The sequence below is a fragment of the Megalobrama amblycephala genome, linkage group LG20, assembly GCF_018812025.1.
Source record: "Megalobrama amblycephala isolate DHTTF-2021 linkage group LG20, ASM1881202v1, whole genome shotgun sequence".
NCBI classification, from domain to species: Eukaryota; Metazoa; Chordata; class Actinopteri; order Cypriniformes; family Xenocyprididae; genus Megalobrama; species Megalobrama amblycephala.
The window spans coordinates 16,890,996-17,030,910 of record NC_063063.1 but is presented as its reverse complement, the minus strand read 5'-3'; the positions used below and the strand labels follow the sequence as shown (position 1 = coordinate 17,030,910).

At 37.5% G+C, this 139,915-nt stretch overlaps 5 protein-coding genes across 6 annotated transcripts; 3 read left to right on the top strand and 2 right to left on the bottom strand.

The window, feature by feature from the left end:
- Positions 1-47,248: 47,248 nt before the first annotated feature.
- On the bottom strand, positions 47,249-51,085 carry calm2b (calmodulin 2b, (phosphorylase kinase, delta)). Its single transcript, XM_048170802.1, has 6 exons — positions 50,952-51,085; positions 49,792-49,822; positions 48,572-48,715; positions 48,288-48,394; positions 48,039-48,174; positions 47,249-47,936 (listed from the first exon to the last, which is right to left on the bottom strand). The coding sequence occupies exons 1-6, from the start codon at positions 50,952-50,954 to the stop codon at positions 47,908-47,910; spliced, it is 450 nt and encodes a 149-aa protein (XP_048026759.1). The 5' UTR covers positions 50,955-51,085; the 3' UTR covers positions 47,249-47,907.
- Positions 51,086-63,842: 12,757 nt separating this feature from the next.
- Positions 63,843-78,854, top strand: msh2 (mutS homolog 2 (E. coli)). The gene is made up of 16 exons (XM_048171050.1): positions 63,843-64,112; positions 64,303-64,451; positions 64,536-64,823; positions 66,243-66,389; positions 66,473-66,622; positions 66,715-66,848; positions 69,974-70,173; positions 71,004-71,113; positions 71,225-71,348; positions 71,431-71,581; positions 71,670-71,767; positions 74,488-74,733; positions 74,859-75,063; positions 77,814-78,061; positions 78,186-78,355; positions 78,458-78,854. Exons 1-16 carry the CDS (start codon positions 63,905-63,907, stop codon positions 78,638-78,640), a joined length of 2,811 nt encoding a protein of 936 aa, XP_048027007.1. The 5' UTR covers positions 63,843-63,904; the 3' UTR covers positions 78,641-78,854.
- Positions 78,855-79,996: 1,142 nt separating this feature from the next.
- fbxo11b (F-box protein 11b) lies at positions 79,997-93,691 on the top strand. Of its 2 annotated transcripts, XM_048171053.1 has the most exons (23): positions 79,997-80,307; positions 81,868-81,937; positions 82,438-82,565; positions 82,689-82,770; positions 82,901-83,045; positions 84,354-84,483; positions 84,725-84,808; positions 84,921-85,053; positions 85,149-85,255; positions 85,440-85,551; positions 86,851-86,957; positions 88,424-88,561; positions 88,656-88,873; positions 89,051-89,231; positions 89,340-89,462; positions 89,556-89,641; positions 89,823-89,899; positions 90,036-90,179; positions 90,463-90,573; positions 90,823-90,930; positions 91,023-91,131; positions 91,224-91,322; positions 91,840-93,691. In XM_048171053.1, the coding sequence occupies exons 3-23, from the start codon at positions 82,458-82,460 to the stop codon at positions 91,967-91,969; spliced, it is 2,532 nt and encodes an 843-aa protein (XP_048027010.1). In that variant the 5' UTR covers positions 79,997-80,307; positions 81,868-81,937; positions 82,438-82,457; the 3' UTR covers positions 91,970-93,691. The 2 variants fall into 2 exon arrangements, with proteins under 2 accessions (XP_048027010.1, XP_048027009.1); XM_048171052.1 differs by lacking the exon at positions 81,868-81,937 and having other exon boundaries at positions 79,998-80,307.
- Positions 93,692-95,943: 2,252 nt separating this feature from the next.
- On the top strand, positions 95,944-117,727 carry foxn2b (forkhead box N2b). Its single transcript, XM_048171054.1, has 6 exons — positions 95,944-96,189; positions 106,244-106,827; positions 110,443-110,567; positions 112,938-112,993; positions 113,333-113,401; positions 115,425-117,727. The coding sequence occupies exons 1-6, from the start codon at positions 96,180-96,182 to the stop codon at positions 115,784-115,786; spliced, it is 1,206 nt and encodes a 401-aa protein (XP_048027011.1). The 5' UTR covers positions 95,944-96,179; the 3' UTR covers positions 115,787-117,727.
- A 6,704-nt stretch (positions 117,728-124,431) lies between these two features.
- On the bottom strand, positions 124,432-136,197 carry fshr (follicle stimulating hormone receptor). Its single transcript, XM_048171262.1, has 10 exons — positions 135,475-136,197; positions 131,209-131,280; positions 130,605-130,679; positions 130,415-130,486; positions 130,039-130,113; positions 129,816-129,896; positions 129,027-129,095; positions 128,853-128,927; positions 128,452-128,637; positions 124,432-126,078 (listed from the first exon to the last, which is right to left on the bottom strand). The coding sequence occupies exons 1-10, from the start codon at positions 135,657-135,659 to the stop codon at positions 124,956-124,958; spliced, it is 2,013 nt and encodes a 670-aa protein (XP_048027219.1). The 5' UTR covers positions 135,660-136,197; the 3' UTR covers positions 124,432-124,955.
- Positions 136,198-139,915: the final 3,718 nt, after the last annotated feature.

Genomic DNA, 139,915 nt, shown 5'->3' with positions numbered 1-139,915 from the left:
TGACCATCATGGCTTCTTAAAGTTACAGTTAACCTAAAATCGAATATTCTGTCTATGTTTATTGGTTATTTCAGTTCTGTATGTCTGTCTGTCGTTTGTGGAAACAAAGGGACAATTGTTCTAGTCTGTTTTCCATACAATGGCAATGGCACCATAAAAATGTCAAGATAGGGCCTATGACACACGCACTGTAAGTCGTTCAATATCTTACTAAAAATTATGTCGTTATTTGCTTGGCAGGTATAACGAACAAATATGCTTCTTTTGATCCAGATCCTTTTAATGAACCGTTTGTTCCAGATTCATTCACGAATCGAGCTGATCCGGTTCTCAAGTTGACAAAGCGGTTACTTCACTGAAGGGAAAATTTACGTTATATTTGAATAACAGCTTAAATTTTGGTCTGTTCTTCACACAAAAAGACTTATATCAGATGAATGTAGTGCACGAGGTCATATTAACCACATTCATGATACATTTAAGGTGATTTGTGTTCATTATTTCAAAGATTCAGTTGCGAGTCGAACGGGTTTGGAACGACATTAAAGTTTATGTATTAGGCTACCTTAATGTTCTGATGTCCTGTTTCATATATTCAAAAAAAAAAAAAAAAAGAAAGAAAAAAGAAAAGTTATGTGGTTTCGAAGTCTTCTTTATTTTGTGTGTTTCCTTTTGTGTCCAGCAGGTGTCGTTACAGTTTAATAGGAAAAGACAGACACAACTTCTCCGTCGCAATTAGGAGGTAAGGGCTGCATGTTGGTCTGATGCCATCTTTACTATTAAAGTAAACTCTTTGACCCTTGTCCCGTCTTCTGTCTAACCTTATGTTGTTTATTGGTAGCCTATATGTGACAGGTTGATGTGGACTAAACCATTTGGAGTGTCAGTATGCTGGAAATGTCTTTGGATGAAATGCTTACACAATATTTAAAAAAAAAAATGACAAGGATACTCTGTCTCTCCTGCCCTGGTTATATCATTCCCACCCTCTCCTCCACGTTATCCTTTCTCCCTCTCTCTCCTACACTCCTCCATATGATTAGTTTAACTCTTTCCTCATTGGCACAGTGTGACTCAGCATAATAGCTCATACTTGTACTAGTCCATGATCTGCACACTGTATATGTGTGCCTGAGTCAGTTGTTTTTCATAATTATGGTAGGAATGTAATATTTTATGCCTTTTCTAAGACCTGGGATTGGTTCAGAGACACGGCTTTGTAAAAAAAACTTGTCAAATGGTGAGACAGTGGTCAACTACAGACTAAGTGTTCTCAACTCTATGTCGCAATGCAGCTGCTGCATGGATGCTGTTGCTTAGCAACCAGCGCATCACCAGAAGCTGCTCATGGTTATGCAAGACCCTTCTCTCTTTCTGGCTGTCTCTCTTGATTCATCTTCATTTGTCTCACCTCTGGGTTTTCTGCATTAGGGTCTTTTTTTGCAGATTTGCCCTAAAGTATGTTTAAATGTTGATGACTAACAGTTGTCAGTCTGACATAAAGATTGCCTAGGTACGTCATAGACTCGTAGACTTTGTGATGGGTGGATTGGATCCAGAATGTGGGAGTAATTCATTTTTAATTCTGCGCGTATCTGTTTGACCCTGCAAATGTTGGCTTGTCTATGGACTTCAGACCTCTTTATCAGATCAGACTACAGGTGTCCTGATTAACTCCTAGTTGCTGAGCAACCACTAATTCATGTCTGTCTCTTGTAAAACTGAGCAAACAATAAGATAAAGGGATGTCATATAGACAGTCAAATAGTAGATTTTCACATTTTAGTAAGATGGGGGATGCGGTACTCGACTGAAATTGTGTTCTGTTCTGGGTGGATGCTAGTGCATTGCTATGTTGTCCTAGGTCGTGGTTACTAATACTTTCTAGGTCAATGCATGGTAGATATACAACCCTATTTTCAGAAAAGTCTTGCCTGATACAAGACAGCTACTCAACAGTCTGTGGTCATCGTTGTCTGATTCTTCTTTTTTATTATAGGCCATTCATTTTCAATAAGAGACAGATATGGACTGAAGGCACTCTTTTGTTGTAGCACGTGCAGAAAGAGGCCTGGCATTGCCTTGCTTCCCAGGAAAGATGTCATCTTGATGGCAATATATGCAAGTTCCTTCACACATATGCAAGTCACCCATACCATTTACACTGATGCACCTCCATACCGTGATAGATGTTTGCTTTTGCAACAAAAGTCTGTATGGTCCCTTTTGTCTTTTGGACTGAAAACTCGATTTCTGTTTTTTCTCAAAAACATGCTGAAAGGTGGACTTATCTGACCACAGCACACATTTCCACTGTCTTTTGGACCATCTAAGATGAGCTTGAGCTCAGAGAACTTGGCGGCATCTCTGTATAGAGCTGATGTATAGATTTCTCCTTGTGTAACAGAGATTCAAGTTGCATTTCTTGATGCAGCGGCAGACTGTGTTAAGTGACAACGGTTTTCCAAAGTACTCCCCAGCCCATGTAGCTATTTATAACACAGCAGCATGACAGTTTCTCATGCAATACTGTCTGAGGGGTGCAGAGGTTTCCTGCCTGACTGAGATTTCTCTGATTCCCTGAATCTTTTCTCAATATTATGCATGGTAGATGGTGAAAGACCTAAATAAAATCACAATATAATTGCATATACATGTAATTGAAATCTTGCATTAAGAAATGTGATTTTTGATTTGTCTGACAATTCTCTCATGAAATTTGGCACAAAGTGGTGAGCCATGACCCATCTTTGCTTGCAAAGACTGAAATGCTCATTTTATACCCAGTCATGGCCCTCACCTATTACTAATTCATCTGCTTATTGTGGACTGTTTCAAAACCGTTGAACTTGGATATTCAGTAACCTTTTCACTATTATTTATTGGAGTGTCTTGCAGAAAATCAAAATCAAATTTTGTTTATATTTACAAAATACAAATAATTTAGTCTGTGAAAACATTGGAAATCTTTTCTTTGTACTTCCGTCAGTTAAATAAAGCTTCAAGATAATTAACAAATCACAGGTTCTTGATTTTATTGCATTTTACAAAATGTCCCAACTTTTCTGGAAATAGGTTTGTAAGCCATCTGCCATATTTGAATGGTCAAAGCCGGTCTGTGAACATTTGAAAGCAAGTTTACTGTGTGTTTGCAACTGGAGTTATAAGCATGTATAGGGTGACCGTCCCAAAATTGGAAGCTTTGTCCCACATCCCATAAGACGTAAGCTGCGTCCCCCATTTCAATTATGTCTCTATTATTTTTCCCTTTACTGAAGTTACAATACCACAATTAAAGCTGCAAGCAGCGATGAAAGGGCCCTCGCACCCATGCCACATCAGTCATTTGTATTTGCCACACTTCCTGCTCCCAGCTGGTGGCACTATGACTATAACTAAATTTTGCCATGTAGATGTCTTCAGGCCAGGGCACTTGTCAAACATGTAAAGTTTGAGACAGATTGGACATTGTATGTTTGAGTTACAACAACTTCCTGTTTCATGATGATAATAGCATTCTTTAGCACTCAGCTAAGTGTTACTAGCATGTTTTAAAATATTTCTAACATGTTTAGCGCTCAATTGCATATTTTAGTATGTTGCTAGTAACTTCCTGTTGCCAGTGGGTGGTGCTATTACTATAACTGAATATTGTCATGTAGATGTGTTCAGGACAGGACTGTTCTCAAACATGAAGTTTGGGGCAGACTGAACATTGTATGCCTGAGTTACAGCAACTTCCTGTTTCGTGGAGTTAATCGCATACATTAGCAATCATGCAAGTGTTGCATGATTTAAAGTGTTTCTAGCATGGCATATTTAAATGTGTTTCAGGGAGTGAATTACAGTGTAAAACATATAATTTCTTGTTGCCAGCACCTGGCTCTATGGCTAACTGAATACTGGCATGTAGATGTCTTCAGGTAAGGACTCTTATCAAACATGTGAAGTTTGGGGCAGGGTGGATATTGTATGCCTGATGTACAACAGCTTCCTCTTTCATGGCAAAACATCAGACTTTGTCAGGCCACCATACTTGTACATGAAACGAAGAGAGAAGGGTGCTTAATTGAAATTTTGTAGGTGGTGCTATCGAGCCATTTTGCCACACCTAATTCTGAAACCCATATCAGACTTAAATTTTCACCACTTCTGACGCGTGTGCAAAGTTTCATGAGTTTTCAAGCATGTTTAGGCCCTCAAAAATGCGATTAATTTTGGAGAAGAATAATAATAGACCAAGCAATTACAATAGGGTCCTCACACTATCGGTGCTCAGGCCCTAATAAGAAATATAATCCAATAACCAACGCATTTGTAGAGAGAATGTGATTTTTACCTTCTAGCCTGTTATTCAGTTCATACAATATATTGCTAAAAGTATTGGGACACCACTCCAAATCATTGAATTCAGGTGTTCCAATCACTTCCATGGCCACAGGTGTATAAAATCAAGCACCTAGGCATTCAGACTACTTCTACAAACATTTGTGAAAGAATGGGTCGCTCTCAGGAGCTCAGTGAATTCAAACGTGGACCCTGATAGGTTGCCACCTGTGCAATAAGTCCATTCGTGAAATTTCCTCACTACTAAATATTCAACGGTCAACTGTTAGTGGCATCATAACAAAGTGGAAGCAATTGGGAACAACAGCAACTCAGCCACGAAGTGGTAGGCCACGTAAATTCACAGAGCACACAGTGCGCAGAACCTCCAGAACAGCGCATAGAGAGCTTCACGGGAATGCCCCCTTCCTGTTCGGAAGGGGCCTTCGGATGAGCGAGTTTGGTGTGGAAGAACTTGACTGGCCTGCACAGAGTCCTGACCTCAACCTGATAGAACACCTTTGGGATTAATTAGAGTAGAGACTGTGAGCCAGGCCTTCTCACCAACATCACTGCTTGACCTCACAAATGGAATAGGTTTCCATGGCCGAGCAGCTGCATCCAAGCCTTACATCACCAAGTTCAATGCAAAGCATCGGATGCAGTGGTGTAAAGCACTGTATTCGCTGTAAGCACTCTAGAGCAGTGGAGACGTGTTTTCTGGAGTGACAAATTACGCTTCTCTGTCTGACAATCAATGGACGAGTCTGGGTTTGGTGGTCACCAGGAGAATGGTACTTGCCTGATGCATTGTGCCAAGTGTAAAGTTTGGTAGAGGGTGGATTAAGGTGTGGGGTTGTTTTTCAGGGGTTGGGCTTGGCCCCTTAGTTCCAGTGAAAGGAACTCTTAATGCTTCAGCATACCAAGACATTGTGGACAATTTCATGCTCTCAATTTTGTGGGAACAGTTTGGGGATGGCCCCTTCCTGTTCCAACATGGCTGCGCACCAGTGCACAATGCAAGACATGGATGAGCAAGTTTGGTGTGGAGGAACTTGACTGGCCTGCACAGACTCCTGACCTCAACCCAATAGAACACCTTTGGGATGAATTAGAGTGGAGACTGTGAGCCAGGCCTTCTCGCCAACATCACTGCCTGACCTCACAAATGTGCTTCTAGAAGAATGGTCAAAAATTCCCATAAACACACTCCTAAATCTTGGAAAGCCTAGAAAGCCTTCCCAGAAGAGTTGAAGCTGTTATAGCTGCAAAGGGTGGGTCAACTCCATATTAAACCCTACGGATTAAGAATGGGACGTCATTAAAGTTCATGTGCACATAAAGGCAGGCGTCCCAAACCTTTTGGCAATATAGTGTATTTAGTAGACTGAATAGGTCCTGTTTTTTACAACCAGAGGCTGCGCAATGTTGTGGAATCTTGGAAAACTCATTGATTTTTACTGTGAGAGATGACAGTATCTAAAATGTTGACCATACCAAGATGGTGGACGCTTCGACGTGTCTGGAGCGGTCGAATGTGGCATCATATCTATGGTTCTGGATAGTTGATTTCTAGGTGATCTGGATGGTTGTTATGATTTTCTGGGTGATTACTAATGCATCACACCCAATATTCTGGTGTCTAGATACAATTTAGATGCAAATTTAAATGCAAGTTTAGAAATTTGCACAAACCACTTATTATTACGAACAACAATAATAGTAAGGTCAGCCTTAGCAAATACCAGTAATAAATGCTAAATTGCAGTAAACACAAACAAATAGCCTGTAAAGAATTTTATAAATTCTACTTTGAGATGTGTCCCTTAGATCTCCAGAAGATCACTGCAGTGAGTAGACAGAACAGCTTCTAGCACATCCTGCTGCTCTGTGGGCAGCCTGCAGGACCATGCTTATCATTTCCCTTGTCACATTATGCAGTGAGCTCTCCCTTTTCTCTCTCACCCCCTCCCGTCCTCTCCACGCCCAGTGATGGTGAATCAGGCCACCCACTTGGGTGCTCTGAACTAGAACAGCAGCCTACTTCTCAGTATAATTAGAGCTAAAACCAGAGAGAGAGGTGTGTGTATGTGTGAGTGAGTGTTGAGGGAGAAAAGGTGGCCTTGGACGTGTCACTTTGTCTTGAACTTTGAAAAGGCTCAGCTTTTTCTACCTCCAGGAAGGGCGAGAGAGCCGAGGCTGCTCATTTCGGCGTTAACAGCGGAGTGACAGTAAAATACATATCCATCTCTCTCTCTGCATGAGGTTGCGGTGGATGGGTGTGATTAAGAAGATTATGACCCCTCCGAGTGGGCCTACAGAGCCGAGGATTGCGTGCACAGCTGGTGATGGGGAGAAGGAAGCTGTGGAAGGAGATTGAGAAAAAGCTGGATGGACAAGAAGCTTAGAGCAGACTGGCCTCCTTTGAAAGAAGCACTTCTCTTCACACATTTTTAGTTTCATAATGGGGGTCAGTGAGTGCAGTAGAGTTGGATTACATTAGCGCAGTATTGCGGGCCAGGCTTTTGCAGCACACATGCACATTACATGCAAGCAATACAAATTAAAAATAGGTGAACAGCAAATTGCTTTCAGATAATAAAATGGTTCAACGTACGATTATAAGGTCACAGGGGAGTCAAACATTTGGGCACATCTGATGTTCCTCTTGAGTATTAGTGTTCATTTTAATATAATAGCATGTTGATGGAAGGATGTGGGGGTGGGGTGGGGGGGTGAGAGCACAGAAAAATATTGCGTGGACTGTGTTGTGAAAATGCATGTTTTCATACTTTGCGCTCAAAATATTTGGTGTTGATGTTGGTGACTAACTAACCAAACCGCAAGTGAAATGGCTTCTCGAACGAGAAAAAAATGTAGGGCAGATTTTGTAGAAGTCCTTGATTTCGTCCATTATGAATTCATTGAATCATCAGATTGTTGTCGTATATGAGTGACTGACAGGTTGCTGGAGGGGAGGAATTGTTGTCCCGTGACTCCCGCCCTCACGCCGTTGCACACTTCATCAGAGGAGAGCTGTTGTTGTGAGGGGGATGGGACCATTTATAACAGGGCCATAACCACCATAGACATTGAGGGGGACAAGTCCCCCCAATAATTAGAAATGGCCAAATTGTTCCCCCAATATATGACATTATTGATGCTGCTCTGCTGTACTCCATTATGCACTGCGCTGTTTGTTGTTAGGATGACAAAAAAGTTTTAAAAGTTAAATTTTTAGGCTGGTCTGTCTCAGGGGTCTAACAGTGCTCATCACTGCAGAATGAGTGAGCTGGCCAATCAGATCAAAGAAGGCGGGGCTTACTGTTCACAGAAGACAAGTGTGAATTCCAATGCGATGCTTTTCATTTTAGCAGTGAAAGAGTATGTGGCAAGTAAGTAGCTGCTAAACATTTAATATTTGACTACTGTTTTATGATTTAAATATTCAGCGACCGACAGTAATATTTAGTGATTTAAACTACTCAACATTTCTATGAAATTTTTCCGTTTTGAATTGAAAACATGCTATTATTTGATTAATATGATATGATTAGTGTAATTCATAATTGAATGTGACGAGACAAGAAACATTTTGCGTTTTTGACATATCAGACATACAAATAAAAGTGAATCTATTTTTAAAAAACTATTATTTGCAAATAGTATAAATTGATTACCTAATAACTACAATAGACCTGGAACTTTTACTGTTCGTATTTCTTTTTCACTACTCCCTTAAATCCCTTTTAATATTTTAATTATTTTATTCCTTTTAATAAAAAAAAAACAAATAAAAGAAAAGAAAAGAAAAAAGAAATGGTTACAGCCTTGATTTATAATAAACACTGCAATATAGCATAAAAAATAAGATCAATTTTGAGTTCATGATGACTTTAAAAGGATATTCCAAACAAAAAGGAGAAACTCTTTGTATGGACAAAATTACAATGGAAGTCAATGGTAATCGAAACTTTGGTTACTAACATTCCTCAAAATAAGAGTTTCGGTTCCCATTGACTTCCATTCTATGGGCAGAAAAAATACAATGGAAGTCAGTGGGAACTGAAACCGTTTGGTTTCATTCTTCAAAATGTTATGTTCCATAGGAAGTTAGTCATAATGACATGAGGGTAATTTTTAGGTAGACTATCCCTTTAAAACAAGACAGTGTGATGTCCCTCACCTGACTGCAGATGGTACACTCTGAGGTACAAGTGCATAGCCTATATTAAACTCTCTGCTTCACATTAGAGCCTTTATTAGCTCAGCGGTTTTGGTGCCGTTTCATGAAGTCTGGCGTTTAATAGGGGCAGGTTGAGATCTTTGAGTACTGATGCTTTTTGCATCTCAACCAGCAGAGGGAACTAAAGAGCTCTGTGACGGAGACAAAACTCTTCAGGGAAGTAGTATGAGATGTTTCTGCATGTGTATGATGAGTGTGTGCATGTGTTTTCATACTTCCTGTCTCAGCAGGTTTGATGTTCAAAGTGCCTCCTTATTATCTTTAACCTCCTTTATATCTTTAGCCTTTTTTTGCTTTCTTCCTCCACTCAATGTGTAAGCAATGCAGTGTGACTGCCTCCCAACCCCCCTGCTGCCCTACAAGCTCCGCAGTCAGGGCAAGACAGAGAGTGAGAAAGAGGGAATGAGAGGAGGAGGAAATTATGATCCGCATACTGCACATCCTAAGGCACTCAAACTGTATGGTGAATGTTGGAACGAAGCGAGAAGGAAAGGGAAGCAAGGATTTGGAGTCTCCATATGGAGCCACAATATCTAGCAGAATAATGAGCACTGATCTTTGCAACTATTTTATATATATATATATATATATATATATATATATATATATATATATATATATACTGTGTGTATTTAAAAAGGATTTTGAACTCATACATATATATGTAAACTGAACCAGTTTTTACATTAGTGACGCAGCACAGTACCAAGCGTAACCCATATTTAATGTAGCATGAGACGTTTTCTCTCACCTTGCGTTGCTTCATTCATGGTTTTTGAGGATAAGGGCATGTCAGGCAACCATCTGCCAAATTTTAGTAGTTTGACAGATACATTTTTTGTTTTTGCAAATTTGCACAGGGAAGCCTTTTCCCCTAATAGTTGATATATGTTTATAGTTGCAGTTAGTATTTGCATTTAGCTGTTCTTGACCCTGTCAGAACAGAACTGTGGCCCATTTTGAGTCGCAGCCCACCAAAACTACTGGTCTAGCATGTTTTACAGCACTTAAAGGATACAATTTTCATACAGAAAACATCTGAAATATCAATTGCAGTCTCTATTCATCTTGTTTTTTGGTACATAGTACCAAGATGCAGCCTGTGTTTAATCTTCTGAAGCTTCTTTCGCTCTCATTTCTGTGCATTCCAAATCACAGGATGGAGCGTTCTTCACCCTCTCTTTTCTATCCCTCTGACCTATTTTTGATCTTCTGTGCTGTTTTCCACTCCATGCCAGATTAACATTTCACCAAGCAAGACGAGTGGAGACAAGGAGAGAGCAAAATCTAAGATGAAATGACAGCTCTATACGCCCCCACTCTCCTCGCTTTTCAACTCCGCTGCCCTGGTCTCCACCGCTCTTCTTCTTTCTTCCGCTCTCCTTTCATCTGCTCTCCTTCCCATAATCCAGTCCTCCTTTATTCAACTTGGTCACCCGGCTTCAGATAGCCAAAGAGACTGGGACTGGTTTTGCAATTCATTTGTTGCCGTCGTCATTAACATTTCAGCTTGAGCAAGTGCTTTTCTTTGTGGGAGAGAGATGGGAGTTTAAAACATGGATGAGAGCGAATTCTCACAGTGAATAATAATAGGTCACGCCGGAGGAGAGAATGAAGGAGTTTCATCACCTTGCTTTGCTTCTCTCCTCTCTACTCTGATGTGTTCAGGCTGCAGTCATCACTCACATAACACGACGGAAAAGTTTGATCATAAGCATCGCGAAGCCGCTAATGAATCTGGGCGTTTGTGACACAGATCTGCCCTGATTTCTGTCATCAATAGCGATGGATTGGCTTTGCAATGTGAAATAAGATGCAGTGTGGAACTATTCCTTTTCAAAGCACATCTGCCTCAATGGATTTCTGTCTCCCTCTGTTCCTTCCTGTATGCCTGTGCTAATGAATGCATGCATGCATCAAACACTTGCACAGCAGCTGTACTGTCAAGGGAGAGAAACTGCATTTTACAACCTTACGACCAATCACCCCCCCCACCCCATCTGTTTCAGTGACCTCACAGTTGCTAGGGTAACGGGGATTCCTAGCTCATGGATAGATCTGATTGGTTCGGAGATTGAGAGGATCCTCTAATTGGGTCAAAAGCACAACTAACAGAATACACAAGATGTAACCAAATTTACATGTGGCAATTTATGTTTGTGTGAATGTGTACTGGCACCAAAACCACTGACTCATGATGAATTCTTTTATTTTGTTACCTTGTTACTATTGGTGTTCCTTTAGCTTAAGCCTTCACCAGAACATTGGTACAAATGATCTAGACTGATTATAAAGTTAGTAAACAGCCAACAACACATGATTGTGGGCCACAGCTGTTTTGTGTTTGCTCCATGAGCCTCATTTCAGGCAGATTCTCACTGTTCCTCTCAGAATCCTCAAGTGGGTCAACTCAAACAGATTGGTGTTTACAAAGCAAAAAAGATGCAGATGAGATAAAGGACAATAAGTGATATAAAGATACAAACACAGGACATTGTTGTTGACCAAGTCTCACATGCTGCCCTGAGCCCTCACAGTCCTCCTCAGAGTCCACACTTTGATGATGTAATGCCACATAGTCTGTCCATTGTGAGCACCGTACTGAAAACTAAAATGTCACGGATAAAAGCATGTGATGGAATTTCGCATGAGCGTGCCAAGACAAGCCAACAGAGCAAGCAATTTTTTTCTGATCAGATTTTTACTGCGCCAACACAGTTTTTCTTTTTATGAATTTAAATTTATATTGACACATATATTTCATTTTTTTTTTTTACAATTAATATTTATTTTTTGATTATTTAGAGATGTACAACAATTCAATACTGTTCAAAAGTTTGCAATCGGTAAGATTTTTATAATATTTTATGTCTCTCGTGCCCACCAAGGGGTTATTTACGGAAGAGGATTAGGGCCAAGCAATAATAAAAAAATAAAACCATCTCGAGATTAAAGTTGTTAAATTTTGAGAGAAAAAAGTCGTTAAATTTTGAGAAAAAAAGTCGAGATAAAATGTTGAGAATAAAGTCATTAAATTATGAGAAAAAAGTCGTTAAATTATGAGAACAAATTCGTAATTTAACAAATTTGTTCTCGTAATTTAATGACTTTATTCTCAACATTTTATCTCGACTTTTTTCTCGAAATGTAACAAGTTTTTTTCTCGTAATTTAACGAGTTTATTCTCAACATTTTATCTCGACTTTTTTCTCGAAATGTAACGAGTTTTTTCTCGTAATTTAACGAGTTTATTCTCAACATTTTATCTTGACTTTTTTCGAAATTTAACGAGTTTTTTCTCGAAATTTAACAACTTTAATCTCTAGATGGTTTTATTTTTTTATTATTGCTTGGCCCTAATCCTCTTCCGTAGTTATTTGATAAAAAGGGGTTGGATGTTAAGAGCGGTAAATGTTCCAGGTCTATTGTAGTTATTAAGTAATCAATTTAAACTATTTGCAAATATATATATATTTAAAAATAGCCTCTATTCACTCTTATTTGTATGTCTAATATGTCAAAAATGCAAAAGTTTCTTGTCTCGTCACATGCAGTTATGAATTATATCATATTAATCAAATAATAGGATGTTTTCCATTCAAAATGGTGAAATTTTATAAAAATGTTGAGTAGTTTGCATCACTGGATATTACTGTCAGTCGCTGAATATTTAAATCATAAAACAGTCGTCAAATATTAAATGTTTAGCTACTTGCAAAAACGAAAACTTTGCATTGGAATTCACACTTGTCTTGGGGGGGTGTAACAATGCATTTTGTAACAATGCCAATGTCTTAAGATCAATTTATGTGCTAAATGAAAGTATTAATTTTGGTAACACTTTAGTATGAGGAACAATTCTCACTTTTAACTAGTTACTTATTAGCTTGCATATTGGCTGTTTATTAGTACTTATAAAGCACATGTTAATGCCTTATTCTGCTCGACCATATTCTACATCCCTTAATCCTAAACGATACCTAAACTTAAATGCTACAACTACCTACTAACTATTAATTAGTAGTAAATTTAAGAGTTTATTGGGGCAAAAGTGGTAGTTAATAGTGAATATGTGTTCCCCATACCAAAGTGTTACCTTAATTTCTTTCAGAAAAAAAAGAAAATCTCACCAAACTTTTGAATTATAGACAAAACCTATTTAGCTAGATGACAGTTTTGGTGGAAAATTTACAACCAAATCTCACAGAAAACCAAACAGGTCTGCTAAGTCATCCTTATTGTTGAGCCCTGCAAGAGTGTTGTAGATCATGTAAAGGTGGAGCAGTGCTTAATAAAAGCACAGTCCTGCATCCAAAATGAAGTACTGCCAAGCACTGAATAACTCAGTTATGTAACTCCCTAGCTGTGTGTAAAAACTAGTGAAAATCTTGCCATGGATATGAGACATTGTTCCTGTTGGTTAAGCAATGTTCTCTGCATCTGACACAACTGCTTGTGTCCAGCTGAATGCACTAAATGAGAGCCGCTGTTAGGTTGTCTTTAAATAACAAGACACATGATTGGATGGCAACTGTCTCCCTGTTTCTGAATCCCCATGTGAGATTCTAACTTCTATGTCTGTTATTTTGTATAAAGAAGTTTAATGACAATATAGATGATGCCGTAAGCATTTATTACGGCGGTGATGACTGAGATGCATCATCTGGTCTTCTCATGATATCTGTTGAGCTGTGTGTATGCATGAGAAAGAATAGCAACTCGTGAACATGCGGTTGATTCCATTCGCACTCCTCGTGCCTTATTGGAGCTCTGAAATTAGTTTGAACTGTCTGTTAATGCAGAAAGTATATTTATAAACTCTCCATGGTGAGGTGGTTTGAGGGGACGAAACGCCCACCCTCGTGCTGGTCATGCTGGACTATTCCTGGTTACTGGGTCACTGGGGCAGGTGAGGCCCAAACTGCTGAGCGCAAAAGACCAGCTGCTGTTCTTCACCCATCCATGGGAGTGGTTGGATTGCTCCATGAAACCATTGCCAATATACAAATAGTTGCTTCTTCATACTGTATTACAATTTACCTGAACATTTTCATATATAAATTATTATTATTATTACTTATTGGTGTTAGAGTAACATAGCCATATTCAATAGTATGAATACATAATTATAATATGTATTATATTATAGTAATACATATTATTAATACATATTGAAGCAAAGAGGATCTGTAGAGTGTGGAAAGTTCTGCGATCTCTGTTCAAAACCTAAACTTAACTATGGTCCCTCTTAAAGGGATAGTTCACCCGAAAATGAAAATCACCCCATAATTTACTCACCCTAGGTGTATATGACTTTCTTCTTTCAGCCAAGCTTTATAATGGGAATGATTGGAGGATAAGATTTTGAAGCCCAAAAAAACATTCATCAAAAAAGTACATCCATCTATCACATCTACTCCAAACAGCTCCGGGGGGTTAATAAAGGCCTTCTCAAGTGAATCGATGCGTTTGTGTAAGACAAATGTTCTTATTTAAAATGTATAAAGCAAAATAACAAGCTTCCGGCCTGACAACCATATGCATTCAACTTACGTCTAAAAAGCGTAAGCTCAACGTTGTGTACTATGTCGTGGAAGTTAACGCTTTTTAGACGCAAGTCGCACCAGAAGCTCATTATTTTACTTTTTAAAGTTTTAAATAAGGATGTTTATCATACACAAATGCATCGCTTCACTTCAGAAGGCCTGTATTAACCCTCGGAGCAACGTGGAGTACATTTTATGATCGATGGATGCACTTTTTTGGGCTTCAAAATCTTATCCTCCAATCACTCCCATTATAAAGCTTGGAAGAGATAGGATATTTTTAATATAACTCTCATTGTGTTGGGCTTAAAGAAGAAAGTCATATACACCTACTGTAGGATGGCTTGAGGGTGAGTAAATTATGGATTAATTTTCATTTTTGGGTGAACTATCCCTTTAAGATACCTTCTTTTGACCAAATTCTACAGCAAAATTTCTGAATCCTAAGAATGCACTGTGCCAAGCTCAGTGGGGAAAAAATAAATCCAAGTTGGCAGGCGAGGTGAGAGAAGTGTTATTATAAATAAACATGTTTATTCAATACTGTAAATTAACAATAAAAAATAGTTTGTTGTAATGAAGAATGGATTATTTTATTCATTTTTTTCCTGAGTTGTCTCTATTGAGATCAGTAGTGAGTCAGGTCTCTTGAGGTGCTGCTATTTGTTTTTGAGTTATGTTCCATGTAGAGTGTTCCAAATTGTAAATTATGGGTAGTATGTTGCTTTAGAAGGCAGCTGCCTATATGTAGGCAGCGCACTAGGTTTTTGGGCTCACTCTGTATTCTCTCAAGGAGATTCTTCACCACCCCAACAGACGGAGAGAGGTCATATGAGGAAAGTCTGCAGCATTGGAGTGAGGAAGGAGGGGGTTAGTGCAGAAGGATTCATATTTAGGACTAAGGGTTAAACCTGGCCCTCTTCCCTACTTAGGTTGTAGTAGAGAGGAACTGTGTGTGTGGTGTGTTTCGCTATGCCAGAGCTTACTGCTTGATGTTGGTCTTTGATAAATGTTTGACTGTCAGATCTACAAGCAGAGTGAGTCATATTCACACTTGTCTGTGCTTCACTTGGAATGAAGCTGATGAGTCAGCCGAGAGTTCTTTAAGTAGCACATCAAGGCCCTGTTCTCTGTGGGTACAAACCAGAGAGAACATACTGCTCTCCAAAGACACAGCGATTCCATAATCAGCTCTCATCTTATGTAAATAATGCTGTTTTGATTAATGACAAAAGTCTTTTACAAGCTAAGATCACTACATACTTTTGTACTTTAGCGAATATGGCTATGTTTCTAACACCTATCAAGTAATGACTGTTTATATGTATATTATTTATATGTTTATTTTAGCATCTAAAGCATTATTAAGGCAAGACATGCACTGCAGGTGAATAGGGTAAAAAATGAACTAATATTTATTACCATCCATTCTTCCCCGGTGGATTGATTACAATAAGAATTGCAAAAAAAAAAAAGTTTTCTAAAATGTTATGTTTAAATATGCAAATGAGGCATTATTTACTAAAAAATTAACTTTCCATACATTTCTTGTTTCATTTTTTGACGTATTAGAGTCAAAAGTTTTTACAGAGAGGAATTTGGGTATCTCTTTTTATCACTCCATAATTCAGAAAATACGGTCAGAAAAAAAAAAATTCATAATTTTTCTTTGAAATAAAATGTTGTATTATATAATCTGGCAAATTATATACATATATATATATATATTATAATTTTATATATGTAAAAACCTTCAGAATATAGATAGGAATAAAACTTTAATGTTTTACAGGAGGAAAAAAATATTTTTGAGAAAACGGCCTTTAAAAATGTGTTTTGTAATTGAAATCTGTAAACACAAATAGATAAAGTGGCAAAAAAAATAAATGCTTAAAGGTGGATTTTTGATGTTTTCTTATCACTAGTCTGAAAAAAACACTATTAAAAGCTAAAAAGCCCAAAATAGCCTTTAGCGTCTAAGTATTAAGTATTATTTATTTATTTATAAAACTTGTCTTGACTGGTATTACAGATTTAGCCGTATATCTTTAATACTAATAATATTGCTACATATTTTTTATTAAGACTGTTGTCTTCACCTAAGCATATTACTATTATTATTTATGCCTGTGTTAGAGACAGATATTGCCATTAATTAATAATAATAACAACAGTAATGCATGTTGTTGTTATTTATTATCATTTTTACTATTATTTAGCCCCTAAAGCACTATTACAGTTAATTGATTAATTAATTAATTAATTAATTTATTTAAGCCTGTAATGCAGGTTTTGATTGGTGTTAGAGACAGACATATTCAATATAATAATAATAATAATTATAATAATAATAATAATAATAATGTGTGTTATTAATGTGTGTGTTCTTTTATATATGGTTTATGAGGACACAAATGTGTATAATGACATGGGTATTACAACGTAAACACTTCTTGTGTCCTCATAAACCAAATGGCTTAAAAAACCTATGAACTGTGTTGTTGTTGTTGTTGTTGTTGTTGTTGTTGTTGTTGTTGTTGTTGTTGTTTTAAATTCAAAAAATGCCAACTTTTTTTTTCTTTTTTTTTTATGGGTAGGTTTAGGGGTTGGATTAGTTTAAAAGTATAGAATATAGAGTTTGTACAGTATAAAACCATTACACCTATGGAGAGTCCTCGTAAACTGCATATAGTGTGTGTGTGTCTCCATAAGGAGATGGTCAGCTGTAGGCTGGGTGTGGGTGTAGAACACGGGAAGGACACTGTGACTGTACGTGAATTCAGAGGTGATTACTAGTGGGTGGTGATTCACTCTCCCAGTGCAGAAATACAGGCCGATACACAAGCTGTGCTCAAATCTGGGCAGAATCAATCCAACTAAACACAGGCTTAGGTGATTTCCATATTGTAAATCCAAATGGAGGATTTGCATCCTGCCCAACTTGAGAAATGAGACATAATAGACATCCTGAAAGGTGTGTTAAAATGTGCCCAGCTGATTTGCATGAGGCACTCGTTTTCTTTTGGTAAACAAGCGCCTGCTGGTATATGTGCATCCATGTGTCTGTTCGGTACAGCAGCTGAGAGTGGAGTGCTGGAGCTCATGGCTGGGCAGAGTGAAATCAGAGTGAGGGGGTAGAGTGACTCACTGCTCTGCCTGCTGGTGGGGGCTGGGAGGAGGGGGAGCATTACTTACACAATTCATTCCTGCCCAGCTCTTCTCTGTAATTCTTCTGGTGGAATCACACCAAATTAAGTTATCCCGCTTCTCTCTGCATCTAAACAGCTCTTAGTGAAGATGCTTTTATTCGTTGTCCACTTGTATGCGCATTAAGTGTATTTGTGCATGTGCATGTGATATATGTTTGTGGGTGTACGCATTATCAAGCTAAGAGCCATGTCCAGTCTCATTGTGCTTGTATGTGGTTGAAGTGAGGACAGACTTGGCTCATTAATGGATGTGTCCAAAAACCACTAACTGGCTGAGTGCAAATCATCAGTAATGCACTAGAGCATCGATCATGGCTTCCTCTCATTACCCGTCCACATCTCTCTCTTTCTCTCTCTCTTAGACACACATTGCTCTATTTTGCCATGCTCTTTCCCAATCCCTCTATCCGCTCCAGGAAGCTGAAGTGGATCTATGTCATGATATAGTGGCAGCATTCGATCCTATTTTGAACCATTCATCCATGCATATGTTTTTTTTTTACTTTTTTTTTTGTTTTGACGTCATAGTGTTGAATCAAAGAACTGGACCTTCAGGTGAAAACAGACTTTTCCAATCATTTAGTCGGAGATTGTCTTATTATGTGGTGCGGCTCTACCATTAGAGAAAGTAAAATGGTCATTATAGTCTTTGCATCATTAGGTTTCTGTCAGAGTAGTGTGACAGTCAATCACTGTTTGCATATACACCCTGTTTTTAATGTGTAGTGCAAATGTTTGTATCGTTTACTGCACTTTGTTATTCTTTTAGGTATTTACCTAGTGGCTAATGAATCGGAAGTTTTGAAAACAGGATTCGAAGTGCAGGTTTTTGAAAATGATACTGTTATCATCTCCGTGTAAACTACAAAAATGCAAATTTGTGAAAACGGTGATGTCAATGCATATTAAGTGTTCGGTCTATAGGTGTGTAGCATAGACTTTAAAAAAAGATTGACAGCGCACCTTCACTCTCTTCCATTGTAGTAAGTGAAGCCGCCAGTGTGCCAATATGGCGCTGACATCTTGAGTCTCGGGTCTGCGCATAGTGAACTTGGAGCCAGAGTCTGTGCAGTAGTGAGCGCAAAGTGGAGACGCAATATCCCGCGAGGTCCCGCCCACACTCCCGCAAAATTGGTTAATACTGCAGAACAACTCAATATGTGGTGTGAAATAAACAGTTCTGGAAAGTTAGAAATTAAAGTTAAAGCTCCATTGTCCTTCTGAAGATCTAGAAAAAGTCTGTTGATGCTTCAGTGACGACTTCAAAGAAGCTGTCAATCTCAGCTGTCAATCATGACGTCAAAACCCGCGTTTTTATGGCATCAAATAACTAACTAAAACCAAACTTATTTAAAGAACTAACACTTTAAAGCTGCAATCCGTAACTTTTTTTGGTTAAAAAATTATCCAAAATCAATTTCTGAGCAAGTACATAACCAGCCAGTGTTCAAAACTATCTCATTATCTTAGCTCGATTCACAACAGTAAGCTTGTAATAATGTTTTATAATAAGAGCGGCATGGTGGATTTCCGCGGGAAATTCGAGCATGCAGCAGTTCGTCTGTGCGTCATTACGTCACGTCCGTAAACAGAAAGGAAGGAGTCTGTAAAGGCACCATCAATGCTGAAAGGTATATCCAAGTTCTAGAACAACATATGCTCCCATCCAGACGTCGTCTCTTTCAGGGAAGACCTTGCATTTTCCAACATGACAATGCCAGACCACATACTGCATCAATTACAACATCATGGCTGCGTAGAAGAAGGATCCGGGTACTGAAATGGCCAGCCTGCAGTCCAGATCTTTCACCCATAGAAAACATTTGGCACATCATAAAGAGGGAGATGCGGCAAAGAAGACCTAAGACAGTTGAGCAACTAGAAGCCTGTATTAGACAAGAATGGGACAACATTCCTATTCCTAAACTTGAGCAACTTGTCTCCTCAGTCCCCAGACGTTTGCAGACTGTTATAAAAAGAAGAGGGGATGCCACACAGTGGTAAACATGGCCTTGTCCCAACTTTTTTGAGATGTGCTGATGCCATGAAATTTAAAATCAACTTATTTTTCCCTTAAAATGATACATTTTCTCAGTTTAAACATTTGATATGTCATCTATGTTGTATTCTGAATAAAATATTGAAATTTGAAACTTCCACATCATTGCATTCTGTTTTTATTCACAATTTGTTCAGTGTCCCAACTTTTTTGGAATCGGGTTTGTAGAATACAGCAGGGTTTTTTTTAATTTTGTGGATCTGTGTGAATGGGGATTGTTTTGCGCCTTTACATTTGTATAGTCACAATACTGAAGAAAATATCTGTTGATACTTCTGTTTTATCACGACTTGTATATGGTCTTTAGCATGTTGCTATGTGGTTGCTAGAGCATTCTTTATAATGTTCCTATGCAGTTGCTAAAGTTCCTGATTAGTCTTTAGTATGTTGCTATGCAGTTGAAATGGTTATTGAATTGATAGTCTGATGCTTCAAAAAGCAATAGCACACCTTTTCTCAACAAGCTGCATGATTTGAAGTGTGTCCTTAGTACAAACAGTGCAGGATGAAATATGTGCTGAATTTTAATACTTAGGTTAAGAGTTTATTGAAATCCCTTACCATAAAAAGAGCAATAGATTGCTTTAGCAAGCACCAATAATAACTGTATTTTATCTGTTCTACCGAAAATGTGAGAGCACATTAAGGTCTGTTACAATGAGCAAACTGCGGTGGATCTCGCTAATACACATTCTGGCTCTTTCTCTTCAATCAGAGCACTTCAGCCCATTTCATCCAACACACCATCTCCCAACATACTTATTTCCATCCAAAGGAAGAGATAGTAACAGAGGTAAAATGAGGATTCTCTGGAGACTAATAATTCCCTGAATGTTTGAGCCTGAAGAGCTCCTTGTGCAATATAACTCTGAACACTGGCCTCTCTTCCTTTGATATAAAAGTTGGGATTATTGCATTTTTTGTTGTTGTTGTTTTTGTTTTGTTGGTTTTGGTACAGACATAACAGACAGTGAGATGTGAGCTCTCTTTACACTGCCATAAATCATGAATATTGCATATATTCCCTCTGTGTTGTTCTCTTTTCTGTTGTGTTTTTTGGGTACCTGATTAGAAGGTGCAAATATGCTTTTTATAAATACCCAGAACCTGTGCCATGGGCCTTCAGTCCTCTAACAACCAAACTAATTAATTCCAGTGAGAGAGAGGGAGAGTAAAAAAAGAGAGTCTGATAATGAGAGAGAGAGAGAGAGTAGTTAGACTATTCAAAATATAAGCAATATTTATAATGGTCGAAATAGCTGCCTAGTAGGCTTGTTATATATCACTGTGCATCGAGAGAATGTTTAAGGTTGAGTCAATGCTTCACAGGGCAGATGCATAAAAACACTGAGCCCTGCTGACCCAAATTATCCAATGAGACAAATTTTGGCAAAGCGAGCTCTCAGTGCCCTTTCCATGCAGCCAAGTGATTTTGACACTGGCATTTGTTGATCCAAAACCAAACTCCCAGTGACTTCCTGGAGACTGACGGGTATGAGAGGCACCAAAGGCGCCCAAAGAACGCCCATGTGGTCTCAGCACTAATTAGGGCATCAGAAGGAGGAAGTCTAGGAAATGGGTAGGGCACACATGGTATTCTTATGTATTATCATTAACTAAAACTAAAGCTATCAAAAACATTTTTGTTAATTGTAAAAAAGATGAAATATATATATAAACCTGGAAATAAATAAACTAAACTAAAACTGAAATAAAAAATAAATTAAGCCTAAAAAATGACAAAAGCACAATTACCACAAAAAAAATAAATAAAATAAAATAAAAAATATAAAAATAAAAGCTAAATAAATACAGCATACCCTTATTCTAACCTCTTTCATTATTTACCTTGGATATCTTTACCAAACAATTCTTTAGTAAGTCATTTTTACATTAAAGTACTATAGTACTGTACACATTTTCCCCATTATAGTTCCTAAGTCCAGATTCTCTGGCATATGTTGCTTAATTTGGGTTGTAAAAAAGTAAAACTATAAAAATGTCTCAAAATCGTTTTGATAGCCAGTTAGGGATAACCCTTTTAGGGTTAGCCAGTTATACAGATCCAATTCTTATACCTATAGTTTACTACAGATGTTGTAAACACTGTAGTTTGTAATCACTGTGTCTCTAGCTCCGCCTCCCTCTCCATGATGAGGTTGTGACCCCCAGGGTTTTGGTTAGTGTGAGTGTCATCTCTTGTTCAATTAAGTGAGTGCTGGAGTGTGATGAGATAAGGGACAGATGGTTGTAGGTGTAGATGAGGTCAAAGCACTTCTGACCTGCTTTTATTCTTGCTTGCACGCTTGTGTCGACACTTTCTCCTCATATAGACGAAACACAAGTGTAATGTCTGATATCATTCTGAGTTCAGTTTAAGGTCAGACAAGGTTGACATTGCAATAGGACGGATCTAATGAAAAACTCATTGATAATTGATTGGTTGGATGCAGTCACAGAGATTATTTGCAGAGATGCAATTTGCATTCACAAAATAAAATTAACATATCAACATATCAAGCAAAAAGATGCATGTAAATCTCAAAATGGCTGTTGCTTCGCAGCTCAAATGTAGCAAGAAAAATCAAATGTTGTTCTGATTATTTCAGTGGGTTGCATCACCCAGATACTTTCGTATGCCTGTGAGTGAGTGTGTCTGTGTGTGTGTGCATCTGTTTGTGTGTGTGTGTGTGTGTGTGTGTGTGTGTGTGTGTGTGAGACAGAAGGAAAGTGCAGTAATAATTGTTCACATATCTACTATTTTCTGGTACCACTTTTACACAAAGTATTTATCTTAAGAGGCTTTAATTCAATGTCAACCGTGGCCCAAATATACACAAATGTAATGTAAATCTTGTCTTGTTAGCATTCAGCTGGGACAAATTTTAATGTTCTGCATTTTAAAATAAGAAAATATTAAGTAAATAAATATGTGACAACAGAAAGCATGAAAGGCATTAGGCAGGGTGCCTATGTGTGCTGTACAGATCCCCTTCCTGTCAAAACTTCATCATGATCTTTAAAATACACTGCTGTGGGACGTTGTTGTCAGTACTGTGGAGGTTTCTATGTGTGTGTTTACATAATTTATACATACTATGTTATAAACTCATTATTGCATGTAAAATCTATTTAAGGTGTATTTTAAAGGAATTATTCACCCTTTTTTGGACTTTCACAGAACACAAAATGAGAAATTATTCTGGTCATTCTTTTAAATGAAATTGAGATGGTGTGGGCTGAGGTTTTCAAACTACAAAATCACTATAAAAAGTAGCCCATATGACTGGTGAACTATATTTTAAGTCTTCTGAAGTATACAATATCTTTTTGTGGTGAACTGATCAGAATTTAAATGGATACTTCTTCTGTCATCTTTAATTCGCCCACATGTTGTTCCAAACTTGTATAACTCTCTTAAAATAATTATTTCTCAGTGTGTATTTTTTCTTTTTCTTTCATACAATAGAAGTCAATGGTAACCAAACTGCGTGGTTACTGACATTCTTCAAAATATCTTATTTTGTGTTCCACAGAAGAAAGACAGTTTTGGAATGACATGAGGGTAAATAAATTATGTTTTAAAAGTTTGGGTTTTAAAAGGTTAGTTCACCCAAAAATGAAATTTCTGTCATTAATTACTCACCCTCATGTCGTTCCAAACCTAAAAGACCTTAATTCATCTTCGGAACACAAATTAAGATATTTTTGATGAAATTCAAGTTTTTTTTTATCCCCCATAGAAAGCAATGTAATTACCATCAAGGTCCAGAAAAGTAGTAAAGACATTGTTAAAATAATCAGTATGACTATACAGGGGTTCAACGAGAATACTTTTTGTGTGTAAAAACAAAACAAAAATAACGACATAACTCTACCGCCAGTCTCAAACGCAGTTGACGCAGTGAACGCAGTTTGGCGTTTCCGTGTTTATGCTCAGTATTGGCCGAGGCTGTTCACATGAGCACCACAACGCATGGGTAGAGAAGAAATTGTTGAATAAAGTCATTATTTTTCTTTTGTTTTTGTACACAAAAAGTATTTTCGTCGCTTCATTAAGGTTAAACCACTGTAGTCACATTGACTATTTTAATGATGTCTTTAATACCTTTCTTGACCTTGAATGACGGAAATTACGTTCTATGGGATAAAAAAACTTCTCGGATTTCATCAAAAATATCTTCATTTGTGTTCCAAAGATGAACGAAGGTCTGAGGTGAGTACTTAATGACAGAAATTTTTCATTATTCTTTGATAATCTTCTCGATACTGCTGCAAACAGATTGAGTCAGTGAGTCAAACTTGAGAACCAAATGCCTTAATGAATCATTCAGACTGGTTTTATGAACTGATTCATTGAAAATATCTGATTCAAAAGAATGATTTGTACATGACTGCTTCTCTTATGAATATGATAAGGATAAATAGGGCTGATGTCAAGGTTTTTGAAAAGGTTTTATCTAAATTTGACTCAAAAAAAAAAAAAAGTATAACACACGAGTCATATGGACCACTTTTATGATTCTTTAACGGCGCTTTAATGTCCAATTCATTGCAATTACATAGAAAATGTACCACCAGGGCATTAAAAACACATCTTTTGTGTTACATCAAAGAAAGAAAGTTTAGAACAAGATTTTTTAATCATCTTAGTGACCTTTCTGTGTACCTTAGGAAACCAGTTTGACCTAAATGTTTATAGCATTAAAAAGGCAGGAAGCACAGCAGTCTGCTGAAGCCGAGTAAATTTGAGTTTCTGTAATTTGGGTCTTTCATGAGCTCTGGGTCAATCAGTCATTTACAGACATAAGTCAGTCACCAAAGTGGAGAAAGCAAAACACAAGGATCGATACACAGAGTTTTAATGAGGATCTCTAGAGATTGCTTTGGAAGACAGGATGGATTTGAGACTGAGGGGGCGTTGGTCATCTGTTTCTATTACTATAGTAAAAGCAGCCTGCCATCTCCATTAGCTTGATGCAGACCCGAGGGCATAGCTACACAAGCGCAGTGTGAATAATTGAATATTTATTCCGTTGGAATAACCCTTTCGCTGAGAATGCACATAAAGAAAGAGAAGAGGCCGGAAGAGGATGGAGAATGACCTGGGATGAGAAGGGAGGCGAGAGTCAGTCAGAAAAGATCGGCATTCAGATCTCCTTCTTTGTGTGAAGATTTACGTAACCACCTTGCTTTAAAAATAGACGCGGCAATTTTCAAGCGCATGCATGTCAGACATTTGACAAAGCATAATATTTTAATTAGATGGAAAGGAAGGAGAACCACATTGTGTAAGTGACAGTAACTGTTGGAGTTGACTGGTGCATTTTGGGAATTGTATAATTGAGGTCTTCAAAGTGATGACTGTGCTGTCCTTTATAGCACTCACTGAATGGGTCACACCACTATGTCTGGTGTTTAAATAGATTTTAAATGTACAGTATCTCACAAAAGTGAGTACACCCCTCACATTTCAGCAACCATTTTATTATATGTTCTCAAGGGACAATACTATAGAAATAAAAATTGGATATAGAGTAGACAATGTGCAGCTTGTATAGCAGTACAGATTTACTGTCCTCTGAAAATACCTCAACATACAGTCATTATTGTCTAAATAACTGGCAACAAATGTCAGTACACCCTAAGTGAACATGTCAAAACTGTCCAAAGTGTCAATATTTTGTGTGAGCACCATTGTTATTTAGCACTTCCTTAATCCTCCTGGGCGTGGAATTCTCCAGAGCTGCACAGGTTGTTGCTGGGATCCTCTTCCACTTCTCCATAATGACATCACGGAGCTGCTGGATGTTAGACACATGGCGCTTCTCCACCTTCCGCTTGAGGATGCCCCACAGGTGCTCAATAGGGTTCAGGTCTGGAGACATACTTGGCTACTCCATCACCTTCAGCTTCCTCAGCGAGGCAGTTGTCATCTTGGCGGTGTGTTTGGGGTCGTTATCATGCCGCTCAGCCCAGTTTCTGAAGGGAGGACATCATGTTCTGCTTCAGAATGTCACAGTACATGTTGGAATCCATGTTTCCCTCATTGAAGCAGAGCTCCCCAGTACCAGCAGAAATCATGCAGCCCCAGACCATGATGCTACCACCACCATGCTTGACTGTAGGCAAGACACAGTTTTCTTGGTACTCCTTACCAGGGCGTCACCACACATGCTGGACACCATCTGAGCCAAACAAGTTTATCTTAGTCTCATCAGACCACAGGACATGTTCCAGTAATTCATGCTCTTGGACAGGTTGTCTTCAGCAAACTATTTGCGGGCTTTCTTGTGTGCCAGCTTCAGAAGAGGCTTCCTTCTGGGCCATGCAAACAGACTTGTTGCAGTGTGTGGCGTATGGTCTGAGCACTGACAAGCTGACCTTCCGCTTCTGAAACCTCTAAAGCAATGCTGGCAGCACTCATGCATCTGTTTTTTGAAGCCAGCTTCTGCACCTGACGCACAGCACGAGGTCTCAACTTCTTTGATTCAACTTCTTTGGCCTGTTCCGAGTGGAACCCGTCTTTGAAAATCTCTCTCTATGACCCTGGCCACTGTGCTGTAACTCAGTTTCATGGTGTTACCGATCTTCTTATAGCCTAGGCCATCTTTGTGGAGAGCAACAATTCTAATTCTCAAATCCTCAGAGAGTTCTTTGCCATGAGGTGCCATGTTGAACATCCAGTGATCAGTATGAGAGAACTGTACTCAAAGCACAAACATTTAACTGCTCTAATACAAGATCTACACATTTGTATGGTTCTGTCAAGCAGACAAAAACATGAACATGATGAATAGGACATGTGGCTTTGCATGGTTAAACGACATAAAGCTGTTATCACTTGGTGTACTCACTTTTGTTGCCAGCTATTTTGACAATAATGGCTGTATGTTAAGTTATTTTCAGAGGACAGTAAATCTATACTACTATACAAGCAGCACACTGACTACTCTGAAATATATCCAAGTTTTATTTCTATAGTATTGTCCCTTGAGAAGATATACTATAATGGTTACTGAAATGTGAGGGGTGTACTCACTTTTGTGAGATACTATATGTTACTACATGTCACTAAATTTTTTTTATAGTTCTCAGGCATGTTGTAATTATGACTTTTTATTATAATGGTGAGCTTTTTTCCCTAATAATTGCTACTTTGTTTTCATAATTCCAGCTTTATTTTGGAAACACTATACAATTGTTACAACCACCGGTTCCTGCACTACACTTCCCAGCATCCCCTCTGCCCTGCACCTGCTCATCATCATCATCACATGCACCTGAGGACAATCATCATCATTAGCACTCATTGGGACTTGTATATATTCACTCACCCTTCACTCTTGTGTTTGTCGGTTATACGTTGTATGTTAGTGTGTGTTACTCTCCTGTGTTCCCTGTATGCTATTTTGGATTATCTAGTAAAGTTGGACTTTGATCCTATTCTCCTCGTCGTGCGTATTCCTACACACTAGAAACGTAACAACAATAAGGTTTCATCTTCTTAACATTATTTAACTACATTAGCTAACATGAATTAACAACAACAATACTTCTACTGCATTTATCTTAATTTCTACATTTACATTATTAAAATCGACAATCTGTTAACATTAGTTAAAGGTGCCCTAGAATCAAAAATTGAATTTACCTTGGCATAGTTGAATAACAAGAGTTCAGTACATGGAAATGACAGTGAGTCTCAAACACCATTGTTTCCTCCTTTTTGTGTAAATCTCATTTGTTTAAAAGACCTCCAAAGAACAGGTGAATTTCAACATAACACTGACTGTTACGTTACAGTCGGGATCATTAATATGTATGACCCCAATATTTGCATATGCCAGCCCATGTTCAAGGCATTACACTAGGGCAGCCAGTATTAACGTCTGGAGCTGCACAGCTGAATCATCAGACTAGGTAAGCAAGCAAGAACAATAACGAAAAATGGCAGATGGAGCGATAACTGACATTATCCATGATTACATGATATTTTTAGTGATATTTGTGAATTGTCTTTCTAAATGTTTCATTAGCATGTTGCTAATGTACTGTTAAATGTGGTTAAAGTTACCATCGTTTCTTACTGTATTCACAGAGACAAGAGAGCCATCGCTATTTTCATTTTTAAACACTTGCAGTCTGTATAATGCATAAACACAACTTCATTCTTTATAAAACTCTCCAACAGTGTAGCATTCGCCGTTAGCCATGGAGCACTATCAAACTCATTCAGAAACAAATGTAAACATCAAAATAAATACTATACTCACATGATCCAAAGCATGCATGCAGCATACATGACGAACATCTTGTAAAGATCCATTTGAGGGTTATATTAGCTGTGTGAACTTTGTAAATGCACTGTATTATAGTCGAGAGCTCGGGGGGGCAGGGAGCGCGTGATTTAAAGGGGCCGCAGCCTGAATCGGTGCATAGTTAATGATGCTCCAAAATAGGCAGTTAAAAAAAATAATTTAAAAAAATCTATGTCGTATTTTGAGCTGAAACTTCACAAACACATTCAGGGGACACCTTAGACTTATATTACATATTGTAAAAACTGGTTCTAGGGCACCTTTCAGGCACTGTGAATTAACATGAATATTTTTATTGCCTAACGTTATCAAAAGTAACTAAATACTATAAAAATACCCTCACCGGCCACTTTATTATGTACAGCAGTTCAACTGTTCGTTAATGCAAATATCTAATAAGCCAATCACATGGCAGCAACTCAATTCATTTAAGCATGTAGACATGTGCTATGTTCGAAATCCCCCCATACCCTCATTCACTATTCCCTACATCAGTCCAATAATATACTTGAAGGAGTGAATGTAAACGAGTGAGTGAATTCGGACACTGAGTGCACTAGAAGGAATGCCGCTTTTACATAGTTTGTGCTTGCTGTTCTGTTTAATAATCATTTTAAACTCTAGTAGATGAAAATATTTATCTTGAACTCTGTCTTGGAAACTATGTTTAAACCTTAATTAAACAGTTCAACAATCAATTTATTACTGTATGATATTACGCTGTAGCCACATTGAACCAGCATGGAAAGTGGATGGCTGGATGATTAATTCGGCGTGCGACTCTCGTGGTGCATTATAGGTATTCTCTAGCCATTGTGCGTACATCAGTTGTACATCGTTATTCCGGTGCATTGTGGGATAGAATAAATGCACTCAATATTGTGCACATATGGTTTCAGACACCAAATGGCAGTCCCTTCAAATAGTGCCCAATTTCAGGGTATAGGGGGCAGTTTCGGACACAACCATGGTCAAGACGACCTGCTGAAGTTCAAAATGAGCATCAGAACAGGGAAGAAAAGTGATTTAAGTGACTTTGAACATGACATGGTTGTTGGTGCCTGAGTGTTTCAGAAACTGCTGATCCACTGGGATTTTCATGGACAACCATCTCTAAGGTTTACAGAGAATGGTCCGAAAAAAAGAAAATATCCAGAGTGGCAGTTCTGTGGGCAAAAATACCTTGTTGATGCCAGAGGTCAGAGGAGAATGGCCAGACTGGTTTAAGCTTATAGAAAGTCAACAGTAACTCAAATAACCACTCATTACAAATGATGTATGCAGAAGAGCATCTCACAACATGTCAAACTTTAAAGCAGATGGGCTACAGCAGCAGAAGACCACACCACTGCCTCTCCAAAACTGAGGCTACAGTTCACATGGGCTCACCAAAATTGGACAATAGAAGAACGTCGCCTTGTCTGATGAGTCTCGATTTCTGCTGCGACATTCGGATGGAAGGGTCAGAATTTGGCCTAAACAACATGAAAGCATGGATTCATCCTGGCTTGTATCAAGGGTTCAGGCTGGTGGTGGTGGTATAATGGTGTGCATAATAACGATACCTGTGGGCCTGACATTTAGGAACAAATTGCATCATACAATCCTACTATACCTAGTGTTGTGTACTTGATTTTCCCCTTCACTTTTTTTCCTCTATTAATCAGACAGCAACTTATGTAGAGAAGTAACTACGCATGAATTGTGCGTCACAAAGTCTTCATGCATGGCCAGCTGACGTTCATCCCCATCTGTCATGATCAGAGTATGTTAGCCTGTATGTGTCTCTCTAAATTTCTTACACAGTCCAGGCATGGAATGATCTAGTGAATATTTTCTTTCTGATTCTGGCCTAGGGGTAATTTGATTTGTCCTCAGTGTTTTAGGATTTCCTCATTGCATGGCAGTTTCCAGGCATCATGCCTGAGCGTGGCTTTCTGTGCCCTGCATTTTTCAATTACCCGTCAAGAGTCTCTGACTCTCTGGGGGTTGTAATTAAATTCCATTGGTGGGGTAGCATTCCTGTCAATTACGCAATGACAGTATTGAACCCCGCAGCCTGACAGGATAAATACACTCTAACAGAGAAGCCTGCCTGCAAGCATTGTGTGGCAAATGGTTAAAAACTCTCTCTCTCACACAGGGTATGTAAGGTGAGGGCTCCCAGAGGCAGTGTCGATGTCTAATCCACTTATCCTATACTCTTGTATCCCACACCGTAGATCCCAGCAGAACCCTTTAGATTCCCAGGAGAAGATTGCTTATGTGGGGGATGTGATCATGTTCCCTTTTGGTGGGAATGTCTGAAATCTATACCATCACTTGTGATGTAAAGTCTCTTGTTCTCCTCGCCTTCAAGTGTGGGAGGTTCTTTTAATGCATGGGTTTGTGAAAATGGAAATCATGTCAGACTTTCACTTGAGCATCCTCCCCTCCCCCATTCTTGCCTCTTTTTTTCTCTTCTCCTTCTTTACCATCTATATAATCAGCCCACCTTCCTTTCTCTTCATAATGGGGATGAGTTGTATATCTTCGTTATGGTTGTGCAGTTGCTTAACTGTGATTAACCATTCTTCTGTCTATACCATTAGCCTTGGAGAGAGATGAAAAAGTGATAATATATGCAAAGAGAAGACTTTCTCATCTTCACATCTCCATACATCTGTTCACACTATTTATCAGTGTTGAGAAGAAGCAAAGTACAAGTAGTTACAAACTTAATTACTTTCAGTAGTGCCGCTGTTTTCATAATGTTAGCTTTTCTAGTAACAATGTATTAAAGGGTTAATTCACCCAAAAATGAAAATTCTGTCATTAATTACTCACCCTCATGTCGTTCCACACCCATAAGACCTTCGTTCATCTTCGGAACACAAATTGAGATATTTTTGATAAAATCTAGCTTGTGAGGCCTCCATTGAAAGCAAGTTAACTTAGACTTTTAAACACCCAGAAAGGTACTAAAGACATATTTAAAACAGTTCATGTGACTACAATGGTTCAACCTTAATGTTATGAAGCGACGAGAATACTCCAAAAAACACAAAATAATGACTTTGTTCAATAACATCTAGTGATGGGCGATTTCAAAACACTGCTTCATGAAGCTTCGAAGCTTTATGAATCTTTTGTTTCGAATCAGTGGTTCAGAGCAAACTGCCAAAGTCACGAAAACCATTGAAATTACGAAGCCTCATTTACTGAAATCACATGACTTTGGCAGTTTGAGATCATTTGATACACGGCCCAAACCACTGATTCCAAACAAAAAGTTCGTAAAGCTTCATGAAGCAGTGTTTTGAAATCTCCCTTCACTATATTGTTGAATAAAAACATTATTTTGTTTGGTTTTTTTTGGCGCACAAAAAGTAACCACTGTAGTCACATGAACTGTTTCAAATATATCTTTAGTACCTTTCTGGACGTTTGAAAGTCTAAATTAATTCACTCTCTATGCGGGCCTCACTGAGCCATCGGATTTTATCAAAAATATCTTAATTTGTGTTCCAATGATGAACGAAGATCTTATGGGTGTGGAACGACATGACGGTCAGTAATTAAGGACAGAATTTCCATTTTTGTGTGAACTATCCCTTTAAGTAGCAGTGTAGCATGCCAAAATGCACATTTAAAGTAATAAGCCACTAAATGCCACTTGTATTAGTTTTTTCCATAGGCTCAATGTGAAGTGGAATGCCTAAAACCCCCTTAACTGCTGTACAATCACTTCACCACTTAGCCTTGAGTGGCTTATTACTCTTTTAAAATCAACAGCAATATGATAAATAAAAGACTTTATTTTTGCCAAGCATATACAGTATACATTAGCCATTTTTTGGTGAATTTTCAAAGGCGAAATGTAGTCATTTTTATAGGAATCCATGCACATGTGAATTTTGTGTAAGAACTAAAGTTTTCCCAACACAGATTTTGCACCAGTTGGTCATGTGGTTTCGCAGAAGTTGTTTGGTTTGAAAGTAACTGTGAGCTGTGCTTTATACATTATTGACATATAGACATTGAACCTTTTTTGCCCTCGAAATTTTGACACAATTTATACCACACCTTGAGGGCCATTCACACCAAGGACGATAACTATAATGATAACTATAACTGTATAGTTTTATTAATCATTGTAAGTCTGTGAGAATAGGGAAGTCCACACCACAGCTGTAATGATAACGACACACACAAATTATATAGTTGGGATCACTTTGAGCGATTTTTTTCTAGATGGTGATTGATAAAAACATTGACAGCCAATCAGAATCCATACTGCTTTTGAGAGCTCAAGTATTTAAAGTGATAGACAACATTACTGCAGCATGCGCTCATAATAAACAGAATGTTATCATCCATCGGTGTGGATGCTAATATAGTTATCGCTATTTGTCTTTATACTTACTCTTGCCATGAACAGGCCTTTATGTAGGCAGTTTAAGCGAAGTTTCAACCTGGCGCATAAACATAGAATGTATGATAATGGGTGTACATATATCTGCATTTTTTATGCCATTATTACAAATGGATTAATTCGGTATGTACAGATCTTGATCCTGATTGTGTGTTAGCTGTGTAAGTGTGCTATTTGTTTATTGCTTGAAAAGGTAGCTTGACTACTTTATTGTGAAAGGATTATAACTTAAACTACAAATAGCTTTACCAGCATTGTTATTTCTATTAATGGCAAGTGACTGAAATGTGTTTTTGAAGCTGTGCGTATCTATGGTGTTTCTCAGGCATGCTTCTCCACTTCAAACGCTTTGTTGTAAAGATGTTATTGGTCCTCTGCCAGGAATTTCTGTCTGGGTTGAAGATGGATTATCTAATGTTTTGAACAGGCCTGTGTAACTATGCCCTGCCATGCATATTCATGTTACGCAGATTTATAAACATTCATAAAGGGCTCAGTATTTCAAAGTAATTCCATACTAATGAGACTTAGACATACCTTGACACCTTTTACCTTTTAAAAATCTTTATTTCATAATAAACACCATTGGTTTTATCACCTAATGTTCCATTTTTATTCAGTAATTTAAAGGTGCCCTAGAACTTCTTTTTAAAAGATGTAATATAAGTCTAAGGTGTCCCCTGAATGTGTCTGTGAAGTTTCAGCTCAAAATACCCCATAGATTTTTTTTATTAATTTTTTTAACTGCCTATTTTGGGGCATCATTAACTATGCACCGATATATAGGTTGCGGCCCCTTTAATTCTCGTGCTCCCCCTCCCCCGGAGCTCGCGCTTGCCTTGAACAGCATAAACACAGTTTACACAGCTAATATAACCCTCAAAATGGATCTTTACAAGATGTTCGTCATGCATGCTGCATGCATACATCGGATCGTGTAAGTATAGGATTTATTTGGATGTATTACATTTGATTCTGAATGAGTTTGAGGCTGTGCTGCATGGCTAAAGCTAACATTACACACTGTTGGAGAGATTTATAAAGAATGAAGTTGTGTTTATGCATTATACAGACTGCAAGTGTTTAAAAATGAAAATAGCGACGGCTCTCTTGTCTCCGTGAATACAGTAAAAAACGATGGTAACTTTAACCACATTTAACAGTACATTAGCAACATGCTAACGAAACATTTAGAAAGACAATTCACAAATATCACTAAAAATATCATGTAATCATGGATCATGTCAGTTATTATTGCTCCATCTGCCATTTTTCGCTATTGTCCTTGCTTGCTTACCTAGTCTGATGATTCAGCTGTGCACAGATCCAGACGTTCTGCCCTTGTATAATGCCTCAATCATGGGCTGGCATATGCAAATATTGGGGGGTTACGTAACAGTATTGTTCTTTGGAGGTCTTTTAAACAAATGAGATTTATATAAGAAGGAGGAAACAATGGAGTTTGAAACTCAATGTATGTCTTTTCCATGTACTGAACTCTTGTTATTCAACTATGCCAATATAAATTCAATATTTAATTCTAGGGCACCTTTAAATGATTGTACACTTCAGCTGCTAACATAGAAAAATGCAATAGTACAGAAATATGCTATTATCCTATTCTTCACAGGTGAACTTGGGGTTAACCCCGTTTACAAGCCTAATCAATCTGTTTGCCTTTTGGCATAAGCCAGCGGTTTCCCCATTATCCTGTTTTCATGGAGGCATGAGCACTGGATTGGCTTCAAATAACAGGTTTTATCCATGTCCCATGGCTGACCCAGTGTCTTCCTAGTAGCACAGTTGGGCAAACAACACTCCCTCTTTGTCTGTGGAGCACTGGCCCATTCAAGCTCATCAAAGTTTCAAGAGTCATTCAATCGAGCAGTGCGGTCCATCCAGGGGAGCCCGTGTTGGTATAAAGAAAATGGATACTGGGGCACCTGGGTCTGACTCCATTACCGAGGCCCTGTCAGGGCCATCTCATCTGGGGAGTCACTGGAAAAAAGCACAGGTGGGGTTCCAGGCCATGGATAATTCAAAGGTGACCTTCTCTGATAGCTCTGGTAAGGTCTATACGGTTTCATATCACTGTTATTATCTAATTATATTATATTATATTATATTATATTATATTATATTATGTTGAGATGTGTATATTAAATTAAAAAAAAAACTTCACTGATATTTCTTCATATCTTTTTTTTTTTTTTTTTTTTTTTTTTGAGTTTTACTCAAAATGTGACCCACACTCACAATTGTACATTTGGGGAAAATATATATATTCTAAGGGGTGTCATTATTAATTTTTATTTGCCTTCTGTCTAAATCATTACTTTAGTTTAATATCCTTTGCTTCAGGGAGGTTCAGACAGCAGGTTGAACTGAGGTCACAGAGATTTCATTTTCATTTGGATCTCATTTTCATTAGCATGCAAGTGCATGCAGCTATATGCAGATAAATATCATCTGTCTCTGTAACTTGGATCGAGTGTGGGCGTTTTAATCGTAGTAAGAAGTATATGTTATAGATTGGACACCTATATCAGCAAGGTCACTGGATCAGAAGATTACCCAGTGCATGGACAATCACACTGAGGAGATTGCTGATTCCTTGGATTTTGTCGTTAGTGATCATTCCAAAGATGACCTGGTAGTACAGAAAGCCATTGTTTAGAACAACACTCTCTTTCAAGAGCTAGCCAAATCCCTCACAGAACTGCTTTAATCATTTACACTGAGTTATGGCTGTCTGCTCTGGGGCCTGTGAGATCGCAAACAGAGATCATACAGGGATTATATTTGAGCACAAGCTATTATCAAATGAACTTCATGCCTTAATAACCACAAATCTGACATTAAATAAATCTATAAACCACCATGCCCAACTGAAATTGTTCGTCAATCACTGTCATTCAAAAGTTTTTAACGTAATTAATACTCTTATTCAGCAAGGGCACATTAAAATGATTGAAAGTGCGAGTAAAGACATTTATAATGTTACAAAACATTTCTATTTCAAATAACGGCTTTAAACTTTCTATTCTTAAAAGAATATCACGGTTTCATGATAATATTAAGTTGCACAACTGTTTTCAACCCTGATACTGATCATAAATGTTTTAGGATATTAAAATGATTTCTGAAAGATCATGTGACACTGAAGACTGGGGACTGCTGGAAATTCAGCTTTACCATCAAAGGAAGAATTTACATTTTAAAGGTCCCGTTTTTCGTGGTTTTTTGAAGCTTTGATTGTGTTTATAGTGTGCAATATAACATGTGTTCATGTTTCGCGTGTAAAAAAACACAGTATTTTTCACCTAATTTACTTATCTGTATACCGCTGTTTCCACTGTCATAAAAACGGGCTGATGACTTCCTTGTTCTATGAAGTCCCTCCTTCAGAAATACGTAACGAGTTCTGATTGTGCCAGCGGTTCCTGTGTTGTGATTCGACAGCAGCTTAGCGCTCCTTGCCCGGAAAGGTCACGCCTCTTACCATAACGTGGAGATGCACGCGCTCAGTGTTATTGTAAACATGTCTTTAATTTTACCCTATCATTTTGAGCCGGAATCAGACCCGGTGATTGGACTGCGGGATGAAAATAACAGCGTTTCGACGACATGGCGACAAACACACTCTACAAACGCAACTCTTGTGTATTCCTGTGGGTGGAGGTTAGTCAAAAAACTGTTTTAGTGATGTCATTAAAGAAGGAAGTAGAGGGATGTAGTCCAAACTGGCCGTTCGATGTAGGCGACTTCTGTTAAATAAAATATCTCGCTTGGCATTGAACTTTGAGCTTTAACATTTTACAGATTTTATTTATACTCTGACAACAACATTACACACTAACTAAAGTTTGAAACATGGGATCACGAAGAACGGGACCTTTAAAATATAATAAAACAGAAAACAGTTGTTTTAAATTGTAAAATTTCACAATATACTGTTTTACTGTATGATTAAATAAATGCAGCCTTAGTGAGCATTAGAGACTTGCATTCCAAAACATTTTCAAAAATCTTACCGCCCCTGAATATTTGAATGGTAGTATATTGTCCAAAAGTTATGAATTATATGGTGATGTCTCAGTCTAGCAGGCTGGAAATTGTTCTGTTTGATTATCCTTTGTGATATCTCAGACAAAATATTCCAACTCAAGCAATTGAGAATTCACTTTATTTCACTCTTCCATTGGTAGCACTTTATTTTTTTGTCCTGTTCCCCATGTACATACAGTACTATGTACTTATTATAATAATTACAAAAACTGGGTAATAACTAGGTACTAACCCTGAACCTACCCCTAAACCTAACCTTAACCCATGTAGTTACCTTTTATTAGTACTTTCTTATGTAAGTACACTGTAAGTACACATACTGTAAAATATGGTGCGACCCTGCCATTATTGTATACGAAGAATCCTATCTGGAACTAAACTATGAAACTGAATTATCTTTACACGGTTATCATTTGGGTATAATTGCAGGAGTACAATACCATGTGCCGGACATGATTCGCTCATCGATCGATGTGTCTCACTGCTGTTGTGGATCAATTAGAGAAGTCAAGGCCATCTGAGACAGGAGACTGAGCCGTCTCCCTGCTGAGCATCCATAAAATTGCTTAAATGGATTACTGTGTGCATGATCACATTAGACTGACCACAGCCCTGGCAAGAAACGTTCAATTCGATTTGAAACCTTTGTAGATCACTGACTAAACATCACTAATATCTATTGTCATACAATAATGAAAGATATTAATACAGATTACATTCAGTTGGTTCATAATTATCTTTGTTTGACCACTTACACAATGTCTCTTTCAGTAGACTAAATTGCCTTTGTGCAGATGCCAGAATTTCACCTGTGCCAAAAGGTCGAACGGCCATTGTCAGAGAGCTGGATGGTTTTAATACCAGACTTTGCACTGGCATCTAGGGATGAGGTAAAAGCACATGACAAATAAGCACACGTCGTAAAACGCAACACAGATTGTTCTCGTGGCTCTCATTTTGCATTTAGGAATGCAGGAGGATATATTGCTGCTAATAAAAGTGATATTGCTTTGATCCAAATTTATGTCAGCCATTATGTCTGTTTAGAGACATCCCAACGACTACTTTAGCGGTCTACTCTTTCTCATCAGCAGAAGGATGGTCTAATACTGTGTGCTGTTGCTCGGGTAATAATAGTAAACACACCAAGGATGATATTAGGGTTACTTGTCATTCAGCTGAAGCCTTTTTATCCAAACCACAGGAACTGTCCCCTTGGGTCAAACTGCCAATAAGTGCTTTGCACAAGGGCACTATGGCAATAGGGCAGAATTGCTATCATATTAAGTCACTGAGTAAGTGGATCTGAATTTATAACCCTTGTGCTAATGGCAAAGGTCCCAGATTAGAATATAAGCATTTGTCAGATTGGACATGAACTCACAACCTTGGCAGTGCTTAGTATATAGCTCACACACGTGAGGTTGTGCACTTCATCATTTACTCACTTTCATTTTGCTCCAAATCTGTATGGACACAAAAGGAAAGCTGTATTTATCACTCTTTTTCCATGCATATTCAATGATCAGGGACTGACATTTTCAAGCTTCAAATAATAAAAGTGGTCCGTATGACTGCACCATATTCTAAATTTTTTAAAGCCATTTTGTATTGTTATTCAAGATAATCTTCCCATAAACACTTCTGCTAATGAGTGAGTGAGTGAGTGAGTGAGTGAGTGAGTGAGTGAGTTTAAAGGGATAATTCACCCAAAAATAAAATTCTGTCATCATTTACTCACCCTCAAGTAGTTCGAAACCTGTATGAGTTTCTTTGTTCTGTTGAACACAAAGATATTTGGAAGAATGTTAGTAAACAAACAGATCTCGCCCCCATTTACAAACATAGAAGTAAAAATAAATACTATGGTAGATTACAAGCAATTTTATTAATTAAATTCAACATATAAGAATTGAGTTAGAATTTATCAAATTAATTCCTTAAAAGTTAACCATTTAAAATGTGTAAAATTAGCAAACACCATTACAAAAACCACAAACTGACATAAAAAGCAAAGAGTCAAACTGTCCAACTAAATGAAACACCGATCACCATAATGATAACCAAACATTTTCAATAATATCAACATTTTAACCTATGTTAATTCCTGTGTTTCTCTTTTCTTCAGTGATTCTGCTTGTTATCATCAGGTGTCTTCAATGTTGGCAATAAAAAAAGCGTTCTTAAAGGTGCCCATAGAATTAAAAATTGAATTTATATTGGTATAGTTAAATAACAAGAGTTCAGTACATGGAAATGACATACAGTGAGTCTCAAACTCCATTGTTTCCTCCTTCTTATATAAATCTCATTTGTTTAAAAGACCTCCGAAGAACAGGCGAATCTCAACATAACACTGACTGTTATGTAACAGTCGGGGTGTACGCCCCCAATATTTGCATATGCCAGCCCATGTTCAAAGCATTAGACAAGGGCAGAACGTCTGGATCTTTGCATAGCTGAATCATCAGACTAGGTAAGCAAGCAAGAACAACAGCGAAAAATGGCAGATGGAGCAATAATAACTGACATGATCCATGATAACATGATATTTTTAGTGATATTTGTAAACTGTCTTTTCTAAATGTTTCGTTAGCATGTTGCTAATGTACTGTTAAATGTGGTTAAAGTTACCATCGTTTCTTACTGTATTCACGGAGATAAGAGCCGTCGCTATTTTCATTATTAAACACTTGCAGTCTGTATAATTCATAAACACAACTTCATTCTTTATAAATCTCTCCAACAGTGTAGCATTAGCCGTTAGCCACGGATCACAGCCTCAAATTCATTGAGAATCAAATGTAAACATCCAAATAAATACAATACTCACATAATCCGACGCATACATGCAGCATGCATGACGAACACTTTGTAAAGATCCATTTTGAGGGTTATATTAGCTGTGTAAACTTTGTTTATGCACTGTTTAAGGCAAGGGCAAGCTCCGTGGGCGGGGAGCGACAGCATTTAAAGGGGCCGCAACATGAATCGGCGCATTTCTAATTATGCCCCAAAATAGGCAGTTAAAAAAATGAATAAAAAAAATCTATGGGGTATTTTGAGCTGAAACTTCACAGACACATTCAGGGGACACCTTAGACTTATATTACATCTTGTAAAAACCTTTCATTCATCTTTGACGTCTATCTGTTATTCGGGTATTTTTTGTTTAAATTTGAAAGGAATTAATTTGATTAATTCTAACTAAATTCTATTTGTTGAATTTAATTAATAACATTGCTTGTAATTTGTTGCCAAAATTTTATGGAGTAGATAGAGCGTATTATTTTTTTTTTTACAGTGAACTATCCCTTTAACTCCAGAATCAGATCAGTCTAATTTGTGAATGGATCATTCAAACAGGTTTTGTATATCAGATTGACTGGTTCATTGAAAATATCCAATTGACTGTATTGATTGATTTACAAAATGTCACAATGTTCAGTGAATAATTCTGGTCCATTCATAACACGAAGCTATTTGTTGTATGGCTTCAGAAGACATAGCACAAGTTGTGTGCACCACTTTTTGGCGACTTTAATGTTGCTTAATTTCATTTTTGAAGCCAAAAAGATTTTGTAGAAGGGCAGATAAAACAGTTGTTCTTGACCTTTTTGATTTCAAGCCCCCTGTTGGCCAAGATAATATGAGGAAGGCCTTTCTGTCTAAGCTGATATGCATCGCTGTGGCATGTATACACAAAGCTAGTTGTATAAACTCTTGAGTTTCAGAGTTGCTGACAAAACCAAACTAATCCAGTCTGATTTAGATTAGGTTCAGAAGGATCACAACACTCGGTATATAAATGCCCTCTGTCAACTCAGGGTTTGATCTAGAGTTTATGATTAACTCTGGAGCATGTACACCTGAAAGTGGGTCGTCTGCTAATACAAAACATATAGAGCGTTAGAAATAGAACAGGGCATCAGTTTACTGTCTGGGATTTAAAGTGTCATGCTGTGCTACATCCAGTGTAGACAGAATCACTGATTACAATGGGTTTGGTTTGCTTTTGTCGCTCGTGCAGTGTAGACACTGTGTAAGAATATGTTAATATAACTACATTTAAATAATTATAAGACTTATTGGGCCCCCTGGAAGTTTGCTGAGGCCTTTTTTGCAGAAAAACAAAAGTCAGGTTTGGAATGAGGCTGAATAAATAATGAGAGAACTTTCGCATTTTGTTGAACTATCCCTTTAAGGTAAATAGCCTCTGTATTTAAAACATGGAAATAAATCTTTTCTTCAAGCAGTTCAACAGGGATTAGTTTGACTGGCAAATATCTTGCCTACACTGACTAAATCTAAGTCTGGCAAAAAAAAAGTACAGCAGTAAAGAAAAAAGATGGGCCCCATGACACCTTGCACACCTTAAATTTGGTCTGGGTCAACAGCACAAGGAAGAATTGAGGTGACATTTTAATTCACCCCCCTCAGCAGGCAAAAACACATGAGTATTAGAGAAAGGTAGCACAGTAATGTCAGCCTAGCCCTTGGAAAAAGTGATTACAAAGACAAACTGCAACCCAACAAAACCAGGCTAGCACTTAAACTGTCCTTTTCCTCCTCTATTTGAGTTATATGACCTCCAAACTCTGTTTCCAGTACGCTTGGCTTCACCTTTAGAATTATTTCGAGTGGCTCTTGACATAATCTCAGCCTCTGACATCATTTTTTCCCTGAAAAGAGTTCTTTGTGGCATTGTGCCAGAAACGAACCGCTCCTCCCGGCATCAGATCCTTGTGAGTTACATTACACTAACATTACAATTCCCCTCCCCCATTTAAGTCCCTATCTTTTCCTTGCTTCTCTCCGGTTTCTTGCTCGTCTGAGAACACAGCTCTTTTGTTTCAAAAAATCTCACCAGTTTTTCCCCCAGGGTTGAACTTTGTGATATTCTAATTGCTTTCCACTATTTTCAGCAACTTCCACCTCCCACCCCCGATCTCTCTCTCACTCTCTCTCTCTCACCACCCCCTCCCTGGCCTTTGAAGGTGGGCAGAAATAGCGCATGTTGCTTGTATCTACAGTGTGCCTTTCTAGACAGAAAAATGAGCCACCATTAATGAAAACAGATTAGTTTTATGAGCCAATTGTGTCCGCATCAGGCCTCTCATGACTCAGTCTTATCCGGTGAGTTTCCAGAGATCAATTTATGTTGGAAACAGATCGCTTTTGATTTTTAGCCAATTGGATTTCGGTAAAGCAACCAAATGACGACAAGCGTTCAGGTTTTGTTGATAAATCAAGTGCTGGGTAGATTACTTACATATTCTGTAGTTCGTTTATATGATGAAAATTGCAATTAGTAATGTAATCTATTACATTACACATTTTAGGTAATATAATCGGACTACTTTTTGATTACTTTTAGTTGACCTAACTCGTTTACCACATTGATTTGAATAGGATAGTCTCTAAGGGGCTGTTTACATGACACCGTTTTCAACGAAAAACGGAAAACATTTTATGTGTTTTGGTTGTTCATTTACATGGCAACAGCGTTTTGGTGGTCTGAAAACGCAAACTTTTGAAAACAATTTCCAAGTGGACTTTTTTGAAAACAATACCGTGATCATCTCTGTGTAAACTGCAAAAACGCGAATCTGTGAAAACGGTGATGGCATGTGCATGTGTGTTTAGTCTATCCTCACACTGTAAAAAAAATCCCAGTAAAATTTATGGTAAAAAACGGCAGCTGTGGTTGCCAGAACTTTACCGTAAAAAATACAGTAGCAACTTAAAAAAAATCTGTTAAATTTGCGGTAAAATAACGTATTTCATTAACTGATATAATGTTAATTTACCAACCTAATGAAAAACTAATATCTGTTTTGTACCTCTATAATACACTGACAGTCACCAAACACAGTGGTGATGAGAGTCACATGATGAATCAAAGTTCATCACAAGCAGCTTTTCCACAAGCTGAGGAGGACAATACTAACATATAGAAGGTGCACACAGTGTCATTCACACACACACTAAACACATCATGGTAACATGCATGAAATTGTAAAAATGCAATAAACATAAATTTAACAACATTAGATGTAACATAAAACCCTAATGTATATAACTGATTAGAAAAAAAATGAGAAAAACTAAGAAGAAACAGAGTTATTTCAACGAAAATATATCAAATGTGAAGTGTCATGCAGGGAATTATGGGAATGTCAATTTACGGTTTTTCACTGTAAATTTTACAATGAATTGTTATTTTTCACTTCCAAAAACTGTGAATTTAACGGTATTTTACCATAAAATTACATTAAATGTATCGTTAGATCTATTACAGTTATTCACCGTATATAGTACGGAAACTTTCTGTAAACCAATTGACAGTTTTTCACCGCAGCATTTTTACAGTCTTTTACTGTTTGTTAAAATCACGGTCATTTTTTACAGTGCAGTTTTCAACGTGGAAATAAGGTTTTATTAGCTGCTATTGAGAAATAACGAGAAGAATATCAACGTGCAGTAAACTGTAAAAATAAGGTGGATAGGCGTGCGCGAGGCGAGTGCTCTGTAAAAGAATGCGTATGCGCAGGCGCATAGTCTTTCTTTACAAAGTGACATCGCCAACTACTTGTCTGGCATGCATAATACAGCATTTTTACGCGGATCTGTGTGAACAGGGATAGTTTTGATAACGTTCTCATCTGTACAAAGAAAAAACTTTTCCATTTTTACTACAGCGTTGTTATGTAAACGTACCCTAAAACACTTCAATAAAAAATGTGACCATGTGACCATTAACCGATTATAGCCAACTGACTAGTGGCTGGTCTGTGTCTGCAATTCCACAACCCCCTTCCAAAAAACCTCAAATGTATATACATTTTCAAAGCAGTATGCTTTTTTTAGGATTAAAAAAAGATTAATTATAGAAAATCAATAAATTATGAACAAATTACTGCCATCTGTGAATAACACGTAATCATGTAATCAATAAAAAAAGTAACTGTAATCTGGTTATAAGCATTGTGAAATGTAATATAATCTAATTACAAGTACTACATTTTTGGAATATGATTAGTTACCACCCAGCTCTGGTTAAATCACACCTAGTAATCTGGTTACACTGACATTACATGTCATCGGACTCCCGAGGCAGGAGTCACTCAATCCTTTAGAGGCAAGAGGGGTAGAGACTCAGGAAGAGGTGTTAATTTTGGCGCATGCTGTAAAACCGTCCCGTCCAAACCTTGAGTCTATGGAGACCTGTTGCAACCAAGAGGCTGCCAAGCGCTAACCTTATTAAAATTCCTTCTTTCCTGACCAGTTGCCAACCTGGCTGAGAATTGGAGAATTGGATTTGGCTGCCATACAAATCAAACCTTGGGCTTCTAGGCAACTGGACCTATCTTGTTCCTTTAAATTAGAGCTTTAATTTTGTCTCTGGGGAAAAGGCATTTGAACTGACCAACACTGTAGAGTTTGTATGAAATAAGTGTTTGTTCTCATTGGCGTCCTCCTGTGATTTCTGTTTTTGGCTTGTTTTTTGGTACAAACTGGGCCCAGGGGGGTGCAACGCCCCGAGCCATCCCTGAACCCAGGATTGAAAAATAACCACAAAAGTGCACAGGGGCCCATTAAACACCCCTTTCCCATTTATCATGGCACAACAACAGGAGCAGCTGTGTGCTCGCACTCACACACACATACACGTATCCATCAGCAACATGTGATAATGGCCACAGCAATTGCCAAACCACGCACAGAGAGGGTGGACAGCCAGGACCCGGGGAGAAAGATGATCTTATTAAGTGTCAATGTGGTACGGGAGGCTGTACGTGAGGTGGCTGACACATTCTGAGAATGGCTGGCATTGTGTCCTTGCTGAGTGATAGCAATAATCATAAGGATAGCAACAACATGAGCAGAGCACTTTTCAGCTGATGCATTCCAAAAACAAGACGATCAAAAAGACAGAGACGGATATTTGACAGGGAATACCTCACTTACTGGACGCTTTTGTTAAAGGGTTAGTTCAACCAAAAATGAAAAACACCCTCATGTCGTTCCACACAAGTAAGACCTTCGTTCATCTTAGGAACACAAATTAAGATATTTTTGATGAAATCCGATGGTTCAGTGAGGCCTGCATTGCCAGCAAGATAATTAACACTTTCAAAGGCCCAGAAAGCTACTAAAGACATACTTAAAACAGTTCATGTGACTGCAGTGGTTCAACCTTAATGTTATGAAGCGACGAGAATACTTTTTGTGCGCCAAAAAACAAAACAAAATAATGACTTTATTCAACAACATCTAGTGATGGGCGATTTCAAAACACTGCTTTCAAATGAAGCTTTACAAATCTTTTGTTTCGAATCAGCGGTTTGGAGCGTGTGTCAAACTGCCAAAGTCACATGATTTCGGTAAACGAGGCTTCGTTACCTCATAAGGGTTTCGAAATTTCAATGGTTCACCACTAGGGGGCGTGACTTTGGCAGTTTGATACAAGCTCCGAACCACTGATTCGAAACAAAAGATTCGTAAAGCTTCGAAGCTTCATGAAGCAGTGTTTTGAAATCGCCCATCACTAGATATTGTTGAATAAAGTCATTTTGGTTTTTTGGCGCACAAACAGTATTCTCGTCGCAAGATGAACGAAGGTCTTATTTAAGTAATTAATCACAGAATTTTCATTTTTGGGTGAACTAACCCTTTAATGGGATGATTCAATATTATCCCAGGCTAAATGTTATCAACGGTTAATGATCTCAGAATTATGGAAGTCTGTAAAAAACAGGTAGTTGTGAGGTTTAAATATAGACTAAACTTAAATTGTGACATGTAAGGTTGCAAATGTGCAACTTAAGCTGGGGACACACCTAACGATTAGCTGAAACATTCTAAGACTGAACTGAACACACATACCGATTGTTTCCTTCGACGAGAGCCGATTTATATACTCACACATGGAATTTGAACACCGACTGTAATCGCAGACTGAACGCAACTGGCTCTGACTGGACACGTTTGAGGGCGATCAGTCATAAGTATCAGTTTACATTCATAATCGGCCTTACAATCGTTAAGTGTGTGCGCAGCTTTAATTAACACAAGTCAATTATGAGAAATAAAAATGCAATTGAAAGTTGTTTTCATTTTTTTACTCTGAGGCATTTGTGAGAAAGTTTTAATTGTGAGCTTTAGTTACATTGAGAGATAAACTTGAGATTGTGACATGTGAAGTCACAATATTAAGACTAAAATTCACGATGCAAGGTATATACGTGAGATAAAGTTTTGATTATTGGACAGTTTTAAAATTGTAAGCTATAGTTACATTGTGAGATATAAAGTTGCAATTGAAAAATATAAAGGCTTAATTATGAGAAAATAAAATTTCAAATTTTCATTTTAAAAATGTTCAGATTTTTAATGTTTTTACTCTGAGCCAAGATATACGAGAATTATGAGCAATAAAGTTTTAATTGTGAACTATAGTCACACTGTGAGATTTGAGTTTGCAAAGTCACAATTATGATAAATAAAACTGCAATAACCTTTTTTTTTACCCTCAGGCAAAAATTAGCTTCCATACAGAACAGGAAGACTGTACTTTAAAAATAGATTTGAACCTGCTTTGCCACTTCCCAGTTCTACTTTCTAATGACAATGAAGAAATGACTAAAGTGAGACACCATAAGCACTTGCGAGGACTTGAGCTATCTTTTATAGTGCAGTGATAGAGTGTCTTTGGTGGCCTGATATCATGACAATAAGGGGAAGAGCTATTGTTAGCCTGGATCACAGTAATATCACAAGGTCCCATGACTTGGTTGTCCAGTGTACTTTGCTGTGCCTTTGAATCCATAACAGACAGAATTTAAATAAACAAATAACAGAAGGGCAGAACCACTAAAAACAGAAAGCATGTTTTCTTCTCGTCTCCATTGGCTACAAATGTAGCCCTTACAAATACAATGTCTGGCCTTGTCTTTTATTTCCTCTACCTCCGCAGAGCGCCACATCTCCATCGTCAGTCAGTCGCATAGTTACATGACGTGAACATGGGAGAACTGCTCAACTCCCGATGATCCTTCAGAGCCTACTGGAAAAGGGAAAGAGCAGCTACCCGTGAGACTGGAATTCACGGTTGCTAGGAAACGTGATGGAACATGAATATCACACGTAAGAAAGCTCAGCACGGTGGTAAATAGTTCTCTGAGATGAGATGCACACATATCTCCCTCGATACAGTGAGTCGCTTATGCTCCATTGGTCTCCATCACCATCGCTTCGCATTTGTTTGCATTGTGAATGAGCCTTTGCTCATTCCTCAAACTAGCACTTGCCTACACGTGATTACTTCAAAGGCCCATCACCATTTGTGCACAGCCTGTTAACAATGAAACACTCGGGCAGTGTTTGTATTTCAGCCTTGCAGCTACAAAATCTGTTGTGTATCCAACATGGGGAACTCTGGCAACAATTCAACAAGCCCTTTTAAGGAGACTGCAGTGGTCTGATAGAAAAGGCTTAGCATAATAAGGACCCTTTGAGCAGGAACAGAACTAGCCTGATACAGGCCTGACCAGAAGTCCTAGAGTGTTTTTTTTTTTTTTTTTTTTTTTGCAAAACTGATATTGAATAGCCATGCCATTCACCAGAATATTAACAGTAGACAAGCAACTTCAGTGCGAATGCTTCATTCATAAGTGTTTTGATGTTGGTTATTTTCAATCCTGTAAACAGCAGAGCAATGGCCAGGCAAACAGATGAGTTATTTCCAAACAATTTAAACTGTAAACAATTTAAAATGTAAATTGAAAAATTATGCAAGACATCTTGACTAATCAAGTCATGAAAAGCGTCTAATTACAAGGTAATTACACTAAATATGACCACAATATCATTTTAAAGTTTGTAGCAATGATAAGATAAGTGGGTAAAACCAACATCATGTTACTGGAGAGTGGACTAAAAATTGTAGAGAGCAGTTTAATAACAGCAACATACGATGCTTATCCAAAATAATGACAAATTCTCCCTTTTTGATTATAACCAAGCAATAATTTGAAATCAAAGGCAGGGGAAGCAGTTTTTGGGTAAATTGTTAATTTTATTGGAAAACAAATATACAACTTGGAATGGATTCTGAGGCATGGCTGTGCCATAAGCAGTTACAAAAGAAAAGTGACTAATTAAAAAGCATAGTAAGAACAGAACAAATACAAAAAGATTAGAGTGTATGAGTACCTGGCGATAAACCCGTTAGTATTGAATTCAATGATGTTGCAATAGTGCAAAGCTGAGGACTTTTCCCCATTTCTATTTATACTCAGTCCATTGTCCATTCAGAGTTGCACCTCCACATAAAATCAAGAGAAAAAAAAAAAAAAAAAAAAAAAGAGTCATGCCAAAATTGTTGAAATGATGCCACACTGTCAATCAGCTGGACCCTTGATGTCACCGCTCGTCAGGTGGGCAGGCAGGCAGAGCAACAGAAGGGGAACGGGGCCTGTGCGTAGTCAATATCTGTGCCTATATGTATCACCTGGTCCCATAACTGCTCCCTCTAACAGATTGTTTACAATGTTTAGGAGTTGGGGGAAGGCATGAGCACTCAAATCTTATAGTATACATGCAAATCCTTTGGACAGCAGGAGAGGATGGGGGGAAATTAAAATTAAACATTTTACAGAAATTAAAAACAAGAAAAGGCAGATAATTTTATACAAGAAATTCTGTACAAGGCCTTTACTTCGCTGTCATCATCTGTACAAATTCTGCAAAGAAAGACAAAAGGGGAAGTTAAGAGTCACTGCAAACAAACAAAACTCCAAGTGCAATTCAAAACGGACACAGATTATGTGAATTACAACACTCACCTTCATAATTGACCTGACCATCTCCATCAATGTCTGCTTCTCTAATCATTTCATCCACCTCCTCATCTGTTAATTTCTCCCCCAAGTTTGTCATCACATGGCGCAGCTCAGCAGCACTGATATATCCGTTCCCATCCTGACAAAGACCAGTGAACAACGATCCATCCAAATTATTTTACGCCCAGGAATGTTACCAGCAAAGCCTTAATAGCAGGTTAAATGAATTCAACAGTTCTTCAGAAGCCTTACCTTATCAAAGACACGGAAAGCTTCTCTGATCTCCTCCTCGCTGTCGGTGTCCTTCATCTTTCTTGCCATCATCGTCAGGAACTCGGGAAAGTCTATTGTTCCATTTCCTTATTAAAGGGCAAAGTACACAGGCAGTTAAGTAACAGCACTATAAGTGAAGATAATGTTTTAATCGTGATAAAACACTTCAGGGAAATGGTTTCAAGTCATATGCAAATCTGACCCTACTCACAAGAGTTAACATCATGCTGATGTTTAATGTAGCTGCAAAAATGTGTTCTCACCATCTGCATCCACCTCATTGATCATATCCTGCAGCTCCGCCTCTGTAGGGTTCTGGCCAAGAGAGCGCATAACAGTGCCCAGCTCTTTCGTGGTGATGGTACCGTCCCCATCTTTGTCAAATAGCGAGAACGCCTCTTTGAACTCTGTGAGAATCAACAGTAGAGACACATTTCTATAAACATGTCACTTTTCCACTTGAGCAAAAAACAAAAGGAACAGGTAAAGTACTTCTACTCCATGTCAAGCTTTTTAAATAATTCATTACTTGTGGGCATTATGATTCCACATAGCTTAAGACATTTTGTAGAGCCTATATGCAATTTGTCTGATATGCTATTAGAAAAGGCCAAGTTCAAACTTTAAGTAGAAGTAGAATTTATTACATAATTGTCTATATATAAGACCAGGAACAACAAACACATTCATAGATAAAGGACTAGGATGACAGGGTGCCATGGAAGAGACACAAACACCCCAGAGCCATGGCAACAGCTGACCACTAGTACTAATGGTAAGGCCTTTGAGTTTAAACAGACCTGCCAATCACCAGTAGTTAAATGCACAGACATGCAAAACAAGATGGCCTCATGTACCATCTAGACTCAAAAGATAACATTTAAGGTCCAGCAAAAGTCAGCACCGTCACTGATCAATTTAAATGAGGAGAACTGATCCTTGCAGGCATAGCCGGGATAAAACTAAAACTATAGTGACAAGTGAGACCAGCGCATGCATTTGCCCAGCGGCCTGAACACTAATGGGCAATACAAACTCCCCTCTGTGCCAACAATGTCCATTGAGTAGAGCTGATGAGACTATTTGATACTTCCTTTGATATGACATCAGACATTACAGATGCACTAACGTTACCAGCTTTCCTCTGTTACACATAACTGGCCCATTTCAAATTTTATACTATAAACATGTAAAATAAATACTAAAGCTTAAGGAAATGCATTAGGCTCTCTTTTTTCTCTCTGTCTTTATTGTACAGTATCTGTTATTGTTTAGGCTCACTTTTTTCTTAACAGAAACAGCAAAAGTTATGAGTCTGCACATTCAAGGAGGCGATAACTCCTCCATGCCCACAGATTTGACTAAGATAACACCTTAAAAGGCAAATTATAGCAAACTAGAACAGCCAGGCTATTTCAAAACGCCACAAGCCAATGCAGAAACTCTGAAGGGGCGTGTAGGCATATCAAGTAAAGCACCTTACCGGCTATTTGCTCCTCTGTGAGTTGATCGGCCTGGGGATGGGAAGAGATGCAAACAACCATATTAATAAATCATGTGTAGAATATACTCACTACGAATTCGTAGTGTTTTGGTACTCTGACTTCAATGTATAGCAACCCGTGTGAGACCAAACAAAGACCTCCCAGCTAAATGTTACGACACCAACTCAAGAGAATAAAGTCTCAACATAGCGACGGTATTTAAGACACTCCTAACAACAGCAGGTCACCCACCCACATGATTCAATGTATTTGGTGAACTTTTCCCTCGTGGCACTATAGACAGTCATTTTAAGATAGTAATTGAACCTTTTTAATGTTGTAAGTTAGTAGTGCTGTGCTATAATGCTCGAGTAACCCAGTAAGACTACTGCAGGCTATCTCATAACGAGCGAAACTGATCACTACGTTGTAACAATGCATAACTTATGCACATGAAACTAAATGGATATATGAGCAAAACGTGTGATGATGCTGAACATTAAGATTCTTAAGATGGTTCAAGAATTAGAATACATAAATTCTCCACGACTTTATGCAAAAAAGCACAATAGATAACAGTTTTTTTTGTTTTGTTTTGTTTGTTTAACCGGCTACTTTTCTTAACGCATCCCGTCATAGTCGGGCTGCAGACCACATGTGATGCTGCCCAGTCAACTTAACAACTAAACCAACAAGATACTTTCGCTTCAAACCCAGAGCGTAAAGAAAAGAAGCAAATTATGTTAAACGTTGTTTAAACCGTGACTTACTGAACCCTATTTGCAAGTATCTTAATAACTACGAGCTCAATAGGAAACTGAACGTGAAGGGGCTCAAGCACACCCCTGAAGTTAGTAATACGTTAAGTTACTTCCTTCACGGAATTTCTTAGGTTTAGTCTGTGATAATTAAAAACCAGAAGCGAAATATGACAAAACGTACATCGAAAACCGAAGAATGAGGAGCGGCGCGTATATTCCTTCATTCAGTCCATCCATCCGCTGTGGCCGTAAATTTGGCGGCACATTTCTGTAAACGCCTGAAAAATATTATTTTCTATTTCTTGACTTCCTTACTTCCGCACAAATATATGTAAATATTACATATCTTTTCATCAACGCATATCCATAATTCATAAGAAATATTGGTGTGCACTCACCATTTTCTCTTTTTCTCTGTCAGTCTCCCTCCGTCTCCGTGAAAGATTCACAAATGGTGGTCGGAATATTGGTATAGACCCGCCTCAACGGTCGTACATAAACACCTCCCATCTTCCTGTATTTATCCGCCAAACGCACTGCATTCTGGCTAGGGGTGCATCGGAAATGCCGCAATAATTGTCCACGGACCTAAACAAAGCTTGAGTAAAAGTGCTATATGTCATTCTTTATAAATAAAATAGTATTTTATTGTGCTATCGACAGATATTGACGCAAAAGTACAGGCGGGACTAGCTGATGGCGGAAGAATACTGTACGCGTTTCGGTTGTGCGGATGACTCTGATTGGTTCGTTTGTACCTGCAATGCGTCACTCCCTGGTCACACACTGTAGAATTCTCCCGGTCGTAAATGCCATTTAACTTAGAGAAGAAATAGGGAATCACCTGAGTCGTTGTGAATTCCAGCCTTAGGGGGCCAAAATTATAGTGTTAATCTGCTGGTTAAATGTTAAGGTTTTTTTTTTTTTTTCAATTACATAACACCAAATTTGATGTAAAATAAATTCAAATTACTTAGTGTATGGGCCTATTACAATGCATCTTCACACAGAAGATAAAATGTATGCAGTAAAGCTTAACTATGGGTGTCGGGCTGTAGTTTATGCACACATTGTGCAATTCATGAGCATTTTTAGATTCACAGAACTTTAAAAGTGCTTTAAATGTGTAATGAAAGGAAAGTTGTACAACTTAAGTGTAAAGGCCCATTCACACCATGAACAATAAATAATGATATAACTATAAACTATAGTGTCCACACCAGTAAACAATAACCTTCTGTGTAAGTCAATGTTTTTACCATTCATCAGCAGGAAAAAAGTTATGTAAGTGATTCCAATGATTTTGTTCCTCTGTGTTGTTCCCTATTTTAGAACAATTGCTAAAAGTTTACAGTTAATATCCTTGTTGTGTTTTACAGTGGCCTTTCTATTTAGATATTCTATGGGTTTTACAAGCTCTTAACAATATATTCAAGTAATATAACTTATTATCAAGTGGTCATTTAAGGCACATACTGTGGCCTATCTGCTTTTGTTATCATTCAACAACTAAAACAATGCAAAACAAACAAATAGGTCTATGGTAAAGAATAATAAGACTACAAAAAGTCAGTAATAACAATGGCACTAAAAGTAATGATGCCAACAACCAGATCCTGCCTTGTTTATCAAAGCCTACTCAAGCTCCTATAGCCAGCTTCTCAATACATGACTGCCTTAGCTCCAGGCCACCTGTCTCTGGCTTGTCCCAGGTCTGTTGGATATTGAAGGGATGAGAAGACAGACTGTTGCTGAGGGGGGTTGAGGCATTTTCATACCAAAAGAGCAGCAGGAGCAACTGAGATTATCTATGAGTGAACAACAGTCCTCAGTATTGTAAATGTGATACATTTGTATTGTATTCATCTTGCTGTTGGAAAATGGAGTTCATTATTTAGCCCAGATGTTTTCCATGCCTCTGGACCCCCTCACCACCACTCTTAAAAGGAGATGACTAAATCAAGCTTCCTTTTAAGTAAACAGTTACGTCTAAATCAGTATAGCATGAACTTGGGTGGTTCCTGCATACTTGCTTTTCCAGAGGTTGTAAAACCAAGGGAAAGAGTGAATCATGCATTGGTTACACACAACACATGCAACATGTGCTTAATGCCTCTTTCAGGTTACCAACAGTTTCCGCACTGTCTGGAAGGGTGTCTGGGATCTTAAAACACTATAATATATATATATCATATATATATATAAAACAATATTATATATATGTTATATGGTTTGGACAACAATGTAGTGTCACAAAATATGACGTTAAATATTGTATACAGATATATGAATATGGCATTGTGTAAAATGATCATTATCATGATCATGTTCAACTGAATTCATGCACTCAGGATTTTAATCTCATAAAATGAGTGCAGGTAAACCATGTATCCCGGTATTGCTTTTAACTATGCCGAGAACTTTGGTAATAAGATGCCAATGTCTGTGAATGGGTAATTGAGGACATAAAAAGCCATGTGAGACACAGATGGTTGATAATCACTGGTATAAAGAGCCCCTGACCACTCAGGTGTTTACCCAGAGCGAGGGCCATGAAACTGAAGACCTATTCATTCTTAATGCACATTGAGGCTTTGTAGCGAGCACTGGCAGACTTTGCAAAACCAGGCTCCAGTTTCCCAACATAGACCTGTGTGTGTGGCTGTATGCACGTGTATGTGTGGTTGTGTTCACGAAGCTGTACATAAAGGAAAAAGAGCGTGACTGAGATTGTCTTTCCCTTTCTGAGTATCTACTCTTTCCCTCTCTCTTTTTTGAATGACAGCCAAAAATCATGTAGTTGAATAGTGAAGGCAGCAGTTATCAATGTTAGGCAAAAATCACGCTAATTATGCTCAGGATCCATCAGGAACGGAAGGAGGATGTTTCAAATTAAATTTTGGAAAATACAATTCAGATTTTGTTACAGAAGCCACTATGGAATTCACAAAGGCTTGAATCTTGACTTGTAATAGATAAGCTCTGGATCTTTGGCTGTAAAGCCGATTTAAAAAGGGGATTTATATTCACATAATCTACCACCTCTGTGAGATTTCTCAATAAGAACAATAAATAAATCAGAATTAAATGGACAGAAAAAGAGTATTTTGTGGCAAACGCAGGCTTTTTTTTTTATTAACATCGGGAGCTTTAAGAGATCAGTGATATAAAAAAGCTTAATTATGGATGGTTTTTGGAGCTTAGTGTTCAGAGAGATTTGGCTTCTTCAAATTCAATTTTTATAATTGAAATTATTATATGTAACATAATAGATAATGCAATCTTTTTAAGTCCACACTGTTCTTCATGTTGACAATATATCTATAAAAGAGGCGATAAACTGCCTGAATTGTATGACAACCTTTGTGTAAACAAAACAATACATTCAGTAATAAGATCCAAAGAATACATGACTGCAGCTCTAAATAGGATTAGATTTAGACGCACTGATTTTCTATCTACAAAGGACATAAATTATGTCACATCCTTCTTTATTGCCCTTTGCAGATATGCAGAGCTCCACAGTTAAAACAAACCTCAATGATAGCTTTAATTGCCACAAATAAAATGCACAAACACTGTGGGTTAAAGTGCAACATAACTGATATTGCAACAAGGATTACTGTAAAACCTTTCAAGTAACGTATCTAAGTAAATAATGGTAAAAATAAGTAGTGACCTTAGAACAAGGCTTGATAAAGGGAACAAACAAATGTTACATTAAAAAGCAAAACGATATGTTATGAATATTTATTTATATAATATATTTACCCTAAACTTTCTTGGTCAGCAGTTGTGTCTAAGACACTGTAAAATGCTACCTGTAATTCAAGTACAGCAGAGGCTTCAGTTTCACAAAAAGCATTAATATTTAACAACATATTTAATGAGACCTATTTAACATCACCAAACCCTCCAGATAATTAACACACTTTAAAAAAAAAAAGGTGCTTTATATGTACAGAATAAACTATATTTATCCTACTATTCTTTATTAGAGGCTTTATGTATATCTGTTTATTAACACAATAGCAAAATATACATTGTAAGCACATTAAAAATGTATTCCCCATTATATTTAACCATACATTTAGATTTGCTCTCTCTTTTTTTGACTCCAGACGGCCCAGTTTTAGACATCTGATATGCAAGACTTGGCTGTTCTCACACACAGACACTCTGTTCAGTACTTACTGATGGCCAAGTTACTGAGATGCCATTTAGCAGATAACAACGAGAAGACTAATATGCACATCCATTGTGCTGACAAGGGGCAATTACTGACATATGACCGAATGAAGTAAAAACTGATAGCTTTTTTGGGCTGGTCCTTGTCTTGTGTTGTTCCAGAACTAATTTTTATACTGCTTCTTGTTTCATTTTGTGTTGTATATGACCTTAATAATTTATAGTTATTGATACCATAATTGCTATGTGTATATATATATATATATATATATATATATATATACACACACACACATATTTATATGCTGTATTTTAAAGATAATTTTGTAAAATCCAAATAAGCTTTACAGATCTTTATTTGAAAGGGTTTAAACAAAGGACACTAAAGAGACCTTTTTACTGAAAAAATGTCCACAGGTGTGAAGATGATATAGACCTGCTGCTGGGAGGCATGCGCACTGCAGATGTGCCAAAGCAATAAACTGCAATGTCCGTAAAGTAAAACCGGGTGCACACTGTACGATTTATAATAGCCCTTTGTGACTGTTGCCTGTCAGACTGTATAAACATGATCCTCGCTGTAAGCCACACAGTAGAATCTCAGTTGTCAGATTGCACACCAGTCAAGACATTTTAAAAATGGACGCATACACGCAAGAAGACTTGTCCGGAGTTGTACATCATCAATCCATGACACGTTCAGAGATGTGAGCTGCATTTACATGCGGGATAGAAATGGTGGCTAGCAACAAAGGATCTAAGGAATCTTTTGTCTTCTTTTCGTGGACTCCAGGTGAGGGTCAGATGTCGACCAATGTCTGAGAATGAACTATTGTCCTTTGGAGAGGAAGATCCTCTGGGGTGGTTGCTCACACTAAATCGGATTCAGAGTTGAGGGCCATGCTTGCCTGGGCCACCGTGGGTATCGAACTTGAGTTGAACCCTCCACCTTGTCCTGAGCGCTCGCCGTCGGATGATTGGTTCCTAGGTGCGGTGCGAGGTTCACAGCTGTGTCCCGCCCTGTGCCTTTCTTCCTGGAAGTGCATGAGGAGGTTCAGAAGTCATGGAAGGCAACTTTTACGGTCTGGAGCCACTTCGCAGCCTCCTCCACTCTCACTACCCTTGATGGTGGGGATGCCAGAGGGTATTGAAGACCCTGGCTGCTAAGGTTCACAGTGCAGCTGGACAGGCTGCCTCTGCCCCACATTCGATGGCCATCCTGCAAATCCACCAGGCCAAAGTACAGAGGATGATGAACCGAGGTTAATGCAGGAACTGCGCACAGTGACTGACCTCACGCTCTGTGTGATGAAAGTCACTGTACAGGCCCTTGGCCAGACAATGACCACCTTGGTGGTCCAGGAACGCCATCTCTGGCTAAACTTTGGAGAGATGTGAAATGCAGAAAAAATACACTTTCTTAACGTCTCCATCTCGCAAAGTGGCCTCTTTGGCGACACAGTTGAGGACTTTGCCAGCAGTTCTTGGCAGTCCAAAAGCAGATGGAGGCCATCAAGCACATCCTGACCCAGAGTGATACCACTGCCACCAGGCCGCTGTGGGCTGGCCCCAGTCTGCTTGTTGCCAAGGGCGTCCCCCTGTGGCTTTTACACCTGCTCCGGCATGGCCGGCGACGTAACCCCGGCCGCCACATCAAGCCCCCTGCAGGAAGGCGAAGCAGCCTGCCGCTAAGCCCTCCAAGCATCCATCTAAGCGGCCCTGATATGGGCAGCCCAGAGATGGAGGGAGCTGCTTTGAACCAGGAGATGGTGATCGCACCACTTCCTCGGAAGAATGTTGGGCAGAGAACTTTTAGTTTCACTTCAAAGAGTTTGTTTCTGTTCCACCCACATTTTCAAAAAAAGAGCAGTTTCCTCAGTCTCTGGGCCATACCAGGCACGGTTTGGCAGTGAACAATGCTCTGCTTCCTCACTCCCACCCCCCCTTCTCTCACCACAGGTCGAGAGTTTGCATTTCGAGGATGCGCTGCTTCCTCATGCATCTCAAGCCAGATTGTTGGTTTGCAGCAATTGACCTGAAGGACACATAATTCCATTTCTTGATTTTATCTCGACATAGACCATTTCTTTGGTTTGCTTTCAAAGGTTGGGCATACCAGTACAAGGTACTCCTCATTGGGCTGTCCCTGTCTCCCTGCATCTTTACCAAAGTTGCAGAGTCTGCCCTTGCCACGCTAAGGAAAGTGGACATTTGCATTCTAAAATATCTCGATGGCTGGCTCATTTTAGCTCACTCTCGAGATCTGTTGTGTGAACACAGGGACCTGGTGCTCATGCACCTCAGTCATCTGGGGCTTCAGGTCAACTGGGAGAAGAGCAAGCTCTCCCCTGTGCAGAGCATCTCTTTTCTTGGTATGGATCTCAGTATCTCACGAGTGAGCGGTGCTGAACTGCCTGAATGCACTCAGGGGGAAGACAACTGAAACAATTTCAGAGGCCCCTGGGGCATATGGCATCCGCAGATGCGGGTACGCCATTCGGATTGATGGATATGAGACTGCTTCAGCACTGGCTACACAGATGGGCATGGTGCTGCGGCACACTAAATGTGACCATCACACCGATCTGTTGTGCAACAGGCACGCAGCTTCGGGCTCCAGGACAGGACTGCGACTGCAGTGGCATATCAATTGCCTAGTTTCTGGCAGTGCTACTCTCCCTGTGCCGGTTTCAACCATTGCTTAAGGGCAACCACATGTTGGTCTGCGATGAGTGTGTACATCAACCACTAAGGCGGGGTGCGCTCATGTCGCATATCTTAACTTGCCCGCCATATCCTCCTCTGGAGTCAGCAGCTGCTAAGGTTGATCTACACCATTCACATTCCGGGAAAGCTCAATGGTGTGGCCGACGCGCTCTCATGACAGCTCACACTTCTAAGAGAAGAGAGACTCCATCCCCAGGTGGTTCAGCTGATCTTGAGTCAATTCGGGGATGCATAGGTTTACCTGTTTGCTTCCCCAGAGTCCTCCTGCTGCCTGCTTTTTTACTCCCTGACTGGAAGTGGGAACAGGAAATGGAGCTATGGAGAAGAGTCAATAACTCGGAAAGAATCAGCTTATCATTATAAAGCTATTTTGTTAACAAAAGGGGGTTCACAACTTTAACTAACTAGCAGCAATTTAGTATATCGTACGATACTTGCATTATGCCTTAGCTGTTTGAAGAGCGTCTGGATATACTGTTGCAGTAGAAAGTCCTTAGAGTTCTTTAGGCCTACCGGCCTTGGCCTGAAAGGTCACCCAGCAGGAGATATCTTGGGGCAGTCGAAGATGCAAGAAAGTGAGGCGGAGCTGTGCATTTCTTTTTAAGGTCCGGGAGAAATCACACCCCTTAGGGTTGACCTGACCAATGAGATGAGTAGATTTCCTGAGCGGGAAATTCCTCTGTGGGGGCTTTTATGAGCCTTTGTCTTTCTAGCAGGGCATCTGCATATGTAACTGGCTGAGTTGTTGAAGAAGAAACCATTAAAGATTCTTGTAATACTGATATGTTGCACAGGTATCAATATAACATATACACAATCATTTAAATCTTCAAAATACAAACTCATCAACACCAAACTTGGTACATGTGAGTTTACGTTAACCATTGGTTCTTATCATAAAATATGCATAAAACAAAACACCATACAAAAGACACTACACAAAACAGTCATAATCATAATAACAATGTCCTGGGATGCATGTTAATTTACAGATCAGTTCATCTATAAATTAATGCAGGTAAGTCTGTTTTGAGGGCTATGGGTTTTCTTTCTATGGCCTCTGCTTTTCCATGTGGCTACATAGTTCAGAGCAATAAAACATCTTATCAGGCCCTTCTTGCCCAAGTTGGTCTTTCGGGGGAGGAGTTCATAGACCTTTTATGGGAACATGAGTTTGCTGGATTATTCATTAAATATAATGAATAATTTGTGGGTTTCTGATTGGTCCAGATGCTACAGCATGGACATGCTGGCACACAGCTGACCCTGGGGCCTGCGCAAATATGCGTTTCCCCCAGTAAGCCTGCACAGTGTCTGTGCAAGGTCAGGGAGTATGAGGAGCGGGTCTTGATGTGCCGTACTGCACCTTACTGGCCCACCCGGACCTGGTTCTCGGACCAGATGCTCCTTGTGGCATGTATTCTTGAAAGACTTCAAGCCTCATTAATATTTTGTTCTTTTTTTAGTGTATAGATTCCATTTATTTCTTCAATTTATGTGTACATCAAACCATCAAATACTTGATTGCATAAACCGGCACAGTACTTCCAATATTTGTGTATTTAAAAAGTTTGACAGTATGTACAAATTTCTGTTATATGAACTAGAATTAATGAGTGATTTTTCAAAGCAACAGAGGGTACTTTAAAATCTGTCTGTCCATGCCCTGATGATTTAATCCTCTGCAGTGCTCCCAGTTCTGCCCTGTCACAGCAGTAAGAGTCAGACCATTGCATCTGGCCACAGTCCAGAGCGCTGCAGCAGGCTGCCACCCCTATTAAAGCAGGCCATCCCACTGTGAAAGGCCACTGCAGAGAACAAACACACTCTCATATGGAATTCACTGGAGAACAATACCACTAACTCCAACAGTAATGCAACAGACATTGGTTCTTTACATACTGTGGCATATACATATACTCCTGGGCATAAAAATGGGTCAAGCCAAAAATGGCAAAATATTTAGTGGTCTTTCAATGGTCGTAACCATTTTAATCACAAATCACTGGTCAGGAAATTAGCAAGAATTGTATAAATACTGTAGATAAAATAACACAGAATAGTCTTCCCCAGCTTGCAGACAGTTTTGGGTCAGTGTTGTTCCAATCAATGTTAATGGCTTCAAACAGTTCATGAGTTGTTTAAAAATGTCTCCCAGTTCATTTGAATTTAATGTGAGACCAAATAGTCATTATAGGGTTCAAACCTGGATTCTGACCAGGCCAAAACATGAGTCTGATGGGCTTGCTCTCAAGCCACTTCTTTGTTGTCTTTGTAATTTGGGCAGGAGCATTGTCTTTTGACCATTCCTCTTTAGATAACATCTTTTCATTTGTAGGAAGCAAGCCATTCTGCAATATTCTTCTGCACTCCAAAGCATTAAATGACTTTTCACAGAGAAGTAGCTCACCAATACCAGCAGCTAAAAAGGCTCCCCACACAATAACACCTCTTCCTCCATGCTTGACTGTGTAGAGATGCATTTATTATTATATTTCTCACCAGATTTTCGAAGACACTGCTCTAGAGCATCACCATGCAACTCCTGTTTCATTGTGATTCATCATTCCACACTGACAACTTCCCATATTCTGCCAAAAACTTCATTCTGTCTTTGATGTTTTTTCTTTTTAAGTAGTGCATTTGCTTAAAATTTTGCTAATGTCCTGACCAATAATCTGTGGTTAAGACAATTAAAAGCACAGGTGCCGTTTACACGACACCATTTTCACCTAAAAATGTAAAACATTTTATGCGTTTTTGCCGTTCATTTACACGACAACTTTTCAGTTTTTAGTACATTGTTGTTGTGTAAACGTACCCTTACTTTTTATCCATTTTGGGCATTTTTGCCCATATTTTGTACATACTTTGTGGTGGTCCCTTTTGTATACAGTATGTAATATTCATTTGTAAACATACTTAAAAGTTTAGCCCAACATAATTTTATGTAGTAACCTTAAGAAATCAATTCTAGGTAAAGCCTTAAGTTTAGTCAGTAACTAACCACCCTCTAATTTTTCCACTGAACACACACCACTGTACACATCTCAACTTTTCAACTTCACGCACACTACAGAAGTTTGATAAGATGCAGAAGAAGTGATTTATATAGAATGATTATTGTTGAATGTAATAAGTGTAATCTTAAAATCAATAGTTTTAAAGAAATAGTTAAAGGAATAGTTAACACAGAAATTTACTCACACTCATGTCATTCCAAACCTTTACAGCTTTCTTCTGCATAACATAAAAGAAGATATTTTGCTAACCAAAATAATGTTGCTAACCAAATTTTGGTTACCATTTACTTTCATTGCATAGACTTGACAACACAACAACAACAATAAATAAATTTCTCAAATTATCTTCTAGGTTGCACTGAAAAAGTCACAGATCTGGACAGTAAATGATGACAGAATTTTCATTTCTGGGTGAACTATTTCTTTATGGACAAACGGGACTAGGACAAACCTGTATGCAGACACGTAAAAAGAGATACATTTGACTGAAGGGAGATATTTGATAATATAGATGTGACAATAATGCCTCAGTTGCCTTGGTTTGTCCTTCAACTTGTTTTCTTTGTGACTTTCAATGGAAAAAGTTTGCGTGTGTGCACATATGTTGGCACAGTGCTTACCTGTATGATGTACACATGCAAATTGTGCTTTGTAGGCTAACATACAGTTCAAATGTTTGCCACAGCCGTTTCTCAGGTCTGTTCAGTCAGTGAATGAAGTGAAGATACTTTAGAGAGGCACACAGCTGAAGTAGCTGTTATGTAAGGAGTCTTTCATGTAGAATCCCTGCAGAGATGGATCACTTTTCATTCTGGCCTTACTAGCTCAGTTCTGACACCAAGTGACACTTACCTGCTATTGCAACTTCCAAATCCACATCTCTTGACTTAAAGGGATAGTTCACCTGTTAAACACTTCAAGCAAGCTAAAAGCTACTATTGTTTTTCAGCAACTTGCCATATATTTATACAAGCCTTGTTTGACCGAAGCTCAGAGTGAGGGCTTAAATGATCAGTCCTTTAATTACAGCTTCACACAGAATGGATGGTTATCTTGCCTCAGGGAATGAAACAAATAACCATCATTAAATGTGATCTTACTGATCTGTGATTAACCCGACACATGCAAAACAACTATTTTCAATCAGATATAAACTGTGATTCAGACATATTCAGAACTACTGTGCTGTTGATTATGACAGATATACTTGCATGTTAAACAATAAAAGTCTTGTGACATTAGTATCATATTATGAATACAAGTCAGTAAATAGCTGGATCAAAGACTTAATCATAGTACATTATTAATATAACAGTGTATGGATATTATTCTCAGTTCTAGTTTAATGAGATGTATGTATGTATTTCCAGCTCATGCACTGCATATATAATAATTATATCATTCAGTATCCTTGATCTTATAATTAGAATATAAAGATATTAAAATAACATTATTCTATGCACTTATTTGTTGTGGAAAAATTGTTTCCATGTTTTTTTATTCAATGCCACAACACAGAAAAAGAGGCGCTTGTTCATAGTAGGGTTAGTTAATAATATCAGTCATAAATAATATAAATAAAATCATTTGTTAGCATTTTTCAAATAAATGTTTTTTTTTTTCTTTTTTTTTCTAAAAGGCATGACTCAACATTTATTAAATATGAGCAACTGGGTGTACAAGGAACATTATATACATATAGTGTGTACACAAACGTACAATATATATATACGTTACACATATATACACAAACGTATATATATATACAGTACAGTCCAAAAGTTTGGAACCACCAAGATTTTTAATGTTTTTAAAAGAAGTTTCGACTGCTCACCAAGGCTACATTTATTTAATTAAAAATACAGTAAAAAACAGTAATATTGTGAAATATTATTACAATTTAAAATAACTGTGTACTATTTAAATATATTTGACAAAGTAATTTATTCCTGTGATGCAAAGCTGAATTTTCAGCATCGTTACTCCAGTCTTCAGTGTCACATGATCCTTCAGAAATCATTCTAATATGCTGATTTGCTGCTCAATAAACATTTATGATTATTTTCAATGTTGAAAACAGTTGTGTACTTTTTTTTTCAGGATTCCTTGATGAATAGAAAGTTCAAAAGAACAGCATTTATCTGAAATACAAAGCTTCTGTAGCATTATACACTACCGTTCAAAAGTTTGGGGTCAGTAGAATTTTATTTTTAATTTTTTGAAAAGAAATTAAAGAAATGAATACTTTTATTCAGCAAGGATGCATTAAATCAATCAAAAGTGGCAGTAAAGACATTTATAATGTTACAAAAGATTAGATTTCAGATAAACACTGTCTTTTGAACTTTCTATTCATCAAATAATCCTGAAAAAAATATTGTACACAAATATTTTGTACAATTGTACACATTAAATGTTTCTTGAGCAGCAGATCAGCATATTAGAATGATTTCTGAAGGATCATGTGACACTGAAGACTGGAGTAACGATGCTGAAAATTCAGCTTTGCACACAGGAATAAATTACTTTGTGAAATATATTCAAATAGAAAACACATTGTGTATACACAATACACACACAAACATATATATATATATATATATATATATATATATATATATATATATATATATATATATAAAAGTGGCCAGCGGTTTAGACATTAATGGCTGTGTGTTGAGTTATTTTGAGAGGACAGCAAATTTACACTGTTATACAAGCTGTACACTCACTACTTTACATTGTAGCAAAGTGTTATTTCTTCAGTGTTGTCACATGAAAAGATATAATAAAATATTTACAAAAATGTGAGGGGTGTATTCACTTCTGTGAGATATTGTATGTATATATATACACATACACACAGTCAATATATGAGCAATTATTTACAAAAATATTACACAAAAAGAGTGTGAGCTTACATTTCAAGTTTTGGTAGCTTTTTTTGTTACAGGAGGTGAATAAAGATTTAATATAAATCCTAATATCTTTAGGATTTAGAGAAAATGCCTTACATTTGTGAACAACATATATTGCAAGCAAAATAACTATGTTGCAAAGAAAATAAACATTTTCATATTGCTTCTCAAAAGTGATAAACCCAAACAAAACATCCTTAAAATAATGCTCAATGTCTTTATATATGAAATGTACAATGAACTGGCAAATATCCTGCCAGAGTTTTCTTCTATGATTCAGTGCCAAAAAGATCCAAGTCTCGGGTTGAAGTGAAATTCACATCTATAAATTTTGACACAATGAAGATTTTAACATGATATTAGCGATAAATACATGTAAAAGAATTGTTACAAAATAACCATTCTTTATATGAAGTGTGGTTGTCGTAATTTTAGCTCCGCCCCGTTTGCCTTTGACCCTCGCGGCGCGCCTGTGCTGTGGCGGGAGATTCCAGCATGGCGGTGCAACCTAAACAAAATCTGTCTATGGACAGTGCATCTGAACATGGATTCTTGAATTTTTATTTTTCTATGCCTGAGAAACCTGACACCACAGTGAGAGTTTTTGATCGAAACGATTACTATACGGTACACGGAAAAGATGCGGTTTTTGCAGCCAAGGAAGTTTTCAAGACGAACGGAGTCATCAAAAACCTGGGCACAGGTTGGCTATTAAGTTATGGAATTATTTAATAAAATATCAGTTCATTAAAGATATCTAATTCTTTGTTTGTTTCTATTGTGCAGATATATGAATCTTGCTTAAAGGGCATCAGTATATTATCAGTTTGTTGATTATATTATTATATCTATAATTAAGTCTAATAAAGGTACTGTACTTTGAATTTACCCAGGAAACAAGAGGTTGGAGAGTGTGGTCCTCAGTAAGATGAACTTTGAGTCATTTGTGAGGGACCTGCTGCTGGTCAGGCAGTATCGGGTGGAGGTGTACAAGAATGCCAGTAAGAGTAGCAAAGATCATGACTGGCAGATATCTTTCAAGGTATCTTATGTTCTTTAGTGTTTTATTACATTTTTCTCAGTCTCACCTCTCCCAGTCTCATTATGTTTGTGTTTTGCATCCCAGGCTTCTCCAGGAAACCTGACCCAGTTTGAGGAGATTTTGTTTGGCAGTGGAGGAGGACCTGGGGAGGGTGCAGCTGGTGTCGTCGGGGTTCGTCTTGGCACCGGGGCTGACGGACAGCGTGTTGTCGGTGTTGGCTATGTAGACAGCACGCTCAGGAAACTCGGTGTGTGTGAATTCCCAGACAATGATCAGTTTTCCAATCTGGAGGCTCTTCTTGTGCAGATCGGGCCCAAAGAGTGTGTGCTTCCTGGAGGAGATGCAGGTGGAGACCTTGGGAAACTCAAACAGGTAACGTTCTAATAGATGCCAGATTGTGTTTTTTGAAACAAGATAGGGATGCATGGTATATTGGTGCCATGTTAGTTAAAGGGATAGTTCACCCAAAAATGAAAATTCTGTCATCATTTACTCCCCCTCAAGTTGTTCCAAACCTGTATAAGTTTCTTTGTTCTGCTGTACACAAAGGAAGATATTTGGAAGAATGTTTGTAACCAAGCCGATCTCGCTCCCCCTTTGACTACCATAGTAGGAAAAAAAAGCACTATGGTAGTCAATGGGGGTGTGATCTGCATGGTTACAAACATTCTTCCAAATATCTTCCTTTGTGTACAACAGAACAAAGAAACATAATACAGGTTTGGAACAACTTGAGGGAGAGTAAATGATGACAGAATTTTAATTTTTGGGTGAACTATACCTTTAATAACTCATAATAGATTTTAAATGGTATTGTTTGATATTGGGAATTTAATTGTCTATTATTTTCCTATACATTAAGCCATCATCTAATACTCAAAGTTAATCTTTCAAAACAAATAAATGAATAGCACTGTTAAAGGGTTAGTTCACCCAAAAATTAAAGTTAATTACTCGCCCTCCGTTCAGCTTCTGAACACAAATTAAGATATTTTTGATGAAATCCGAGGGTTTCTGAATCACACATAAGCAGCAACATCATTGCACCTTTTGAGTTCCAGAAAGGTAGTAAAAACAACATGAGGTTGAGTACTTAATGACAGAAATTTCATTTTTGGTTGAACTGACCCTTTAAATGTAATCTTTAGGAAATCTCAAAATGAATATCCTTTGTTTTTTTTGTTTTTTTTTGCATAACGCATAACAGGTTACTCTAGTTGAGAGAGTCTTTTCTTCCCTATTATGATGAGTAAAACGGCTTCTCGAACCAGAAAAAATTTGGGACGGGACTTGATTTTGTCCATCAGGAATTGATTGGATTGTTAAATCGTTGTTGTTTTCTATTGCTGTGATCACATGTGATTGACAGTTCGTCCTGCCCTCGCACCAGTAAACACATCATCAGAAAAGAGATGTTGCGAGAGGCAGTAGTTATTTTGATTAAAGATTATGAGGAAATTAATGAAAAAAAATAATGTGCATGGAGAAATAATTTACAATACTGCAATGTTCCATAACAAAACAAGAATTGTTAATTTTGATTTTATGATGAGTATAACAACTCATGTCTGTCCATCAATTACAAGAGCAATACTGCTTTTGAGTAAGACTTTCCAGTGGTGGAAATAAGGAATGGAAAATTATCGTTTTTACAAATATTTTGACTTTTTTGATAATATAAAGATCTGGAAATGCTTTTCATGACCACTTTAATATCACTGCATCCCTAGAACAACATTTTATAACCATAAACATTCCTTTCATACATGCTGGTTGCTGTTCATAATTCAGGTGGTACAGCGGGGTGGCATTCTGCTCACAGACAGGAAGAAATCTGAGTTCACAACCAAAGACATTGTGCAGGATCTGAATCGTCTACTGAAGGCCCGCAAGGGAGAGACGGTGTCCAGTGCTGCCCTTCCAGAGATGGAGAAACAGGTTTGCGGTGCTGCAACACAAGTTAGAAGTGTGTCATTTCAGGTGGTTCACCTGCAGATTTAATCGGGTTATTGCTTTTCCAGATTGCAATGTCTTGCTTAGAAGCAGTCATCAAATACCTGGAGCTCCTCTCAGATGAGGCCAATTTTGGATCCTTCAAGATGACCACATTTGACCTCAACCAGTACATGCGTCTGGATAATGCTGCTGTACAGGCCTTAAATCTCTTCCAGGTCAGGGTTTATTAAAAAAAAAAAAAATGCAATTTCTTATTTTGAGTTCTGTTTATTTTGAGTTCTGATATGTTCTTCCTCTGATTTCTCAGGGTTCTTCTGATGATGCTACAGGCACACACTCCCTGGCAGGCCTTTTGAACAAATGTCGTACCCCACAAGGACAGCGGTTGGTCAACCAGTGGATCAAACAGCCTCTCATTGACAAAAATAAGATAGAAGAAAGGTGAGACTTTTGTTTGCTATATATTTGGGCTGGGTAAAAATATTGTTGTTGTTTTTTTTTGAACTGATATTGATTCTTAAATCCCAAGAATCTGTCTACGCTTTTTTTTCCACTTGATTATTTTTGCCCCTCTCATTCAATAAATCACAATAAGCTTTGTCATTTCTTACTTTTGATATGAAACAAAGACAGAATTTAAATAATCTCTTCTGCTTTACTGCTAGTTACAGCACAAAATAAACATGAATGAACACTGATATGTTATGTTGAAAGTTACAGTACAACTTACCGAAATCCGTGTCATGTATTGCTCGATTAGTATTTCAACTGAGAAAGGACGACAATAAAACAGCTTGTAAACAATGTCACGTAACGTCACACTTGCCTCAGAAAATGTCCAAAAACTCATTAGTCAGTAATAGGGCTGGACAATAATTCAATATCAATATATATCGCGATATAATTTTTTTCGATAACGGTGATATGATTTTTAAACACATTTCCGGTATTTCGATATATACATTACAACTGACTTGAGGCGCAGCCGTTAGAAAGAGCAGAACGTGATTGGCTATTTGCGTGATGACGTACACCACAGAGACACGCAGCCATCAGCCAGTGCTCAGCGTATCTATTGGTTAATATGGTTTGTTTAAAATAGCAACGTGGAAAACAGACAGACAGTGTTCAGATAATGTATGTTTCAGTCGATGGATGCGCAAAACGTTACAACAACGATAATCAAAAAGCGTGGACAAAACAGTCACTCTTTGTAAACTGTTAACAGCTAGTGCCGTATGTTCTAATGTCCAGTCATTTACGCCGTCATCACCCGGGTGTTAATAGCGCGCAAGCGCAGGTGAGACCTGAACAGCACACGATGCTATCTGTTTAAACTAAAATCATTTAAGCCTTGCTGATTTAAACCTTCAAGAACAAGGCGCGAAAGAGAACTCGCACGCGCTGTGAGAAGATTTGTGTGCGCTCATCCGAAGCGCGCACACGCTTATTTCAGTCAGCGCGCAAATACTGAGTTCTCTTTCAAGTCTTGCGCTTCAGCGGACAAATTCATACAAAAATTATGTCAACATGCCCGTCTTGGCGAGTATCCTAGCAAACATAGTCGGTTATGTCTTAAGTGAACGTATATTAGTCGAGAAAGACATCGCATGTGTAACAGTATATGTACTGGATCGTGCATGTCTTAAAGGGAAAAAAACTATTCCTGCTGCCTGTTTTTAATGTTAAATCAAACAACAAATAACAAAGAAATCACTCACTGCTCTTGACTGAATAGTTTTTGTAACTTCAATAAGGATTAATCTTTATTTATTTTATACAGTAAAGATAATATGCAGTGTTATTTTATATTTGATTACTTTATCCATTTTCTGTACCTGAAAACTACTGTTAGATACCTGAAAAACCTGAAAAGCACTGTTTATTTAATTTGAATATTTGCTTTATTGTACTTATTTGTGATGTTGCTTGTAGTTTGATTGTTTGTTCTTATTTTCTTTATTTTTATTTGACAGTAGTCCTATTTTTAGGGTCATGGTTTCGGTACGGTTCGGAACCGTACCGAAACCGTGACCCTAAAACCGTGATACGAACCGAACCGTGAGCAATTTGAACCGTTGCACCCCTAGTGTCATCAAAACTCAACAACTTCCCTGCCCCAGCAATGTGTTTTTGTTGTTTCTCACTGTTTTTTTCTGTTTTTACAGTTCACAATCTTTATCTTGGCTGAAACACTTTTGTTTTAATCTATATTAAGGATAATAAAAATCAGCCTACATTATAGTTTAATGTTAAAGATATTAATATTACTAAAGTGAGTGAGTCTTATGTTTATTTTTTATGTTTGTATGAAGGCTAAATACAAATAAAAGCTGAACATAAATTTATTTGTACTGTTTTTATTTCTAAAATATTATATAGTTTTATAGGAAGAGATTTCATAGATTTGGCAAATTCATTTTTCAGACGTTTGTAGGTACAGACATCCGTTGTGGCCGTTCTTGGCAGTTTTTCTAAGGCTATTATATAGTTCATATCGATATCGGAATTATATCGTATCGACCGAAATTAAGAATTATATCGTGATATAAATTTTGGCCATATCGTCCAGCCCTAGTCAGTAAGAAAAATTAACTCTAGAGAGAAGCATTTTGCTAAATGTATGATGCACTATATAGCATATTCATTAGCTATATATTTTATTGTTCTTCAATATTTAATGTATGTTTGATTTTGAATAAATCTTTTTATGACAGACACCATTTAAATGTTTATATTCCAAAAAATGAATTGGAGTAGAAACATAATTAAGCTATGTAATAAAAAAGAAAGCTAGTAGTATAACTTTATTATAATAAAAACATCCTTGTGTGTAGTTTAATTGAGATTTTTTTTCCTTGAGAAAATCTGCCATGTACTGTACTTGGAAAAAAAAAAAAAAAAAAAAAAAAAAAAAAAAAAAAAAAAAAAAAAAAATATATATATATATATATATATATATATATATATATATATATATATATATATATATATATATATATATATATATATATATATATATATATATATATATATCTCCAAATTAATTGATACTGAATCAAATAGAATCAAAATCAGAATCGAATCATAAGCTTGTGAGTCTAGATCAAATCGAATTGTGACATTTGTCTCAATACCCAGCCCTACTATACCTTTAAATCTTGACATTTGGATGGCATTCATTTGATTCAGTCTGTTTTAATACATTGCATATTTATGGAATCTTATAGGACATCTCATAGGATGTTACATACAAGTCATGTAAGATTTCATATTGATTTTATTTATAATTCTGCTTGTACACTACTGTTTAAAAGTTTGGGGATGGTAAGTTTTGATAAATTTAATGCATCCTTCTCAATAAAAGTATTAATTACTTTCAAATATATATATATTTTGAACAGTAGTGTATGATTTGTTTTGACTAAAAATGAAGTGATAAGACTGAGCTATGGTTTGATATCATCTTTTTTTTTTTTTTGTGGATGCAGCATTTTTAACATCATAGAGGGTGTGCTTTTGCTTGAGACTATTTGTTATTACACATTTGTGATCATGTTGTGCAGACTGGACCTTGTGGAGACTTTTGTGGAAGACTCTGAGCTGAGGAAAAGTTGTCAAGAGGATCTTCTCCGCCGTTTTCCAGACCTGAACCGGATGGCAAAGAAGTTCCAGCGTCAGAGCTCTACTTTACAGGACTGTTATCGGGTCTATCAAGCTGTCGGGCAACTGCCGAATCTGGTGCTGGCATTGGAGAGATACTGTGGTAAGCAAAACCAGGGATGTGATTTTTCCGTATTTTATATGGATTTCCACATTTTCCGACTTGAAAAGTATTACCCATGTGAAGTTTTTGGGAGTATGATGATCGTGAAATGGCCTTAAACAATTATTAAATAAACTGCAAAATGTTACGTTTTCTAATACATTTATTTAATGCACGGATTGCTCCTGGCAGTGCTGAATCAAATCACAACGGCTGTGGTGTAATTATAGAAGTGTATACTCTGACACGCTGTGTTTCTCACAGTAAAGCACAGCACTGTATTCATTTTCAGTTTCGATTCGCAGTAAATGCTACTCTGCAAGTGCTGTGTGTTTGAGTTTTGCATTTGGGAACATGCATCAAGCCGCCATCCATCTTTCCAAATTCGTAATAAGATTAATCTGTTGTCAACAAAAAGAAACAAAGAAATTAAGACAACCATAAATTTTAGTATTATAATTTTGCTGTTGTTCTGTAAAAATAAAATAATGATAATTATAATTTTTATTATTGTTAATTATAATAATAATAATTATATTAATAACTAAAAATTTATAATTTTATTATAACATATATTGTATTATAATGTCATATTTTATGATGATTATTAAATACTCAATTATTTAATTTTAGAGTACAATAGTATGTACGTATAATTGAAATAGTAAGATATTTCTTTCTTTATTTAATAAAATAAAATATTTTTAATACTAATTTCCTTCTTTTTTGTCTTTAGCTGATCACATGCCTGCAAATGTTGCCTGTTAACCTTCTAATTTGCATTGAGCAACACCACAATGACTGACAGCTGTATTTTAATCTATTAACAGGGAAACATAAGGTCCTCCTGCACGCAGCATTCATCTCTCCCCTTAACGACCTCGTCTCTGACTTCTCTAAATTTCAGGAGATGATTGAAACCACACTGGACATGAACCAGGTCTACTCATCTGCACTTTGTGCTTTTAGCAATCTTTAAGATCATTTTGTAAATTGCTTTGGCCAAGAACTAAATTTCCTTAAACGTGTGACACTGTTTTTTTTCCTCCAGATTGAGCATCATGAGTTCCTAGTAAAACCCTCATTTGATCCCACATTGAGCGAGCTCAGGGAGAACATGGATCGTTTGGAGAAAGCCATGCAGGCCGCCTTGAGCAGTGCGGCTCGTGAGCTTGGTAAGTGATCAAAGTGTGAAAATTAAATGCGTTCTCCATTAAGCATTTTGGTGTTGTGCTAGTAACAAATGTTGGTCTTTAGGGCTGGAAGCAGCCAAGACTGTGAAGCTTGAATCCAATGCACAGATCGGTTACTTTTTCCGAGTCACATGCAAAGAAGAAAAGAGCCTTCGCAACAACAAGAAATTCACAACTTTAGATGTTCAGAAGAACGGAGTGCGATTCACTAACAGGCAAGAGAGATGTTGTATGAGATGTTTAAATACTGGTGCAGCTAATGGCTGGAGTTCTCAGTAAGTGATTGAGTTGTCTGTTTCACAGTAAGCTGAGCTCTTTGAATGAAGAGTACACTAAAAGCAGAGAAGAGTATGAAGAGGCTCAAAACGCCATCGTCAAAGAGATCATCAGCATAGCCGCTGGTGAGTCATTCATTTTTAAAGGGTTGTTCCATGAGGTTTTTATCTTTAATTTGATCGTAATTGTGGATTAAATACAGATTAAGCCCATTCACACCAAGGACGTTTCCTGTAATAACTATAAGGTTTTACGAATTGCATGAGAATAGGGAAGTCCACACCACAACTACAACAATGACTCTGAGGAACGATACTGTTGAAATCTTTTTCAGAACGATTTTTCCAACTAATGTATGATAAAATCATTGACAGCCAACTAGAATCCATCTAGAGTTAAAGGGTTAGTTCACCCAAAAATGAAAATTCTGTCATTTATTACTTATCCTCTTGCCGTTCCACACCCGTAAGACCTTCGTTAATCTTCGGAACACAAATTAAGTAGCCTGGATGCCAGCCGAACTTAGCGTAGAGTTCGGTCTGGACTCGATCCGTAGAGGAGTAATTATGCCCGAACAGAAACTGTTCGGACCAATCACATTGTCAGGGCGATGATTGACAGATTATCACCAGAAACGAGTTTGATTGACAAGCGATCTAACCAATCAGAACGCTGCATCCGCCATTTTGTCCGACAAAGCAGTCAGGAGATAGATGATTAACCTCGGTGGAGTTAAACTTGAAAAATTGTGCATATTGATGTCTTTCCGCGTTTGAAACAACATTCATTCATGTTTATTTGATGCTATAAATGGACTAGTAGGAAGAGATGATCGGTTCACGAGCCTCTTGAGCTGAGGCGCTACAGCAATCTGTCACGATCATGGTCACAACACATTAAAGAGCCACAAAACGGTTTTTAGTTTTTGAATTTTTTAATAACTACACAGTTTGAAAGCTGGGACTTTGTTTAATATCATAAGTAACCTGCTCTGTCTCGTCTGTCGATGTGTTGTCAGTTTCCTCTTTGCTCCGCGATGTATTTTCCACTCTGTGTGGCGTGACAGCGCCACGGCTTGTCGGACAAAGCAACAGTAACTAAGGGGGGCGGGTCTTTGCGAAAGGTCAATTAGTTTACAACAATGATGGCTGTTGAAGAACTGAGATGTGTAGATTCCGTCATCGCGTCCGTTATAGAAGATATCGACAGCGCATTCATTTTAAAAAAGGAACAGAGGACCGCGATCAAGGCATTTGTCGATGGGAAAGATGTCTTTGCCGTCCTTCCTACGGGATTCGGCAAAAGTTTGATTTATCAGCTGGCCCCGATGGTCGCTAAGAAGAGTTCTGTTGACAACTATGCGTCGCTCAACATGCGTCACTTACTCTGTAGCTCTGATTGGTTGTAGGTCTATCCAATTGATGTCTTTCCTGGATCGGTTGAAATACGCCCCCATAATCAAAGCCCAATGGAGCAGTATCAGACTCATATTCGAACTAGAATTGAGTATGGCCACGTCAGGCTACAAATTAAGATATTTTAGTTGAAATCCGATGGCTCTGTGAGGCCTCCATAGGGAGCAATGACATTTCCTCTCTCAAGATCCATAAAGGTACTAAAAACATATTTAAATCAGTTCATGTGAGTACAGTGGTTCAATATTAATATTATAAAGCGACGAGAATATTTTTGCAGCGCCAAAAAAACAAAATAACGACTTGTATAGTGATGGCCGATTTCAAAACACTGCTTCAGGAAGCATCGGAGCATAATGAATCAGTGTGTCGAATCATGATTCAGATCACGTGTCAAGCTGCCAACGGCTGAAATCACGTGACTTTGGCGCTCCGAACAGCAGATTCGACACACCGATTCATTATGCGCCGATGCTTCCTGAAGCAGTGTTTTGAAATCGGCCATCACTAAATAAGTCGCTATTTCGTTTTTTTATTCTCGTCACTTTATAATATTAATATTGAACCACTGTACTCACATGAACCAATTTAAATATGTTTTTAGTACCTTTATGGATCTTGAGAGAGGAAGTGTCCATTGCTCCCTATGGAGGCCTCACGGAGCTGTCGGATTTCAACTAAAATATTTTAATTTGTGTTCTGAAGATTAACAAAGGTCTTGCGGGTGTGGAACGGCATGAGGGTGAGTAATAAATGACAGAATTTTCATTTTTGGGTGAACTAACCCTTTAAATAGTTTGAGCATTTAAAGTGGTGGACGACATAACTGCACTGCACGATTACAATAAACAATGTTATATCATCCGTTGGTGTGAATATAGTTATATAGCTAATATAGTTATCGTTATAGTAACAGTTGTTATGTTGTATTAACATATGTCAAAACAAAGGTAATGCAAAAATATTCTTAAAAATGACAGGTTAGAAAACAGCTCAAATAACTAATTTTAGGGAAGAATTGTTATAATATAAGCATTTAAATAATAATGTCGGCATGATATGGACATTCTGATTGTCTTTTCTTACATAGTGACACATCTGAGTGAAACAAGAAATGTAGGGCGTGACTTGATTTTGTCCTTTTGCAGTTTTTAGGATTGCAGGCTAAATGGTTGGTGTTTGCTAACTGGTGCAATCTCTTGCAATGTTCCATTAAAAAATTGTACAATTTAATTTCATTGTGAGTTTAGCCAGGTTTATGGTTTAAAATTATTTTCTGTGGTTATCAACATTAATCCACAAATGTTTATAGGTCCTAATGCGCACTGAACACGTTAGCCTTTCGTCATTTTGGTGTTTTTACTTTTGGTTAATAAAGTTGTGAGCACGTTAAAAATGAATAGTTTAATAACCCTGTGTTTGTACCATAGGCTATGTGGATCCAGTACAGACTCTAAATGAGGTGATAGCTCAGCTGGATGCAGTGGTAAGCTTTGCTGTGGTGTCCCATGCTGCCCCAGTGCCTTACATTAGGCCGAAAATACTAGAGAAAGGATCAGGGAGACTCTTTGTGAAAGCAGCAAGACATCCCTGTGTTGAAGCCCAAGATGATGTGGCTTTTATTCCCAATGATGTCACCTTCACAAGGGGTGAGGAGATGTTTCATATCATCACAGGTAAGCTCTTATTTGTTTGGAATGGTTATAAAAATGAGCTTGTGGTGGATGAACACTAGCTTTAAATGGAAGATTCATGTACATAAATGCATTAATCCATAATCTAAGTTTCTAATTTCTTTTAGGTCCAAATATGGGTGGTAAATCTACATACATCCGTCAGGTGGGTGTGATCGTGCTGATGGCACAGATTGGCTGTTTTGTGCCATGTGATGAGGCAGAGCTGAGTGTGGTGGACTGTGTGCTCGCTCGAGTGGGTGCGGGGGACAGCCAAATCAAAGGAGTGTCCACCTTTATGGCCGAGATGCTGGAGACGGCTGCTATTCTTCGGTCAGAACTCACATTTGAAACATTTTGTACTCCCATTATATTTAAAGAAATATTCCTAGGTTCAATACAAGTTAAGATGTAAATTCAGTGATAATCAACAATCAATTGTGGAAGTAAATGGGGCCAAACTGTAAACATTAAAATACTCACGTTACCCACTTGTAGTTTAGCCACAAGATGTAAACAATATGCATGATTTTAGTGTGGAAAAATTCACTTACTAACAACAACGATAATATGCGATACTGCGATAACAATGGCATAAACCCTAAAATGACTCTAGAAATTATTAAAATAGTTTTACTAATTGACTACACAAGTTTTAAATTTATAAAAGCACTTATGTAAGTGCTTTTATAAACTTATAAGCTTCATATTTCTGCTTTTGAAGTCCTCCAAAAATGGTCTCTATTCACTTCCATTGCCTCACTGTAACCTTTATTTTTTTCAGGGATGAATCAAATTTTTTTTTTTTGTGGTAATCAACATTATGCTGCAAATGCTGTCAGTTGAATTTAAATTCGACATGAAACGGAGGTTGCGATAGTCTTTTCATCCCTATTGTGTCGTATATCCGAGTGAAACAGCTTCTCAAACAAGAAAAAATGTAGGGCGGGTCTTGATTTTGTCCATCGGGAATTGATTGGATTGTCAGCTATTGCTGTGATCTCATGTGAGTGACAGGTTGTCCCATCATCGCGCCAGATGTCAGTTTTGATTTTATAGTGACTTTAACTTGTGTTGAACCTGAGAATTTCTTTAAAACATTTAACATTATACAGTATTTTATGATTTGTTTTTTGAATGCTTCCAGCATACATTATCGCAATTTTATGCATTTGATGCATTTGATGCATTTACAATAGTTTTGTCAATCAATCAGTAAAAAAACAAATTGATAATTTTTTTCTGTAATTAATCGCATATTATAATATTTTTATATTGTAATAATTTCACATTGTATTTCCAAATTAATGTAGAACCAACATAAGGATGGTATATTTTAAATACTTGTTTAATGGCATCTTTTTCCTATGTACAATGAATGAAGGCCTGCATCACTGATACCAGTACTGATACTGATATCTCTATTAAGTGGATTTTTTTTTTTTTTAAATTATAGCCATACAACGTTAAAGTATAATTGAAAGCCATAATTTTTTTTAACATTTAATAAGCTTTTAAAAAGAACAACTTTGTTTTAAGTTCACTTAAATTTAATCTTAAAGGTGCCCTAGAATTAAAAATTGAATTTACCTTGGCATAGTTAAATAACAAGAGTTCAGTACATGGAAATGACATACAGTGAGTCTCAAACTCCATTGTTTCCTCCTCTTATATAAATCTCATTTGTTTAAAAGACCTCAGAAGAACAGGCGAATCTCAACATAACACCGACTGTTACGTAACAGTCGGGCTCATTAATATGTATGACCCCAGTATTTGCATATGCCAGTTCATGTTCAAGGCATTAGACAAGGGAAGGACGTCTGGATGTGCAGAGCTGAATCAACAGACTAGGTAAGCAAGCAAGGACAACAGCGAAAAATGGCAGATGGAGCAATAATAACTGACATGATCCATGATATCATGATATTTTTAGTGATATTTGTAAATTTCTTTCTAAATGTTTCGTTAGCATAAAAGTTAAATGTGGTTAAAGTTACCATCATTTCTTACTGTATTCACGGAGACGAGTTGTCGTTATTTTCATTTTTTAAACACTCGCAGTCTGTATAATTCATAAACACAACTTCATTCTTTATAAATCTCTCCAACAGTGTGTAATGTTAGCTTTAGCCACGGAGCATAGCCTCAAACTCATTCAGAATCAAATGTAAACAATCCAAATAAATACCATACATACGCAATTAGACATGCTGCATGATGAACACTTTGTAAAGAACAATTTAGGCTTATATTAGCTGTGTGAAGTTTGTTTATGCTGTTTAAGGCAAGCGCGAGCTCCGTGGGCGGAGAGCATGAGAATTTAAAGGGGCCGCAGCCTAAATCGGCTCATATTTAATGATGTCCCAAAATAGGCAGTTAAAAAAATTAATTTGAAAAAATCTATGGGGTATTTTGAGCTGAAACTTCACAGACACATTCAGGGGACACCTTAGACTTATATTACATCTTTTAAAAAGACGTTCTATGGCACCTTTAAGATAAACTATAAATTGAATATAGATTCTTATTAAAGCTACAAAGGTTATTCAGTCAAGAGCAGTGAGTGATTTTTTTCTTTTGTTCTTTGATTAACATGACACAGCAACAGGTTTATTAGGCTGCTATCACTTTAAGACCTGACACACATGACGTGGATCTGACACATCTGATTTTCTCACAACTCATTACGTTCATTTAAGGCTTTTTAACTCATTTAAGAGTGAGCTTACGAGGATACTTGTCCATTCAATTGCGAAAGAAAACTCAGATGAGTGAAAACAAAGAGCTGCTTCACAGACAGCGCGCCAGTACCGAAACGAGTTCTCTTTATCGTCTTATCGCACTTGAATGGTTTAAAAGCACTTGAATGATTCAGACTGTGATCATATACTGTAACGCTAGCCAAAGGATGCCAGAAAAAAAAACGGATGCTGCGTTAACTGTTTAATTCAATTGTTTTTAATGCATTAAACTGAAAACAGTTGATGGCAAAATTAATGTTAATTTTGACAGCCCTAATTTACAATATGTGCATTTTTTTGTGATAAATGCATGCCATATTTTGTATTTTGGCTTTTTAGATCAGCCACAGAGGATTCTCTCATCATTATTGATGAATTGGGCAGAGGCACATCCACATATGATGGCTTTGGTCTGGCCTGGGCAATCTCAGAGTACATTGCGACCCGCCTCAAGTCCTTCTGCCTGTTTGCCACTCACTTCCATGAGCTGACGGCACTGGCGCAGCAGGTGCCCACTGTCCGTAACCTCCACGTCACTGCCCTGACCACAGACAGCACTCTCACAATGCTCTACAAGGTGAAAAAAGGTATGTAGCTTTCCAGCAAAGCAAAGCGATGCATTCTACACTCTTTAATCGTTTTGAAAACTCAGATTGTTTTGTATATTTCCATTGTGCTTGATGTATGTTGTTTATGATTGATTTGACTTAGGCGTGTGTGACCAGAGCTTTGGGATTCATGTGGCAGAGCTTGCTAACTTCCCTAAGCATGTGATTGCTAATGCACGGGAGAAGGCTTTGGAGCTTGAGGAGTTCCAGGATATTTCCAAAGCTGGGGAGGAAGCTGGACCTGAAGCCAAGAAACGCTGCCTGGAGAAACAGGTGAGATGTGTTATTAAAACGATAGCTTGTATTTGCTCAGCAGCTCAATGCTTTAAACTATTACAGTTAATAAACTGCTGTGTCCTGTCATCTTACCTATAGGAGGGGGAGAAGATCATCGAGGCTTTCTTGGCTAAGGTTAAATCAATGCCTGTTGACGGCATGTCTGACGAAGCTGTCAAAATGGAGCTGCGCAAACTCAAAGCAGAGGTCATCGGCCAAAACAATAGCTTCGTCAATGAGATAGTGTCACGTTCTTCCAAAGGCAAACTGACTTCAGCCTGAGGGCTTCAGGCTGAGCATTGTCTTAGTGGATGAAAGTTCAACGTTTCTGTAAAATCGTTTATGGTATAATGGAAATAAGGATATAATCTATAGTAGATTAGAAAAGAATGTTCCGTTTTTGCACCATCTCTTTCTTTTCAGGTGTTTTTTTTTCTGGTTATTTGCATTCTGTAGCCATAAATCCTCTCTCGGAGTAAACATTTTCTAAATATGATTTTTGTGTGTGTGTGTGTGCGTGCATTGTCGGTAAAATTACAACTTGAATTTTGGTTGGTGGCAATGTCGCCATCTAATGGATAAATTGGGGAACGTTTTATTTTACCTAATTTCAAAGATAATTGTTTATTATAATTATAAACTTTTTTTTTTTTTAGTTCAGACAGACTTTATTTGTACACTTAACTTTACATTTTAGATTCAAACCCAAAAGCAACTCTTAAGAAACCAAGTCAATGAAATGTTTTCTTTGAAATGTGATTTTATAAACATACTAAATCTTCATGTTGCCATAGTTCAGGGGATATCGAACTGGGATCTTGGAAAAGGTTAAAAAAATTATCTAAAATAAATATTTTTGACAAAAAAAATGCAAATAGATTAAAATAAAGTATTTAACTAAATACATCTAACAGTACTATAGTGAGTAGGGAAAAAAATTAATGAAATAGAAACTAAATATTTTCCACCTAATATTTTTCACATTTATATTTTTTCACAGTATAAATTGGGTCTTTAAACATTAAAATACATATTGTGGCTGCCTTCTAAAAATTTTTGGATAGGGGTCCCATGAGGGTAATCATATTTGGGGGTCTGTGGCATTGACATCCCTGCTGTAGTTTATCTGGTAAATAAAGCCAAGCAGAATAAAGAACATCTTTTATTCGGTTCTAAGAAAGTTTGAAAAGTGCTTTATTTATTTTTTAATTGGTCAGGTTTGTAAGAGTAATGCTTTCAGGTGTGTTTTTCTAACACAAACATCTTAAACCAGAATAAGATATTTTGCTGGTCTTAGCTGGTTTGAGATGGTCTAATTGGTCTCCAAGCCTGGCCAAACTGGTGCTCAACTAGTATAGCAGGTCTCCCAGAACCTTTAACCCACTTTCTGCTATCTTGACCAGCTAAAAGACCAGTTTAGACTTCTCTGATGTTTTTTTTTTTTTTGTAATTATCAGGGAAGGTTTTTACACAGTTGTAATCACAGTGTCATGGCACCGGGCTGTTTACACTTTGAAACTTCTCCAAGATTGGAGGATCAATATTTAAAAGGAATTAATCAATGTTACTCTTGCTGAATATCAGTGGTGCCCCCTTGTGCATGTTCTCCATGTCCATGTTAATGGCTCCTCCTGCTAGAGAGAGAGGGAGAGAGACACGGAGCTCAGCACAGGGGGGAGCTGTCCGAAAAAAAACACACCAACAACACCCCGAATAAGAAAAACTGCCCCGGGTTGGTGTCCTTTTTCGGCGTAGACGGTTGATTTGACTTGTTTCAGACCAGATATTTGTGTAAATGCTAAGAACAACAGAATAAGGTTCGAGGGAAGCGTATTTTTTCTGGGTAAAGTCACCTCGCCAAATGAACTCCGTCAGAGCGAGCAGCAGGAGACCCAGGCGAGTGTCGAGGCCGCGCCCGGTGCAGCCGGAAAGAAACAACGCAGAAAGAGGTGAGACGGGGACCTTTAATTCAAGAACGCTTCAATGTTGTACCGTGTCGTGTACGGTACTTTATATATCTGACCCGACACGGCCACTCCGAAGCCGCACGGCCTGATTAAAAGGGCTTGTGTGCAGAGCGTCGAGGCGCATATATACAGGCCAGGCCGCGCTTTGTTTGGGCTTCACGAGCCCGAACCGTAAACGGCTAGCTTTTAACTCACTCGCCACATTTCCGGGTTGGCTTTAAACCTAGAAACAATGTGACAAGATAAATGTTGATTTATGTCTGGTATAAGCTATCTCTCATGGGTTATAGGTGGAAGAGATACGTAAGAAGTGGATTTAAGCAGGAAAATCTGCGCTGCGTAGCTGCTAGTATCCAGTGATGAGCTGCCATTGATAGCACTGTCCATTTACACTAAACACAGTAGCTGCTTACTACACCGCATTAATATCTTCAACTGCATTGAGCTCGTTTGGGTTAGCTTTGAATGCAGTAGCTGGGAAGTTAACTGTTTACACAGTGCTAGGTAGCACAGTAGCTAATATAAGTAGCTGCGCACTTGAGCTTATAGCGAGAAAACGGGGTTAGACAACGGCTCTCTTTGCTGTTTTGTTGGGGATATGTGCACAGTGCAACATTTATCACATGGATAGTTATTTTGGTAGATTTGTAGATGCTATGCACAAAGCCCTGGTTTCTGTTGGTGGAGGTTCATCTGCGATGGTCATTCAGAAACCTTTGTTTCCACGTTTAGCTGGGTTACAGACCCCCCACTGACAGGCTTTCAAGTCTTCTTTGAAAAATCCACTGATAAAGTGTTAATGCATTAGGTTTTCATGCTCTTTAAGCATTTATTTTGGTTTATTGTTTCATTTTAGACCAGTAGTAATCAGTGCATTTTGACTACCTTAATGTTTACATTTGATGTGATGATTCCAGTCAGTCTTTTTAAATTAGAATATCAGCCTAAGCAATGCATTGACTTGAGAGTGCAGTACATTCATATTCTCAAATTTAATATCATTATGACCTTTACACTTAAAAGTACCCAAATTTACCATGTTTTTTTGACATGCACCATAGTAGTACTATGGTTTTACCACCTGATACCATCAATGTATCACTATCCCCATATTCCTTATTTAGGGTAGTTGGGCTTTTAAAAAGTATAATTATGTAATATCTATGTATTTGCATTACATATGCATGTAAATATAAGCCTTAGGTTCTTGTTTGGGTTTCATTATTAAATACATATATGCTGCAAAAGAAAAAGGAAGAGCATCTACTCCATAATGCTTTGTATTTATACCTTTTGGATGTGGGCACTGACTAGATGTATGTAGGCAGACAGAGAGAGTGAGCAGAGTCATGGCTGAACAGATAAGGATTTCATTTTGTGTTGATATTTTGCCCTGATGTACTTTTGTTGCCTTGCCGTCTTGGCTATAAAGCCTTCGTTACCGATGGTCCAGTCAGCTGTGAGTTGCCATAAAATTCGTGACAGTTTAGAGTCAAGCTTTAGCTGCTCTTCTCATCTTTCACTTTTGGATGTTGTCTCCAGGTACCAATTGTGCTGTAGGGAAGGACAGACTCTAAGGCTCTCAGGTGATCAGTACACCAGGTATTGACAGGTAGGTAGGGCACTTGCACACACAAACAGAGGTGAACAGGTAGGGATCATTTGTAGCTGAATAAAGAACAGCAGTAGTTTTTGCAGTAGCTTTTATATGTATAACATATAATGTTTACATGTGCAAAACCAGTTGTATGAAGAAGGTTAAGGGAGTTAGGAGGATTTTTACCCCTTTAATAGAAATATATGGAAAAGCAAGCCGTCTGGAAGCATGGAAATTCAGTGTTTTGCACCGATGTGTGATGTTCTTACCAACTGATGGGCAGAAATGTTGTCTGCACTGCTATGCTTTTGGAGAAAGCCAACCATTTTCCTTTTGACCGTTTTCCTTGTGAGAATGGGTCTATTTTGTTCCTGCAGGCACATTTTACAACGTGCAGTGCAAACATGGAAATCAGGAGTTTGCGGTGGAACTTGGGGGTCTGAGCTTGTGCAGGGCAGGTTGAGATATGTTTTGCTGAATGGATTGTTTTCTTTTTCTTTCTATGCTCTCTGTAGATGAGGACATCCCTGCAGATATGGTTGCAGAAGAATCTGGTCCAGGAGCTCAAAACAGTCCATACCAACTCCGTAGAAAGTCCCTGTTGCCTAAAAGAACCGTGTGCCCCACAAAAAACAGTATGGAGGTAAAGATTTTGCACATTTGAGATGTAAACTAACCCTGTTTAGTTTGACAGAGATAGTCCTTCTAAAGTTGTTTTAATCTAAATAGCAGTTTAAAAAGTCAATGTCTGATTTGTGTGATGCAGGGAGCCTCCACTTCAGCCACAGAAAATTTCGGTCACAGAGCTAAACGTGCAAGAGTGTCGGGAAAATCCCAGGACCTGCCAGGTGAGTGAAGAGATGTGGTCTCGATTATTAAACGTTTAGCTTCTTATTAAAGGACTAATGCTATTATTTTTATTAAGTGTGCTCTGCAGGCAGTTTTCTTTAGATTCTTTTCCTGTTGATTTTGTTTCAGCCGCCCCAGCGGAGCAGTATCTCCAAGAGAAGCTTCCGGATGAAGTCGTTCTGAAGATCTTCTCCTACCTGCTGGAGCAGGACCTGTGCCAGGCTGCCTGCGTATGCAAGCGATTCAGTGAGCTTGCAAATGACCCTATCCTCTGGTGAGAGTTTTTACATACTGACAATAGATTGATTTACAGAAGTCACTTTCATTGTAGGAGTATGGTGGAAAATGTTAATGGCAGCATCATGCTGTAAGTGGGATACTAATTATCCAGTAGATTGAGACAACCAGCACATTGTTGCAGTGTCCATAAGTTATGTTGATCATGACGGGTGAACCACACTACTATTGCAAAAAGAGATGGTACATATCAGAGGAATATAAGAGTGTAATTCTTTAACACTGGACATTGCTAACATGCAGAAGAATCGTCTTTTGGGGATTTTAGATATCAGTCTTATTTGCAGAGGTCTCTTATGCTCACCGCGGCTGCATTATTTGATCAAATATCAGTAACCGTAATATTGTGATATAATTCATAGATGCAAACTCCTCACCTTTAGGTGAGAATTCACCTTTTTGAGATCAAAATAGGTCACCTATGAGATTTGTATAGATCTGATGAGAAAATGTTTTGGGGGGTGGGGGTCTGAGAGGACGGTCTTTGGACAGAGTCATGGTGAATGAAATCATGAGAATCACGCTTTCGCAATTGTCCAAAAAAATAAATTATGCTTAAAAGAATATACAACATTAAAAGACATGGCGTTTCGCAAACCACTTTAGGTATGATTTAGGTACTCTAGAGCAACAGACCCCCGCCCGGTTCAATGTTTTTAGAGTAACTTTTTTTCTATTTTAATATATTTTTAAACGGTATATTCCTGTGATGGCAAAGCTGAATTTTCTAGTAGTCATTACTCCAGTTTTCAGTGTCACATGATCCTTCAGAAATCATTTTAATATGCTGATTTTGTGCTCGAGACATTTTGCCACCTTGGAATTTGAAGGTTCTATCTGCATTCTGAGCGGTTTTGAAATTTTGAGCTTCAAAGTTTTTGCATTCCATTCGAATTCGTAGATGGAACCTTTTTGTTTTCTAAATAAAAAGTTCCAAAATGTACATAACATAAAAAAATCACATATTGTAAATAAGTTGTCACAGAATAAGAATGTGAATAACTCAATTTTGACAAAAATATCAGATATCAGAACCTTATAATTCCAAGGTGATGATTTCTTATCCATGTTTACAGCAGTTTTGCTGCTGAATAGCTTTTTGGAAACAATATTATTATTATTATTATTATTATTTTTTTTTTTTTTTTTAAGGATACTTTGATCAATTTTACAAAATGCTTATCAGCCACCTTAATGTTGTGTTAGTGGGGGATTGGTCCAGATATTACTGATATCATAAGGTTACGTCTTTAGTGATTGTTTTGTCTGTTTGTGCTTTTTACAGGAAAAGACTGTACATGGAGGTGTTTGAGTACACACGACCCATGATGCATCCAGAGCCAGGGAAGTTCTACCAGATCAACCCGGAAGAGTATGAGCAACCAAACCCATGGAAAGAGAGCTTTCAGCAGTTGGTATGAGTGCTTGCATTTCTGTTTTCCTTTCTAAGTCAGCATGGATGTGAAACCTTCCATGATTTTCCCAGTCTGAGGCATTTTATTTGTAATTTATAAGAATAATAATTAAGTGACTAAGGGCCACATTTACACCTCATGTTAACTGTCCATCTTGGGTGAACCAATCAAAAATTATAAATACATTTGAATACGAAGAAGCATTCATTAAGTCTTTGCTTTTGTTTTTCCTTTTCCACAGTATAAAGGAGCACATGTAAAGCCTGGTTTTGCAGAACACTTTTATAGTAATCCAGCCAGATACAAAGGCAGAGAGAATATGTTGGTATGGATCGTTGGCTTCAGCAGTTTCTTTTTTTCTTTTTTAAAGAAGGTTCAATAAATGCACTTAGGCATTTTCAGCTTCGTTGTAATGACAGTGTTTTTCTGGTTTGCAGTATTATGACACCATTGAGGATGCACTGGGAGGGGTGCAGGAGGCCCATTTTGATGGCCTGATATTTGTGCATTCTGGCATTTACACAGATGAATGGATCTACATTGAATCCCCCATCACAATGATTGGTGCAGGTGAATCTGATGACCCTGTTTTTGTTACCTATATCCTTCAACTTTTAGTCTTAACTAAAGTCACTAACACACATCTCTGTTTTCTTTCCTTTCAGCCTCAGGGAAGGTAGCTGACAAGGTTGTCATTGAAAACACTAGAGATTCAACGTTTGTGTTTATGGAGGGATCTGAAGATGCATATGTGGGCTACATGACCATCAGGGTGAGTAACCGTTTTTACAGCTTTTTTCTTATTACAATCGTCGCATTTGTAAATCATTGCATGATTTCTTTTAGATAACAACACTACTTGCTCTTTTCTAATTCACCCTTGATGCTTTTTTTCAGAGGTTGCAGCAAATCATGTTTTTGAGTGTTTGTAATATTACTTTTTTTTTTACCTTCAGTTCAACCCTGATGATAAGTCAGCACAGCATCATAATGCTCACCACTGTTTGGAGATCACAGTTAACTGCAGCCCCAACATCGACCACTGCGTTATCCGCAGCACCTGCACAGGTACATTTCATTTACACTACCATCTGCTTCCCTAGTTCAATACACTACCATTCAAAAGTTTAGTGTTGGTAAGATTTTTAAAATGTTTTTAGAAGTTTGTTAGCTCATTAAGGCTGTTATACAGTAATATTGTAAAAAAATATATATAATTTAGTTTTATTATTCTGTTTTGTATTTATTTATATTTAAATGTAATTTGTGTCTGTGAAGTTTCAGCTCAAAATACCCCATAGATTTTTTTATTAAATTTTTTAACTGCCTATTTTGGGCATAATTAAAAATGCGGCAATTCTGTGCGTGTCCCCTTTAAATGCTCGCGCTCCCCGCCCCCAAGCTCACAACTCTATATACATTGCATAAACAAAGTTCACACAGCTAATATAACCCTCAAAATGGATCTTTACAAAGTGTTCGTCATGCATGCATCAGATCATTTAAGCATAGTATTTATTTGGATGTTTACTGAATGAGTTTGATAGTGTTCCGTGACTAATGGGGCTAAAGCTAACATTACACACTGTTGGAGAGATTTATAAAGAATGAAGTTGTTTATGAATTATACAGACTGCAAGTAATGAATGAAATAATTAATGAAAATAACGACGGCTCTGGTCTCTGTGAATACAGTAAGAAACGATGGTAACTTTAACCACATTTAACAGTACATTAGCAACATGCTAATGAAACATTTAGAAAAACAGTTTACAAATATCACTAAAAATATCATGATATCATGGATCATGTCAGTTATTATTGCTCCATCTGCCATTTTTTGCTATTGTCCTTGCTTGCTTACCTGCATAAAGTCTGTTGATTCGGCTGTGCTGCTCCAGTCGTTAATACTGGCTTATCTAATGCCCTGAGCATGGGCTGGCATATGCAAAACTTGGGAGCGTACATATTAATGATCCCGACTATTGCGTCACACTCGGTGTTATGTTGAGATTCGCCTGTTCTTCGGAGGTCTTTTGCACAAATTTACATATGAAGGAGGAAACAATGGAGTTTGAGACTCACTGTATGTCATTTCCATGTACAGAACTCTAATTATTTAACTATGCCAAGGTAAATTCAATTTTCAATTCTAGGGCACCTTTAACATATAATGGATTAAGAGGGAGAAGCCACTTTTACCTGCAATAATTTGGTAGACATTCAGTGTATGCATTTTATCTGCATAAGTGTTCTCTGGGAATTGAACTCATGACCTCTCTGTTAGTGGCATATTTTAGCAGTTGAAGTACAAGAAATTTTATCAGGGTGATTGAGGTGGACCTTTCTCTGTCTGTCTGTCTGCAGTGGGATCAGCAGTGTGTGTAAGTGGTCAGGGTGCCGGACCTACCATTAAACACTGCAACATCAGCGATTGTGAAAATGTTGGACTGTACATCACTGATCATGCACAGGTAGGGATCTTCGTTTTCTATTTTGAAATGCGTTAAATCTGTTCAAAATGGAAATTGTCATTATTGTCCTTATGTTGTTTTCCATACAATAGGGTCATACTGAATATCTGAATGTCTGCTTTATCTCAGTATTGAAACTCTGATTGCTAGTCATAAATTGTAGATAATACAGTTGCAGACAAGACTATTGCATGCTTTAATGACAAATAATAATTATTACGGATTCCCAATACTGTGCTCATGCACTCATTAAAATGCTTCAATACCAACAACCGATACCACGCAGCATGTACAGTAGAGTGCTTTTGACAAAGAAACTCGTGACAACAGAGAGGAATGGATATATCAGAGAAGGATGTCTATGATGTAAATGTTTTGAATTAATAGAATGTTAAATGAAATATGTACGCCTATACAGCTGCTGTGCGTGAGCTGACAAGTGAAACTCGGAGTGGATTGAGCGTGCAGCAGCACAGACGCGTGAGCTTGTTGAGCACACATCCCTTTTTCACAGACTTTGCTGGAAATGTTGTAGTTCGGTCGGATATGTCATTAGCAAAGAAGGTAAAATGAGGCACATATTACTAACGTTAACTGACGGTAAAAAAAAGAGAGCGCGCGCACTTCTATAATGTAATTTTGGTAATCAAAGATGAGTTTTGAGGGATAAAATAATTGACTTTAAAATCCGAACGAAACCCAACCCTATGTGTAACAGTATATTGGATCCGTGCATTCTGTCTTGTTTTTAATGTTAAACAGAAATCACACACTTCATCTATATTTAATTTATACTGCAAAGACTAAGCAGTGTTATTTTACATTTGATTACTTTATTCAAATTCTGTACCTGAAAACTACTGTTAGAACTATTTGAAAAGCACTGTTTATTTCATTTGTATCTTTGTTCTATTGTATATATTTATTTGTAATTGAATTATTTGTTCTTATTGTATTACTGACTGTTTAATAATGTTTTACATTTACATTAATTAGGCTAGTAGTTTTTGCTGTAGTATTAAAATTGTAATTGAACTGTGATACTGAACAAACCAGGTCAGTAGAAAAAATCATTTTATGAAGCAGCTGAAGCAGCTCTAAAAATGTGGTGTGCTATTAAATGAAAGATAATATATTATAGAGCAATAGAATGAACAGTGAAAGTAACAGAGGCTTGTACAATACATTTTAACAGGCATAATTAAGCATGAAAATAACTGAAGGATATATTTGCTAAACAAATTAAATCAAATATGATTCATATTCTTTTGGTTTCTCTACCTAATATATTTAAAAATTACAAATGCAGTGAAAATACAGGCATCGGTATCAGCGAGTACCAAAAATGAAAGTATCTGCCTTATTCTGGAAAAAGTGGTATCGGTGCATTCCAATTAAGTACTAATCACAATATAGGTATTGATTTTTTTTTTTTTTTTTTAAACCTGTGTGCTGTTTTGTTATAGGGTATTTATGAAGATAACGAAATCTCAAACAATGCGCTTGCGGGTATCTGGGTAAAAAACCATGGCAATCCTATCATCAGACGTAATCATATCCACCATGGCAGAGATGTAGGAGTGTTTACTTTTGACCATGGCATGGTAATTAAACCTATTTTTTTTTTTTTAATCAGATCTCATCTGTTTTGGGCAGCAGCCAGTCAGCTGATTTCTGTCTCTTTGTCTCCCTCTGCAGGGCTACTTTGAGAGCTGTAATATCCACAGGAACAGGATTGCAGGATTTGAGGTGAAAGCGTATGCTAACCCGACAGTGGTACGCTGTGAGATCCACCACGGCCAAACGGGGGGCATCTATGTTCACGAGAAAGGTCGAGGCCAGTTCATAGAAAACAAAATCTATGCCAATAACTTTGCTGGTGTGTGGATCACCTCCAACAGTGACCCGACAATAAGGTCAGTTTTCCCTTTGTCCTCACTGACATATTAGTATAAATCAATATTTCTATTTTTAGACTTGAAAATTATTTTGGGTAATGATTGTGCTGAGCTCACTAAACACTCAGTATACTGTCAGTTGATTGATCCATCTTGTTGATTATCTATAAAATGAGCTGTCTGCTCTTAATCTAGGGGAAATGCCATATTCAATGGAAACCAAGGAGGCGTTTACATATTTGGTGATGGGAGGGGCCTCATAGAGGGAAATGATATTTATGGAAATGCCCTGGCTGGCATTCAGATCAGAACGAACAGCTGTCCTATAGTAAGGCACAACAAGATCCATGATGGGCAGCATGGAGGAATCTATGTGGTGAGCATGCACGTGAACTGACTGGAATACATTACGGGCTGCTGACAGAACAAAATATTATGCACAATATTCATTGGTCTTAGCGTAACTGTCTGTTTCTATTTATAGCATGAAAAGGGCCAGGGTGTAATAGAAGAGAATGAGGTGTACAGCAACACTCTGGCTGGAGTGTGGGTGACCACAGGAAGCACGCCAGTACTCAGAAGGAACAGGATACACAGTGGAAAACAGGTTTGGATCTTCAATATTTCTTTAGATATGATCTAGCCTTCATTCTCATCTGTTAATATTGTTGTTGTTGATGTTTTTTTTCTTTCTGAAAAGGTTGGGGTGTATTTTTATGACAATGGACATGGTGTACTGGAAGATAATGATATCTATAATCACATGTACTCTGGAGTCCAGATCAGGTAGGGAGGAAGTAATAGAATTTTCAGCTTCTTTAGGAAGTATCAGAGGTACAAATAGGTTTTCAAGAGTCTTGGTAGTAAAAAAAGTCCAAATCCAATTTGTACATTGGATACATTTTTGGACGCATTGTACAAGATTGATGTTTTTTTTTTCAATATTTTATTTTATTTTTTCATGAAGAACTGGAAGCAATCCAAAAATCAGAAGAAACAAAATTTGGGGCGGACAAAATGGAGGCATCCTTGTTTACAACTCTGGTAAGTTCTTTATTTACTTTCCTCTCTGTTCTCTCCATTTGTCTTTTCACAGATTTTGGCTGTCATATTGGGCTGGCCAGTTGTAAGATAGGTTTCTGCTTGTTGTGTTTAACATAATTTGTTGGTCTATTCGTAGGGCTGGGTTTTATTGAGGACAATGAGATCTTTGATAATGCCATGGCGGGGGTGTGGATTAAGACAGACAGCAACCCCACGCTGCGCAGGAATAAGATCCACGATGGACGGGATGGGGGTATTTGCATATTCAACGGCGGGAGGGGTAAGAAGAAATTTTTCAATCCATTTCTGTTTATGAGCACAGTACAGGAAATGCTTGGGAAAGACTTGAAGTAGAAAAATGTAATCGGAACAGATTCCTAGACACGGATCAAGGGATGTCTTGAGCTAAATCACACTATTAGTGATTAATCCCCCAATGAAATCCCTTGATTCAAAACTGAGCTTAATCTGTGCCAAAAAAGCTGCCCAATTAATATAATGGATGTTCCATGTTTAATCATTACCTTAGAAACTAATAACTGTGTTTTCATATGCGTATTCAGGGTTGTTGGAAGAGAACGACATCTTCAGGAACGCACAGGCTGGTGTTCTCATCAGCACAAACAGCCACCCAGTGCTGCGGAAGAACCGGATATTTGACGGCTTTGCTGCAGGTCGGTAGAAGGTTTAAGGTCAGAAGTGCGTACATGCTGCCACTGTGGTGGTCTTAAGTCTTGTGTAATGCTTATTTTGGTGTAGTAATGTTAAATTGTGAAATAATAAAGGAAAGTGCCATTATCATGATTGTAAATGAAACGCATACTGGACATTCTGGAGTTCTTGGAATTGGAATTTGTGTGCAGTTTATGTGTCACTTTTCTATTAATTCGTCCAAACAACACTCTCTCTGACCCCCACTTTAGGCATTGAAATCACAAACCATGCCACAGCGACGCTGGAAGGCAATCAAATATTCAACAACAGATTTGGAGGCTTATTTCTAGCCTCCGGTGTCAATGTTACAATGAAAGGTAAACGTTCTAAGAGTCATAGATGACTATCTTTCTCACTTTACCTCAATAATATATGTGTGTTAATGTAAATCTTTTCCATAACTTTCTAGATAATAAAATTATGAACAATCAGGATGCCATAGAAAAGGCAGTGAGCAGAGGTCAGTGCCTGTACAAGATTTCCAGTTACACCAGCTACCCCATGCACGATTTCTACAGGTAATCAGAAGGCAGGCAACTTGAAGCAGTCTGCTTTGAAAACCAACATAAATGATTGTAGTATTTCACTATGTTCCATTCTTTTCTATTAGGTGTCACACCTGTAACACAACAGACCGGAATGCAATTTGTGTGAACTGTATTAAGAAGTGCCACCAAGGGCATGATGTGGAGTTTATACGGCATGATAGGTCAGTGCAATATATACACTACTGTTTAGCGTGTGTTTTGTTATCCTCACCAAGCATTTATTTAATCACAAATATAGTAAAAACCATAATAATTACAATTAATAATTAAAATTTTAAATAACTGTTTTCTATTTTAATGTAACTTGTTGTTATGACAAAGCTGAAATTTCAGCAGTCATTACTCCAGTCTTCAGTGTCACATGATCCTTCAGAAATAATTTTAATATGCTGATTTGGTGCTCACGAAATATTTCCTATTATTATCAATGTTGAAAACGGCTTAATATTTTTATGGAATCAATGATAGTTCCAAAGAACAACATTTATCTGAAATAGAAATTATAACACTATAAATACCTAAACTCAGAATCATTTTATTTCAAAAAGTATTAGTTTGTTTAAATCCACAAGAATGGCTATAGTTACTGGTGAATTGCAGAATTACAATTTTTATGTAACATTTTGTGGACACATAGTTTAATCTGCTCTAATCCCTTTTATAATCTGTCCCATCTAGGTTTTTTTGTGACTGTGGCGCGGGTACATTGTCCAATCCTTGCACATTGGCCGGTGAGCCGACCCATGACACGGACACTCTGTATGATTCGGCACCTCCCATAGAATCCAACACATTACAACACAACTGAGATCGAGCTCATCCTTCATCACAGCACCCTGGTCTTTATCTTACCTGACTACAAATCCAGAGCGCCTGCCATTTCTGGGCCAGAGAGACCTGGTGTGCAAAGTGTGTGTGGATAACAAAAGACGTCAGATGTCAGACTTTGAATTAATCATTTTAAGAGAAACTATCTTTGGAAAGGTGAAATGCAGAACTCTGAAACCGTGTAAAGCTGCCTCAGTACTGGGTGCAGACTCTCCTGTATATTGCTAACTGAGAATGCAAGGAGTTCTCTTCACTTCTGCTTGGGAGCGTGATGGATGATTTGGAAGAGTGAAATATTGTGAAGCAATATGTTGACTCAGGATTCTGGAGATTATGGAGGTGGGTGCCACAGTGGTGGTGTTTGGAAAGGGAGTAGACTTTCTTTGGTCCTTCCAATCACATAGCCCTGCGCTGTGCGCCCTGCCCTGTGCAACTTCAGTGCTATGTGGAGATTCAAGACAAGTTCTGCTGCAGTTTATGTACAGATCTGACCGCGACCGGAGCCACTGGGAGCTACAGATTGCGGTTTCTCGGATTAGAAGCAGAGCCATACCATTGTGGCTTTTTTTTTTTTTTTTTTTTTTTTGACAGCAGATGTGCTGAAATATATGTATGATATAAAAAATTAACAAAAACAAAACAAAAAACAATGTGATTAGCACTTGCTTTTTTTTTTTTTTAAATATGTTAATATGTTATTCTGATCTACAAATATGATTTTAATGCTTTCTCATGTAGTTTTGTATTTTCAGGCAAAAAAAAATCTTACTGTATTTGAATGTCTTTTATTTTATTATATATTATTATTATTATTATTGTTATTAATATTTTTTGTTAGCACACATTAGGCTTGCTGTAATCATACTCATGTCTCAGCATATAAGTTCTTTCTGTGAAAGAGGAATAACAAAGAAAAGATCAGAAAACTAACACTAAATTGTCCTCCAGAATTTTTTTTTCTCTTTTTAATGAGGTGACTTCTTTTAAGTTAAATTCTTTTATGCAAGTGATTGATGTGTGGAACTTATGGTCATGCAGATTCAGAAATGTTTGCATCGCCTTTGTTGCTGCCATTATTAGAAAAGGGTTATTTTTGCCTATTGTATATATTTTTCTCATTCTCAAGTTCCCTTTCTAAATATTTGGAGCTTTAATCTCCAAGCGGTTTGAAGTGTTAACCAAGGGCCCAAAGAATTCTGAAACATGTTTGACCGTTAATCTTACAGAGAATGTAAAGAAAAGATTTCTATTAAAAACAATCCCAGAACATTTACATTCAGTTAATTTTTGTTTGTGGTCATAGCATCACTGTTAAAAGTGCATCCTGACTCTTAAAAGCATTTTATTGCATTCTTTTGGGCCCATGGCCTGACTTGTGCCTGTTTTAAGTACGATGCCGATTTTGAAAAGCCTTGCTGGAGTTGGTTATATCAGAGGCCTCTGGCCTCTTTGAAGCTGAGACAAGTATCTCTACAGCCCCGTTGTCTTTTTGCCCCTCAAACTCCATCTATGTGTAATGTGGTGACTGTGGCTTCTCATGCAGCCTGAATTTTATGCATGTGTACCATAACATCTAGACTTAATATATTGTGAAGTCTTCAATAACCATTAAGTAGATGCTAGTATGAATTTTAAAAGGGTTTAATTTCCTAGAAAAGAACAGAAACTGGTCATTTTTAAGAAAATAAACTTTATTAGATCAGCTCTGGTTGTGTTTGATTTTGTTGATTCCTAACAATACATTCAACACGTCAAGAGGAAGTTTGCTGTTTTAAACACCCTCTTGTCTTCCTGTCCATATAGCCATGAAAACCCCTACCATCTGTCACTATGGTTAAACAGAATAGTATACTGCGTTCAAGAGCTTGTTAAACATGACTCGATTACAGTTATAAGACAAAACCACCCTGATTGCCGGTGTCGCCTTCCTGTAATATCCTAATGTAGACACTCGACTTGTGCAAATAACGTAAGCAAGGTCCTTTCTGTAGGTGACTTTTATAGCAGTGTGCTTTATCTGGTCTGATAAGAAGAACTCATGAATTCATAAACCCTTTGCTTTCCACAATTCCTGGGTAAATATGCGCCATCATTATAGGCAAACAAGAGCCAGAAACCTGCTGAACCGCATTGACTTTTAGATATTCCGTGGCATACTGACACTCTTGGTTCAAGTATTTGTATTGTTATACTTCATTCTGCAAGTTTTTTTTTTTTTAATATGAAACATTACATTATCTAGAACTCTTAAAAAGGTCAATAATCAATGTTCAAAGGTTGTCTGTTGTCTAAATTTATTAAATAAACATGATTTTAGATTACAAGCTTCAAAGAAACAACTCCTCTTGGATTGTACTAATCAAAAAAGCCTATTATTTGCAGGAATACAATTCTGAGAGAGTACTTATAATTAATATTCAATACTTTAAGTTTGGGTCAGTGTAATCTAAGGTTTGCGTCAATGACAAATTGGATGATTTGCATCTAATACTCTCCATACATGTAAAAAAAAAAAAAAAAAAGTGCTTATGTTATTCAGAGAATCTAAAAACTGCAAATAAAGTCATTTCAGACACATGACTGGTAGGTAGTTCAAACATTTAAAGCCAATTAAATGGAGGTGTGTAGCGTTTTAACATACTGGTGGCCGTGAACTGCTTATCTACAGAAATGAGCAGAATTGGATTGTATATTAAACTGGATGGCCTGTTTTAAGACAGATTTTAGAAACTTGGGATCAGGGCCATAACCCTAACCACTGACACAGTTTTGGGTTTTCAACGACTTCAACTTTTACATTTGTCTGCCCCTAATCTTGAATGCTTAGTTGCATCCTTATCTGGGATTAACATGTGGCAAAATTGCACAATGGCACATTTATTTCCACTGGACACATTACAGCACAGTCCTCAAAAGTGTCAAAAACAGTTGTAGTTATAAATGTGGAAAATCATGGCACACTGACACATCTGCACATGCAACCACATTAACATTTGACATCGGAAAATGAATGTTTTCAATGTCTACATTGAATAGCCAAGTGGCTTTTATAAAAGTGGTTGGCATAATGTTAAAATAACTCAATAGAAACTTAATGGCCTTGGCCATGTTTTATAGCAAAATAAAAATATTAAATTTTGCACGATTCCCAATTAACCTGTGAGATTCGTGTTGTGTCTGTGAGTGTGTTGTGTTTGAATACCTTTGAGAATGAAGTCAACATGCTGTATCTCCTCTCAACTTTGTCCTCACTGTCCTCTGCTAAAGACAGACCCCTTCTCCAGCCCACCCCGAATCAATCATGTGATCACCCAACAACGCATGGGGGTTATATAAACAGCTCCTATAATGAGGCTACTACATTTGTCAGATGTGATTTCAGCAAAACTCAGATTTTATTTGGTATTAAAACTGTTTATCAGTCAAAACTGATGCACTGCACATTAGAAATAACTGGTTCAGTTGTTGACTGGTAATGGCTGCAGAAATGTTTGTCTCTCTAACATAATTTCAGTCAGAAAGGGTACAAAGGGGGAAAAGTACAAAAGTAAAACTCTTATGGTCATACTCCTGACTTTCCAACGAGTTTAATTTTTCTGGAGCACAATACTTATATAAGTTTGCCTGGTAAGTTTTGTTAAGTACCTCTACTTCACATCGTGAAATAGCCTGCGATTGGACGACGAGCCTCCAGGTCTCCCCCGCGAAATGACGCAACAGCATCTGACCTCGTTTCCAACGTAAGCTGGTTGCTGGTCAAACGCCGTCAAAGTTAGTAAAGCCTTTGAATATGAAGCATATTCTCAATGGGAATATGACGTCAAAATGTGTGAATCTGGTTTATAGCGATACCAAAATAACACCGAGTTCTTTCGTCACAAACCTCTCAAGAACGAATGAATAACGTGGTGCAACGCGGAGCGCATGCTGAACGCAATTGCTTAGGTTTGCTAAAAAAGTGCTACTGCGATGCGGCAGTTGTCAGGGGGATATCGGAGAGGAGGGGGTGTGATTGGCTGAAGTGGCCCTGTTGCCTTGGCGACGGCAGGGGGGGTACGGAAGCGTTGCCGTGCGGCGTGATCTCCGCGCTGCGTGGATGGAGGAAGCAGCTGCTGATCTTTTGACACAGCGCGAGCGAAAGGCTACTGCATGAAAGCACGGCAGCTTTTGTCGTCGGACGCGACAGTAGAATGCACGAATGTAAGTAAACGCTTTTCGATGTGATTTATCATGTTGTTTATTTGAAGGGAAACCGTATATGTCATGGCGTTTTTAATCAGATGACAAGTATGAAACGTGTCTCGTGAAAAAAATAATCTAGCCAATAAGAAGCCATTGACCTCCCTAATTTCGCTGTTTACGTTGATTTTTTTTTTGTTGTTTAACGAATCAATTATTTATTCATTCATCTTTCGTAGTGAAATATACACTCGTCAGTGTTATTTTCAGAATAAATTTAGAAACATTTTAGACCATGTGATCTTGCTAGCTAACTTAGTTGAGTGAAATGCATGCGTTTGCCGTCGAGCTGACACGAGACATTAAACCAACCACTTACCAGTCATATTAATATACTTTTCCTGAACGAATACCCCAAAAAAGAAGTATATCCCAGGACTTCGCTGTTTATTTCGCTAGCTGTACAGAAGCTCTCCGCGAAGCTCTGCTTTAAAGCCACGCATTAGCTTGACGCTAACTGAAGATCCTCATTCTAAAGACTGGCCAGCATTCTTGTGACATTATCTGCGGAAGTTTCAGAACGCACGACAGATATGCAGTCATCAAATATTTTTTTCAATAAAATTACAATTCAAACGTCACTTGACGCGAAAGTGTCTTTTAAATTTGAACGCTCGAATCAGAGGCAACATTCGAATAGAACGTTAATCGAACGCGCCTGAATGTCGCCTATAACAACAGAGTAATGCTAAAGGTTACAGTTGAAGGTTACAAATAAATATTCAGTTTGTGGCGAGTAGTGAGAATCTAGGGCAACTATGTAACACGAGATGTGAGGGTGGGGGCTGTTATTTTCTCTTGTTTTGTTTTGCTTCGCTTATTACATGTGTACATAAGCTTTCGTTGAGATCGAAAGCAAAGGACTGGTAGTTTTGCTCGTGACTTGTTGATGAAATGGGATGTTCTGACGCGGACGTGCACTCATTATTTCCGGCGGTAGATAACGTGTGAGTGACATTGACACGTGGTCAGAGTGAACGCGCATAGCTGTGCTTAGGGAAGAGCTGGAGACGAGTACACAACTCTAACTGCATGTCACATGAGCGCATTATTTAGTTCTGCTGTCTACTTTTGCACTTTAGACTGTAGACTCATTCAGGTCATGTTGCGTAGGCAGTGAAAAGGGTGTCTTGTTGTTAACAGGGTTGTCATGTATTTGCTTTTATTTGGAGTATGATCACATTAGCTGTATCCACAGTGTACAGAATTCAGATGCATGGCCAGCTGTATCAGAAAGGGCACAATTGCCTAAAGAGACTTCATTAGTACCGAATCCTGTGCTAATGTAGAGAATGGCAATAGTGTCTGTGCAGTGCTGTTTTCTCTGGAGGGCTTTTGTAGGACACAGCAAATGATCCCTTGCTTATTGCTTCTCTCCTGGCATTAAACGGGAAATTAATTAGTCTCATTATGACTCTCACAATGATAGATAAGATCTGGCTCTTGGCTGTATGCAGTTGCTGTCCCAAAAATGCTGAAGAAATGCACTTTAAATCACTGTTTTGGCTGCAAGGTTCAACTTTGTCTTTATAAAGAAAATAATTAAAAAGGATATATATATATATTAGTTGAACCTCAGTCAAAACAAAATGAAACAACTTGAGTTTGAATACATGACAATAAAGTGTTGGGTCGTCAACAACAGTTTAATCAGTAGTCAGAAACACGTGTATTACAGTAGATTCTTCATTGTCACTGCAAGAGAAGTGTAAAACAACAACAAAAACAACAAGCTTTGTCTTGTAAGTAAAACCACAAATTTACGTTTGGCAGCCCTTCCTGGTTGAGTGGCAAAACATGTAAACGAACATCCAGTTGCTTTCCTGCAAAGACTATTAAACGTGCTTTATTTTTAAAATTTTTTTTTTTTTTTTTTATGTAAAACTCATTAGCTTTTTTTCAAACTCAATTGAAAAGCAAATCAAACTTATGTCCAAGCTTTTATGCGGCCTGTAACGGCAATGCCTTTGTTTGTTGACCCCTCCTCCTGCCATCCTCTCATTATACCTCCAGCTGCACATATTTCTCATCTGCTGTTAGCCTCTTTTTGTTTCTCGATGCCGTCGACGTTAGACCAGGAGGCGCAACTCACATCCCCAGGAGGCTATAACGCTGTGGTTGCCATGGCTACATGGTGACACCGGGGCGTGGTAATCAAATATAGGCGACTGCTCTGGATTTCAGTTGCAAATGTGCGCTTTTTTCCCCCTGCATTTGCCTGGACCGTGTCACACCTCACGCCCACCCCAACCCCCAACTCAACCTTGTGTTCTTAGACTTGGTCTGTCACACTCCTTCTCATTTAGTTCTTCGTCTGCTTTCGGAAGGATTTAAGTCTGTAGAGCAGCCGGCAGGCAGTTAGGGCCCCTCTGTCCATTGACAGTGATGCTAATGTCAGGCAGTGCCTTGATGAGAAGAGCTTGCCCCCCAGTACCATAGCCTGTGTCACTGTGATCACAATGGCCTCCATTGTGTTGATCACTCCTGTGTGAATAAACAGGGTGTGTTTAATTGAGACTGTAGGGTGTGACAATGACACGGGACGAAGTCCAGACAGCACGCTGTGAAGATTGTATGGAGGCTTGTATGTGTGAATGTCTGTAAGCCACCACCATGTAAAGCTCTAAGAAATGGAAACCCTGCTGATATCTTAAGGTAAAAGTTATATTTCAGGCGAAACCGAAGAATGAGCTGGTGTTGGATAAATTTGAACAAAATCGAAGCTAAAACGAAGAAAAGTTTGAAACCGCTTCAAACTACAGTTGGTCCATGGCAATTTTGTGCTTCTTTTGGTTAATTTCTTTTAGGGCTGCTCCCTAATAGTCAACTAAACGTTTAAGGCCGGGATACACCAAGTCGACGGTTGGCCAATGTCAGGCCATTGGCGAGAGTCTGTCGGGCTAGTTTTTGAGGTGTGTTCCAGACATCGACTGTTGCTGGGCTCACGTTGATGGCAGTTTGCTTGATTCAACCGTTGGTGAGAGTGGGAACTCTGATTAGATGTTCAGTTTAGCAAACGAGCCAGTGCACGAGAATTAAAGGTGCCCTAGAATTAAAAATTGAATTTATCTTGGCATAGTTAAATAACAAGAGTTCAGTATGGAAATGACATACAGCGAGTCTCAAACTCCATTGTTTCCTCCTTCTTATATAAATCTCATTTGTTTAAAAGACCTCAGACGAACAGGCAAATCTCAACATAACACCGACTGTTACGTAACAGTCGGGATCATTAATATGTATGACCCCAATATTTGCATATGCCAGCTCATGTTCAAGCATTAGACAAGGGCAGGACGTCTGGATGTGCACAGCTGAATCATCAGACTAGGTAAGCAAGCAAGAACAATAGCGAAAAATGGCAGATGGAGCGATAATAACTGACAGATCCATGATATCATGATATTTTTAGTGATATTTGTAAATTGTCTTTCTAAATGTTTCGTTAGCATGTTGCTAATGTACTGTTAAATGTGGTTAAAGTTACCATCGTTTCTTACTGTATTCACGGAGACAAGACTGTCGTTATTTTCATGTTTTAAACACTTGCAGTCTGTATAATTCATAAACACTTCTTCATTCTTTATAAATCTCTCCAACAGTGTGTAATGTTAGCTTTAGCCACGGAGCATAGCCTCAAAATCAGTCAGAATCAAATGTAAACATCCAAATAAATACCATACTTACGCGATTAGACATGTTACATGACGAACACTTTGTAAAGATCCATTTTGAGGGTTATATTAGCTGTGTGAACTTTGTTTATGCTGGTTAAGGCGAGCTCCGGGGGAGGGGAGCATGAGATTTAAAGGGGCCGCAGCCTAAATCGGCTCATATTTAATGATGCCCAAAATGGGCAGTTAAAAAAAATAATAAAAAAAAAATCTATGGGGTATTTTGAGCTGAAACTTCAGACACATTCAGGGGACACCTTAGACTTATATTACATCTTTTAAAAAGACGTTCTACGGCACCTTTAAAGCGAAAGTGAGGAAGGAGAGTAATTAAGTCAAGACGGCACAGACAGAAGACTGGTCTAATGTTATGTTATCCTACCTGAGCATTCCAAAACACACTGTTGAGTTGATTCGTAAACAGCTCTGATTGGTCATTGTGTTCACACGCTCAACATATATGTATGTGATTGGCTACTTTGAAAGCACATGGAACTGTTTGAATTTGAAAGTGGGAGCATTTAAAAGTGGGCATCTATCACTGGACCGGTCCGCTTATAGATGCCTGATTTCAAATGCTTCCATGTGTATCTGTGTATGTGCTCGGTGAGTGTCATTGATGTCTATTTACAACATGTTTTATGCCAATCACAGACATATCTGATGAGCACGTGAACACAATGGCCAATCAGAGGTGTTTCAGTTCTTTGAAGTCGGCTTGGTGTGTCCTAGGCTTTAACCGACGAGAAGTTTTAATTAGTCAGTTTGTCCGCGAAAAACAAAACTCCACAGGAATTGACGAAGTCATGCAGTATGACAGACAGATCGTTAACACAGATGGTCCATGAGGTAATTATGACACCTTTCATTCGCCTCCATCACGTTTACCTTTCATTTATCAACATCAAACATTGCTTATCATGTATTGAAACATGTAAGTAGTAGCCACATTACCTGGCCGGATACTCTGGCATTAGTGTTAACCTAGATAAATATGCGCTATTATTAGTTTTTTTTTTTGTGTTCGAGCAACCTAAAATAGTACAGTGTTTACTGCATGACGTTTACTGTGGAGATGAGAGTCAGCATTGTCAACTTCAAAATTGACTCAAAAAACACTAGTTTATTAATAATTTATTAAAATGTTCAGACAGTCTCCATTCTGTTTTTTTCCAACACATTCATAATTGTTACTTTTGCATTTGTGGAGGTGTGTGGTGTACTATATACCATGATAAAAGCTTCAGCAATTATCGTGATATGAAAATTTGATACTGTCACATGCCTGATATATATACAGTTTAAAGTAGGACTTTAAAAATTACATAATTATTAAAAACTGTTTTTATTAGTATTTAAAAACATTCTGTAATTTTTGTATTGTGCTTATAATGTCTCCACCTCATCCCTTTATTAAGCTAAAACACATTATTTGAAAAATTTGCATTGAGAATCCTAAGGTTTTTTTTTTAATGCACTGCTAAATTTTTCAACTTACGAGCACATGTGTAAGCATCAAGCCCTGTGCAAAGGTATTTACAAAGGTATTTTTACCCTTAAGCAAAGAATGAAAAAGAACTATAGGCCTATATGAACATATCTTGCCAAAAGTGACATTAAAGGACATTTTTAGCGCTCACTGTATTTGAGCTGAGTGAATGATGCAACAAATCAGAATTCTCTTATAATGAACAAGTCTTTCCACACTGCACTGTAATATGCATGTACACTGAGAGCGTTTAGCGCAATGCAAAACGACAAAAGCTAAATATATAACATTTTCAAATTTGGTATATGAAAATTGATATTGATCAAATTTTTTCGTTCCATACCGTGCCGCTCTGCTTGCATGCAGTGCAGACGGTGTGTAAAACTTAACATTTATTTGTTGTAGTGTTAATTCACAGATTAATTAAAAAAATTCAAGTCATGTTTTTCTTGCAGTATTTGCGAATATATGCAAATACTGTCATTGGTGTGTAGTGACAGAGTTTAAACTGTGTGCATTCCATTTAGCAACCAACAGCAAAAAAAAGACAATTTAATGCCAAATGGACTTGTTTATAAACCCCTGCATCTATTAGAGATGAATTAGAGGCTTTACGGATGAATTACTGTGAATTTGTTTTGGAATATCAAGTATAACATGATTTACATAAAGTAGCTAAAGTTAACACTTATGAAATTAAGAAACTAATTTGTATGTAAATAAGATTTATGTTTAAATTCACTGTAATTACATCGTTTCATTGAAAATGAAAACATTTCTGACAAGTTTTGAAATGTTTAATTTTAAAAATGGAAGGTGATTTGAAACAAACTCAGGCATTGTTCATGTGGTGTCTTTACAGCTGTGGATTATGGCTTTCAAGCTTCCCGAACCCTTGCAGCATATGAATGTTTAAGAAGCTTTAGCTTTGAAATGTGATTCAGAATTGTGGAGAAAGTTAGTTCAGGGCTAGTTAACAACAGGGTCTTTGTACTGTATGATTTGTTTCTTACAGCTTATGACTGGAAGTAAATCCATTAGTCTCTGTCAGATGTCTCCTCGACATCAAGGAGAATACCTGAATTCTAGATTATACAGAGGAAAAATAAAAAAGTAGTTAATCTCCAGCAGTTTTCTAATAGGGTTAGGTGACCTTCCTGCTGAGCTTTTAGATCAGCTCTCACACAGTGACAGAGATGCGCTGCGAGCCCTTGAGTCAGGACTGATACTTGACAGACCAATAGCAACCGCTACAGGAATCAAGGCAGAAAAGCTCTCCGCTTGGTGTTCAGCAGAGACCTCCAATTGAAACGGGCTGTTTAAGCATGCTTAAACACGTAGAACACCCCTTGATCTCCATCTCCAACTGTTTTATTACAGATGCACATGCTCTTCCCAGTACTCTGTTCTGCAAACATCAGCGGTTCAATACTGAATAAATTCTCCTTCAAACTGATGGAAATGAGTTAGTGGGGATGAAAAAGAAAAAACAGGTTGTTCTTTGTAAAATCCATTAGATCATTTTACACTCATTTTTTGAGGAAAGTATAAGTGGTGCTTGCAAAAGTTGCTCCCACAATGCTTTAGTGGATAATTAGGCAATGCTATGCATTTTCTGTGGTGTTTTTTAGTGTGTTGCTGTGTACTTGCTAGGGTCTTCTAAGTGATTTTTAAAGTCTTTTAAGCACAGTTTAAAAGAGCCCACTGCCAAGTCTCCATGATATGGCTTGAGTGCTTCTTTGAGTGCATGTTTATGGAATTAATTCACCTGTTTTATAATCTGCGAGGTGTAAATTGTAAGTGTGACCACTTAGAAAAACATTAACATCTCACGATCGTTCATGGGTGTTGCACAAATGGTGCGGAAGTTACATGCCATTTTAGCGAGAATCACTTCGATCTGCTTCCATCCAATCAACCAAGATAGAACAAAGTCGCACTCTACATTTTTTCTTTTTCAATAATCCAAATTTATGTCACAATAAGGAAAAAAAAAAAGTCTGCCGTTACTTCTGATTCATTGCGAATTTAACATTAGAGTGTACATAAACTATTCCGAATAATTATCAGTGACATTAAATAAATGCCATCGCTTTCCCGGCGAGCCTGGGAATTAAAAGGGTAATTAGTTGTATTTCTAAGCTGCCCCTCCCATTGATCATACTTTACGCATAGTGGGTTTGTTTGGGTGTATTTCTGTTTGAAGTAGTTAACAGTAGTAGAGCGTCACCATTAGCATTGTCTGTATGTTTGTAAGGAGGGTTGGGTAATGGGCTGATGAGCTTGTAGGAGGGAGATTTGTCTTGCTAATGAGTGCCGCCATGAGTGCAGGGATCAGGTCTCCTCCTGGGGCAGGATTGGAAGCAGACAGTACTAAATATGCTATGAAGGACATACTGCTATCGCCCCTGCCCTTGAGTGCCCATGAAGAAAGACATCCAAAGAGAATTGTACTGGAAAACAAAACGGCCTGTGGATGCACTCCAGGAGCATAATGATGTTGACACGGGTGATGGATTGTTTGATTCCAGGGCTGCACGATATTGCAAAAAATCATTTTTGTTTTTCTGTGATTGTTGTATATTAAGGGTGGTGGGAAAAATTTGATACCGATTCAATCGATTCACAAATTTAAAAAAAACGATTTTCTAAAGGTTAATAACGTGATGTTGGCGGCAGTCAACTGCAAGAGCAGTGCAGCACTTGGACAGTTTGAAAGTGCACAGGCTTACAACAGGGGAAGCATTATGAATGAAGCTTACTTGACGACAACAGTTTCTATATCAATATCTTAACGAATAGAAAACATATACTAGGAACATGTCAAGCTTATCTTGTGATCGTGGTATCGCACAATACCTGCTTGTAAAAGTGAATCAACATATCCTGTATTCACAGTAAATTAACCTAGCCATTCTGAGATGCTGAAACACTGTTTCTCTGAAAGAGTCAGCGAATATATTTATCAAATTAAATTGCAGTATTTATAGAATTAAATTACCGTCGCATTAAGCCATATTGTGATAACTATTTTATTTAGTTAGTCGTGCGGCTCTAATTGCAGCTTCATTAAATCAAAAAAGCAAAGCTCCCTAAAAACATAGTTTACCCAAAAATTTAAATAGTCATTTATTCACCTTCTTGTCTTTCATTACAAGTATGACTTACTTTCTTCCATGGAACACAGTAAAAGTAAATGGTGACCACAACATTTTCTGTGAATAATGGGTTAATTGTTAGTCTGTTCCTCATACAAAGCTATCATATAGCATTAGAACACTTGAAATATATCTCGACTATCATAAGGACTACTTTTTGGGTGCTTTTTTTTCTTTTTGGAGTTGGACAGTCCCTGGTTTCCATGCACTTTCATTGTATTTGTATTTTTCAAAACATTTCTTTTGTATTTCACTGGTAAAAGAAAGTCATACAGTTTTGGAATGACATGAGCATGAGTAAATGATGACATAATTGTAATTTTGGGACGAACCATCTCTTTAACTTTGTGTAAATGCTGTTTTTTGTTAGCACCTTTTTTATTACAGTACTCATGTGAAGAGGAAGATGTTTATTTGTGTCTGGGGTGTTTTGAACGGTCTGAGAGAGGAAGTGGAACCCCCTCCCTGTGCCCTCCACTCTATTCTCCAGAGTGGGAGAGAGAATGATTCAGAGCAGCACTTTATGTGATTATTTATTTATTGATGTGCTGTATGGTTTCCATGGCAGTGGGTATAATAGTGGGCAGAGAAACATTCACTCTCCCAGGCACTCAGCCCTCTTTTACTTGAGCTGATGATTTATTTATAAATATTCTGTGTGCTTTCCATGGATGTTCATTAAAGCCATTCACTTAGTCTGTGGCAGGTAGATTTCTGATTGTTTTTTCTTCTGTATGTGTTTCTTCAGGCTGTGTGGTGCCACCATGACAGCCCCAGGTTAGAACTGAATATCACTTATCCTCTCCATCCTTGCCTGTCGTATTATATGGCGCTAATAACAGACCCACACGTCTTCAGTGGTTGTCTAAGAACCCTAGAGTACACACTGTAGTTGTTCTGGTGTGGTATCGTCTTGAAGTTGAGGGTCATGGCTCTCTGAGACACTTCAGTAGACACCTAAGAGGCCCTTAACTTTGTCCTAAAGGGCCTCTTAATTCCCTCAAGAGAAACAGTGCAGGCACAGAGATGACAGTGTTTTAGCGATTAAAAGAAAGTGAAAACCCAAGGTATCTAGTACTTTTTACATTTTGAAATCATTAATGTTAATTTTACCCAAAATGTGTTATATAATTCTCTCATTGACTTCTGCTATACTAGTACATTAATCAATTGTGGTCATATTCTAGAACATTCCAGCAAAAATTACTCTCTTTACCTTTGTACCAAAATTTTCCAAAAATATTTTGCTGAACTGCCAACAAAAGAGAGAAAGAAAGCAGTTTTTTCAGTTTTGGCCGAACTCATTGATAAAGTGTTCTTATCCAGAAAAGCCTTTTAACTATGTCAGCATATTTTGTGCACACAAAGTTGATAAGCTACAACAGGTAAACATGGCAGCAGTGCCGATGTGACCAAAAATGAGCAATTATTGCCCAACGACTGAAAAGAGTAGCAAAAGATTTTGACTGAAATATTGAGAGGCATTGCTGAAAAACTTTACTATGAAACCAGCACCCGAAACGGCAAAAAGAGTTCAGTTACCCACATTTAGTTACTGAAACTTCATTTTTGGTTTCGGCTAAATGAAAATTGTGGAAAAAAAAAAAAAAAAAAAAAAAAAAATGTATTTGTGATTTAACTGTTGTATTAACCAGCCCTCTTTCTGTTCTCTCCAATGCCCTTCATTTCCACAGACCCTCCTGGTTTGATGGGTCCGATAATCGGGATGTCTCCAGATAAGAAAGCCGAATCTCCTGGAGCGCAGGGCGTGTGTGGAGCTGGAACTCTCCCTGAAGCAGAGAGTGCTTCCAGTCCCATGGCTACCAGTCTGGACCAGATTGTTCGTACTGGAGCATTGAGTGTGGTAGCAGGCGAGTCTGAAGATGACGAGCTAACCAACCTGAACTGGCTTCATGAGAACTTGCTGCAGAACTTCACGCTCGGGGGACCTGAGGCGCAACCTATCAACAGCCCACTGTTTGACATTGAGGGCGGCGGGGGATCGCCACATAGCAACACCGCCTCGTCTGCCTCCTCTGTCTCTGCAGGAAGTGAGAGAGATCCTTACAAGTCAAAGCCTCCCTTCTCTTTCTCCTTACTGATCTACATGGCTATCGAGCAGTCGCCCAGCAAATCTCTACCAGTGAAGGATATCTATGGTTGGATCCTCAAGCATTTTCCATATTTCTCCAGCGCCCCAACTGGCTGGAAGAACTCAGTGCGCCACAACCTGTCCCTCAACAAGTGCTTCCGTAAAGTAGAGCGAAGCATAGGAAAGGTAAGAACGCAAGAAAAATGAACGTTCCCATGTAGTGTATGTAAGGGGTAATGCCCAGTCAGCCAGTTGTTACCATCAGATCTTTTTCATGTTGAAGTAGGGATGCACAATATTTTTATATTTATTAGAGCTGCTTGATTAATTGTTAAAAGATTGCGATCTCGATTTAAATCACCCACGCAATCTCATTCCTAAACAACAATGATTCGCCTATCTATTAAAACTGACAAAATCACACTGGAAAATTCAAATCTGCGTCAGCGCTGCTGCTGAGCCAGAGAGAGCAGTTGTCATGTATAAGTATGAAACAGCTTTTCAACCAAACAGTATTGTTATTTCTGTGTTAAAAATATTCATAGTATCACAGAAAACCTGGGAAAAAAGTTTACATTTCTGATATAAACACTGATGTCTTTGGAAGCGATCATAATAGAGCAAATTACCTTTTGAAAGTAACATTAATGGTGCTTCAAATAAGGATTGTATCGATTACATCGTTACGCCACCAGGTGGCAACAAGTGACTGTTAAAAAAATTGTCATTGAATCATTCACTCAAGTGATTTGTTTAGAAAAAGCTGATTCATCCAGTAATTAAACAATTAAGTATTTATGAGTGAGTCATTGAATCATTCATTCAAAACATTTATTTAAAAAAAATTCAGATTCATTAAACATTTTAAATAGACTGCAGCAATTAACATTTGCCAGAACCTCCAGTAAATTACATGTTATTTTGTTTAGTTGTCTGTCCAGAATCGTGGGAGAATCGTGATCTCTGTTTGAAACCAAAAATTCGTGACTCTCAATTTATCCAGAATCGTGAAGCTCTTATATTTATGGTTATTGAATTGGTTAGTATTGAATATTTATTTATGGACCAATGTTGTTATTGTTAACTAAAAGTAAATTAAAGTTTTAATCAAAATGAAACTGAAAAAAAAATAAAAAAAATAAATAAATTAATGAAAGTATTTTCCTTTGAAAACTAACTGAAATAAAATGTTTAAGTTGATGTACTAAAATTAATAAAACTAAAACTGAGATGAATAAAGCTAAAAAATAAATCTAAATAGAAATATATATATTAAAAATTAATAAAATAAGAAAAGCACATAACAAAAAAATGAAAATAAACTGAAAATTAAAGCTAATTCAAAATTCTATAATAATATATAAATCAGGGGTGTCAAACTCATTTTAGGGTGAGGGCCGGATTGGAAAAAAATAACCATGCGCGGGCTGAATTAATAATAAAAAAAAAAAACACAAAAAAACCTTAGTGCGCTGAGATGCATTAATAGATGCATTAATATTAACCATATAAACAACAAATTAATTTGCAAGAAAACTAGTACACTGCTTTTTAAAATTGCATTTGTTTTTACAGCGAAAAAACTATTAGATTTTTAAAATAATGCTTTATTTAATATTTTTTTTTATTAGTGATGCACCTATTTTGATTTTTCATGGCCAATTCCAATTTTTTTTTAGAAGCAAATTGGCCAAAATAATGGTTGCAGATTTTTTTTTTAAAGCAAATTTATTTCATGTTTATTTGTTCAAACAGTATGTGAAACTCTTTGATATTAGAGGCAAACACTGTATTTTTAGTACAATCCCAACAAAGATGTTATGCACATGAGCAGTTGTTTTTAATTATTGTATAATTTCAAGATTAACAGCAAAAACAGCATAGTCTGACTTTAGCTATGTGAAATTATGCTACATAAGACACCTGCACAAAACAAACTGCACTGAATGAAAATGCAAATTCACTCTCTGACAGTAGGTGGTGCTTATGGAACAGCAGTGATGTAGTGTTTCCATGGTTACCGCTGTACACAAAGCAGCGCTGCGTTGATAAATAGGCTACTACTTTATATGGAGATAAGAGGAAAAGCCATCCCAACTTTTTTGAATACAGTTCCCTTCAGAGATACATTCATATCAACCCCAATTTAATATTTATATTATTCTTCCTATTTTTTGCAAACAGGGAGCTTGTGCATGGTACAGTATTTTCTCAGTCTGTTCTCCTCTTTGTGTCCGTATTCAGCATGTGCCTGTGTTAACATCCTGCTTACAGACTTCATAAATATTTCCACACAAATGAAATTTTGGGAAATTATTACATAGCACTTACAAAGCACGAAATAAAGATCGGCCAAAATAAAACTAAAAAAAAAACGTTTGTATTTATGACCAGTGGGACTGGTGCATCTCTATTTTTTTTTTATTATAGGGACACCTTGGACACCTATAATAGGGACAGATTGGACACCTTTGTGAGCCATATGTTTGACACCCCTGATATAATACTAAATAACACCTTTATGGACATTGTTTTTTTAATATTTCTGCTTTTTGTTAAATATTGTCTTTAGCAAATCTAAAAACGTATGTTTTGTATTGTACTCTATAATGCCGTGAGGCCTAAATTCACTGGTAGCATTTAAAATAATAAATTTTTAGTTTTAGTGCTTTTTATTTTAATATATTTAGACAAAATAGTATACGATTTTAATATGAGATGTATTGATTATTGGCCATAATTGATAAATGTCACAAAAAAAATTTCGTCTTGCCAGTATATGCCAGAATTTTAATATTAGTGCATCCCTATTATGAAGGGGTTTATTTTGCAATAATGACCATCTTACTGCACATTTATTTCCAAAATTTATTTATTTTTTTTTAATCTCAAAATATTAATGAGGGTTAAAATAATTTTTATTATGCATGATCGCAATGTGCTACGAGACATGAAACTAGCAGCCTGAGAATGGTTGCCAGGGACAACACTCAAATACAGTTCAGTGGTCGTTACACAAAAACATCGACCTCACAATGCTGTGATTGCCAATCAGAATCAAGTATTCTAGAGAGCCTTGTAATAACTTAGAATAACATCTTTTTTTTTTTCTTTTTCTCAAGACTGGTTCACACAACATCGCTGCAGAGAACTCGCTCAGATGTTTAACTAACTGGGTCAGTGTATAAAGTAGTGCAGGGCTGACTGCAGTGTGCTAATAGGCTTGTCAAGAGGGATATTGGTTTAGGGCTTTTTGAAAACCAGCGTGTTCGAAGCAGGACACGTAGCCAGTTAAATGAAGTGAAGCAGATGTTTTCATTTCTTCTACATGAACCGTAGATGGCGAAATGATTTATGGAACGTGAGGACAGTATGTTTCATTAACATGTGACATTGTGTGTGTGAATCTGTGGGTTTCATATGTCTCAGCCTGGTGTCTGTTGCCATGGCAATGTTTCCTCTTTCCTGTTTATGAACACGGCTAGTGAAGTGAGTCAAGGTCATATTCCCCCTGCAGGACCACACCTCAGACAAAGGGTGATGAGTCCTTTATGCAAACACACACAAAAACCCCCATGCAAACACAGCAGAAGCCACCGTTCCACATCCTTCCCATATGGTCATTATAGTTTCATGATGATTTAAAATGATAATTTTGCATTCATGATGTGTTCATGAATGTATAGTGTAGGATCAGACAGACAGATGGTCCTGTTGTCATTTAACCTGAGCCTTTTCCTCACACCACCATGCTGAAATCATTCTTGCGCTTCTGACTCCTCCCCTCTCTGTTCCTTCTAGACCAATGGGAAAGGCTCTCTGTGGTGCGTTCACCCCGAGTTCCGGCCCATGCTGATGCAAGCCCTGAAGAAACAGCACTTCCCAAATGCACATGCCTTCTGCACCCCTCCTGCCTCCCCTCCTAGGTATCAACACTGGCCTGATTATACAACAGATGGATAATTATGACATTTATCAAGGCTTCAGTCAGTATGAACAATGCTTTTATACTGCTTACTTTTCAGAAGTCTACTCATGCAAACTGTCACAGACAAGCACTTCCAGTGTAGACAGCTTTTTTGAATATAATGGAAGTGATTTAGTTTTGGTCATGATAGATTGATGTCACGATGCTTCGTTCATGTCCAATGTAGGCCATCGTGTTTGATGTTGACCAAAATTTAGATTTTTTTTTTACCAAAAAACACCACAGCTTGCTGCATTAGTATAAAATGTCTGTTCAGCTGCAGTCACAGGTGTGCGTATATTGGTGATTTTTAAATGTTGTTCGAGTTGTATTTATAATATAGTGGTTCAAATCGTGATTCGTTGGTATTTGATTCTAGCTTTTTTGCAGATTCGATAAACGATTTGATTAACACACATTTTAAAATGCATTTATATTAGGTAAGGGAAAAAAAAGTACTTCAGACAGTTTTTTTGCAAAACTAAGTGTATTTTATTGACATTAATTTACATATAATGTAAATCAGCTTTAATGCATATATCAAAATAACAAAAGTTGTGTTTTACTGTTTTTACTGACAAAAAGAAATATTCAAAATATATCTTTTATAGGCACAATATGTAAGATTTTTGGATTAAAGTATCCAAAAACCACTAGAACAGTGTTTTTATTTTGTTTACTTGTGTACTTTATCCAGAAGTTTCCAAGACTGTTTAAATCCAGAGAAATAAGCAGTTTTAACCAGGACACGGACCGCCTATCATACCTGCGTTACCCTTGATTTCCGGATTTACTTTGTAGAAACCATAAAAACACCAAAGGCGCTTTAATATATTATGGGTTGAATTGGTCAGGTGAGCAATTGTTTGGATACATTCATCAACAGAAATCTAATCATTGTCATATAGCTCTACACAGTGTCTTATTGTTTCAATCTCGGTTTCTTGATTTACCACGAGTACTATGTTTTACCATGCCTAATATCGATCTAACTTACTGCAGTGTGCAACAAATGTCTCATAATAGAACGCACAGAGTAGAATTATAATAACTTTTAATACAAATGTATCTAATATGATAAAACAGTGCTGCGTTACCCCACATACTCATGACCGGAAGAAGAGGAAGCGCTCGTCTGCAGCATAATAAAAGCTCCACTGCTCTCGAGCAGTGTCGTGTGTTGCGTTTGTCTCTCATTGGCAATCGCTCCAGCGGCCTCGTTCCGCTCCAATGGCTTTCAGCCACACCCTGCTTCATACTACAGTAATGTTAATAAATCTTTAATACATTAGCTCATCCATTAATATGATTTCTGCCCAAGCCCTGTTGGATTCTTTGCCACCAAACATGAAGACAACACTTCCCACGATTCCGTGAAAAAAGGCATCATCAAGCTACGCCTTTGTTTTGAATAAGCGACCTCTAGTGGCGAAAATTACATATTGTGCCTTTAACTTACATTCTGCAAAGGATTGAAAAAAATTTCAAATACTCTATACTCAAATAATTGTTTAATGTCAAAGAACAAGTTTATAAATTGATCATCTTCTTTCACAAAATCTGTAAAAAAAAAAAAAAAAAAAAAAAAGATCCTCTGTATTTTACCACAATCCAACAAATATAAAAGTTACAGTTCCTCCTACAAAATCTGTAATTTTCTGTCACTGTTTGGATGTAGTAAAACACCCACGGATGTAGTGGAAAACATCTGAGTCATGCTTGCATTTTCTTTTGTCACTGGCCATAATTCTAACCTTAAAATCAGAATTAAGCATAAAATACTTTCAGACATGTAAAAATTGGATGAGAATTGAATAGTTGTAACCTGGCTCAGAGGAAGATAGGAATAATGTATTCTTTGTGGTGAATAAAGGTTAATACAAGACTCCTTCACCATACAAATCGAAACCAAATACAAAATGCACATCATATTTTGTGAGAAAGTGTGACATGGTAGAGCAAAACAGGCACTATTTTTTGGAATCGGCACCCCAAAATTAGTATGAAACAAGTATTGGATTTCATTCAGCGAGTATGCTGCAGGGCGGTGTTAGTAAGCAACACAAGCGATTCATGAGATAACAACATTTGTTTTAAGATTGATAGTTGAATCGTTAGGAATTTTACACATGCATCAAGAAAACAAGTGAATTGTTACGCCCCATTATAATATTTTACTGTTTAGAGTCTTAGATAAAATAAAAAGATATGTTTTATATAAAATGTTTTATAACATATCAACTATGGTTGTATTGTATTACTATAGAGGTCTAGAGAATATCCAACCGGTGTATTTAACATCATCTCACTCTTTCTCTTTCCTCTGTAGTGCCTCGTCTCCTCCTCATCACCTTTTCACATCAGAGCAGGGCTGTGCCCTAAAAGGTTAGTAGACTTCATCAGGTCTGTTCAGAAAATCCATGACCTGCTTACATCTTTACACACCATTATCTGACGTATCATCACACATTGAAGCCTATCACTCATCTCAACTGTTTTTTTTTTTGTTCCGCTCACCCTGTACTTGAAGTCTACACAGTGCACATAGATGCCATCTCTTTCCTGTATTTGGTAACCTTGACAACCAAGGCACTGGTACTTTGAAATTAGAAAGAGACTGTTTCGCTCCTGGGTGGAAGTGACTCATTCATTTAAACACACACACACATACACACATCACATAGTCAATATTTGTGTGCATCAAACATTTCTTTCTCTTTACAGAATGTGATTTTGATGCTGCCACTGCCATGATGCTGTTAAAGTCTGCCTCTGAGCAGAACATTGACTCATGTAAGAGACCACCATCACATACACCAACACCTCATTTTTTCGTCCTCCCTTTTTTGTTCTCTTCTTCTTTTATTCATGTTTTACATCTGGTTTATTTGAATCAAGACATGCATATATGTAAGTGTTCATATAATCGCAGCATGTGTGTGTATTGTTATTGGCTTCAAACGGAAATCATCCAATCAAACATTAGCGTTAGAACAATACATTTATAATGTTACAAGATTTCTATTTCCAATGAAGGCTGTTCTTTTGAACTTTCTATTCATCAAATATTCCTGGAAAAAGTGCAACACAACTGTTTTCCACATTCATTATAATAAAAAATGTTTATTGAGCACCAAATCTGCACATTTGAATGATTTCAGAATCTTTTGACACAGAAGACAAGAGTAACAGCAGCTGAAAATTCAGCTTTGCCATCAAAAGAATAAATTTATATATATACACAGTACAGTCCAAAAGTTTGGAACCACTAAGATTTTTATGTTTTTAAAAGAAGTTTTGTCTGCTCACCAAGGCTACATTTATTTAATTAAAAATACAGTAAAAAACAGTAATATTGTGAAATATTATTACAATTTAAAATAACTGTGTACTATTTAAATATATTTGACAAAGTAATTTATTCCTGTGATGCAAAGCTGAATTTTCAGCATCGTTACTCCAGTCTTCAGTGTCACATGATCCTTCAGAAATCATTCTAATATGCTGATTTGCTGCTCAAGAAACATTTATGATTATTTTCAATGTTGAAAACAGTTGTGTACTTTTTTTTCAGGATTCCTTGGTGAATAGAAAGTTCAAAAGAACAGCATTTATCTGAAATACAAAGCTTCTGTAGCATTATACACTACCGTTCAAAAGTTTGGGGTCAGTAAGAATTTTTATTTTTATTTTTTTGAAAAGAAATTAAAGAAATGAATACTTTTATTCAGCAAGGATGCATTAAATCAATCAAAAGTGGCAGTAAAGACATTTATAATGTTACAAAAGATTAGATTTCAGATAAACACTGTTCTTTTGAACTTTCTATTCATCAAATAATCCTGAAAAAAAAATATTGTACACAAATATTTTGTACAATTGTACACATTAAAAGTTTCTTGAGCAGCAGATCAGCATATTAGAATGATTTCTGAAGGATCATGTGACACTGAAGACTGGAGTAATGATGCTGAAAATTCAGCTTTGCCATCACGGAATAAATTACTTTGTGAAATATATTCAAATAGAATATATACAATTATTTTAAATTGTAATAATATTTCACAATATTACTGTTTTTTACTGTATTTTTAATTAAATAAATGTAGCCTTGGTGAGCAGACGAAACTTCTTTTAAAAACATTAAAAATCTTAGTGGTTCCAAACTTTTGGACTGTACTGTGTGTATATATATATATATATATATATATATATATATATATATATATATATATATATATGAAAAAAATACATTTTAAAATATATTAAAATAGTAAACAGTTCTTTTAAATTGTAATATTTCACAATATTACGGTTATGTGTGTGTGTGTGTGTGTGTGTGTGTGTGTGTGTGTGTGTGTGTGTGTGTGTGTGTGTGTGTGTGTGTGTGTGTGTGTGTGTGATAAACTGAATAATGGTAATGGTAATAATGGTTTGGTTTTATTTTGAATAAAATAACAAAAATGTTAATAAAATTTTAAATAAAAATGAATTTGTATAAAAGTACATACACATTAGAGATTGAAAAATCTAATTAAATCACAGATTTAATGCTTGTCATGGCATATTAAAATTTGTAATATATATATATATATATATATATATTATCATTCAATTTCCATTTATATAAATTGAGTAAAATTAACTGTATATAAATACATTTATATAAATGCAAAATTTTTAAGAAAATAGTTAAATCATGTTATATTATATGTACTACTATAAAAATTGCTCATTCTGCAATTAACAATGTTGATCTTAAAGTTCTCATAATATTGTCTAATCATCAGTTATCACTCTGCTTATGATTTCTCAGACACAGACCAAGAAGGACCCATAGATCTCTCCCGAAGGGACTTGGTGGTTGTAAGTCGGGATCCAAAGCAGGATCACAACTACAGCAGCACCCCTGTCCCGCCCTGCCCACGCCAGATGCCTCTTTCACAGCCGGTCAACTTCAGCCTGGGTTTGCACCATGATCAGGAGAGAGAAGGCCGGGCACGATGGCCACGCAGCCCGCTGCAGGGCCAGTTTTTAGGGAAGAGGAGCAGGAGAGATTCTCGGTCTGATGTGGATGAGGAGCTCAAGGAGGCGGCCGGCTCGCTTCTACACCTGGCCGGTATTCGCACCAGTTTAGTCGCCTCAAGACGCAAGAGCAGGAAACTCAGTAGAAAATAAACCCAATTCTGGAACTCCATCCTGTGGCCTGCCCAACCTCTCTCTTCTGGTTTGGTGTATCTTCCTTCTTGTTTGTAGTTGTTGGGGTGTTTTTCTTTCCTTTGGTCTTTTTAACCGGGATAACGTCCCGGTCCACTCATCAAACATGGCAATACAAACACAGGAGAGAAAAGCCATACTGACATGTTTTATGTACAGAAAACGAACAGCCCACATCAGTAAGTTTATAACTAAGAGGGTTTGAAGATGTTAATCATTAAAAAAAAGAGAGACGATGTGAAAAAGCTTCAAACTTAGACGATTTGCATGCTTCCACCTCTAAATCAACACAAACTTATTTATATGAAAAATGAATGCATGGATTTTCAAGCTCCCAAGACCTCTCACGCTTCACCATAGCGGGGAAAAAAAAAGCTTAAAAAAGAAGAAAAAAGAAATTTGAAAGTGCCATTGATTTTGGGTCATAATATAAACATGATACAAAGAAGAAATGCAATAATTAGTTGACCTAAATACCTGTAGTTATTTTATTTTTGTACTGCTGGTTTATATCTTATGTGGTGGTGGTGATGGCATGCCCCTGGGAGCCTTTTGCTGCCACAGTTATGATGTCAAAACCATGTGACTCCTCCCGTTCATCCTGATTGGATCAGTTTTGCATCCCCATCCTGATCACTTTGACTGGAGAACAGCTTGAAAGAAACAGCTTTTTGTTGCATGCACATCAGCCTCAGTGTTTCTCAGATGCTAGCGATCTGTATAATCGGGTGTTGTGCTAATCCACGTGCACTCACTGACTTGATTAAATCATTGCCCATGTGCATACTGCCTGCTTTTGGAGCGTACTGAATAGCGGCCAATCAAAAGAAGAACCTCTTTACCTCTACTTATAAGATTTGAACCACTCTCCCCAATTCCTGCACCTTAACTTTTTGTTGGCAAGAGCGTCACCTCTACCCAAATCGGGCCTTTATCATCTTTTTCGTTTCAAAATGTGTGACGAAGCCTCCAGTAGGGGGTGCTGTGCAGACTGCTACTTTCCACTGCTGCTTTTGAGACCTCCAGAGAGTTCCCAAGGGCTTGAGAGGAAACCAGAGACGATGTGAACTGCACAATAAACACGCCTGCAAGCTGAGACAAAGACATTCTCCCATCACTGCGGCTTGCGGATGGTGCTGATCGTGGGAGAAAGGATCACAGGAACTAAAGCTGGGGAGAGTGGACATTATATTTAATGAGCTAAAGGTGATAGGAGAGCCGACCGGATGTGAAGTGAGAACCTGCCCCCACCCCGCCACCTCCTTTATTTGTCATCTTTGAGATCGCCAAAGTTGCTGCTCACAAAACTTGCCTGGCTGTGTGTACTCTGTGGTTCCGGACCTTTAGGTTGTTTGTTTATGATTGGGTTTTTAAGTGTTTGTTTGCGGCTATATTAGGATTTTATATACCCAAGCATGTGAAATTGTGAACTATAACTGCCAATTGCCCCCTTACACTGGCAAACCAGAACTTCTTGTTTGAGTTGATTATTATAAAACTGCCTATCCTTGTGAAGCTCTTTCCCTGTCACTTTAACCATGGCTGCCAATTCCTCCCCTCCCAGCTGTACATAGTGCTATTACAGAATGCAAGTATTAATGCAGGGAGGGGGACAGAGCAGTAGTTTTAGAATTTGAGGCCAATTCTGAAAACAGCTGCCTATTAATGATTATTATTGTTATTATTATTATTATTAATTAAGATATGGTCCACTAACTAAGTTGCCACTTCCCCATCAATTTTGTCATGTTCATCTGCCATGTATGTGGCAGTCTGAACCTGATTTTTGATTTTGTAAGCTAACCTCTGTTAATAAAAGGTTTATAAAGTTTATTTTTGCCAAAGATATGCAATTGTTGCATTATATATGGTATTAAAGAATAAAAGAGTTTTTTTCTTTTACTGATTTAGTGTTTGTTGTTCACTGTATCAGTCAAATAGAGTCTTAAGCCACCATTTCACTACTTTGACAAACAACGGACCGGAAGTTATTAATTTCCAATGAAGACGAGTATGGGAGCTTTGCGGAATTCCGTTTATATGCATGTGTGAAATTTTCGGATGCGATTTGAGCTTTGTTTGTGTTGAAATATATGAACATTGCAGTTATTCGTGAAAAAGAATTACCAATCTTTTTCCACTGAAATGTTATTCTTTAAACGTTATTTCTGTAAAATGGGCTGTTATGAAAAGTTATGCTGGACATAATTTTTAAAAAATTGTTAAACAATTATTTGCATTGATTAGCCCTAGAAAACCTAAGTTTTTCTTTCAGAGATATCGGCTGTCATTTGTTTTGTGTGGATATATTCATATATTAAAGGTGCCCTTGATTCAAAAATTGAATTTACCCTGGCATAGTTAAATAACAAGAGTTCATTACATGGAAAAGACATACAGTGAGTCTCAAACCCCATTGTTTCCTCCATCTTATATAAATCTCACTTGTTTAAACGACCTCCGAAGAACAGGCGAATCTCAACATAACACCGACTGTTACATAACAGTCGGGGTGTACGCCCCAATATTTGCATAATGCCAGCCCACGTTCCCAACAATTATCAAAGGGATTACACAAGGGCAGCCAGTTAACGTCTGGAGCTGCACACAGCCGAATCATCAGACTAGGTAAGCAAGAACAACAGCGAAAAATGGCAGATGGAGCAATAATAACTGACATGATCCATGATATCATGATATTTTTAGTGATATTTGTAAATTGTCTTTCTAAATGTTTCGTTAGCATGTTGCTAATGTACTGTTAAATGAGGTTAAAGTTACCATCGTTTCTTGCTGTATTCACGGAGACAAGACTCGTTATTTTCATTTTTTAAACACTTGCAGTCTGTATAATGCATAAACACAACGTCATTCTTTATAAATCTCTCCAACAGTGTAGCATTAGCCGTTAGCCACGGAGCCCAGCCTCAGATTCACTCAGAATAAAACTTTTAACATCCAAATAAATAATTTACTCACATAATTCGAAGCATGCATACAGCATGCATGACGAACATCTTGTAAAGATCCATTTGAGGGTTATATTAGCTGTGTGAACTTTGTAAATGCGCTGTAATATAGTTGACAGCTCGTGTGGCAGGAAGGACGCGTCTTAAAGGGGCGGCGTCGAGTGTAAATCAGTGCATTGTTAATGATGCCCCAAAATAGGCAGTTAAAAAAATTAATTTAAAAAAATCTATGGGGTATTTTGAGCTGAAACTTCACAGACACATTCAGGAGACACCTTAGACTTATATTACATCTTGTGAAAGAACGTTCTTGGGCACCTTTAATAATTCATTTATTTTGCCATGACGAGTTTGAAAGTTACATGTCACTGCCACTAGTGGGTAAAATAGACAATTATATGCGAATGTCGAAGATGGTTTAAAGATGGCTTAAAGGCCTTTAATGGATGATAACGTTCTGTTTATTATGAGCATGTGATGCAGTTATATCATCTGTCGCTTTAAATGCTTATGTTTCATTTACCTCAGAAGAGGGATGTGGGATCTCCAATATGGCTGCTCAGTGCATCAACCATAGTGAAACAGCAGTATTGTTAATTAGCAGTTCTGTTTGTCTTTCTCAAACTGGTGTACACAGTATCCACCCTTTATCTGGACATGATAGTTCAACATTATCTTTGCCAAACAGCACTTCTTTATGTGTTTGTAGTCCGAAAGAGCAAGTACAACAAAGGTTTGCCTAGAAGTGTCCATTTTACGGATTACAAGTAACGTGAGTTAGGTTATCAGATTACTTTTTTCAAGTAACTAGTATAAGTAATGCATTATTTTTAAATTTACAACAAAATATCTAAGTTACTTTTTCCAAATAAGTAACGCAAGTTCTGATTTTTCCAAGTTAGACACGTTCTTGGGTCAACAAATTTAGTTGATCCTGGAACATTTCTGTCTGAAAATTTAGTCACCATAACCTTTACTTCAAAACCTAACCCTAATCATAAGTTGTCCGTAAAATTAGAGAAAAATGATAGGTGAATAACACTGATGTAGAAGCACCAGACCTTGATTGTAAGCCTACACTTGACATAAACTGTAAAATTATCCCTCAAATTTGATTGGTTGAATGGCATGTTGTTCCAGGATCAACAATGTTGATCCAGAAACATGTACTCGGTGAAATCAGGTTCTGCTACTTGGGCACTCCCATTTATTGACTGACACATCTCCTGTCCTTATATGTCAGGAGAAATTGGGAGTAAGGTGCAGAGGCGCTGTGTAAACATGATAGTTATTGTAGTTCTAGACTAAATGTAAGCATGCATTTATTCATCTCACTTGCACAAAAACAGATTCAGCATTCCACAAAATGAATAAAAACTGTTTTCATAACTCTGGATATTATGAAAACCTGCAATAATTAAATTATTTAATACAAATATACTTTATGTATTTAATCTCACTTTATTTAACATAGTCTTTGCTGCTGACCTTCAATGATCCAATTCAACCACATCAATAAGCAAGAATAACTTTATATAAACATCACATTTGTGTTTTATTTCTTTTGTGTGTGTGTTATTTTTATTTTAAGAGTGTTGAATGCCCTCTACTGTATATGTGTGAATTTACATTTCCTTCAGCCTGAGGCTTTCACTTTTAGTGTGAAAGGGCCTTTACATTTGCCAAAAAGTATTTGTTATTAAAAAATAAAAAGCAGCCCAGCCCAGGTTAGACAAAAGTACTGCAAAACTAACACTTTCCATAAAAAAATGAAGAAATGCAATTAGTTACCTTTTTAGCGAGTAATGCAATATACTAGCTTATCGAAAGGGTTAGTTCACCCAAAAATTAAAATTCTGTCTTTTATTATTTGCCCTCGTGTTGTTCCACATCTGTAAGACCTTTGTTCATCTTCGGAACACAAAATAAGATCTTTTTGATGAAGTCTGAGAAGCTTCTGTCTCTCCATAGCGATCCAACGCAACTACCACTCTACAGTACAGAAAGGTAGGAAAAAGACATAAAGTACTCCTTGTGACTCCAGTGGCTTAAACTCAAATTTAAGAAGCGACGTGACTCATGCTTTGTTTGTGCAAATAAAACCACAATTTACAACTTTATTTAAAAAATAATATTATTCAAAGCATGTTCATGCAACAATGCCATCTCTCGCGTGAACACAAAACGCATGCGTCGTGATGCTCTCGCGAACACTCGCGCATGTACGCTGGCTGCGTCCGAAAACTGTAAAATGCTGCCTTCTGAGGATACATTTCAAGGTAGGAAGGCATCAAGGCATGTCCGAATCCAATGTTAGCTTCACTTCCTGTTTCCTGAGATACCTTCATCTGATCGATTTTTGAAGGAAGCATAGATGTATCCTTAGCTGCCTTTGATATCCCACAATCCCGTGCTTTCCATTCTGTGACAGTTGAGCTAGAAAAATAAAGATGGCGTCCGAAAGTTGCGTTTGCTGCTCAGTTTGTGTATAAATATACAATTTTGACCAACATATTTCAATTTTGATATAATTTCTATCGAGAAATTACTACTGTAATAATTAAATATTTGTTTAGTTCTCACCAAAGCTCGCGCTATATTGCTGTTGATCATTAAACTATTACGCTGCCTCAGAAGTCTGTCCGAAATCAGTTTCGTGAGGTACCTTAATGTACAAATGCTGCCGTACAAATCATTCTCTTATAAGACAGCGAGGCAGCAAGACAGCTACCTACGTTTTTGGACGCAGCCGCTGAATTTACGCGCGAGTCTGAACACAACACGCATGCGTCCTGAAGCTCTCATGCATTGCAGACCAATATTTGTTTTTAAGTGGTGAACTGTGTTTTTTTGTTGTTGTTGTTGTTTTGCGCAAACAAAGCACTTACATCGCCTCATAAAATTGAGTATAAGCCACTGGAGTCACATGGAGTTCTTTAATTATGTCTTTTTCCTACCTTTCTGGACCTTGGAGTGGTAGTTGCATTGGATATCTATGGAGAGACAGAAACCTCTCAGACTTCATCAAAAAGATCTTAATTTGTGCTCCGAAGATAAACAAAGGTCTTACAGGTGTGGAACGACACGAAGGTGAGTAATAAATTACAGAATTTTTTTTTTAAAAGGGAAGTGAAAAGAAGTAAGAACTAAGTAGGGATAATTTCCAAACAGTAGTATGCAGAATTGTTGTCAAATGATTTTATGAAATTGCGTATTTTAATCAGCGAGTGGTGTCCAGTTTTAATCTTAGAAATGAATGCGTATTGATCCAGATATGTAAAAATGCCTTAACATTTGGCAGTCCAATCAAACAATGAGTCAAGAAAGAGGTATTAATTAGGGCTGATATTCTTTCATAAACATCCATCAGACTGGAACTTGAAGGTCATGTCTTGTGGGATACGTTATTCCACACATTTTGGATAATCTATGCATACAGAATATTCGTGTGCACAGAATATATTATTATATATTTTGCAGCAACAGTGAGAGTAGTATGTAAGTATACAGTGTTTGTTGCAGTTTTTATGACCATCTTCATGCTTTTGGTGGATTACAGCGCCATCCAGTGGTCAGTAGTAGTCACAGACTCTTGAAATTCCCAGAAAACCTGACCTGTTTTTAAACACCGTTTTTATGTTCTTAAAGGGATAGTTCACCCAAAAATGAAAATCATTTACTCACCCTCATATTGTTCCAAACCTGTGTAAGTTTCTTTCTTCTGTTGAACAAAAAAGAAGATATTTTAAAGAATGTTGGTAACCAGACAGTTGATAGCACCCACTGATGTCTTCCATAGTTTTTTTTTTTTTTTTTTTTTTTTTTTTTTTTTACTACTATGGAAGTCAGTGGGTGCCATCAACTGTCTGGTTACCCGCATTCTTGGGTGTTAAACAGAAGAAAGAAACTCATACAGATTAGGAACCACTTAAGGGTGAGTAAATTATGTCAATTTTCATTTTTGAGTGAACTATCCCTTTAATGTGTACAGAATTAGCCATAGATTTATTATAAAAGCATATGTTTTATGTAGAAAGTTGGTCATTAAAATGTGGAATGGAGCACATAGGCATGTTTTTTTTTTTAAGTAATGATTATGTCTTAAAAATAGATTTTTAAAAATGATTTTTAAGTTGTAAAGGTTGCAGTATCTTCTATCTGTCTTCTCTGTGTGTGGCTTTCTCACTGTCCACTGTTCCCTTGACTTGCGGCATTGAACCCCTGGCCTTGATACATGAGCCATATCTTCATAACAGATTCCTCTTCTTTGTGGACTTCCTCAGCCCATTTGAGGTTTGAGTTCAGGGAGCTGTGTGTAGCGCAGCTGCTGTAACTGCCACACACTCCCATTGCCCCCCTCTAACACTGAGGCAAACATTGCTGCCTAAAAAAACCCCCAGCAGAACAACAGCTCTCTGTCCCAGAGCTTAAACATTATTGCAGGTGCAAAGATAAGAACAGAGGCAGGACTTGGACAGAGTGAAACTCACTCCTAACTTGGCGTGTGCCTCAGTTTGTGTAAAGCAGCCTGCTGTGCTTTACTTTGTTGTGGCTGTCCAATGAAGAATTTATTACATGTACTGTAAGTCCATTCGACTTAAAACTCCCATACTCTCTCAGACATCCTCTCTCATACTGCGGGTGGCCAGCGAGGTTATGGTGACCTTGAACAAACCATTCCAGTGCTAAAGTACTGAAATATTTGTGATAAGAGGGGATGATGGTAAGGGCTATAAATGTCTTCTCAGTTTCAACATGCATGAGAACTGAAATAATACAGTAGACAATAAAACTATTTGAATGGACCTGGAGGTTTTTTTATAATTATGTTGTGTAATTACATTTTTACGATGATTGTTCTTATTCAAAAAAGTGAATAAATATACAAAACACACTCCTCATCTTATAAACTCACTCCTCAGTTCTCAAAAGCTCCTCAAAATTTCATTTTTTAACATGTTTGTTTTTCTGCCAGCATTATCAGCACAAGCCTTAATGGGTTAGTTCACCCAAAAATGAAAATTCTGTCATTAATTACTCACCTTCATGTGTTTCCAAACCCGTAAGACCTTCGTTCATCTTCGAAATACAAATTAAGATATTTTTGATGAAATCTGAGGCCTCCATTGACAGCAAGATAATTAACACTTTCAGATGCCCAGAAAGTTACTAAAGGCATATTTAAAACAGTTCATGTGACTACAGTGGTTCAACCTTAATGTTATGAAGTGATGAGAATACTTTTTGTGCGCCACAAAACAAAATAACGACTTTATTTAACAATATCTAGTGATGGGCAATTTTAAAACACTGCTTCATGAAGCTTCGAAGCTTTACGAATCTTTTGTTTCGAATCAGTGGTTTAGAGCACGTATCAAACTGCCAAAGTTTTTGTTATTTTTGGACCAAAATGTATTTTCGATGCTTCAACAAATTCTAACTAACCCACTGATGTCACATGGACTACTTTGATGATGTTTTTATTACCTTTCTGGACATGGACAGTATACAGTACATACATTTTCAATGGAGGGACAGAAAGCTCTCGGACTAAATCTAAAATATCTTAATTTGTGTTCCGAAGATGAACGGAGGTCTTACGGGTTTGGAACGACATGAGGGTGAGTCATTAATGACATAATTTTCATTTTTGGGTGAACTAACCCTTTAATGGGATAGTTCAACCAAAAGTGAAAACTCCATCATCATCATTTATCATCATCAAATTGAAACTTGTATGACTGTCTTCCATGGATCACAAAAGATATTCTGTGTTTCAGTTACTTTTGTTAATTTCATTGTATGGAATAACCACTAAAACATTTTTCAAAATATCTAAAATATCTATCTTAAATGATTACATTATTCATCCTTAAGATATCACATAATCTCAATTTTTGAACACTAATGCATGCAGAATATGTCAAAAGTCAATCAAGCAGCATTTCGTGAATGGTGTGAATACTTCTAAAGACATCTGAATCGGTTGACTTGAGAGGTCAAGCACTATATGAGACGCCTTTACCCTATTTCATGCCATAGAAACCTTCAAAATTTTTATATCCAGATTCCACATTTTCCTTATTTATCCTCATTTTTGCCTACAAGCAGCATACGGTTTCAGCTGGTCACACCAGAGTTATGGTGGATTGAGTTAGTGGTCAGTGCACTTGGGCGATGTGCACCAGGGAGTATAGTGTTCCATCACTAGTCTTTGGCAAAGGCACCATGGCTCCGTTTTCCCCCAAAGAGATCTCTGTGCGGTAAATGTGTGCACGTGTTTTGAAGCAGCCGAACCGGCTAGTCAGAATGAAGAAATCCCTCTTGAAGGTTTTAGTTAAGAAGGAGTAGAGAAATGGGTTTGAGCAGGAATTTATGGGGTAAAAAAGCACCAGCAAGACTTTGGCGTGAGAAACTGTGATTAGCGGTAGTTTTAAGGCTGCGGAGATGGCAAAAAATGAGATGGGCGCCATACACAGGAAGTCGGTGAAGATGAGCACGGCCATGCGCTTGGCTATACGCATGTCTGCGTTGACAGGAACGAAGGCAGGATTGTGGACGGTCAGGTAGATGCGCATATAACAGACACACACAACCAGAAAAGCTGCTACGTTGAGTAGGAGCAACAGCACCACGTATCCTTGTGAAAGCACTGTTTCTACATCCATGGGCAGGCAGATGCTGGTCTTCCTGTAGCTGCTCACTCCCAACATGGGCATCAGAGCAGTCAGCAGGGCAAAAATCCACCCCGCTGCCATTACCGCGCAGGCATGGCGCAGGCGCAGTTTGCGTTCCAGCTCCATGGCATAAGTGATGGTGTACCAGCGCTCCAGGGTAATGGCAGTCAGGGTGTAGACGGAGAGCTCACTGGAGAAGACCGTGAAGAAGCCGGCCACATGGCAGCCTGCTCCTGTCTGCCAGTCAATGCCATAGTTATAGTAGTGGGACTGTGTGTAAATGTCAGCGCCGGCAATGAGCACCAGGTAAATTCCCATGCAGAGGTCTGCAAAAGCCAGGTGGCACATTAGAAACCTGGGAACGGTTAGTTTGTAGTGACTGGTGAGGAGCACCAGGAAGACAACAACATTTCCCACGATGGCCAGTATGCTGATGAACCAGATCAGAACACGTAGGAACGTAAAACCCATGATGTCCTCGCAAGGGTTGAATGCATCTGGTGTAGGGTAGCAGGTCACTTCTATCACATCCTTACAGTGGTCTTCGAAAAAATCTGGCTCCAGGCGGAGGGCACCAGGATCGTTACACATTTGATTCTTCACAGACCTATGTGAACACAAATAATATCTGAGTGTTAAATAGGTTTTTAGTGTTAAATTAAGAAAATGAAAAATTCTGTCACCATTTTCTTACCCTCATGTTGTTTCAAACCTGTATGACTTCTTCCCTCTATGTAACAGAAAAGGATACATTTAGCAGAATGTTCACGCTGCTCTTTTCCATACAATGAAAGTGGTGACCAGCACTTAAAATGACAAAAAGCATCATAAAAGTAGACTCATGTGCAATATGTGCAATATTCCAAGTCGTCTGAAGCTATATGAGCTCTTTTTGTGAAGAAAAGTCTGTGGATATTTAAATATGTTGTCAATATCTTTTTACAGCATTTTGGCCTTAACATTGCTTATTCTTGTTTTTCTTGTAACCAGCTGACATGCCAAATTTGAAAATATGTCTATTCAAACAGCATGAATGATGAGAGCTAAGATGGAGCAGAAAATATTCAGTAGAAACATTTGAAATATAGATCATCAGCTGATGTTATGGTACTTTAAGGCCAGTTCACTCCAACATGAATGTTCAACCCGATCTCATGAGAAAATGTTACTATTTTATGAGGTGGCAGTTTTAGATTAAGGCAGCGGCTATTTGCACTAAGTGAAAATAGCATATTTTCTTAGCAATAGATTCTATTTACACTAGGTGAATATAGCGATAGATTCTATTTACACCATGTAAAAGTATTAGCAATAAGAGTAAATAGTAATTAGATGCTATCTATACTTTATATTGGCAAATACTATTTGCACCTCATCATTTTTTTGTACATTAACAGGATGCAATAATATCATAGAGTGTAAAGGATTATATTTATTAAAATTATTGAATATATGCTGCCTTATTGGGAGAATAAAAACCCTCCCTACACATTCCCCTAACCATACCATATTAAACACATTTTTATTGAAAAATGTGAGCTTGGCAAAAGGCAGATTTGAACCCGCGTCAATAGCATCAAAAGCCAGGTCTGTGCCCTCGCTACCGCTGCACCAGAAGATGTTGAATTATGCTACGTTGGTGGGTGGACCTAGTGAAAAGAGCATTTGCCAACAAGGGACACTCTTTGTGCTTAGTGTACATAGACACTCTGTTTAGGGCAAATATCATTTGTACGATTTTAAGAAGTACAAAACAAAAACAAAACGTAGACATGATGGTCCCTAACCCCACCTTTAAACCTAACTCAGTGGGTTACGCAGATTGTATGGAAATGTAAGAATGAAATTACGAATTCATACTGCCACAAGAGTGCACTGGAACACACGGTCTGATTTGAGCATGTAATTTGTCTGTGGCTTAGACCAATGCATAAAAAAATTAAAATGAAAATGCAAATTAACTTTGTGACAGTAGGTGGCACTTATAGAAAAGCAGAAATTACCCCAATTCACAGAGTGCTGTGCAACTTTTAGTTTCATACTGGCACCCGATTGTCATAGAGAAGATCCATCAACATCAAATACAAGAGTACAGATACAAGAGAGCCGGTTCCAGATGTCGCTCAGCAAAAAACAAATCCTAGTTTTATGTAACAGCAGTAGCTCTAGGCATGTGACCAAAAGTACACATCTTATTGGTTTTGCCAGCTTTATTCGCAGTGCGATGGGAATTACAGTAATAATATTACTTTTTGCAGTAACTAGTAGTGTAGCTAATTACTAATAAGATTTCAGTAATAATATTACAGTTACCATCCATAAAACAGCTCATTACTTAGTTACTTTTGATGCCTCAACCCCTACTGATTTGAAATCCAACAATCCAATAGATGAATACAACACTTTTACCTAAAAGTCACTATCAATCACCATTGCGTGTTTGTAATAACTTCTGACTGCGATCAATGTTGATTTTTGGTCAAATGATGAGGCAAAAAATATGTTGTTAGCAACATTTTAGAAGAATTTTATGGGGAAGATATACAATTCTGTGGGAAGCAAGGGATCAGTAATATAACCAGTAGTGTAACTAATTACTGTTGCCAGAAAGTAATAAGTAAGTTCTTTTGAAAGGAGTATCTAGTAATGAGTAATAAATTACATTTTTTGAGTAACGAGCTCAACACTTATCATAACGGACTCATTAACAGCCGCTAATCCAAATTAAAATGTTTATCACACCGTATATTTGTCTAGTTGTGAACAGGCCTTTATGGTGCTTTTTGGTCATTTTTGCAGCTTCTGTGCTTTTTGACACTATCTATTATTTACAGTGTATGGAAAATAGCAGTGTACACATCCTGCCAAATAATTACTCCTTTTGTAAAGGAAAGAAACCACACAGGTTTATAACAATTATGAGGATGAGTAAATCATAACAGTATAAACTGTTGTAATTGAATGTAATTTTGTAATTGACTTGTGCTTCTTGAAGTTTTTGAAGGCACAGCAGTGGCTGGGGTAGGTCAGATTGGCCTGCGTGAGCTCAGTAAACAGCTCCAGGCTTGGAAGCCTCCTCAGAGAGTAGACTGAGACGGCTGTCAGAAGCTTAAGGGTCCTCAGCATGCTTTCCGGTAGTGTGTGGACGGCAGTACGTGAGATGTCCCTGTAATGACAGCAGCCATTTCAGTGTCCAATGCAGGATTTGATGTGCATAGATTGAACTAAATGTACACTAATAGTGTACAAACCAGGTAACTGAGGTTAGTGTGAGTGTAACAGGAATTGCTTTGAGAGCTTGTCCTGAGGACATAGAGTGGGTGTGTGATGCTCCAGCTGGTGAGTTGTATTGTTGTTGAAAGCAGAGTTGTTCATGCTTACAGAACGATGGGGCCTTCAGCTCCTATAAAGGCGTAACTGTGGATATGATTCAGCTGCTGGTTTCCCATGAGAAAGCTGTGAGAAAGAGAGAGAAAGGGATTAGACCAAAGATTAGAGGTTTTATGTGAGATGCTAATTTATAAATATATATATACAAAATGTAACTGAACTCACAGTTTCTCAATTTTGGTACCATTGAATGCATAGCTGTCTATCTCACGGATCCCATTCTTTGTTAATCTCCTGCAAGAGTACATTAATTTAGACCAGTTTCCAAAAGTTTGGGGTCGGTAAGATTTTTTAAAAGAAGTCTCTTATTCTCACTGAGGCTGCATTTATTTAATTAAAAATACTGTAAAACAGTCATATTGTGAAATGTTATTCCAATTTAAAAATAACCTTTTCTATATTAATATATTTTAAAAAGTAATAAAGTTTTCAGCATCATTACTCCAGTCTTCAGTCACATGATCCTTCAGAAATCATTCTAATATGCTGATTTGGTTCTCAAGAAACGTGTCTTCTAATTATCAATGTCGAAAACAGTTGTGCTGCTTTTTTTGTGGAAACCATTTTTTTTTTTTTTAGAATTCTTTGATGAATAGAAAGTTCAAAAGAACAACATTTATTTTAAATATAAATATTTTGAAATTTATTAATTAATCTGACCCCAAATTTTTAAACGGTAGTGTAGATAAAGTAAAATTCTGTTACATTTACATATATTGTAAAAATTTTAATAGTCAATACATGCAATTTTGTTGTGTAATATTATAAAAAATATTTGTTTGAACAGTTAGTTTAACAGCAGTTGAAGTTAGCTTGTTTTTTGTCATGTACTCCAAGACTTTTTTTTCAATTTAAATTTAAGTATAGTGTGCGTTATTATTAATAAATCAATAACCATTCCTCTCATAAAGAATAACATTTTGGGAATAATCAATCATGCAGCCGCATACTTACAGCTCGGTTATGGTGGCACTGGTCAATCCGAGGAAGGCGTTACTGGGAATCCTCTCTATGTGCATGTTATCTTGTAGATCACTAGAACATAAATTTGATATAGCAGTATATGGATAATTTATTTGTATATTTATAGATTGTAAGTTTTGAGAATGGACATTACACCTGAACCAAGTCAAAATATACATTAAGACTGTAGAAACAAGTAGAAGTAGAAACTTACAATAGAAATTCAAGAGCAGCAGAGTTGATTTTTGAAAAATCAGGCAGGATTTTAAGACCAGTGTTTGATATAGTCCTGGAGGAACACACACACACACACACATACAGGAAGACCAGATTAATGAATGTAATACGTCAGAGTGACATTTGTATTTTGTCTTTGCATCTGTAGCCTTTGTTTCCTGTGAGAAACATTTGATATGGATATTGACCTGTGTTTAGGTCATTTTGCTTTTACTGAGGTCTTTCAGCAATCTTACCATAACTCAATGCTAGCCTGAAACTCATGTGGGAATATACTCCCTTTAAATTGCTGAACCACAGCATGAAACCACAATGACTCAGAGTAAGAGTAATGAAGACAGAAAATAACTCACAGATACCGTAGCTTTGGAAGTCTCCAGAAGGCATCTTTGTGCATCATAAGGTTTTTGGATTTTGTAATAGTTCTATCAGAGAAATGGATACGTTATTTTGTGTTTCCGAAAATTTACTGCACCATTTGATTCAAATGGGTTGACAAGAATGTGATTGGACGTTATTTCCACACGCAGTGCTGCAACATACATTTCCTGTAGCTCTGTCAGGTTGGAAAAGGCAAAGGCTTCAATTTGCTCAAGAGCACCATTCTCGGACACCACTCTGAGAAGGAGAATAATAATCATATAGCGATATATATTATTATGAGCAGTTAATATGAATGTCTGAAGCTTTATAAAACTGATTGCAATACATCAAATTGCAATACAATACAATACAAAATCTTAATTGCCATGCACGATTTTCACTTATTTGTTCTACCGAAGTGCATAGGGGGAATTTAAATCACTCTCCAAATACTGATTTGAGAAAAGAAATGGATTACATTTACAATAAAAAATCACACTAGTCAATTTCTCTCGTAGTATTTTCCGGTGATACATATCTCCAGTGTCTGGGTCACTGTTAAACATCATGTTCCATATCAAAGTCTAAACATATTCAATCAAGACTAAATATCATATGTTTATATGTGGTTTTGAAAACTAAGCCAAAAAGAGTTGTAGGCATTCAGTATGTCTCTGTTTTTTGATTGATTGAATTCTTTCTAATCTCCATGTGCATTCCTGCTGAATATGCAATTCCATGTTTTAATAGTAAACATCTCTGTGTCCTTCACTCTCGCACTCACATTCTCTTCAGCTCATGTAGTTCAGACAGGGCTGCTCGGCGAAACACGCTGATCTGAGTCAGTTTGATCTCCCTGCGCAAAATTAGACAGAAGAGATGTGATTCATCATCCAACAATTCATTATCATCAATGTGTTACAGTTATAAATATCACAATCTGTTCAGAGGTGAATGTTTTATGAGCAATCTGATATAAAAGCTGGCATAGCTATATCAGATATGGCTGTTTTGTTTAGTTTTGCATCCACCAGATCACCAATTACTTTTCATTTCAATCTACACTCTAAAAAATGCTGGGTTAAAAATGACCCAAGTTGGCTTGAAAATGGACAAACCCAGAAACTGGGTTAAAAGTTTGCCCAACTTAGTGTCTGGAGTCCCTTTTTATTATTCATATGAAAATATACTGTAATGGACCCTACTTTATTGCTTATATATTTGGTTATTATATGCAATCTATTGTTAACTCTGACCAAAGTATATATTGTATTACCCAATTTTGGTTTGTGCTATTGCACTTTTTATGTAAAATGAGCCCCATTGTTTGTTTGTGTTGTTTTTGTTTCTGTACATTATGTGTTGTTACAGATATATGATGTACATTGTTGTGTAAGTGTTCAAGAAAATGCAATAAAAATAGTATTTAACAAAAAGTTTGCCCAACGTTCTGGGACAGTTTTATTTAACCCAACTATTTAAAAATGACTAAGTGTCTGGCTTAAAATGAACCCAAAATATGTTGGAAATTAAAAATCAGACACATAATTAGTAGAGGCAACGATAATAATCAAAAAGTCAACATTAATTACTAAGCAATTTAATATTGCTTAATATAATTGTTTAATTATTATTCATTAAACTTATTAAAATGTTAAATGTTAATTTATTAAACGTAATAAATGTTAATTTGCAAGATATTCTGGATTCATTTTAAGCAAGCAATACAGTACACTAAAAAAAAAAGAACTTTCACTGTTGTTAGTTTCACTCAAACCACCCTTGTTCACATTACTTAAAAAACTCATGTAACTACATAAAATTGAATATTGTCAGCTTTACTTAGTAAGTGTTTGTTCAGTCAACTTAACATTGCTCTGATATAACTAACTGTGCAGTGGATACGTACTTCCCAGCATGCTTTGCAAGGGACTGCATTAGGAGAGTAAATTTAGGGATTGAAGTGTTATTTTATGTGTTTTTCAGTAAAGGGAAAGATGTTGTTAGTTTATGTTAGTGTTTAATGTTCAGTTATGTTGGACATTTAGAGTAGTTTCTGTAATGTTTTTGAATTTTGTGGTTACCATTATGCAAAAGAGCGTCGCCTGTGTTTAGGCTGTGCGCACTCATATGCGCATGCTTAAAGGATGAAATTCCTGCTCTCAATTCAATTGAGTTTGTTCAATGAATTATTTTTTGAGTGCATTTTGGGATGAGGGGCTGCATTCTGATATGTTGTATCTTTTTTATTTAAATGATTATTCAAAAAAAAAAAGTGTTCACCTTACGTAATCAACATAACATTATTAAGTAAACTGCACATATAAATATTATGTAACAGTGACATTCAAATGATTTGTATTTACTCAAAGAAATTTTGTCAGCTTTACTTGAATTTCTTTTGTTCATTCCACTAAATCGTTTTTTGTACAAATTACTCAATATTGTTGCGTGGAACCACTTGACACTTAATTTTTAAGTAAATCCAACAATTAATTTTTTTGAGTGTATTTTTTAAAGCAATAGTTACAAATATTTAACCCAACCGCTGGGTTAAAACAACCCAATTGCTGGGTTTGTCCATTTTCAACGCAACCTGGGTTGTTTTTAACATTTTTTTAGAGTGTAATTTAATAAGTCAGTTAATTCTGCAGCCATTTTGATAAGACCTCATGGACAGCTATACAACCAGAGCTGGTATTTAATTGAATGGAGGGTTCACTACGAAATCTCCCATTTATTTTTTTATGTGTTGTCCATCTCCACCCTATTATTGATACCAGACTGGCTGAAATCACACGCTCATGGCAATTCATAACTATTTTACATTTCGCCGAATTGGTGGCTATATAATTCTCATGAATTCAAACCTTGACGCTTACTTTTTTCCCTAAAAAAATGTTTCTGTACAGATCACAATGTACAAATTCATACATTTTCTCATGAGATCGGTCTGGCTCAAATGTTAAAGTGTCAGAATGTGCTCTTAAAAACTCTTTCCAAGTGTATTTATAAACGTTATATATATATATATATATATATACATGTGAACTGTATCCTCATGAAAGTTAGTATGAACAGAATGAGTCATAGCAGAAATTAGGTCATTTAAGATGTGAAATCTTATGAGAAATGCGAACACAGTTACCAGTAGCCTATTTACAGACAACTGCAAATAATCTTTTTGCTGTCAAGCTTTTTGTGTAATTGTTTTTGCACACCGCCATTAGTGTCTGTGTGTTCTTCCTGTGGATATTCATTCCTGTAATCCCTCTGAAATGCAGACAGTCCAATTACACAAAGCACACTGAGTGCCTTTTAAAGTAAATGATGCTGGTGGGAGAGATACAGATATTAAAAATTAGAAAAATCACTTTATGTTTGTTATATCATAGTTTTACTTTTTTTTTTTAGATTCTTGTTATTTTTACTTATTTTGTCCCTGACTGAGTTTGGAGTGGGGTTATCTGTATGGCTGACCAGTGGTGGATGGGGGGAGTGTTTGAAGGCGATTACATTTATTTTTGTGATTTCATTTGGTCCTGTAAGTGTTGCAGAAAATACACACTGCAGCTTTAAGAACTCATAATACATGACAGAATCAGGGTTATTATTGTTAACTAAAAATAAAACATCACAAAACATGAAGTAGTAAAAAACTGAAACTAAATAAACTCAAAATAATCAATACAAATGAGTAAAAACTATATAGCCTAAAGTGAAAATTTGCACATTTGAACATTTGCAGAATTCCTATCAAGCACAGGACTGTTCTTTCCTACGGTGCCAAGTAGAAAGTCTGGCACGCTGAGGCAAACAAGCTGAAAAGCTCTTGGTGCTCTTTCTAAAATGGAAAAGTAAAGAAGCCTAAAGTAATGAACCCAAAGACATTAGTGTGAAATGTGTTACCAAGCTGAGCGTCTTGTGCTAGGTTCAGCTGGGCATCCTTTTCCAAACTGACTGACATTCGGTTCAAAACAGAAATACAACCCATGATTAACCTGCTTGAGGAGCCAAAGATAGTCATCTTCATGTTTACATCTCTTCTTTGACTGGCTGAAATGAGTAGACTAAAATAACAGATGACTTCATGCGATACATTTGACATAAAAACAACACTCCCCCGTTTCAGGCTTGAGAGTTCTTTTGAGGGACGATAGCCTTGAGATTACAAAAAATATTCTGGGACTCACAACAGATTCCTAGTCATTTACATTTTCTCCAAAAGCACAATAACAAGCTCTGGAACAATAACATTGTCATTAAGATTCTCATATTTTTAATAATGCTGTCAAGCTTTTGACTGGTATACATTACTTTAATTACTGTATGACGTTCATTAAAATGATTATTTATTTGATCATTTTATTTAAATTAAAAGTCTGAAAAGTAACGCATAATCAATTTTCATTAAAAAAAATCATGATTAAAAGTTACTATATACTCTTTTTAAATAAAAAAGCCAAATAAATGAATCCAATACGTAAATAAAAAATTGCATATTTCATTTTGTAATTTAATACTATTTTATAGTAACTTTTATTCATAATAATTTTAATGAAAATTTATTATACTAATTTAAGTGACTACTTTTTATTTTGGTATTATTTACTGTATGTAGCATTTCATAATATTAAAAATTATTTTACTTAAATTTAAATTAAATTATTTTATTTGATATGTGCTTTTGACATTTTTTCTTATTAGTTTTTGTTTTTATATTTGTTTTATTGTAGTTTTTGTCATTTTAGTACTTCAACTTTGTTTATTTCAGTTACATTGCTCATTTTTTATATTAAATGTAATATTTATTTATTTTTATTTCAACTTTATTTCAATTAATAAAACATTTTTTATAGTTTTAGTTTACAATAACAACACATATATACTGTAGCTTCAACATCCAAAACAGCTACGTGGCATCAAAATATTTGAAGTGAACATGAAGTTTGTGTCTTTTGATATTTATTACCTGAAATTCTAGATCTAGATGTTAATTACTTTACGTGTGTTTTAACGTGCATTTGTGTGTGTGTTTGTTTATACTCACACAAATGTGGTATTTTTCGGTATATTTCTTGGCATCTCATGAACCTTGTTGCCCAGACAGAAGAAACTGCGAGTTGTAGCATTAAATGAGCAGAAATGAGATCCAGCAAACATGCCTTCTGTGTGTGGAATGGACCAGTCGAAACTAAAGCAGAGCATCATCAACAAGACCGTCCTCTTTATCATCTTCTCTTGTAGGTGGAAGGGTTTGTACAGTGTTTGTGAACTGAGGCCTTTAGTGTAGCGTCCTGAAGCAGCTCCTGGTCTCCGCTGATGTTCAGGTGAGGGTGGGGCTGTACCGCCCAGATCGGTCTTGGTTCGGAGTCTATTTGCGTGGTGTTTTCTGGTTGTAGTGGTCTGTTCTTCTGAAGCCGCAGGGAGGCTGATCTCTTTCTAAGAGGCGTGTTGGTCAGAAGCTCTACAGCCAAAGCCAAGAGAGACCTTGGGAGAGAGGTCTTCTGATAACAAACAAATGTTTTGTTCATTCCTCCCCTCCAAACCTAATTTCTTTCCTCCTCTCGCTGTTTTCTTCAGAACGTGAATGCGGTCCTCCCCATCTATAATGAGCTCCAAAAGTCCTAGAAAAGCTACATACAAAACTGTCTTCCTGTGGCAATATTCATTGTGAAGTTACCTTTGTTACTTTTTTGGCAATGTAAGTGCAAGCTACTTAGTAAACATCTATTTTCCTTTTCACATCTCTGCTCTCCCTTTCTGGAATCAGATAGACATGTAAGGGAAGCACATTATATGAATTATAGCCGGTTTGGTACTAGTTGGCTTGTGAGTGCTGGTCTCCCTCAGGGAATGACCTGAGCTGTTTAGTCTTAGAAACTTTGTTTGAGTCTAACATGTGTAAGTTTGATAGTAGTGAACTACGTGTTCAGACACTGACACCAAACACACATACACACACATACACGTTTTCATGTTTTATGGGGACATTCCATAGACATGATTTTTATACTGTGCAAACTGTATATTCTATCCCCTAACCCTAAACCTACTTATATTCATTTGCTGTTTTGAAGCCCAAAATAAATGCATCCATCTATCGTAAATATAATTCACATGGCTCTAGGGGGTTAATAAAGGCCCTCTGGAGCGAAGCGATGGGTTTTGTAAGAAAAATATCAAAATTTAAAACTTTATAAAGTAAAATAACTAGCTTCCGCCAGATTACTGTACACATTCTGCACAAGTCAAGTTTAGACGCCTCTCGCGATTTAAACAAATATGGCTGGGCAACAAACTCAAGCTCCCCTTCTCTTATATCGAAATCCTCCGACATTTCTAATTTGTGACCAGTGTTTTGTTTTGCTCAATCCTCTGTGCTTCCGCGTTCATCATTGCGTCATGCGTCAGGTCAGAGGTTACTCTTCTGCCGCAAATCGATGCGTATGGCCATCTGCCAGTAGCTAGTTATTTTACTTTATACATTTTTTAAATATGGATATTTTTCTTACAAAAACCCATCGCTTTTTTTCAGAAGGCCTTTATTAACCCCCTGGAGCCTTATAGATTATTTTTATGATGGATGGATGGATGCAGGCTTAAAAACTACCATTATAAAGCTTGGAGGAGCCAGGATATTTATTAATACTGTATATCTCCGATTGTGTTCGTCTGAAAGAAGATGGTCATATACACCTAGGATGGATAGAGGGAGAGTAAATCATGGGATAATTTTTTTTAAAGTGGGCCATAGGACTCTTAAGTCCTATTCGGATGGAATTAGTTTTACATTGGGAGGTGGAGTAATGCAATTTTACCTCAGGACGTCTGTAATATTAATGGCCAATTCGCACGGGATAAGATATCTCAGTAAAACTAGCAGAAGTGGGAGGGGTAACTCGATTTACTCACCGGCGTCACCTCCCTGTCGTCATGTGGGTATACGTTGCTTCCTGATACCATGTGTGCAAACACATATAATCTAAATATATATAAACTATATATAACAGTTAGGCCCGGTCAAACAATTTATTAATTAAATTATGGTTGGATTATGATGGTAATAGGCACTTAGCTAAATCTAAAATTAGTTTTTTTGCCTCTGACAAGTGCTTTCAATCTTCTTTTTGCTCTGAATGGTATGTGGAAAATACTTGCCACAGACTTGTCCCACCACCTACAACCCAACTGAATGTTTCTTCAAGTGCTTCCATACTTAAAAAATGTGCAGAAAACTACTTTTAAACAGGAAATGACGGAATTTTACCGTACATATTTACAGCGGGTCTATTCGAACGGGATTAGTATTATCTGAGGTAATTTTTCTGGACCTTTTTACAGAAGGTAAAAGTCGCCGTACTGACAATGTCCGTAATGATTACTGAGATGCCACATTCTTACGGGACTAAAATCACTGAGAAGATCTGGTAATAATTACCACCTCACCATCTAAAACTAATCCCGTCCGAATAGGGCTTTAGGGTGGGTTTTCAGGGTGGGCCTTGCCCCCCTCCCAGACCCCCTGTGGAGCCAGGCCCAATTTTAATGCCTGTATATTTTTTAGTTTATAATCACATATTTAATTAAATGATATAATGTTATTATATCAACCAAATAGAAATTATGGTTTAGGGTTTGTAAATGGAAAATAGATGTGGCGAGCAGGGCGGGCGAGAGCCGTGAGGTTCTGCCGGCATTACTTTCGTATTGTATTTGTTTATTTTGGTATTAAAGTTTTGTTTAACGTTCGCCGGTTCCTGCCTCCTTCTTCCTTATCTACAAACTTTGTTACATTGGTGCCGAAACCCGGGAGGAAGGAGGGACATGCTGTTGAAGAGCCCTCGCTGCTGAGGGGGATCGCGGTGCTGCGGAGTTCGGGCAGCGCGGGAGTGAAGACCGTGAGAGGCTGCCCGAGGTGGTGGGGCTGGAGCCTAGTGACAGGTGGGACGGAGAGCTCGAGGCCGTGCTCCTGGGATGAGGTGGGGTGGCTGCCATCCAGGAGGGAGCGGAAGAGTCGCTGCCGTCCGCCGTGGGCCGGAACTTGCAACCATCCGCCATGAAGGGGAGGAGGAGGGGACGACGGACTCGCTGCCGGCTGCCCTCAGCCGGAGGAGCCAGGGGGCGGACAAGGATCGGGGCGTCAACCGAGCATCCAGTACCATCGCATGGCACCACGAGGAAGAGCCTCTCAACTGGCTGAGAACCGAGCGGCAGTGTGTCTGGGAACCAGGCCAAGAATTTCTTTTCTCTTTTTCCTCTCTTCCCTCTCTCGTTCTGTCGCTCCCTGTGCTTCCGTCTCCTTTCTCTCGTCTCGTCTGTCCTTACCCCCAGGTGCTGCGGCCGCCGAGACAGGCCTCGGGGGGGAGTAAGCACCGTCTCGGGGGTACCCCCCCCCCCCCCGGCCTGCGAGGGGCGATGGAGGTATGTGGCGAGCAGGGCGGGCAAGAGCCGTGAGGGAACGGCGTGAGGCCGGTGACGCGAGAGATAATGAGCTCCACCTGCGAGGCGCACCGGCCTTGAGTCTCTCACAGAGGAGCTCCGGAAGCATAAAAGGAGGAGCGACGACAGTGAAGGACGAGAGAGGACCAGGTCATGGATATTATTTTATGTTTTATTATGTTTATGTGGCCGACAGATGTCCGCGAGGGTCTGCCGGCATTACTTTTGTTTTGTATTTGTTTATTTTGGTATTAAAGTTTTGTTTAACGTCGCCGGTTCCCACCTCCTTCTTCCTTATCTACAAACTTTGTTACAATAGATTAATCACTTTGTAATATACACTCACTAGCCTCTTTTTTAGGTACACCTGGCTAGTACCGGATTGGACCCCCTTTTGACCTTAGAACTGCCTTAATTCTTTGTGGCACAGATTCAGCAAGGTTCTGGAAACATTCCTCAGAGATTTTGGTCCATATTGACATGATGGCATCACACAGTTGCTGCAAATTTGTCAGCTGCACATCTATGATGTGAATCTCCCGTTCCACCACATCCCAAAGGTGCTCTATTGGATTGAGATCTGGTGAATGTGGACACCACTTGAGTTCAGTAAACTCACTGTCATGTTCAAGAAACCAGTTTGAGATGATTTGAGGTTTGTGCCATGGCACATTATCCTGCTGGAAGTTGCCATCTGAAGATGTGTATAGTGGTCATAAAGGGATGGACATGGTCAGCAACAATACTCGGGCTGCGGCATTGAAACAATGTTCAATCATTACTAAGGGGCCCAAAGTGTTCCAAGAAAATATCCCCCACACAATTGCACCACCACCAGCAACCTGAACTGCTGATACAAGGCGGCACTAAAAAAAAAAAAAAAAATCTTTCACTGTTCTTAGTTTCACTCAAACCACCCTTGTTTACATTACTTAAAGCTGCAGTCCGCAATTTTTCCTCTTTGTCGCCATATCTGTTTGAAACATGTGATTGCAGTCATATGCAGAATAGTTGTGCGTTGTGCCTCGGCACAACTCAGCGTGGATGAA

What these genes read in the sequence shown, in the direction of transcription:
- foxn2b (XM_048171054.1), top strand. An exon ending in CCTCCTGCCTCCCCTCCTAG is followed by an intron (nt 110,568 to 112,937) that starts GTATCAACACTG and finishes TTTCCTCTGTAG; the next exon opens with TGCCTCGTCTCCTCCTCATC. An exon ending in TGAGCAGAACATTGACTCAT is followed by an intron (nt 113,402 to 115,424) that starts GTAAGAGACCAC and finishes ATGATTTCTCAG; the next exon opens with ACACAGACCAAGAAGGACCC.
- msh2 (XM_048171050.1), top strand. Translation starts at nt 63,905, where the DNA reads ATGGCGGTGCAACCTAAACAAAATCTGTCTATGGACAGTGCATCTGAA. An exon ending in CATCAAAAACCTGGGCACAG is followed by an intron (nt 64,113 to 64,302) that starts GTTGGCTATTAA and finishes GAATTTACCCAG; the next exon opens with GAAACAAGAGGTTGGAGAGT. An exon ending in GAGACGGCTGCTATTCTTCG is followed by an intron (nt 75,064 to 77,813) that starts GTCAGAACTCAC and finishes TTGGCTTTTTAG; the next exon opens with ATCAGCCACAGAGGATTCTC.
- fshr (XM_048171262.1), bottom strand. Translation starts at nt 135,659, where the DNA reads ATGATAAAGAGGACGGTCTTGTTGATGATGCTCTGCTTTAGTTTCGAC. An exon ending in CCGAAAAATACCACATTTGT is followed by an intron (nt 131,281 to 135,474) that starts GTGAGTATAAAC and finishes AATTTTGCGCAG; the next exon opens with GGAGATCAAACTGACTCAGA. An exon ending in GCTGCTCTTGAATTTCTATT is followed by an intron (nt 129,897 to 130,038) that starts GTAAGTTTCTAC and finishes TTTATGTTCTAG; the next exon opens with TGATCTACAAGATAACATGC.
- calm2b (XM_048170802.1), bottom strand. An exon ending in CACAGAGGAGCAAATAGCCG is followed by an intron (nt 48,716 to 49,791) that starts GTAAGGTGCTTT and finishes TGATTCTCACAG; the next exon opens with AGTTCAAAGAGGCGTTCTCG. An exon ending in CAATGAGGTGGATGCAGATG is followed by an intron (nt 48,395 to 48,571) that starts GTGAGAACACAT and finishes CCCTTTAATAAG; the next exon opens with GAAATGGAACAATAGACTTT.
- fbxo11b (XM_048171052.1), top strand. Translation starts at nt 80,220, where the DNA reads ATGAACTCCGTCAGAGCGAGCAGCAGGAGACCCAGGCGAGTGTCGAGG. An exon ending in CCACAAAAAACAGTATGGAG is followed by an intron (nt 82,566 to 82,688) that starts GTAAAGATTTTG and finishes TGTGTGATGCAG; the next exon opens with GGAGCCTCCACTTCAGCCAC. An exon ending in AACAGTGACCCGACAATAAG is followed by an intron (nt 88,874 to 89,050) that starts GTCAGTTTTCCC and finishes CTCTTAATCTAG; the next exon opens with GGGAAATGCCATATTCAATG.